General features: G+C 46.8%; 5 protein-coding genes and 1 long non-coding RNA gene across 9 annotated transcripts; 3 read left to right on the top strand and 3 right to left on the bottom strand.

The window, feature by feature from the left end:
- Positions 1 to 29301: 29301 nt before the first annotated feature.
- SAPCD2 (suppressor APC domain containing 2) lies at positions 29302 to 43487 on the bottom strand. The gene is made up of 6 exons (XM_083721859.1): positions 42968 to 43487; positions 40884 to 41035; positions 36540 to 36686; positions 35534 to 35629; positions 33168 to 33290; positions 29302 to 32141 (listed from the first exon to the last, which is right to left on the bottom strand). Exons 1-6 carry the CDS (start codon positions 43428 to 43430, stop codon positions 32013 to 32015), a joined length of 1110 nt encoding a protein of 369 aa, XP_083577985.1. The 5' UTR covers positions 43431 to 43487; the 3' UTR covers positions 29302 to 32012.
- A 5390-nt stretch (positions 43488 to 48877) lies between these two features.
- UAP1L1 (UDP-N-acetylglucosamine pyrophosphorylase 1 like 1) lies at positions 48878 to 69136 on the top strand. Its single transcript, XM_083721814.1, has 9 exons — positions 48878 to 49611; positions 51543 to 51747; positions 54689 to 54864; positions 55935 to 56107; positions 59146 to 59339; positions 62008 to 62148; positions 64704 to 64889; positions 66514 to 66580; positions 67971 to 69136. Exons 1-9 carry the CDS (start codon positions 49317 to 49319, stop codon positions 68055 to 68057), a joined length of 1524 nt encoding a protein of 507 aa, XP_083577940.1. The 5' UTR covers positions 48878 to 49316; the 3' UTR covers positions 68058 to 69136.
- Positions 69137 to 70487: 1351 nt separating this feature from the next.
- LOC310836574 lies at positions 70488 to 72439 on the bottom strand. Its single transcript, XR_014560161.1, has 2 exons — positions 72067 to 72439; positions 70488 to 71968 (listed from the first exon to the last, which is right to left on the bottom strand). It is a non-coding gene; the product is annotated as an uncharacterized lncRNA (long non-coding RNA).
- A 140-nt stretch (positions 72440 to 72579) lies between these two features.
- Positions 72580 to 100826, top strand: MAN1B1 (mannosidase alpha class 1B member 1). 4 transcript variants are annotated; one of them, XM_083721752.1, is made up of 13 exons: positions 72580 to 73032; positions 76891 to 76999; positions 79294 to 79421; positions 82944 to 83104; positions 83519 to 83628; positions 85558 to 85743; positions 87011 to 87159; positions 91602 to 91790; positions 92542 to 92732; positions 93332 to 93452; positions 94360 to 94557; positions 95730 to 95861; positions 96897 to 100826. In XM_083721752.1, the coding sequence occupies exons 1-13, from the start codon at positions 72871 to 72873 to the stop codon at positions 97098 to 97100; spliced, it is 2040 nt and encodes a 679-aa protein (XP_083577878.1). In that variant the 5' UTR covers positions 72580 to 72870; the 3' UTR covers positions 97101 to 100826. The 4 variants fall into 4 exon arrangements, with proteins under 4 accessions (XP_083577878.1, XP_083577881.1, XP_083577880.1 ...); XM_083721754.1 differs by lacking the exon at positions 72580 to 73032 and adding an exon at positions 74907 to 75258; XM_083721753.1 differs by lacking the exon at positions 72580 to 73032 and adding an exon at positions 75293 to 75780.
- A 731-nt stretch (positions 100827 to 101557) lies between these two features.
- On the bottom strand, positions 101558 to 136547 carry DPP7 (dipeptidyl peptidase 7). The gene is made up of 13 exons (XM_083721824.1): positions 136413 to 136547; positions 134863 to 134976; positions 133531 to 133670; positions 133257 to 133420; positions 131745 to 131880; positions 131487 to 131568; positions 130861 to 131027; positions 129565 to 129625; positions 109890 to 110008; positions 103971 to 104127; positions 103326 to 103390; positions 103150 to 103220; positions 101558 to 101819 (listed from the first exon to the last, which is right to left on the bottom strand). Exons 1-13 carry the CDS (start codon positions 136468 to 136470, stop codon positions 101684 to 101686), a joined length of 1470 nt encoding a protein of 489 aa, XP_083577950.1. The 5' UTR covers positions 136471 to 136547; the 3' UTR covers positions 101558 to 101683.
- LOC310836456 (kelch-like protein 9) lies at positions 112114 to 129773 on the top strand. The gene is made up of 4 exons (XM_083721772.1): positions 112114 to 113714; positions 124499 to 124751; positions 126630 to 126790; positions 128628 to 129773. The coding sequence occupies exons 1-4, from the start codon at positions 112659 to 112661 to the stop codon at positions 129063 to 129065; spliced, it is 1908 nt and encodes a 635-aa protein (XP_083577898.1). The 5' UTR covers positions 112114 to 112658; the 3' UTR covers positions 129066 to 129773.
- Positions 136548 to 137297: the final 750 nt, after the last annotated feature.

Here is a 137297-nt window from a genome sequence, read left to right as displayed (position 1 = left end):
AGGATAAAGTGCGAGACTGGTTACATTATGCTCAGATTAAAGAAGTCTTTAAAAATGACAAAAAGTTAGGGTTCCAGGTGGAGAAATCGAAGTTGGAAACAGAACTGTTAGAACCAAAGACTAAGGTACTTTCAAGAATGTATAACTTGCTGTTAAAATGGAACACACAAGACGAAATGGTTAAATCAGCTATGATAAAGTGGGCACAGGACATTGGGTATAATATCATGTTTGAGGACTGGGAAAGGTTATGGACCACTGGGTTGAACTTCACTGCATGCAATGCTTTGAAGGAAAATGTAATGAAAATGATATATAGATGGTACATGACCCCAGTTAAACTTGCCAAGATATACCATTTGTCTGATAATAAATGTTGGAAATGTAAAGAAAATGAAGGAACATTCTTTCACCTCTGGTGGACCTGCCCTAGGGTGAAGGCCTTCTGGGAAATGATATATAATGAGCTGAAAAAGGTATTTAAGTATACCTTCACCAAGAAACCAGAGGCCTTCCTTCTGGGCATAGTCGGCCAGAAGGTGTTAAAGAAGGACCGAACATTTTTCATGTATGCAACAACAGCAGCAAGGATACTTATCGCTAAGAATTGGAAAACCCAAGACCTACCCACACTGGAAGAGTGGCAGATGCAACTGATGGACTATATGGAACTAGCCGAGATGACTGGCAGAATCCGAGACCTGGGAGAGGAGAGGGTCGAAGAAGACTGGAAGAAATTCAAGATTTATTTAAAAAAATATTGTAATTTGGTTGAATGTTAAGAAAGGATGCTAGATCTTAAATAATTGCGTACCACTAAATTAGATGGAATTAAGAGGATAAGTAAGTTTGAGGAAAAATTATAAACCTATTGGAGAATTAATAGATTATATTTAAATGAATGCGATATAAGATTGTAAACAAGATGATAAATTGCGGGCAAGAATTGACAATGATGCAAGTGGGAGTGGGAGGTGTGAGGGAGTCCAAAGATGTTAAGAAAGTATGTTATGGTATATGTTATACTGTTCTTTATCTTTGCATTTATGTTTAAAAATCTTAATAATATATATATATATTAAAAAAATGTATTCCTAGGTTAGAGCGTCAGCCTAAGAAGAAGGAGTGGGATCCAAGTTCAAATCCAAGGCCATCTCGGAAGTTCTCTGGGCGCTGTTGTTCCCACTGCTAACCTGCCTCACAGGGCTGTTGTGAGGAAGTGAAGGGCTGCCTAGCCCTCCTGGGAGGGAAGATAAAAAGGTAAAGGGACCCCTGACCATTAGGTCCAGTCGTGACCGACTTTGGGGTTGCGGCGCTCATCTCGCTTTATTGGCCGAGGGAGCCGGCATACAGCTTCCAGGTCATGTGGCCAGCAGGACTAAGCCGCTTCTGGTGAACCAGAGCAGCGCACGGAAACACCGTTTACCTTCCCGCCAGAGCAGTACCTATTTATCTACTTGCACTTTGAAGTGCTTTCAAACTGCTAGGTTGGCAGGAGCAGGGACCGAGCAATGGGAGCTCACCCCGTTGTGGGGATTTGTACCGCTGACCTTCTGATCGGCAAGTCCTAGGCTCTGTGGTTTAACCCACAGCGCCACTCGCGTCCCTGGGAGGGAAAGTGAGCTATAAATATAATAAATTTGGCTTTCATGGATGAGCCTCTTTGTGGACTCCCCCTGCCCCAACAGAGGCATCTGAAACAACCCTGTGGGAATCTCGGGTGCCAAGCTACTCTTTATTTGTTATGTACTTTTTAGTAAAGATGACCATCAGCTGACTCAAGAATCCAAGGTAGTAGGATACATGTGTAAAAAATACTAAGCCCCATAAAAATGTGATCATTTATTTGTTCTGAAGATGTCTAAACTGTGTAGTCATCCAAAACATGAATTTCAGGGCAGGGCATATAAAGATCAAGTATTAGCACATATTTTTTTAAAAAAACCAATGTACTATACATTAGAGCAGTTGTTCTCAAACTTTTTACCTGGGCCACACTTTCAGAATAAAAGTTTGCTCACACCACACCAATAGATAAATAGTAAAATATTTTCTTGGATAACAAAGGCACATACAGCATCTCTGCTTTCAATTCACAGAGTCCTTCCTAGCTTTTGGGAGTCCAGCAAAAACTGGAGGACTGCAGGGGCTTGCCATCCATGCTCTAACCATTCCACCACACTCCTCTGATGGTATTCCCACAGCCTTTTATGGGGCTGGTGTTGCTAAGCAGTAGAGAGTTAGTGTGGCATAGAGTATTGGACTAGAACCTAAGAGTGGTTAGTGGTTAGTGGTTAGTGGTTAGAGTATTGGACTAGAACCTAAGAGAGAGCAGCGTTCAAATCCTCACTCAGCAGGAGGCTTACCGTGTGTTATCTTGGCAGCCACTGCCTCTGTCAGCCTAACCTACTTCAAAGGGTTGTCCTGCGGGTTAGATGAGTCAATTGGAAGGTGTATTCCCAAGTCAAGACACCACCACTTAGGAATGCCCCTCCCCTGCAGATGAAACTCAGAGAGGGCCAGATGGATCTCCTGGTCCATCTAAACAAGCACACCATACCCAGACACAGTCTGCCTCCAGCCACCAACGAGATGCTGGGGGCAAACAGGGAGGACTACTGCCTCCATGGCCCTGCTTGTGGGCCACCCAGAAGCATCTCTTTGGGTGACCAAGTTTTATTTACTCATCCAGCCATTCCTATCCCACTTACATTTAATTCAAGTGAATGGCACTTAAATGCAGGACATGAACTGTATGTATAGTGTCTGAGTACTCAATGCACCTTATGTGTGTCAGCTCAGGAGAAGAACAGCCTCAAAATGCAAGGCATGCATCGTTATATCTGAAACCTGCGGGGATAGGGTGGTATATCATCATCATCATCATCTCCATATCACAGATGAAGGATGGTGAGGTTGAGAAGCACTGGTGTACAGGAGGCCAGCTTGCAATAACAACAACAACAACAATAACAACAACAACAATAATAAAAGTTTGACTAAATTGTGGGAGGCAGTGGAAGACAGGAGTGCCTGGCGTGCTCTGGTCCATGGGGTCACGAAGAGTCGGACACAACTAAATGACTAAACAACTAAACAACTAATAATAATAATAATAACAATAATAATAATAATAAATTTTATTTCTATCCTGCCCTCCCCAGCCAAAGCTGGGCTCAGAGCAACTAACAACAGTAAAAATAGCACAGTTTACATAAAATCACATTCAATTAATTGAAATACATTCTAAAATCAATTCAGAATGAAAATTAATGGCAACCATTGGACTATAGTTCTATGAGGATTACAGAAGGAGAGAGGGGGTCAGACCGTGCCTTGGCCAAAGGCCTGGTGGAACAGCTCTGTCTTGCAGGCCCTGCGGAAAGTTGTCAAGTCCCGCAGGGCCCTAGTCTCTTGTGACAGAGCGTTCCACTCGGGGCCACGGTTGAAAAAGCCCTGGCTCTGGTTGAGGCCAGCCTAGCCTCCCTGTGGCCCGGAATCTCCAAGATGTTTTTGTTTGAAGACCGTAAGGTCCTCCGTGGGACATACCAGGAGAGGTGGTCCCGTAAGTACAAGGGTCCTAGGCCATATAGGGCTTTAAAGGTCAAAACCAGCACCTTAAACCTGATCCTGTACTCCACCGGGAACCAGTGCAGCTGGTATAGCACCAGGTGAATGTGATCCTGCGGAGAAAACCCTGTAAGGAGTCTTGCCACAGCATTCTGCACCCACTGGAATTTCTGGGTCAGTCTCAAGGGCAGCCCCATGTAGAGCAAATTACAGTAATCAAGCCTGGAGGTGACAGTCTCATGGATCACATTGGCTAAGTCAGGGCGAGAGAGGTAATGGGCCAACTACTTAGCTTGGTGGAGATGAAAAAATGCGGCCTTTGTTATAGCTGCAATCTCTGCCTCCATCAAAAGGGAGGTGTCGAAGATTACACCCAAACTTTTAACGGATGGTGCTGGTACTAACTGTGCCTCCGCAAGAGATGGGAGTTGCTCCCCCAATCCCATATCATCCCGACCCAGCCAAAGGACCTATGTCTTCGAAGGATTTAACTTCAACCGGCTCCCACGTAACCATCCAGCCACAGCTTCCAAACATCTGATCAGTGTGTCTGGGGCCGAGTCAGGATGGCCATCCATCAAGAGATAGAGTTGGGTGTCATCAGCATACTGATGGCAGCCCAAACCAAAACTCTGGCCAAGCTGGGCGAGGGGGCGCATAAAGATGTTGAAAAGCATCGGGGAGAGTATCGCACCCTGCGGCACTCCACACACCAAGGAGTGGCGCGACAACAGTTCCACCCCAAGCGCCACCCTCTGTCCCCGTTCATAGCAGAGGCAAGATTTGAACTCAGAGTTTCGTCTTGATTCATAGCTTGGTCTCATGGCCACGAAGTTGGTATCTTATACTATTAAAGGAGCAGGGACCTTATTTCCCCACCATTGTGTCTGAGGTAGACTCCTCTCCTTCCTTCCTTCCTTCCTTCCTTGGCAAGTTCTTTTCCTCATTTCTGCCTTGAGAAAACTTGTGTACCTCATTTCTCTGAAGGAACACTGAAGAACAAACATCCCAAGGACTCATTAACAAAAGAAAGAAAGAAAGAAAGCCAAACATCAAAAACAGCTATGGACTAAGGAATGTAAACAATACCAACACAAACCTACCATCCACACTTTTCTTGAAAAATAGACAGGCCTTGAAATTGTCAAAGCATAAAGAACATTCCAAGCACATGGACACTTCTTCAAATTTGTTTATTTCGTCAGTTCTATATCCCACCTTTCCAACTGACATCAACCACACAAATACAGCCACAAAGCAATAGTTTTTAAAAATGAGAGTCGCTGTCACAGCGGCCATTGAAGCCCAGTTTAACAGCAGAGCCAGCAACAAGTACTGCCTCCATCCCAAAGATCTGAGACATTTTCATTTCACACCTCACCATGCTTTCCAGCCTCTGCTTGGGGCGATTTCTCTCATCTCAGGATTCTTCTTCTTTGCCAGCGTTTTCCAACCTTTTTGGGTCCACAGCTCCCTTGACCAACTCCATTCTTTCTGCGGCACCCCTGTGGGGCTCAGGAGACCAGTTACGTCCCCCCCTTGCCTGCAGAGCTGGCAGCCTCTAACCCTTTTTCAAACACTCTCCCTTGTGAAGTGTTCTCTCAGCCTCCTCTCCTCTCCCCTCTCCTCTCCTTGGGAGTCCTCTGAGCAGCTGCTGCTGCCGCCCCTGGTCTCTGAGCTGCCCCCCACTGCCCCAAAGAGAGGTGCCTCCTCACACTGCCCCACAGGGGCCTGGGAAGCATCCCCTGGCCAGCCCCAGAGCCACCATTCACCTGGGGAGCTTGTAGTCAGGGATGCTGCAACAAACAGCTGCCCAAGCCTTTGGGAGGCAGAGACAGAGAGGGCATCAGAGGAGGGAGGGAAAGAAAGAGGGACAGAGAACAGTGCTGCCCTCGACACCCCAAGGTGCCATGGCACACTGGTTGAAAACCACTGGTCTATGCTCATCTGCTGCAAACCAACATGAAAGACTCATTATCACCTCATTCACTTGCCTTTCAGTTTCTCTGGCACTCACTGCTCCTGCTCTGGAAAAAGTCATGGGGCTACTGACACCTCCAACACAGCACTATTACGAAGCATCCACGATGGGCAAAAGATTCCTGCCTTGCAGGGGGTTAGACTAAATGACCCTCTTGGTCCCTTCCAATTCTATGCTTCTAAGTGAGTTTGACCTTCAGCCGCAGAACATTGGGGAGGAGAGCCTGGCACTGCCAGGAGACCCGTCCTTCTAAAACTGGCTTCTGCTGAGGTTCATTGCCATCTTTGTTCCTGCAGTGCAGGAGGTGATTGTGGAGGGTCCTGCAGAACAAAGAGAGAATGTCACTAGAGTGTGTCCAAGTTGCTGGATTTATTGGAGGCTCAGGGACACTGGAGGGGACGCGGGTGGCACTGTGGTCTAAACCAGGGCTTGCTGATCAGAAGGTTGGCAGTTCGAATCCCTGCGATGGGGTGAGCGCCCATTGTTCAGTCCCAGCTCCTGCCCACCTAGCAGTTCGAAAGCACCTCAAAGTGCAAGTACATAAATAGGTACTGCTCCGGTGGGAAGGTAAACGGCATTGCTCTGGTTCGCCAGAAGCAGCTTAGTCATGCTGGCCACATGACCCGGACGCTGTACGCCGGCTCCCTTGGCCAGTAATGCAAGATGAGCGCCGCAACCCCAGAGTCATCCGCAACTGGACCTAATGGTCAGGAGTATCTTTACCTTTACAGGGACACAGAGCATCCTCCATGGTGGTTGTTTTGGGTAGGGAGGGTCCACTTTTTCTTCTGCAGATGGCCCATCCAATTTAGGAAAATGGAACTGGTGGTATCTGGCATCTTCTGCTGGGAAAACTAACTAATAAGTGATTGTTCTTAGGCGCCAGAAAAACCCGAGGATCAAGATTTCATACCTGTTTAGTCTGAGTCTATTTTACTTGGAAGCAAGGAGGAACATAGTCAAGGACACCTCTTGGCCTATAAGCTGATATAGCTGAGACAGTGACTTTGAATTCTCTCTGTCAGCATAATAGGGTCCTTGTTTTGTCTAACCACAAGGTCTATGGTACATACAGTTTTAGTTGCTACATTTGATGCATACCTGTGGTTTATCTGTTTTGGTTTTATTTCATGTCTGTATTCCTTTGGTGATGATCTTTAAGTGTATATGGACTATGTACCTTGTCGCAAGATCCTATTCTGCACAACGCCATGTTCTGCAGAATTAATTAAAAGTATTTTTTATAACTAAAAAAAAAATCATTAAAAACCTATGAAACCCCTCTCCATGTGTGGGCAGAATGTGTTTTGCTATTTGGACATATCCAGTTGCTGGATAAGAAGAGCATTTATTGATAATTCTTGCTGACAGCTCTGTACCTCCTTTGGCAGACTGCATCATGACTGGCCTTGCATTCCTCACGCAGGCACAGAGAGATAAGGAAGGCTCTTCCAGACATTTACTTCTGAGCAAAGGCTGCAATACCCAGAAGTCAGCTGGGTCATTTCTCCCCACTGAGTTTCAAACAGATTTTTTAATATTGCAGGACACATCGTAGGGGAGGCAGGGAAGTGATTCCTCACTTGATGCACATTACCCAGTTTCTTCCCCCATGCTGAACTGATATTCAATGAAGCTGCTCTATGTACCTGTCTTGCCATCTGTACAGTCATACCTCGTGTTACATTCGGTTCAGATTACATTCTTTCAGGATACGTCCCGCGGCGACCTGGAAGTAACAGAACAGGTTACTTCCGGGATTCGCCGCTCACGCATGTGCAGACGCTCAAAACGACATCACGCAGTGAATCACGACCTGCGCATGTGCAGATGCGCAAATTCGGGTTGTGCTCTGCTCATGTTGCGAATGGGGCTCCGGAACAGATCCCGTTCGCAACCAGAGGTACCACTGTACATGCACAATGACTGCTCAGATGTACACACACACACGCTTTAACTGTGGCCTCCACTCACAAACTGGGTGGAAGCTGGGGTGGGGGTGGGGTGGGAGGGAAGCCTGCCTGGATGACATCCATGGGTGCTTTCAAGATGTGTGATCCTGTGTATGAGAGGAGGAAGGTTGCTAAAACAGTGAGGCCAGTTCCTTCATCAAGGTGATGGCCTTAAAAGCTCAACTAAGTACCCGTCATTCACATCTTAAAAGAGTGAGCTCCGTTGCCAGAGACAAATGGGTGAGCCTTTCCCATCTCACGGTGGCAGGATCTTAGGATGCAGAACATTCCTGCATTGTAGGGGGTTAGAGGGCTCAGGACAGCAATACCTGAAGGACCACCTCTTTCCATATGAACCTACCTGGACTCTGAGATCACCCTCTAAGGCCCTTCTTCATGTGCCTCCTCCACAAGGGGTGTAGAGGGTGGCAACATGAGAACAGGGCCTTCTCTGCAGTGGCTCCCCGTCTGTAGAATGCTCTCCCCAGGGAAGTTCACCTGGCATATTCCTAATACACCTTTAGGTGCCAGGCAAAAATGTTCCTTTTTAACTAGGCCTTTGGTTGATCCGAGTTACATCCTACGCCCTTTTAAAATGTGTTTCTTGGAGGGGGGGCACTACAGTCATACAGGCGCTTCAGGTTGCGTTTTCTCAGGTTGCGGACCGCATAAACCCAGAAGTACCGGAACGGGTTACTTCCGGGTTTCGGTGGTCACGCATGCGCAGAAGCGCTAAATTGCACTTTGCACATGCGTAAAAGTGCTGAATTGCAACCCGCGTGTGCACAGACGCGCTGCTGCGGGTTGCAGGCGCTGTGGGTTGCGAACGTGCATCCTGCATGGATCATGTTCGCAACCCCGAGTCCACTGTATTGGGTTGTTGTTTTTATTTTTATTAGGTATTTTGTGGTTTTATATCTTGATTTTATTCTGTGAACCACCAAAACCCCCAGGTATAGGGTGATATATAAATTCAATAAATAAATAAATACATAAAAATAACAATAATAATGATAATAGATGACCCTCGGCGTCTCTTCCAACACACCAATTCTATGCTACTAACAATAGGCTGGGAGGTGGGGGCTGTGTGTGAGCGAGTTTTGGCTGATGCTGGAAGCTGGAGACATAGAGATGTAGCTTACTCTATGGTGGACTTGGGGCTCCCCTGGAAACTTTACTGGGGAAGCAAGATGTGTTGGGGTGTTGATACCATGAGCCCCTCCATCCTATGCTCAGGTTGTAAATACGTGTGCGTAAAACCATATACCCTGATGGAACCACAGTCTCCGATGACCTGGGCCCCTTGTTGTTCACTGACTTTATAAATGACTTGGATAAAGTCGTTGAGGGGATGCTTATCAAATTTGCAGAGAGGGGTAGCTGATGCTGCAGAAGACAGAATCAGAATTCAGAATGACCTTAACAGATTGGAGAACTGGGTGCAAGCTAACAAAAGCCTGTAAACATTTGAAAACCTCTTTAAAAAACCAGGAGCAATGGTGGCTCTCATTCTTCCTCATTCCAGTTTCGCCATTCTTTCTGGACCTGTCATGAGCTGCCAGGACAACAAGGAAGAGGATCCCGGCAAAGGGTGTAGCCACGATTGAAACAAACCAGAAAAGCTGAAAAGGTTGAGGGCTTGAGAGGTACTCCATGGACATCAGAGGATGCTGAGGGGGTAGTGGACAGTTCATGGGAGCCAGGGGAGGGGGACACATCACCAGAACCAGAGGTGCCCCTGTCTCTGCAGACACAGCGACTCTGAGGCATCGGGAACTGCAGGAAGTGCACTCCAGGAGACTGAGGCAGGCAAGGGAATACAGCCCAGCTCACTAGTGGACCAAGTGGAGAACATGGGGCTTGCTGGGTCTGGGAGAAGGTTTGTAGTCACTGATGGCAGGTGAAGACCACATACTTCGCCAAGCGGGGAGGAACAGCTGCTCAGCTGGAGCAAACTCAGGTGCAGCCATCATGACTGGGAAAGACAAAAGGGAAGCAAGACATCAGAGGGGCCAACTTGAATAAAATATTTGGCGGGCAGGTAAGCCCTGCCCCTCACAATCAATCATGATTTGGTGAACACACACACCATTTGAATGGCAATGCCAACCAGCTTGAGGGGTGGCACTCAAATATTTTAGGGGGGGGTAAAAGACCCCTCGGCCCCCAGGAGTTGGCTCCTTTGCAAGGCAGAGACTTAACTTTCTCTGTTGATGGATCACAGCTCGGCTGCTTTGGGGACTCTCCTGGACTGTGACTTTGGGACCGACTCCAGGTGTTCCAACCCTGGATCTTCTGCAAAGGTGGGAACCTGACCTTATGGATTGACCTTACTCATTGTATTGAACCTGGACCATTATTTGACCATTTGAACAGTCTGACTACTCTCTGGATATACTGAGGTTCAGGACAGGGCCGTTTTTACCCTTTCTACACCTTTTTGCAGTTTAAATTGATTTATTTAATTATTTCCTGGTGCTGCACATATATATGGTTGTGCATGAGTTGATTTTTTAAAAAAATTAGATAAAACTTTATTCGCATTAGCCAATGGCCATAGCAACAATAAAACATTACAGGATACGCAGAAAGGGAAAGTTGATGTAAGAGCACAATTTAAAGTCCTGAATCAGCCGTCAGATAGAGGCCCTTATTCTGATTGCCCCTGCTATGAACCTAGCAACCTTTGCTCTTACCTGCTCATTTTGATCTCATAGAAGAAAGGACATTGTGGCAGTGGTTGAGCGCCCTGGGATGGTCAGTACAAGTGGAGTGATGATCTCATTCCTCAGGTCTTTGTAGAAAGTGCAAAACAGGAGGACGTGTGCCGCTGTTTCGGTGCTGCCATCTCCACAGGGGCAAAGACGTTTCTCGGGTGGGATCTTTTGGAATCGACCCTCAAGTACCGCAGATGGCAAAACATCCAGTCTTGCAAGTGTAAAAGCACGTCTGTATTTTGGGATAATAAGTTTGTGCCAATATGGGGCCAGAGAATCAAAATGGAGAGGTGGAAAATGAACATACCAAGGGCAGAATTTCCTTATAGTGGCCAGGTTGTTCTGATGCTCGATATCTTTTAGACGTTGACCAGTTAGACTGTTTGCTTTAATGGGGCCCATAGTGAGTAGGTGTTGTGGGGGATGTGTGAGTTGAATGTATAAGTGGAGAGATGCCTTTACTGTACATAGTGTGCTTCATGCTGGACTGTACATACAGGTTAACTATTATAGATCTGTTTAACATCCTTGCCACGGATTTTTGGACACATTCAAACCATACATTTAAAGTGCTATGATAACACTTTAAACAGGCATGGCTTCACTAAAGAAGCCATAGTTTAAGGATGCTCAGAGCTGCTAGGAGGAGAGAGACTTCATCAGACAAGGCCTTCTTCCACCTGCCTTGACCCACCTTCCAGTCGCCGCTTCTTAATTTTTATTTTATTATTTTATGCACTGTGGCTTGCCATTGTTTCATTGCTTGTACAGTCATACCTCATGTTACGTTTGCTTCATGATGTTTTTTCAGGTTGCGTCCCACAGCAACCTGGAAGTACTGGAAAGGGTTACTTCCGGGTTTCACCACTCGCGCATGCGCAAAAGCGCCAAATCGTTCTTCACGCATGCGCAGATACGGCGCTTCAGGTTGTGGGCTTTTCATGTTGCGAACCGGCCTCCGGAACAGATCCCGTTGGCAACATGAGGTACCACTGTAGTTTCGAAATTATTTATTGTAATTGTTAAGAGTGAGTTTCTGTTTAATTTTTATGTGATGATATTATTATTCTACACCATTCTAATGATTGTTGAATGTTACTTTACTTGATGTAGCTTACTTATTTTAAAGCCATGTTTTATTGTCACATTTTTCTATTGCATTAGATTGTTATAAGGTGTACATTCTTTGTCTCTTCAGGTAAGGTAAACCGCCTTGAGTATTGTAAGATAGAAAGGCGGTATACAAATTAAAAGTCATGGTGATTCCCCTCTCAGAGCTACAATTCCCAGAGTTTCCTGGGAAGAGGGAGTGATTGTTAAAGCACCCTGGGAACTGGTGCTCTGGGAAGAGAATGCAGGGTGTGTGTGTCTCCTAATAACTCAGCAGCCTTAGCAAACTACAGCTCCCATAATTATTTTGGGGAAGCCATGACTGCTAAAGTGGTACTGTGGTGCTTTAAATGCATAGTGTGAATGTGGCCTTTTATTTGTATTTCTGAAGCATTTCGGCTGGAACAAATGACGCATGCCCAAGAGTATATCAAGGAGTCGGCCATCACCCCCCCCAAAACAAGGACAGAGAACAGAAAAGCCTTTGTCACACTAAATATCCCTCCCTGTGTGGGGCGGTGGGGGGGGTGGATAACAGACTCACTAATTATAGCCATTTCCTCCTAGCATCTTCCTTTGTTTTACTTCTCTTCCACAATTAGCCTGACAAACACATGGCCTCCGCAATTCATTGAAAGTGGCCTTCGTGGAAATCACTTGCTAGAGGAAGAAGGAGGGATCCCCTGCCCCACCCCCACCCCCCACCAGACTGTACAGGCTGCCCTTCGGTTGGCATTTTAAAAGGTCCCAGAAGGCCAGTCTGTTGGGGCTGGAGGATGACAGTTCTTAATGTCCCAACCACACAAGACAGAGAAGGGGACGTCTGGCAAAGTGTGCCCAGCGGCAAAGATGGCAGAAACTGAGAAATATTTGTTTGAAGAAGATCAGAAGGCTTTTCACGCACCACCTCCCGCCTTCACGAGCACAGAACAAAATGTCCACTAGACAGAACCACTGGTACTCTGCTCCCACATTCTGTTCTCAATGGGTCTTTGCCAGAAGCTTCCAAGAAACCCAGAAGATGGGCTCATTGGAGCTTTTCCCAACCTGGTACCCTCCAAACATTTGAACCAAGCACTTCCAGTGACCTTATACAGCTGTGCTGGCTGGTGAACATGGTGGTCTGGAACATCTGGAGGACAGCCCAAGTTGGGGAAGGCTGGCTTAATGGTATGTCCCCAGAATCTGACACTCTGGGATCACCCACACTTCTGCTTCACTCAATGCTCCCCACCACCCAGAAAACCTGTAGCACTGATGATTTAGCAAATACTCTGATTCAGCATTTAAGAGCAGGTTTTCTGGGGGAATGCAGTGAGGCAAAGGCAAAACTTGTGCTTAGAAAGTGCTCTTTTCTACACTTGAGGTTTGGCCCCATGTGTTTCCGCTGACTGATGTTCAGCATGTGGCTATCACGTGACAGTATGTGCCAATATGGACCTTTAAAGTGGTTTACTGCTGTAGATCGGTGCTTCCTGAACTTTTTCTGCTCACCACCCCCTGCTTCCATGAACTCATCTTCAGTGCCTGCTACCCTACAAAAGATAGTAAAGGGACCCCTGACCATTAGGTCCAGTTGTGACAGCTTCCGGGTCATGTGGCCAGCATGACTAAGCCGCTTCTGGTGAACTAGAGCAGCGCACAGAAACGCCGTTTACCTTCCCACTGGAGCGCTACCTATTTATCTACTTGCACTTTGATGTGCTTTTGAACTTCTAGGTAGGCAGGAGCAGGGACCGAGCAACGGGAACTCACCCCGTCGCGGGGATTCAAACCACCGACCTTCTGATCGGCAAGTCCTAGGCTCTGTGGTTTAACCCACAGAGCCACCCGCGTTTGTATGAACAATAAAATTCAAAACAGCAATAATTAATAGCACATTTATTCAAAATCCAATTAAAACTAACAAAATTCAACAAAATTGATTAACTTTATCCAGTGATACCAGCTTTTCAAAGTCTGATAGTTCTTTGGGGTCCTTTCCAGTGCTACATCCAGCACCCCTTGCCCCCTACTTGCCCCTTAGCAACCCCCTAGTAATTCCACTGCCCCCCCAAGGTGTAGATCATGGCATCCATACAGCTGTATAACGTGTGTGTGTGTGTGTGTACACACACATACACTTCAGGCACCAGGCCCACTGGCAGACCAACTGTGCCCTACAAACTTTGGCAATGGTGATGGATGCTCTTTGCAGCCTTTGAGAGTTATTGGTTTAGACTTTAGAGAAAAGGAGAGGAAGAGAGGAGGTAATTGATGGGTATGCATGGTTCAAGGAGAAGGGAGTTTTTGTCCTGCATTGTTTTAGAACTCCTTGAAGAAATCTGGAGAAGATGAATGCCGGAAGATGCAGGACAGACAAAATGAAACAGATTACAGAACCATAGGAATTTTAGATTTGGAAGTAGTCTAAAGGAAAGGGTTATCTAGTAAAAAAAAACCCTGCTTTGCAGGAATGCTAAAGAATATCCAACTATGTTCTTCTCATTGAAATTAATGAACCCAAGTTCATGGACGTAAACTTCAATGGCTTAAGTAGGGCCAACATTGGATACAACCCAAAGCACTTCTTCATACAGCACGTATTTAAGCTATGGAATTTGTTCCCATTTGATGTTGAGATGGCCACCATCTTGGATGGAGCAGACCCGCCAATTGTCCCTATTTTCCAGGGACATCCCTGATCTAGAGAAGCTGTCCCAGTTTCTGATTCAGTCCTGGAATGTCCCACTTTTCCTTAGGATGTCCCTATTTTTGTTGGAGAAATGTTGGAGGGTATGGAGTTATCTGACCCCCGAGCCGTCTAAAGGCAATCCTGTATAGGGAAGGGGTTTTTTTTTAATGTTTAATGTTTTGTTATGTTTTTATATATGTTGGAAGCTGCCCAGAGTGGCTGGGGCAACCCAGTAAGATGTGCAGGGTATAAACAGCAAAATTATCATTATGGAATGGGACGTCCCTATTTTCATCAGAGAAATGTTGGAGGATATGGATGGAGACTCCATGATCATTGCAAAAGGCGATAGCATTCACGAAATTAAAAGACACCTGCTTCTTGGGAGAAAGGCGATGGCAAACCTAGACAGCATCTTAAAAAGCAGAGACATCACCTTGCCAACAAAGGTCCGTATAGTTAAAGCTATGGTTTTCCCAGTAGTGATGTATGGAAGTGAGAGCTGGACCATAAAGAAGGCTGATCGCCAAAGAATTGATGCTTTTGAATTCTGGTGCTGGAAGAGACTCTTGAGAGTCCCATGGACTGCAAGAAGATCAAACCTCTCCATTCTGAAGGAAATCAGCCAAGTGCTCACTGGAAGGACAGATCCTGAAGCTGAGGCTCCAAGACTTTGGCCACCTCATCAGAAGAGAAGACTCCCTGGAAAAGACCCTGATGTTGGGAAAGATGGAGGGCACAAGGAGAAGGGGACGGCAGAGGACGAGATGGTTGGACTGTGTTCTCGAAGCTACTAACTGAGTTTGACCAAACTGCGGGAGACAGTGGAAGGCAGGAGGGCCTGGTGTGCTCTGGTCCAGGGCGTCATGAAGAGTCGGACACGACTAAATGACTAAACAAACAAACATGGATGTAGGAGGAGGAGGCTATCAGTGGCCACTAGCCATGATAACTATGTTCTACATCCACTGTCAGAGACAGTAGGCTTCCAAATACCAGCTGTTGGGAATCACAGGTGGGAAGACAGCTGTTGTGCTAGGGTCCTGCTTGCAGGCTTCTCATTGGGTCACCTGGTTGGCCACTGTAAGAACAGGTGGCTTGACCAGATAGGCCTTTGGCCTAATCCAGCTGCAGAATTCTTCTGGTATTCTTTAACAACTAGCAAAATGTGTTCCTTGATGCCAGGACTTCAGCTGATTTATCCTCCCAGCAAACATATGAAAAGATTGCAGCGCTAACTAAAACAAATGAAATGAAACACAAATTGTCCTTGTTGCTTTTGCAAACAAGATTAGACACTCCAGACACTAGTGCAGCTCAGTAGGAAGTAAATAGACAGAGGTTCAGCTGTGGCATACCCTACTTTCCTGGAAGGACAAAATGATCTGTTCTTCCAAGGCAGGCAAGGCTGTTGTGTTTATTTGAGCACTTTGTGGAGAAGAGGGCAGGATCCTGGAAATCTTACAAAGGCAATGTCCCTTCCTCCAAACACACCCCTAACATGTTGATTCTCACAGTTGGGAAGGAAGGATAAAGAAAAGACAACAAAATGAAATGAAAGAAGCTATTGACAGGACAGCTTTGTTCATCTTTTACATTCATTGGACTGTTTGGGGATTAACCGGATCTTTTTTTTATGACTGGCGCTGAAGACACAAAGAGGGAAAGGTCACCAGGGAGCAGACTTCATGGAAAGTGAACAAAAAGGGTGAACTACAGGTTGAAGTGGCCTCAGTTAGGTTAGAGTTTCCGTTTTTTAAAATAACTATTGATCTTTGAAAGTAACAAACAAAAACACTAGTTTACAGTTATTCATATAATTAAGAACGTAAGAAAAGCCCTCCTGCTGGATCAGGCCAGTGGCCCATCTGTTCCAGCATCCTGTTCTCACAGTGACTAACCAGATGCCCACTGTGGGAAACCTGCAAGCAGGACTTGAGTGCGAGAGCACCCTCCCCTCCTGTGGTATTCAGAAGCATTGGTGCAGAGCAGAGTCATCATAGCTAGTAGCTATTGGTATTCTCCATGAATTTGTCCAATTTTCTTTTAAAGGCATCTAAGCTGGTGATAAGGGACACGGGTGGCGCTGTGGGTTAAACCACAGAGGCTAGAGCTTGCAGATCAGAAGGTCGGCGGTTCGAATCCCCGTGACGGGGTGAGCTCCCGTTGCTCAGCCCCAGCTCCTGCCAACCTAGCAGTTCGAAAGCACATCAGAGTAAAGGTAAAGGGACGCCTGACCATTAGGTCCATTCGTGGCCAACTCTGGGGTTGTGGTGCTCATCTCGCTTTATTGGCTGAGGGAGCCAGGGTGCAGCTTCTGGGTTATGTGGCCAGCATGACTAAGCTGCTTCTGGGAAACCAGAGCAGCGCACGGAAACGCCGTTTACCTTCCCGCCGGAGCGGTACCTATTTATCTACAGTACTTGCATTTTGACGTGCTTTCGAACTGCTAGGTTGGCAGGAGCAGGGACCGAGCAACGGGAGCTCAGCCCAATGCATCGGAGTACAAGTAGATAAATAGGTACTGCTCCAGCGGGAAGGTAAACGGCGTTTCCGTGCTCTGCGCTGGTTCACACACACAGAGAGAGCTTTTTTTCTGGGGGGACACGGGGTATGCATACCCCTAAACATTTTGTGAATCTAAGTTTGGCATCATTGAGGGGCAGTATTTCAATATGAGTAGGAAAATGAGAGTACGCCTAAACATTCTTTTTTTAGAAAAAAAGCACCGTATATATGTGTGGGGTGGCTATACACAGTGCTCCATATATATATATATATATATATATATATATATATATATATGCAGGTTTTGGTGTCCTCGGGTGTCTTCCCGTGTAAAAGTTGGGGTGTCTAGGCGACGTTTCGACGAGGTCTCACTCGTCATCTTCAGGCTGGTGCTTTCGGCTTCTTGTTACTGGAACAGAGCGGGATCTCAATGTTTGAGTTCCTATAAATACTGTAGAGGGGGTGTGGTGTCTAGCCTCCAATGTTCTGGGCAGAGAGGAAGTTCCCAGGCTAGTGTGCCTTTTCTTCTTTTGTTCCTTAATTACTTGAGAGATACCTTGAGTGATTTCTTGAGTGATATCCTGAGTACCACTTAGGTGGGTCATTAGGTGTGGATTAGTTGCTAAAGTCTTTGTGTCTTGACCTCTTGAACTTTGTGAAGAGTTTTCCTGAGAAGATGGCTGTATTGCACTTAGTTGTGCTTTGGCTTGGCTTCGTGTATAGGGGCGAGCTGTGGTTTTGTGGCTTGTGTCAGCCAGATCTGTGTAGGGATTGCAGGGGGGTGCAGCATCCGGAGGTGCCACCATGGATTGGCTACTGGATGGTGTCAGTAATTCATCTGTGGAGAGGGTCTGGGTTTGGGTCTGGTGTGGTTGATTGGTGTTGGCGTTCTGTGTGCCTCTGGATCTGGTGTCAGTTTTTGTGGGGAGGGCTAATTTCCAGATGTCTGGCAAGCGGGATGTGTCGTCACGCTTGTTCATGTTGTGAGGGTGTTTCTCTATCTCGATGGCTTCCATGATTATTCTCTTGTGGTGATGTTCCGTGTTAAAGAGCAATTTGGAATCTGCAAAATTAATTTCGTGTCCTGTTTCTTTCATGTGTTGGAAAAGAGAGGAAGTTCTTTCTTCTTTTTATATATATATATATATATATATATATGGTATGTTTCGTACCTGGCCATGCCTACTACTGGCTTGGGACCAGTGCCGGATTTACATATAAGCTAAACAAGCTATAGCTTAGGGCCCCACTCTCTTGGGGGCCCCCAAAAAAATTAATGGGGGAAAAACCTGGATGTTTATTTCCAAAATATAAGATAAAAAACAAATAAAACAAAACCTACTTACAGCAACAGTGACAGATGGCTTTAGATACCTATTAGGTCCATAAATTACCATATAGCATATATTCAACACAAAAAAACAGTGACAATTTGTTGTTGACAAAGGACAGCTGGATGTATAAAGGACCCCATTACCTTCAGTAGCTTAGGGCCACTGTAGTGACGTGGGGTTTGTGATTTCAGCTCTCTTGACATAATATGCTGGAGACAGTTCTCTAGTAACACTTCTTTATTAAAGCAACAAGACTGAGACTTGAGGAGGGGAGAGCTACATTTATAGGGACAGGGAACAAGCTAGAAAGGATACATTTTGGAGGGAACAGTATCAGGCAATCACAGTCCTGCCTTTTGGAGGCAACCAATAAGACAGAGGATCCAAATACAGCAGCTTAAATGAACCAATAGTAGCTGTACCCTCTGGAACCAAAAGGCAGTTACTTTACCCTAATGCAATACAGACAATAATAATACAGATATAAAATCCTTTGACTCAATACACAACACCCACATCAAACCTAAATCTGGCCCTGCTTGGGACTACACCTCCCCTCAATGATGGGGGGCGGGCGGGTGGAATTCACTGGAAACTGTGGGATAACTGTGGACTGGTGTGCAGTCATCTAACAATCTTGCAAACAAATCAGAACCAATGCACTGTGAAAACTTTGTGCAAATAAAGCAGGATATAAATAATCAGAAGGTGACTAGGCAGGCTTGCAAGTGGGATTGTAAAATATACGGTTTATATATATATAGGGGAAAGAAACTTAAACGGTTTGGAAGCAGATTCTAGGGACGATTTTGTTTCCCATATGTGTTTGTGCTGAAGTGCACAGCTGCCAATTCTAGTCTTGCCTACAGGGAAGGATCGAAAATACTGGCTGCTGCGAGAGGCTGGTGTGAGTCACACTTACAGGGAACTTCTGGTGGTTAAAACCAAAAGGGCTAAGGGCATCCACAGAGGAAGTGGAACGGTGTGGGGTGGAGAGACCCATAATTCTGGATGGGGAAGTGAGAACCAGCTCAGAGAGAGAGAGAGAGATTCTTTGCCACTGGACTGAACTAAAAACTGGGGAGATCCATCGTGCAGGCAACGATTCTCAAGATCTTCTTGCTGACTTGCGTTTTCCATCACAGGGTTCCTGCAGTTTCAGGGAGTGATTTATATCAGAAAAATAATACAAAAGGGAAGGACGAATTGCTCTTCCCCTCTCTGCCCCTGCCCTGATCCAGTTCTCTGCCCCCTGCTACAGCCAGTTCTGGTTTGAATGAAAAGACTTGCAAGCTTTCATGCAAGGAGCAGTGGTCAACCACCTGACCAATGGCTTTTGCTTAAAAAATACATTTTATTGGTTTTAAATAATACATGTTATTGTTTTTTTTCAAAGAGGCACAGAAATAAGTTTTATAATAATAATATAATAATAATTTATTATTTATACCCTGCTCATCTGGCTGGGTTTCCCCAGCCACTCTGGCCAGCTTCCAACAAAACACTAAAATACAATAACCTATTAAACATTAAAAGCTTGCCTAAACAAGGCTGCCTTCAGATGTCTTCTAAAAGTTTGGTAGTTATTTTTCTCTTTGACATCTGGTGGGAGGGCGTTCTACAGGGCAGGTGCCACCACCAAGAAGGCCCTCTGTTTTCACAAAACACAGCAAATGTCTCCTACTGGAACAATTATTGACCAACTACTTAGAGCAGGGGTAGGCAAACTAAGGCCCGGGGGCCAGATCGGCCCAATCGCCTTCTCAATCCGGCCCGCGGATGGTCCGGGAATCAGCGTGTTTTTACACGAGTAGAATGTGTCCTTTTATTTCAAATGCATCTCTGGGTTATTTTTGGGGCATAGAAATTCGTTCATTCCTCCCCCAAAAAATATAGTCCGGCCCCCCACATGACCTGAGGGACAGTGGACCGTCCCCCTGCTGGAAAAGTTTGCTGACCCCTGACTTAGAGCAAAGGACTCCCCATGCTTTAACCTTTCAATTTCCTGCATGGAGTAAGGACTTGCACCAAGAGGTGGCCCACCAGCCTCCCCCTAATCAATATTTCTGATTTGGCTGGTTTTGCTGTCAACTCGGGCTGATGCCACAGGCATGCCCCTTGAGCAGCGCCCATTTCATGGACTGGCTGGATGCAAAGGAATGGTGGGAGGCACCAGCTGGGGAATCCCCAAGGGAGGAAGGCTCAGAGCCAGGGGTTGGTGGTGGGATGATGATGAGTGGTCACAGGGGCAAGAGGCAGCAGACTGGGAGGAGGAGGAGGTGTGGGAAGCTGAAGAGGCAACAGGGTTTAGTGAGTGTGGGGAGTTTGTGGCAGACAGTAGTCCAGAACCAGAGGCAAATGGGGAGGCTAGAGAGGAGGGAGGCCAAGTGGGAAGAGAGGAGTCAGGCTGCTGAAGACGTCAGGGTGTCCCCCCTTCTGCTGCAACAAGCTCACCTCACTCAGAACCAGAAGAAGAATGAAGAGGCCAGAGCAGAGACAGACAAGATGTCAGAGTCTCAGACTGCTCAGGAAGGAACCAGCAGAGGAGGAGACTTAGGGAGCTATGGGAAGGTCCCCACAACTGCCACATAAGGGCAAGATCTACTGAAACAGATTGCTGTGCTCTTTAAACCTGGCCTCCTGAGCTTGCCTTGTTTCCTTGAATAAAGGGTTAACTTCACTGATGCTGTGTGATTTATTGCTGGCCTTCTCCTGGCAACTGCTCCAAACAACCACAGCCCTGGGCAAAAACCACCTTGAGCAGCACCCAGCGGTATCAGGGAACCCACAGAACAACCTGTGTGGCTCAGAGCTTGGGCAGCAAGCAGCCTTTCCCAGACAAAATAAAGGGTCTCATCCTCCTAGCATGCCCTGTCATGGCTTGTAAAGCAGCTGCACTTGTATGATGCCAGGAAGGCGGAGGTGTGTGTGTGCAGGGACTCAGTACCAGAGCACCTGCTTTGCATGAAGCTGACCCAAGGTTTGATCCCCAATGGCACTTCCATGTAGGGCTGGGAAAGGCCACTGCAGGAGATCCTGGAGAGCCACTGCCGGTCAGTGCCATGAACTGGCAGGACAACAGAGAGGAGGAAGAGGATCTTGGTGCAGGGTGCAGCCATGACTGGGACCCACTGGGGCAAGCTGTGGTTAGGAGGGGGGAGTGTGGGGTTGTGGAAAGTACACATGGGGGGGGGCAGAAGGCGGTGAGGGGGTTAGTGTGCAGGGACCAGAAGTTCAGGACCCTTCATCAGAGCCACAGAGGTCCCCATCTCCAGGCTCAAGGTGGGCTCTGAGACATAGGGAGCAGCACTCTGGGAGACTGAGGTAGGCAAGGGCCCACAGCCCAAGTGGGGCTCATTAGCTCAGGGAGGCGGTGTGTGATTCCCCAGCTGGAGTGGGCTCACAACCAGTGAGGGTCACCTGCCTCGCCAAGCCCAGATGCTGCAATCAACAGGCAAGGTAGATAGATGGATAGATAGATAGATAGATAGATAGATAGATAGATAGATGATAGATAGATATAGATAGATAGATAGATAGATAGATAGATAGATAGATAGATAGATAGATAGATATAGACAGACAGACAATCAGACAGACAGACAGACAGACAGACAGACAGACAGACAGACAGACAGATCTATCAACAGGCAAGGTATAAAAGGGAAGCAGAGGCTCTCGGTCTGCTCAACTGCCCATGTTAATGGAACTCGGCTTGGCTGCTCCAGGACTTATACAGGATTGTGCTTTGGGTTTGACTCTGGACTGCATTTCCTGACCGTTAAACTGTTGGCTTGACATACTGTTAGGGTTGCCATAATTTGAAGAGCAAAAAAGAGGACAGCCCAAGCTGCTGCCAGCCCGAGCTGGGGAAAGAGGTTCATGGGCACACACTTGTGGTGCTACCGCCACAGCACCTGCACACCTCCTTCTCCAGCTTGGCCTGGCAGCAGCCGTGGCGTGCAGAGCAGTCCACACCCTTGCCTGTGCCCGAGCCTCCTGCGCCCGAGCCAAAAGACCCAAGCCCCCCCCCCCCAAATCCCGGACATTTCCTTTAAAATGTAAAAATCCCCTCGGATGGGCCTAATTGCCCCCCAAAACAGGGATGGACACAAAAAATTGGCCTGTCTTTGGTTAAAAAGGGATGGATAGGTTGTGGGCCAGGTGTTTGTTGGGGCAAGGGAGCTGTCTGGCAAGCAACTCAGCTGTCCGTGAGTTTGTGACCTACAGCTGAGCAAGAGAAGAAGAAGAGTTTAGATTTCATATCCTGCTTTATCACTACCCGAAGGAGTCTCAAAGCGGCTCACAATCTCCTTTATCTTCCTCCCCTACAACAAACACTCTGTGAGGCGACTGGGGCTGAGAGCCCAAGGTCACTCAGCCGCTCCATGTGGAGGAGCAGAGACACAACCCTGTTCCCTAGATTACAAGACTACCCCTCCTAACCACTACACCACACCGGCCTGATGCAGCAGTTTCACAGGACCACCCAGATGCCTCTGAAACCACTTTCCTCCATTGCTGACCCTGTCTACCCACGTTGCAATGTGTATGTTGAACCCACAAGCCATGCACACTCCCAAGAGGCGAAGGATCTTTTGCTGGAGTTAAAAAAAGGGCACCTGTTATGAATATGTGTCCCCATGTTCAACATTCCACCCCCCCCACCCCCAAGGAATTAAGATACCAGAGAAATAAAGGAAGCATAGTTTCCTGAAAACTTGCATGAAATGAAAGTGACAGAGTAACTGGTGCTGCCTTCAGACAGCAATATTACAATATAAGCAGGCAGCACATCACACAGCACAAGCACACCTTAAGGCAAAGAGTGAAAAAGGATCCCTAACCATCTCAGGAACCTAGAGAGCGAATGTGACCATTTGCCATTCTTCCCAACCAGAGATGTTAGCTTAACTTTGCCAGCAATGCAAGATTTGTGTGCATTAGGAGCTCAGGAATTTCCCCACGCCACCTTTTATTTATTAAAAAAAATATTTATGGACTGATGTTTCATAAACTGCTGTTTTCCTTGTGCCTCTTTGGGTTGCCCCCAAATTGGTTCAGAAATGGACCAATTGCATTTCTAAGCTTCTTCCCATTCAAAAGAGTCCCAAAACAGCTGAGAGACACCACACATAGCATTGGAATACTGTATCACAACGTAACACAAAACTTCTTAATTACAATGCCTGGGCCACTAAGAGCAGAGCCTACCGAGTCTTCAGAATAGGCCCAGAATAAGTTCGGAATAGAGTAGTTGCTTTGGAAGACAATCATCAGGCATCTGCACAACATGACCAGTCCAACAAAGTTGATGTTGAAGAATCATTGCTTCAACAATGGTGATCTTTGCTTCTTCCAGTATGCTGGTATTAGTTTGCCTGTCTTCCCAAGTGATGTGTAAAATTTTATGGAGACACCGTTAATAGAATCTTGGTTGGAGAGTTGGAGATGACGTTTATAAGTTGTCCATGTTTCACAAGCATACAGTAAGGTTGGTAGTACAATAGCTTTGTAAACAAGCATATTGGTTTCCCTGCGACTGTCATGGCTCAAACACTCTGCACTTCAATCGGGAGAAAGCCACACTCGCAGAGCTCAGGCGATGCTGGATTTCAGCATCAATGTTAGCCCTTGTGGGAAGGTAACTGCCCAGGTAGGAGAAGTGATTGACATTTTCCAGCATTACACCATTGAGTTGGATTTGTGGCGCTGCAGAAGGGTTATTTTGTACTTGCTAGTGCAGCACTTTGGTTTTTTTTTAATGTTGAGTGATGGGCCAAGCTTTTCATAAGCTTCTGAGAAGACATTTAGGATGCTTTGGAGGTCATCCTCTGAGCGTGCACACACTACGTTGTCATCAGCATACTGAAGCTCTATGACGGAAGTTACGGTAACCTTACTCTTTGCTTTCAGCCTGCTCAGACTGAAGAGCTTTCCATCTGTTCAATATATTTTTTCTATATATATATATCTGTTCGATATACAGTGGTACCTCAGGTTAAGTACTTAATTCGTTCTGGAGGTCGGTTCTTAACCTGAAACTGTTCTTAACCTGAAGCACCACTTTAGCTAATGGGGCCTCCCGCTGCAAAGTTCTTAACCTGAGGTACTATTTCTGGGTTAGCGGAGTCTGTAACCTGAAGCGTATGTAAACTGAAGCGTATGTAACCTGAGGTACCACTGTATATTTGCTGTGTTCGACACAGCAAAAATAAAACAGCATCTAGGAAGGTAAACGTTATTAACATACCAAGTTCCTCAATAACCATTCACTCTACCCAATTCATTGGAATGCAGAGCCCAAGACACAGAAGGTGACCCTGACCCAAGAATAGGGATGCAGAAAACTTGAAGCAGACCAGGATGTACACAGTTTCCTATACAGAGCCTAAACCTCACCCAGGCCAGCCCTTTCCATAATTGTGCTGTTTTCTGATCTTGTGAGGGAAATCCAGGATGGCAGGGCGACTACAGTCCAGACAATATCTGTGGCATCCACCTTTTATACCATTTATTCCCCTTCGAGACTGTGTGCCTCTTAAAGGGATTTCTAATGGTTTCAGGGTTTCCCCAGTAGTGATGTATGGAAGTGAGAGCTGGACCATAAAGAAGGCTGATTGCCGATGAATTGATGCTTTTGAATCGTGGTGCTGGAGGAGGCTCTTGAGAGTCCCATGGACTGCAAGAAGATCAAACGCATCCATTCTTAAGGAAATCAGCCCTGAGTGCTCACTGGAAGGACTGATCCTGAAGCTGAGGCTCCAATACTTTGGCCATCTCATGAGAAGAGAAGACTCCCCGGAAAAGACCCTGATGTTGGGAAAGATGGAGGGCACAAGGAGAAGGGGACGACGGAGGACGAGATGGTGGGACAGTGTTCTCGAAGCCACAAACATGAGCCTGACCAAACTGCAGGAGGCAGTGGAAGACAGGAGTGCCTGCCGCGCTCTGGTCCATGGGGTCACGAAGAGTCAGACACGACTAAACGACTAAACAACAACAACAACAACAATGGTTTCAGGGGATGGGGCTGTAGCTCAGTACTGGGGCACCTGCTTTGCATGCAGAAGGTTCCAGGTTCAATCTGCAGTGGCCTGGACGTAGCTGGGGGGGGGGGCAGGGATGGGGCAGCTGCTCCCTCCTAAGTAAAACAATAGAAATACTTAACTAACTGGCCAATCACATCAGTTCTGCCTGCCTAACAAAAGTCCTGCCCCCCCAACAAAGTCCTGGGTGCAAGTGGGAAATGGGTCGGTTTCAAAGTGTTGTGGGTCTGGTAGAGACATCCTGGCAGAATAGGTCATGAGTGCTATGCCAAACCAGACTGACATGTCTCTAGTAGCACCTCCAAGCAGTGAAGAGCCCTTTCTGAGGTGTCTGGGATTCCATCACACGGTGAGCTGGCCCTATCAACTCTGTCTCCCATCACCAAGGATGTGGACACAGCTGTGCTGGTGCAAACAGACCTGGCAAACTCAGCCTGGTCAGAGTAGTGCCTGCTTGCTTGCTTTCTCAGTTCTGTGGGTCCCAACCATTTCAGGAGCAAAGATTTCGGGGAATGTCTTGGCTTAAAGGTAAAGGTAAAAGGGACCCCTGACCATTAGGTCCAGTCGTGAGGGACTCTGGGGTTGTGGCACTCATCTCTCTTTACTGGCCGAGGGAGCCGGCGTACAGCTCCCGGTCATGTGGCCAGCATGACTAAGCCGCTTCTGGCAAACCAGAGCAGCGCACAGAAACGCCGTTTACCTTCCTGCTGGAGCGGTACCTATTTATCTACTTGCACGTTGACATGCTTTTGAACTGCTAGGTGGGCAGGAGCAGGGACCGAGCAATGGGAGCTCACCCCATGGCGGGGATTCGAACCGCCAACCTTCTGATCAGCAAGTCCTAGGCTCTGTAGTTTAACCCACAGCGCCACCCGCGTCCCTTGTCTTGGCTTACTCCTGGCCATGTACCTCATTGGTTGCTGCACCCATTGACCTCAGAGCTTTGTCACCTGACTTATGTACCCAAGTGACTTATGCATTAAAACAGGGGTCAGCAAACTTTTTTCCAGCAGGGGCCCGGTCCACTGTCCCTCAGACCTGGGGGTGGGGGGTAGACTGGACTATATTTTGAAGGGAAAAAATGAAAGAATTCCTATGCCCCACAAATAACCCAGAAATGCATTTTAAATAAAAGGACACATTCTACTCATGTAAAAACACCAGGCAGGCTCCACAAATAACCCAGAGATGTATTTTAAATAAAAGCACATATTCTACTTAAAAAACACAGTGATTCCCGGACTGTCCACGGGCTGGATTTGGAAGGTGATTGGACCGGATCAGGCCCCCGGGCTTTAGTTTGCATACCCATGCATTAAAACCTTCAACCAAAATTGGGGTGGGTGTGTGTCCCAGTATACATGGGGATACAGGGCATAGCCCGTAAATGGCTGTGCTCTTTTATCTCTGGTCAGGGACAGAGGATGGCGCTAGGGAGGGAGATGTCGTCGCACCACTCCTTGTTGTGTGGAGTGCTGCAGGGCACAATCCTCTCCCCAATGCTTTTTAACATCTTTATGCACCCCCTTGCCCAGATTGTCCAGAGCTTTGGGCTGGGCTGTCACCAATATGCTGATGACACTCAGCTCTATCTGCTGATGGATGGCCACACTGACTCGGCCCCGAACACACTGACCAGATGCTTGGAAGCTGTGGCTGGATGGTTTCGTGGGAGCCGATTGAAACTAAATCCTTCAAAGACAGAGGTCCTATGGCATGTTCGGGACGGCATGGGGATGAGGGACCAACTCCCTTCTCTTGCGGGGGCCCAATTAGTGCCATTGCCTTCCGTTAAGAGTTTGGGTGTAATCCTTGACGCCTCCCTTTCCACGGAAGCACAGGTTACAGCAACAGCCAAGGCGACATTTTCCCACCTTCGCTGCATCAAGTAGTTGGTCCCTTACCTTTCCCACCCCGACCCGGCCACAGTGATCCATGCGACGGTCACCTCCAGGCTTGACTACTGTAATTCGCTCTACGCGGGGCTGCCCTTGAAGCTGTCCCAGAAACTCCAGCGGGTACAGAATGCTGCAGCGAGGCTCCTCACGGGGTCTCTGCCATGGGAGCATATTCACCCAGTGCTTTTCAAGCTGCACTGGCTCCCGGTGGAGTACAGGGTCAGATTTAAGGTGCTGGATTTGACCTTTAAAGCCCTTCACGGCCTAGGACCCTCGTACCTACGGGACCGCCTCTCCTGCTATGCCTCAAGCAGAGCTTCAAGCAACACCCTAGTGGTCCCGGGCCCTAAGGAAGTCAGATTAGCCTCAACCAGAGTCAGGGCCTTTTCAACTCTGGCTCCGGCCTGGTGGAACGCTCTGTCTCATGAGACCAGGGCCCTACGGGATCTGATTTCTTTCCGCAGGGCCTGTAAGACAGAGTTGTTCTGCCTGGCCTTTGGCTTGGAGACAATTTGATTCCTTCCCCCTCTTTCTTTTTTCTTTTTCCTTTCTCCTCCTGTGATGAGGCTGTATTTTAATATTTTAATGTTTCAATATTTTAATTGTTGTATTTTAATCTTCTTTTTTTATTAGGGACGCAGGTGGCGCTGTGGGTTAAAGCCTCAGCGCCTAGGACTTGCCGATCGAAAGGTCGGCGGTTTGAATCCCTGCGGCGGGGTGCGCTCCCGCTGCTCGGTCCCAGCGCCTGCCAACCTAGCAGTTCGAAAGCACCCCCGGGTGCAAGTAGATAAATAGGGACCGCTTACCAGCGGGAAGGTAAACGGCGTTTCCGTGTGCGGCTCTGGCTCGCCAGAGCAGCGATGTCACGCTGGCCACGTGACCCGGAAGTGTCTTCGGACAGCGCTGGCCCCTGGCCTCTTAAGTGAGATGGGCGCACAACCCCAGAGTCTGTCAAGACTGGCCCGTACGGGCAGGGGTACCTTTACCTTTACCTAATCTTCTTTTTAAGTTGTATTCATTCAACTTGTTTTTATTATTGCTTGTTAGCCGCCCTGAGCCCGGCCTTGGCTGGGAAGGGCGGGGTATAAATAAAAATTATTTATTATTATTATTATTATTATTATTATTATTATTATTATTATTATCTGATTCCACCTTGCATGGGGTGGGGTATGTTCTAGGGATGGCACATAAATGTGTTTACTCAAACTGATCCCATGCTTGCATCACTCCAGAGCTTGCACACAAGTGAGGAAGCTTTGCTGGGAAAACCTGGCACACACAAAACCCCCCAAACTTTTCAGCTCTCCAGCTTGCATACATTTAATTTGCTCAATTTCAAGAGGCTATCTCCCAACCTGTCTGAAAGAATGCAAGCTAACTGCACACAAGATGTGATCTTACTGTACTGTGTCCTCCTGGGAGGCGAAGGACTGGCTCAGAGGCAGATCTGTAAAATTCATTGCCTCCATCTCCACCTAGGGAATCTCCCCCACCCCCTCATGTTTATATTGTTGTACACTGCTTCAATGGCTTCAGTCTGTGAATCAGTTTACAAATATGTGAAATGAATCTAAAAAGATTAATCAACCCCATGTGGCCTGTGGGCTAATGCTGCTCTTTAAAACCTAATGCATTCTAAGTGGGACAGCAGCGCCCTCTTGTGGACGAAAGCGGGACATTTCTGCAGAAACTTTGGTTCTCCCAACTGAAATCCACATCAAAGCAGGTGCCCTCTGTACCAAGTTTTAAAAGCCCGATGAAAACTTTTTTTATTCCACAAGGCTTATGCAGGAAATACCACTCCCTAAATGGTTGACTGATGTGTGTTTTTAACACACATTTTTGCTTCAAAATGGCTTTTACTTTTTTTCTGAAGCTTTTATTGTGTGTGGTTTTAATCTTTTCAATGTTGTAAACCACTTTGATATGTTTTGTGATTTAGCAATATATAAATACTTTTATTAATAAATAATAATGAATGCTCTTAGGTGAGAAGTCACACAGCCCACTCTTGCTGCCTTGAGACCATTTGTAGATTGTAAGCCCCTTGGGACAGAGACCTGCACTATCATTATTATTTGTAAGGCACCCTGCATGTGATTTTTGTTGTTTAGTTGCGTCTGACTCTTCGTGACCCCATGGACCAGAGCATGCTAGGCATTTCTGTCTTCCACTGCCTCCCACAGTTTGGTCAAACTCATGCTGGTAGCTTCGAAAACACTGTCCCACCATCTCGTCCTCTGTCGTCCCCTTCTCCTTGTACCCTCCATCTTTCCCAACATCAGGGTCTTTTCCAGGGAGTCTTCTCTTCTCATGAGGTGGCCAAAGTATTGGAGCCTCAGCTTCACGACCTGTGCTTCCAGTGAGCACTCAGGGCTGATTTCCTTAAGAATGGATAGGTTTGATCTTCATGGGACTCTCAAGAGTCTCCTCCAGCACCATAATTCAAAAGCATCAATTAGCATGATAAATAAGAGTAACAACAACAGTCACAACAGCAGTAATGGTTTCAGGCTCATTTCAGCTTTTATTTGGGAGGAAAAAGGAACCAACAATCCTCCATGGTCACAGAACAAGTGTACATATACATACATGAAGAACTTCAGACAAGTTACCGGTACCAAAATGCTACATACAAAAATGGCATACAAGTGTTCAGATGTAAACCTATTTGGGGAGGGTAAACATATTTGAAGAGGGGAGTCACATAGCATCTTAACCACAGCCTGGATAGCTCGGGTGCTTAGAACATGGTGGTGATAATGCCAAGGTTGCAGGTTCGATCCCCGTATGAAACAACTGCATATTCCTGCATTGCAGGGGGCTGGACTAGATGATCCTCAAGGTCCCTTCCAACTCTACAATTCTGATTACGGGGGGTGGGGTGCTCTTTGCAGAGACATCCCAAGTCAAAACAGCAGTGGCAAAAAGTGGACGGGATTCCCCCAGTGTTAGTAAAGGTAAAGGGACCCCTGACCCCAGTCCAGTCGTGACCAACTCTGGGGTTGCGGTGCTCATCTCGCTTTACTGGCCGAGAGAGCCAGCATTTGTCTGCAGACAGCTTCCGGGTCATGTGGCCAGCATGACTAAGCCGCTTCTGGCGAACCAGAGCAGCACACAGAAACACCGTTTACCTTCCCGCCAGAGAGGTACCTATTTATTGCACTTGACATGCTTTTGAACTGCTAGGTTGGCAGGAGCAGGGACCAAGCAACGGGAGCTCACCCCCTCACAGGGATTCGAACCGTTGACCTTCTGATCAGCATGTTCTAGGCTATGTGGTTTAACCCACAGCGCCACCCACGTCCCTCCCCCAGCGTTACATGTCCACAAAACCCACTGTAGCTGTCATCGGTTTTCTGCCATTGGTGGACGATCAGTGATGTCACAGCATGTCTGTGGACATTCTATTTGGAGTGTGACAGATATTGGGTTAGTCTGCTTCTCGTTTTGCCAGGCTTCCATTCCACATTAGCTAGCAATTTAAAGAAAAGGTTATCATGGAAACTCACCTGCCTTTCAGTTTGATTCAAATGACAAGAAATGAGATTCCGACTCAAGATCAGGAATAACTTTTTGACGGAAAGAGCTGTTTGACAGTGGAACAGACTTCCACAAGAACTGGTGGGCTCTCCTTCTTTGGAGGTTTTTAAGCAGAGGTTGGATGACACTCTGTCCTGGATGTTTCAGTTGAGATTCCTGCATTGCAGGGGGTTGAGCTAGATGACCTTTGGGATCCCTCCCAACCCTTAGGATTCTATAGATGCTCTTATGCAATTTTACTTAATATCTACACGTTTTTGCAGAGCAATTTCCCCCCCAATATAATGCATTTTTGTATGTTATTTTCACTAATAAGTGCATTTCTTTGTACACTTCTTCTCGCTGTGTGCTTCTTTGTAGGCATTCCTCAGCTGGAGAACTGCGCTTTGCAAAATTGAGAGAATTTAAGAGTTTTGAAAGATGGCTGTGTTTTGTACACAGAATTATATAGTTGGAAGGGACCCAAAGGGTCATTTGGTCCAACCTCCTGCAAAGAGTTGGTTAAAATAACCAGCAACATAAAATAAGCCTACTCCATCTATGTCCTGGAGAAATCCAGGCTTGCTTGAAAACCTCCAACCACCTGATATGAAATGAGAAGTCTATTAGCTGGAACAGCTCAAACAATCCTCTCGCATAAGAGGCAGTATAATCCCCAATGTCGTCTGCTTGGACTTTGCTGTGACTCTTACGAAAAAAGGCACAGGTTTAGGAAGGGGGTTCAGAGGTTTGCCCAAAGTCCAGCCACAGCAAAGGAGGAAAGAGCACTCTGCGTGAACTCAGGAGTACTCTCCTCTTAAGCCAAAGAGAAATATCACTCCTGACAACTGAGCCAAAATCTCACTTTTGGAACAGTTTCCAGGGTTCAGCGTGGTGGTGGGGCTGTTCCCCCAGGCACATTTTTGGGAGGAGGCATGACCAGGTGCCCCCAGAACAGGCTCCCACTGGAGCCTGGCTCCAGTGTGCACCCAGCTTAAAGCTCTGCTCCCGGGTCAGGACTAACCCAGGGGTGGAGTGGAGAAGAATCAGCAAGCTGCAGAGGGCTTCCTTCATCCCAGGCCCCCTTGGGGGGGGTACCCCACACAAACATCCTGGGGTGTGTGTGTGAATGCTTACATTCTGCCGCTGGGTCCAGCATGGAGTACATGCCGTTCCGCCAATGTGGAATGCTTGTCAATGAGTTGCAGATATCCTAAAGATAAATACCATTAATCTCCTTTCTCACGTCAAGGAAGAGACTTCTAACCATGGGAAACGGGTCGGACCATCAATACTGGAGTGAAAGCCCCAATTCGCCATCAACACTCAGTAGAATGGTGTCGTAGGGCAGGAGTTAAAATAAAAACACCAAACACCACTGGCATTTCCGGGGTGGTTGGGTGGGGTGGAACAGCAGCTAATCCAAATCTGGATCCTGGAATGGGTTGGGCTGGAGCAATGCAGGCCTGCACATCAACGCTCCTTTGCCCAACCGTCAGGAGAGTAAATTGCACCCAATGTCATGATTTCAGGCCTTGGCCACAAGGTAAAAGAGATCCAAGGCCAGATGGTGCAGGGGTGAGGGCAAGGTGCAAGTCGCCACCTTGTTTGCGGCTGCACAGGATCCTGAAAGATGCTTGCAGCCAGGGCTGGTGTCCCCCTGCAGCCCTGCACAATGTCCAAAGATGGTCTTAGATGAAGGTGGAGTCCAGCAGGTTGCTTTCGTGGTGGCTGTGGGCACGCGCTTCAAACAGCTGCTTGATCAGAGCAGACTTCTCCAGCTCCAGCTGGGTGATCCGCTCACTTTTGTCTGTCACCTCCTGCGGGGTAAAGGCAGAGTTAAGGCCACCACATGGCTAAGGACAGGTGAAATCTGTAATAACTGAATGGGCCAGGGGTGTGTTCGGCACAATATTATGATGGTGGACTGGGAGAGATTGTGGAAAAAAGGAATTAAATTCACAACATGTAGTGTATTAAGAGAAAATTTGATGAAAATGATGTATAGATGGTACTTAACACCAGTGAAGTTAGCAAAAATGTATCATACTCATGATAATAAATGCTGGAAATGTAAGGAAAAAGAAGGAACCTTTTACCACATGTGGTGGATGTGACCCAAGCTAAAAGACTTCTGGGAACGGATTTATAATGAATTGAAAAAAGTGTTGAAAAACACATTTATTAAAAAACCAGAAACCTTTTTACTTGGTACAGTGGGGGGTGAAATCTCCAAAAGGGATATTACTGTTTTTCTGTATGCCACAACAGCTGCAAGAATATTACTAGCGAAGAATTGGAAGAAACAAGATTTACCAACTATCGAAAATGGCAGATGACGATGATGGACTATATGAAACTTGCCGAACTGACCGGGAGACTCCGAGACCAGAGAGAAGAGACGGTGGAAGAAGATTGGAAGAATTTTAAAGAATATTTGAAAAAAAATGGTTAATATTTAAATCTTAGAATAGCTTTGGAAGTTGATATAGGCTGTAGGGTTAGAAGTAGAAGAAAGTGTATTTTAAAATAGTATTATATGTAAGGGATAAAATGTGAAGATTTTTATGGTAAAAGTAAGTGTGATAAAAAAATGGTTATAAATTATGATATAGGTTGCTAAAGATGAAGCAAAATGAAAATCAGGTAGTGGGGACTTGGGGAAGCCCACTTAACAATGTTTAGGGGGGAAATGATAAGAATTTGTTTGTATTGTTTGTTTTTTCTGTTTGTGTTGTTTATTTGTGTTATAAAATGAATAAAAAAATTTGAAGGGAAAAAAACATGGCTGGGGACAGGTGGGCTGGCAGTGACTCAAACGGACTGGCACTTAATAGCAGACTCACCATGGTGAGCAGACGGTTCTGCTCCTTCAACATGTTGAAGGCCTGCTGAGATCCGACGAGAGGAGGGGAGGTCGTGAGCGCAGAGGGTGGAGCATGCCCCATTGCAAAACTGGGGTTCAGTGGCTAGAGACAAAGAAAAGCGGTTTGTTCCAGGGCTGCACGTGCTTTACACTCTGTCTCAAAAAGACAAACCACCACCATTTTCTTAATGCACTTCATCCCTCATTCTCACATACGAGAAAGTCTTTAGGTGACTCCTTGATCTGTCAGGGATTACTTAGCTGTGATTCCTGCATTGTAGAGGGTTGGAATACATGTCCTCTTGGGTACCTCCCAACTGTACAATTCTATGACTGACACCTGACCAAAGGACTCCTGACCATTAGGTCCAGTCATGGCCGACTCTGGGGTTGCGGCGCTCATCTCGCTTTACTGGCCGAGGGAACCGGTGTATAGCTTCCGGGTCATGTGGCCAGCAGGACTAAGTCGCTTCTGGCGAACCAGAGCAGCGCACGGAAACACCATTTACCTTCCCGCTGGAGTGGTACCTATTTATCTACTTGCATTTCATGCTTTCGGACTGCTAGGTTGGCAGGAGCAGGGACCGAGCAATGGGAGCGCATCCTGTCGTGGGGATTCGAACCGCCAACCTTCTGATCAGCAAGTCCTAGGCTCTGTGGTTTAACCCACAGCGCCACCCGTGTCTAACTAACACAGAGCACAGTTAAACTGTGGAACTCCCTCCCACAAGAGGCAGTGATGGCTGTCAACCTAGATGGCTTTAAAAGAGGATTGGACAAATGCATGGATGAGACTGAGCTATCAATGGCTACTAACCATGGCAGCTATGCTTTGCTTCCACAGTCACTGGAAGCCACAGGGCCTAGAGGGTGCTCTTATGCCTGGGTCCAGATTGAAGGTTCCCACAAGAGAAAAGGCCCTCTCCTTTGTTGTCACCCGGTGGGGAGCACTCTGAATGCCCCCAGTGATGTTTGCTAGAGCATTAAACCGCCAATGAATTTGGGATGTGGAACTGCAATGCCACATGAGCGAGATGAATAAACCCCCAGCAATAAAAGTTAATGGGAGAGGATTTACCCCAGCAAATTATTTGTCAGAATTACAAATACCCAAATATAGACGGTCATTTACCCTCGCTAGATTCAACGTGCTGCCATCTGCCTTATTGCTGGGGCAGATTCAAGGGTAAACCATACGTGGAACGAGTCTGCCCCTGCGGCTTGATGGAGGTAGAAACTGTCTCTTATGTCTTGTTATGTGGCCGTTTCTACAGGGATATATGTTCGGTATTTATCACTCCTGTTATACAAAAATCTCCAAATGGGTTCAATGTCTAAAACTCCTGGTAGAGGACAAGGATCTGGAGATTACGCTAAGGGTGGCCAAATTCTGTGCGACTGTCGTAAAACTTATTTATTATTTCACTAATTCAACTTAAAAGGTGAAACTAGTGTAGGAGATCGACTCATGACATGCAAAGTGAGATGTGCTTCTACTTCTCAGAGGTCCAATCTTGCTTGATTTGCAGTCCTTGTTTTGCTGATTTCCTTGAATATTCTAATTTTCTGAGATGGTTAATTTGGGGTTTTCATAAGCTGTACGCCGTGATCATCGCAATGATAACAAATCAAGGCTTGACATATCTCGCTTTGCATGTCACGAGTCTATCTCATATTTTAGTTTCACCTTTCAAGTTGGATTACGGAAATAAAGGAACTTTTCCACGATATTCTAATTTTTTGAGTTTCACCTGTATACAGTACCACCAATGGTTCAGGACCTGCTCTCGGACGGGAATGATCAAATTACCTTAATAGTGGCTGAATTTTTTGAGTGCTGTCCGTGTAGAAATACTGGGCCATTATAAAGAGATTTAGTTGTTCTTAACTGATCGGTGATGTGTTAGTGTTGCATTGTATTATTTGTGCAAATTGATTCTCTCTGGAGTTAAAGATCTGACTGGAACAAACCTTGTTATGTTGAGCTTGTATTTTGCACAATTTGTATACGGTGTCTGTTTGATAATGTGTGGTTTGCTATGCCTAATAAAGGATATTAATTAATTAAAGAGCCCTGCTGTGCCAGGCCAATGGTCCATCTGGTCCAGCACCCTGTTCTCACAGTGGCCAACCAGATGCCCCCCCCCCATGGGAAACCTGCAAGGAGGACCTGAGCACAAGAGCCTTCTCCTCTCCTGTAGCTTCTGGTGTTCAGAAGCATTGCGGCCTCAGAGTATGAAGGCAGAGTATAGCCCTCATGGTTAGTAGCCTCTGCTAGCCCACTCAAGACCTAACAACTCCCACCACTCCCACTTCCTTGGCCCTTGTCCGTACCGCAGCTCTCACCTTTGCTGAAAGAGACAATAGCTCACTGAGGTAGTGATTCAGCGCTTGCAGTTTGAGCAGGAGATGGTGGCTCAGAGTGCCCTCTGCGAACAAGTCCTGTGTGAGACAAAGCCGGGGGGCGGGGATGGGGGGGAGAAAGCAATATAAGAGAGCAGCCAGGCCAGCTGTCAATCCACAGGAGCACTCCACCATAGCTCCTTCATGCCTGCAGCCAGCACCCCCAGATAGCTAATAATAATAATAATAATAATAATAATAATAATAATAATAATAATAATAATAATTTATTTATACCCCGCCCTTTCCCGTTCAGAAAACTCAGGGCGGCTAACAACAAATTTAAAACACTTAATTATAAAAGCAGTAGAAAATACAGTAGAAAAACATAAATAACAATAAAATTCAAAAATCAATTTAGGGGAAATAAGCATTAGATAATCCCCAGGGCTAGCTGGCTGAATTGGCCCTACTTGGTCCAGCGAGGAGGCCAGGGGAGAATTAGCTGTGGGGTCTCAGAGCGGGTGATCTTCATAAAAGGGGAGGGGGAGGGAAGAGAAGGGAAATAAAAGATCAGGCTGAATTCAAATTAAAGGCCAGGCGGAATAGCTCTGTCTTACAGGCCTGACGGAAGGAGGTTAAACCCTGAAGGGCCCTGGTCTCATGGGACAGAGCATTCCACCAGGTTGGAGCCATCACTGAGAAGGCCCTGGCGGAGGATAGTCTGACTTCCTTAGAGTCTGGGACCTCTAAACTATGGTTATCCATGGACCTTAAGGTCCTCTGTGGGGCAGAGCAAGAGAGACGGTCCCATAGATACGAGGGCCCTAAGCCACAAAGGGAAATGCAAAAAAGGATACACCGACTCATCATTAGGAAGAATTTTCTGACAATAAGAGCTGTGTGACCATTCCACACGGTCTAGAAGTTGTGCTCTCCTTCCTTGGAGAGCAAGCAAGGAAACTCGCTTAAAAAAACAAAAACAACCCAACAGCAACCTGTTACTCACAATGTGCACTCTGCCGCTGCTCAGCTGCTTCTGGCGTTCCTGAAGAGCATGGATCTGCTGATGGTACCACTCGCGCACCTTCTCCACCAACTCCAGCCCTTGCAGCAGTAAGTCCTTCTCCTTCTCCAGCTCCTTCAGCTGCTTCAGCTGCCAAGACACAAACCCCAGGCACAGTCAGTGAGTCCTTGCGCACAAAAAAGGCCACCATAGTAGGACTGGCAGGGAGGGGGGAGGAAACATCTTGTACATAGTCCCTACTGGGTGTGACCTTGGGCCAGTTACTGCCTCTCAGCCTAACCTACCTCACAGGTTTGTCGCAGGGATTAAATGAGATGGGAAGAACCACGATACGATACAATAATCTTTATTGTCATTGTCCCATACGGAACAACAAAACTGAAAAAATCTACATCAGACTTTCAAAAACCAACAAGCCTGCTATCCCAGCCAGGTTAGCCCCCTAAAAACTCTGATACCCCATAGTTAAATACACCCACAGAGACTACCTTAAAAGGTAAAGGGATCCCTGGCCATTAGGTCCAGTCGTGGCCGACTCTGGGGTTGCGGCGCTCATCTCCCTTTACTGGCCGAGGGAGCAGGCGTACAGCTTCCGGGTCATGTGGCCAGCATGACTAAGCCGCTTCTGGCGAACCAGAGCAGTGCACGGAAACGCCGTTTACCTTCCCGCCGGAGTGGTACCTATTTATCTACTTGCACTTTGACGTGCTTTCGAATGGCTAGTTTGGCAGGAGCAGGGACCGAGCAACGGGAGCTCACCCCGCCGCGGGGATTCAAACCACCAACCTTCTGATCGGCAAGTCCTAGGCTCTGTGGTTTAACCCACAGTGCAACCCACATCCCTTACACTGCGTTAAAAACCAAAATCACATTTGAATAGAAACTGTTTCTTAGGCGGCTAGTCCTAGTCCACACATGCTGCCTTGAGCTCCTTGGAGAAAAAGCTGGGATATAAATGCATTAAAATAAAAATTAATTTAAAGGGGTTCATTTCCGATTTCTCTTTCCCCTCTTATTCCAGTTCCAGAATAATGTCTGAAGTGGACTCTTAAGCCACACATCTCAGAACTTGCTAACAAGTCTTGGTTTGCTACTTCTGGGGGTTTTCCTGCACCAGCAAGCACCCCACAGTGACCCCTAGCCTTTTCATGTTTTCTTTTCCACACTGAGTTTCCATTCTGGAGGAAAGAGAAATGCAACGACACACAAACAGCAGCCGCCACTCAATCAAGTCCCATCTTTTTCAGCTAAAAACTCTGTGGGGCCATGGGTTCCACATTTCACAGCCCCTACTCTTGGCTTCCAATCATGTTCCAAAGGCTCAAGTTGAGCAGAGCCTGTGTCTAGCGCAGGAAAACCATACCTCCGAACGTGCTCTAAAGTGCTTTTCTCCCAACACTCACTGTCACCTGCCTTCCACACATTCAGCTTGAAACAAATTTACAAACATGAGGACTACAAGCTTGGTTTTTAAATGAAAACAGGAAAGCCGCCTTCCTCCTGCCCCATGAAGTGCTGCATTGAACACTGTGCTGCTCTGTTCCCTCACATCGCATGCATGCATACACCATGCAGCCTTTCTTTTTAGAGGTTACCTACACCCTTTGCCTTTGCCAATGTAGATGCTGTAATCCTAAACACCTGGAGGGTTACAGATAGGTAGCCGTGTTGGTCTGCCATAGTCAAAACAAAAAAAAATTCCTTCCAGTAGCACCTTAAAGACCAACTAAGTCAGTTCTTGGTATGTCATTCCGCAGTCCTTCGGGAGAGGTAGACCACATCCTTCTGCCAGCAGGACTTTCCAGGTTCAATTTCTGGATGAAGAAGATCTAGTAGAAATTGATGGCAAAGCCTGGAACCCTGGAAAGCCGGTGCCAGCAAGGGCACCCAGAACTGGGTGGCTGAATGGTGCTTGACTCGCATAATGCAGATCATATGGGGGGGGGGCATAGCTCAGGGGTGGAGTGTCTGCCTTGCATGCAAGAGACTGCAGTTTCAGATCTGCTGCCAGTCAGTGTAGGTAATACTGAGGTAGGTGGACCAACAGCATGACTGGGAATAAGGCAGCCTCCTGCATTCCTGATCTTTTATCAATAAACCGCCTCCCTCCCTCCTTCTGCCAACCTGTCCCCCAAATCCAGAACCGATACCAGAAATCCCTCAAGGCAGCAACCCCAGATTACAATGATTTTCAAATGATTTGCATGCACCTAGGGCGAAGGACCCGCCTTCCCAAACCCACATGAGGTAGGACATACCCACAGGGAAAAGTCCAGAGCTTTGGGACTGTGGAGGCTGCTGACCAGAGGCACGACGAGGGTGCTGTACGCAGCCAGAGCCCTCATCCAGCTTGGTCAGCCACCGGCAGCAGAATGGCCTCCTCGGGTGGAGGTGGGGGTGATTGCCATGGCAACAGGGGGAGGGGGTAGAAGGCCAGCATCCCCAAAGCCAGCAAGGGAGCATCGAGCCTGCAGCTGATCGAAGGTTCCCCGGGGGGGGGGGGGTGGAAGGGAAGAGAAGATGGGGGCAGGGAAGGAGAACCAGCCACCTAAACAAGCCAGCGAGCGAAGCTGTCTCCCCCCCCCCTCACCCAATCAGCCTAGCTGCAATGAGCTATGAGGGACCCCACGAGGGAGATCAATGCAGATCAGAGCAAGGGATGTGTATGTAAGCCTCCTGCTCCTTGGAAGCAAACAGCCATTAAACACGCAGGAGGCGCTCTCCAGATGGGGCGATTTGATGGAAGAGGGGTGAGAGGGCACCCCCCTCAGAATCTGGGGCAAAGACAGGTCTCCAATCTTATTTTCATTCCCAGCCCTCCTCATGGGGTCAATATTGCCCCCTTTTAAAATCCACACATGTATTCAACTAGAGAGCAAAGAGAGATTTGAACAGAAAACCCTATAACTGAGATTATCTCCCACTCCAGTTTATATGTCAGCCCCAAACAAATCCTTAGTTCAAAGCCACAATTCTCCAGTGGAAGAGAGTTCCACAGATCTGAGGCTGCCATGAGGTTTGTTGACTAGGGGGCTCAGCATACCAGTGAGAAGGACAAGGCTTTATGCCAAAAGGTTGGGGTGGCAGGAGGGGGGGGGACTTTTTGCAGCCAGCAGCCTCATTATCTTTCTGCAGTAGATTTCGTTCTCGCCAGACAGCACAGCTATCTCTAATTGAAGTCAGCAGTAAGATAAAAACCAGGCCGCCTCAAGCCATTTAGGACTTTATATGCTTGCACTAAATTTTGAATTGGGTCTGGTAGCTCACCGGAAGCAAACACAGTACTTTCGGGACCAGTTACGCACAGTGCCATCAGGCTGGCCAATTTACCAGCCTAGCAACTGCATTTTGCACAAGCTGCAGCCTCTGGACTGTCTTCAAAGGCAGCCCTGCATACAGCACAGTGCAGTAGTCCAGACAGGAGCGGTCAGGCTATCCCATCCCAGGAACAGCCACAGCTGGCAAGTCAGCCTAAGCCGGGCGCAAGCACTCCTAGTCAAAGATACCACTTGAGGCTCTAGGGACAAGATGGAATCCAACAGCATTCTCAGACTGTGAATGTGTTCTTCCAGGGTGCTGCAACCCAGAACAGGCCACATGCCTAATGTCAGGACATAGGAACCTCCCACCTACAGCACTTCCATCTTATCAGGATTCAGTCTCAATGTACTGGCCCCCATCCAGTAAGTCACTGCTTCCAGCGTTTTCAGAGCTCCTCCAGGTGACAAGAGCAAGCTGGCAGTAATCACATCATGCAAACTGGAGTTGCCAAAAACATAACCTTCACAGACATGGCAGAGTGTCAGGCCTAACAAACAGAGCATCTCATGCCCGGTAGGTCCTGCCCCCTGGATCAGTTGCCATGTCTGAAAATCCCCGCCTCCCCACAGCCTTCTGAGTCCCCTCCTCTCAGGGGCTTCCCTCCAGCAATCTGAGATTGCACCTGTGTGCAGCCAACCTCTGCTCTGCCCTTTTCATGTCTCTTCTGGGTCTAGGAGACCAGAGGGGAGGGGAGCTTGTCACAGCAGGAGGGGGAGACCCCCCTGGCTTCTTCACCCACCTGGGTTCTTGGCTTCCCTCCTCTCCAGCCTCTGCTTCTAGACTTCCCTCTGCCACAGACTCTCCCTGCTCACTAAACCCTGTTACCTCTTCAGCTTCCAACACCTTCTACTCCCAGTCTCCTCCTTCTTGTCCCTGCGACCACTCGTCATTATCCCACCAACAACCTCCAGGCCCTGAGCCTTCTTTCCTTGGGGGTTTCCCAGCTGGTGCCTCCCACCATACTTCTGCGTCCAACCAATGCGTGACAAGAAAGGGCTCTTTTACCATGCTGTAGTCCACACCGTTGGTGATGGTGTGTCTTCTGTGCTCACCACGGCCTCTTGGCTGCCTCCGCACTTCTGCTACCAGCTTGGAGGTGCTCTCGTACTGAGCCTGCCCTGCCAGCTTTCGGATACCACCGCTGCCACCTTTTGTTGCTGTAGATTGGAGAAAAGGGGAAGTGATTCAGTTAAAGCCATCCTGGGTCTCCCCTCCCCCGCTCCCCAGACCAGGAGGAGAGAAGGGGAAATTATCAAGGACAAACTGCTTCTAGTGTATTTCTGCCTCCCTCAAACCTTCTCTAAAATTTAGGGAAGTATGCCTGCAACCCTATAGCTACTTTTTATCATTTATTTCTCTCTATACAGTGGTACCTCGGGTTAAGAACTTAATTTGTTCTGGAGATCCATTCTTAACCTGAAACTGTTCTCAACCTGAAGCACCACTTTAGCTAATGGGGCCTCCCGCTGCTGCTGCACCACCGCTGCACAATTTCTGTTCTCATCCTGAAGCAAAGTTCTTAACCTGAAGCACTATTTCTGGGTTAGCAGTGTGTGTAACCTGAAGCGTATGTAACCCGAGGTACCACTGTACTGTATTTTCCAACAGTATGGCCACAGTAACCACAGCATGAGGATGGAGCAGCAGGCAGGTGAGGAAGGAATGCAGGTGACAGGCAGCCTAGGTGAGCACCTGAAATAGGCGCAATGCTTAAAGGAGGTGCTACAGAGAGCAGATTGGTAAATGTGTGGGGAGGGGGCTTAGGCTGCAAACCCATACCCACTAACCCAGGGGTCAGCAAACTTTTTCAGCAGGGGGCCAGTCCATTGTCGCTCGGACCTTGTGGGGGGCCGGACTATATTTTGAAGGAAAAAAATGAATAATTCCTATGCCCCACAAATAACCCAGAGGTGCATTTTAAATAAAAGGACACATCACATTGTACTCATGTAAAAACACCAGGCAAGCCCCACAAATAACCCGGAGAGGCATTTTAAATAAATGGGCACATTCTACATTTTACATGCACACTTGATTCCCGGACCCTCCACGGGCCACATTGAGAAGGCGATTGGGCCGGATCTGGCCCCCGGGCCTTAGTTTGCCTCCCCATGCACTAACTTCAAAGTAGCCCACTTTTGGGCCAATCACTATCTCTCCACCTAGCTCACCTCACAGGGCTTTTGTGAAGATAAAATGAAGGTAGACTGTGCCTTAGGCTCCAGGAAATGCATTTCTCAGTAGGCAAGAAGCACAGGGTTGTGCAGTAAGGCTGCGATCCACCAAAAAAGTATACTAGCAGGTAAGTGTCATTGGACCCATGTATACATTCTGCAAGGTAAGCATGCATTACAGTGGTACCTTGGGTTACACACGCTTCAGGTTACAGACTCCGCTAACCCAGAAATATTACCTCGGGTTAAGAACTTTGCTTCAGGATGAGCACAGAAATCGTGCTCCGGCAGCAGCAGGAGGCCCCATTAGCTAAAGTGGTGCTTCAGGTTAAGAACAGTTTCAGGTTAAGAACGGATTTCTGGAACAAATTAAGTACTTAACCCGAGGTACCACTGTATCTTCCTTTATTAATCTACATTCTTATCCCATCTTTCTTCTACGGAGCCCAAAGTGGCACACAGAACTCTCCCTTCTACCTCAATCCTACCCACCTCACAACAGCCCTGCAAGGTACGCTAGGCTGAGATATCGCGCCCACCACAGAGTCACCCATAGCCAACTGGGGATTTGAACTGGGCTCTTCTCCATGGCCCGTCTGTTACCACCGCAAGACCCACACCGGCTCTCTGTTAGGGCAGTTACTCAACGTGAAGAGGGAAAGGGATTTCTCACATGCTCAGAGGCACTTCTGTGCCCGCGAATTAAAAGTCATGGGTTCTCAGTCTTTGCGGGGAGGGCGAGACCCTTTAGCCCAGTGGCGTAGCGTGGGTTGTCAGCACCCGGGGCAAGGCAAGTAATTTGCGCCCCCTAACCCGTGGATTTGCGCCCCCTAACCCCCAGATGTTGCGCCCGGTGCGGCCGGCCCCCCCTGCAGCCCCCACGCTACGCCACTGCTTTAGCCTCCTGCGCTTCACCTGCTCTCTTGCATTCCGCCGGCGCGCTGGCGATCTTCTCCTGGGACCGATAGGCGCACTCGCTGGCGCCGCGTCCGGACCCCCTCTCCGCTTCTCCTCTGCTTTTCGGAGCAGGGGCGCCGGGGCGCCCGGGGCCTTTGTTGGCGGGGCCCGGTGAGGTGCCTCCTTTGTCTGGGCTGAGGAGCGAGGATCTCAAGCCCAACACGAACCGCTCGAAGGTGAGGTAGCCGCTGGCCGGGGCGGCTCGCCGCAGCCCTTCCAAGACGCCCCGGGGCAACTCCCCAGCTTCGCTCCCTTGCTGCAGCCACCGGGACTCGATCTCCCGCAAGTGCACGTAGCCTCGACGGCGGTCGTCCAAGATGTCGAAGAGGGTCCGCAGGCTGTGCAAGAAAGCCTGAGGCAGACCCTCGGTAGCGCTGCCGCCGGGCTGCGAGCGCCCATCACTTCCGCGCTCATTCGCCATCGCTGCTCCCGAAATTGCTACACAAAGTTCCGAAGGAACACAAAAGTTATCTTCCGAATGTTCCAAAGAGTTGGCTGGGACTCCGGTCTGTGACGTCAGCGACACTAGCACCAAATCTTCCCGCTCATTGGCCGGCGGCTCAGCGCCCTGGAAGGGGATTGGCTGAGGCGCTTCGCGAGCTGGTTTGATTTCTTCGCCTCCACGCGTTCGATGCCCCCCCCCGCCCTCATGCAGCTTTAAAACGATACTTTTCTCCCTTTTTCTACATTCTCTACAAAGAAGCAGAAATGGCCCCTTAGCTCCCCCAGGACTAGCCCCGGCTGAGTGACCGGGACACTCAGAGTCATGGCTTAAGAAACCTCTCCTGCTCCCGATCCTCAAAGCGGCTGCTAACAGATCATTTAAAAATACTGACTTACGTATCAAACATTTAATAATCAGATGCATAGAACAAGCACACAATAAAGCATAAAAATTGCTAAATGTGTTCATACAAGAAGAATGAAAAGAACAAGCCCTGCCATACAAATGAGGGTCCCAGAGTTCTCTCTGCAAAAGGGGATGGATAGTTGTTGCGCCACTGCTGGGTGGGAAAGGGCTCTCAAAGTACCTAAAGAAGAGCCTACTGGATCGGGCCAGTGGCCCATCTAGCCCACATCCTGTTCTCACAGTAGCGGATCAGACGCCTGTGGGAAACCTGCAATCTGAATCGAACACAACAAGAGCCCTCTGTCCCTATGGCCTCCAGCACTGGTATTCTGAAGCGTTGCTGCCTCCAGCTGTGCAGTCTGAGCATAGTTGTTATGGCTAGCAGCCACTGATAAGCCTCTCCTCCTCCATGAATGTGTCCAACTCACTTTTAAAGCCATTCAGGTTGGAGGCCATTACTATCACTTGGGTGAATGAGTTCTGGAGTATATCTATGTGTGAAGAAATACTTTTATCTGTGCTAAACCTTCCAACATTCAGCTTCATTGGATATCCACAAGAGAGAGTGAGAAAAACCTTTTTTTATTTCCACTTTCTCCATGCTATGCATAATTTTATATGCCTCTTTCACACCACCTCTTACTTGCCTTTTGTCGGATCGAAGAAGTCCCTAGCGCTGCTACATTTCCTCATTGGGGAGTCACTCCACCCGCTTGACCATTTCGGCTGCCCTTTTCTGACCGTTTCCCAACTCTACAATACAGTGGTACCTTGGGTTACATACGCTTCAGGTTACAGACGCTTCAGGTTACAGACTCCACTAACCCAGAAATACTACCTCAGGTTAAGAACTTTGCTTCAAGATGAGAACAGAAATCATGCTCTGGCGGCACGGCGGCAGCAGGAGGCCCCACTAGCTAAAGTGGTGCTTCAGGTTAAGAATGTTGCTGTTTAGTCGTGTCCGACTCTTCATGACCCCCTGGACCAGAGCACGCCAGGCACTCCTGTCTTCCACTGCCTCCTGCAGTTTGGTCAAACTCATGCTGGTAGCTTTGAGAACACTATCCAGCCATCTCGTCCTCTGTTGTCCCCTTCTCCTTGTGCCCACCATCTTTCTCAACATCAGGGTCTTTTCCAGGGAGTCTTCTCTTCTCATGAGGTGGCCAAAGTCTTGGAGCCTCAGCTTCACGATCTGTCCTTCCAGTGAGCACTCAGGGCTGATTTCCTTCAGAATGGATAGGTTTGATCTTCTTGCAGTCCATGGGACTATCAAGAGTCTCCTCCAGCACCAGAATTCAAAAGCAACAATTCTTCGGCGATCAGCCTTCTTTATGGTCCAGCTCTCACTTCCATACATCACTAATGGGAAAACCATAGCTTTAACTATTAAGAATAGTTTCGGGTTAAGAACAGACCTCCAGAAGGAATTAAGTTCTTAACCTGAGGTACCACTGTATTCTTTTTGCAGTGAGGCCACCAGAACTGTACAGAGTTCAACTATGGTCCATTAAAGTTTACACTATCATAGATGTGTTGGTCTTTAAGGTGTTAGCATAATTTTTTGCCGGAGACTTGTGTTGTGCTGGAAATCTAATCAAGGGAGGTCTGTAATGCTGTAATGCTCTTCACTGCTCCACCCTGGAATCTCTTGCTGGTGAGACAGGGTGCCCCTTACTGAGACCTGGAGGAACTGTCACCAAAAAGGTCACCTCCCGGCAGTTCCCTGCTCAGGGGAGGCTGGTCCACTAGGCAAATGGGGCCCTGTCCCACCAACGTCAATCCAGGGGAAGACCCTGGCTACCACCTTCCTCCTCCCTGATCTCAGTGTGGCCCTTGCAGAACTCAGCAGGAAGCAAAATGGTTTGAAAAGCAGACTTTGGCTATACCTGCCATTGGTTCTAGCCCACCTACTGTTGACCTCCTCCCTTATACCTTTCCAATTTCAATGTATGGTAGCCATTACTGTACACTCCTCCCCGGCTGTCCAATTCCACTGGGTTGGTGGTTGCTTTGGTTCTAGAAAATGGTGGAGGTGGGGGGTTATTACAGAAAAAAACACAGCTGTGGAATTTTTTCTACCTCTCTCCCTCCTCATCACTCTTAATGAGGCACCATGCAGTTGTGTAAGCTCCTCAAGGGACCTGGTTTTCGTTTTGCCTCTGTTGACTCCTGCAAAACAATTTATCTCCTACATTGATGCTGCTGTATAAACAATAATTACCATTTGTAATAATTATTCTTTTAAGCCCTTTTAAAATGGAGGGGGGTATTGGGTTTGTGTGTGTGTATGTTTTGATGATGTATTTTGTGGTTTTGTATTCTGATTTTATTCTGTGAATGGCCCAGAGACCTCTAGGTATAGATAGGGTGGTATATAAATTTAATAAATAATTTAAAATAATAAAATTATTTTTATTAGGTTACTGAACTAACTTTCTGCCAGTGCAATCAAACAGCAACTTACAATTCAACAGGCACATAAGAAGAGCCTGTTCAGGCAAGTCAATGGCCAATTTAGTCCAGCATCCTGTTGTCACAGTGGCCAACCAGATGCCCCACTGCAAAATCCTCAAGCAGGATCTGAACCAGTGTTTAAAATTCCCCATGCACCAGGCACATTTTGCTACTGGTTTTGCGACTATGCTGAGATTTCTGGGCATCATGTTGTTGACCACAGTTTAAAAACCTCCGTCTTAGTCTAGGGTTACCAGACATCCCTGGTTCTCGGGGACAGTCCCCAGATCTGCAAATCTGTTCCCGGGAAACACGGCAATGGCAGCCTCAGCAGCCCAGAGCCAGCCTGTTAGTATAGTTGGCTCTGGCTGGCTTCAGGAGCTGCTCACTGCTGTGGCGCCTGCCATTTTTCCTCTCTGGAAGTCCCCATATGATGTGTCTTGTGCACAACCCATCATACAGGGACTTCCGGAGAGGAAAAATGGTGGGCGCCACGGCAGGAAGCAGCTCCTGAAGCCAGCCAGAACCAACTGCCAGAGCCAACTGTGCTACCAGGCTGGCTCCAGGCTGCTGACTGCCAAAGGGGAAATGGGGACGTCTGGTGGTACGGATCTCCTGCCCCCTTCCCCCTTTGTTTTGACTGATCAGGGGAGGCTTGGGAGTTGCGGGCGGATGACCATTGCCCAGTTTTTTAAAAAAAACTCTGCGCATTTATGTTTCACAGGGTGCGAAAGAAAGGCTTTGCACCTTTATACAATATGCACGTGTGCTTCAGCCTAGGGTCTTTGGCCTCACCATCCCCACTACTGACTCCCTGTTGCTACTCAGCTTTAAAAAAAAAAAGTGTCCCTGGATTCATTGGAAAAAATCTGGTAACCATATCTTAGTCCATGGTTTATTCCATTTCCACTGTGTGTGTTTCTCCTTCTGGCATACTGCAACAAGTGATTTGTTGCAAGAGCAAGATACAGTCAAGCAATGTAGCTGAGATTATAGAGTCATAGAATTGTAGCGTTGGAAGGGACCCCGAGGGTCCTCTATTCCAACCCCCTGGTAAACTGCAACCTGGAGCTAAGGTACCATTTTGCACTTAGCTGATATATCTTGAGTTTCTAGCACTGAGAGCACCAGAGCCCTCTCCCCTCCTGTGGCTTCAAACAACTGGTATTCAGGAACATTCCTGCCTCCGACTTCCTCCAAAATCTTTTCTCTGTCCACTTTCCCCAGTCCATACCATCCAAAAACTTCTATCATATCTCCTGTTTACTTGCCTTTTCTCTACACTTCTCCCTTTTTTAAAAAAAAAATATTTTTTTATTAATTTTCCAACAAAATTATACAATTTTATCCAAATTTTAACAAATAAAAAACATTTTAGATTTCCTTCGGCTTCTCTGGTAATCATCCATAGTTATTCTTCAGCACGCATTCCCTTCATTGTATTGCCATTTATCTTCCCTCCCCCTTCTATTTCTTTTCGACAATACATCTTAACTTTTACAGTGCTTCTTGGAAACCCACTAGCGTTGTTTGCACATCACACACATTTTTCCAGATATTCCACAAACTTTTCCCAGTCTTCGGTAAACTTTTCTCTACACTTCTCTTTTCTGTGAACCGCCCTGAGACCTCCAGATTTGGGGTGGTATAAAAAGTAGTAGTAGTAGTAGTAATAATAATAATAATAATAATACACCAAAAAGTCCCAAACAATGCAACATTTCCTCAAAGAGTAGTTGCTCTACTCCTTTGATCATTTTGGTTGCCCTTCTCTGAACTTTTCCAATTCCCAACTCTACAATATCATTTGTACAGTAATGTAAACTACATAGCAGGAAGAGGCATTGGGGTCAATTCAGGGAACAGATTTTTTCTTTCGGGCCCATTATACCTGGTAAACAAGCATAAAGGTATCTAAAAGACAAATAGTGCTGTTTCCATAGACGGCGGCTTTGGAAGACAGTGTTCCTTTGCTATGAAAGAGGACAACCTGCTGGAACAAGGCCGTTTTCTTGCACAGTACACGCCGTGCTGTGTTTGAACATCCTGTGGTGGAGCCCGCAGGTGGGTGTGCCAGGGAAGGGCGGGGATTGGCGTTTCTAGGACCATTCCGCTAGGGCCTCCGATTTCTGCAGGAGGTTAAAGGGGAGAGTCACGGATATTCACCGCGTTGGGGGCAGGCGTGGAATCATAGATTGGTAGAGAAGGGGCTCTAAAGGGTGGCAATGCAGGATTCACAACCAAAGCATCCCTGACAGATGGCTGGAAACGTTCCGGGAACTTCCAGCGGGCAGAGCGGGCGTTTTGCCTCCAAAGACTCCAGGATCAGTCCTTGGCATGTTCGGTTAAAAGGATCCAGCTGCAAGCCTGGAAGTATCCCCAACCCGCTTCGAGCTGAAGGAGGACTTATGCATAAACATGCACAGCGTTACGCTGCAAGTAAGCGGAATCGCTTCAGATCAGACAAACAAGTTCGAAGCGAGCGCCCAGTATAGACAGCTAACAGTTTTGCATCCTCGCGGGAAACAGGACGTAGAAGCGGGGGGCGTTCCTTATGCCTGGGGGCGGGACTGCGCGCTGGCTGCAATTTCCTCCAGCCTCTCCTCTCCTTCCTCCTTCCTCCTGACCCCCACCAGTTGCTTTTTTAAAGTTTGACCAGTTGCAATTTTGCTTTATTCCCCGCCCCCTCTTGCTAATAGAAGGGGAACCCTGCCTGGTTGGACGAGCGCACGCCTGAAATCAGTCCACTCAGGAGAAGGGGGGCGGGGCGGGAATTTGGAAGTGACACGGGTTTCCGTGCTGTGGTTGCAAGAGAGGATCTTGCAAGTAACCGACCTTCACAGGGGGAACGAGGTGGAGGCGACGTTCCGTTTCTTCCCGGGGAACGTTCCACAAACTTTGGCGCGCGCTCCCCAGGGACAGTTTTGTAGCTGTTGCAAATTGCAAAAAGGACTCTCTTTCCCCTTTGCAAAAGCTCAGCAAGCAGCGCAGAGAGAGGAGGTGATGGCGTGCTTGGAAGAGGAGATCCGGGCGCGGCTGGAGCGTGCCGGCCAGTCCCACTTGCTGCGCTTCTGGGGCGAGCTGGACCCGGCGCAGCGAGACTCGCTCCTGGAGTCGCTGGCGAAACTGGACGCCGAGGAGCTGGGCGAGCATTGCCGGAGGGCGGCGGAGGCCTGCGCGCGGGAGGAAGAGCCGCGCCAGGAGAGACTGGGCTGCCGGATAGAGCCCGTCCCTCCAGAGTTCTTCGGCAGCGTCTGCAGGAGCGACCCGCGGACTTTGGAGCAGTGGGAGGAAGAGGGTAAGGCTAGGATAGACCTGGCTTTTGGTAGCCCTTTTGACCTCTGGGGGTTGCAGGTGGAGGAGGATGAGCAAGCAGTTGGAACGTTGTGGGTTACTGTGTTAACTTCTCGCTGTGGAACCTCGGCGCAAAGGTAGTCTACCTGAGACTGCCGGAGGTCGGGTGCATGTGGTTGTACCTGCCTGCCTACGTGCGCTTCCCAGAGGCACCTGTTTGGAAAATGATAGACCTTTGGTCTGATCCATTAGTGCTTTAATTTTCGGAGAGTGGGCGTGTGGATAACGACTACTGTACATTATTGGTTCTGTTCTTATAGCCCCGCCTTTCCTTGTTTGGTCACGCCCACTTAATCAGACACATCCACAGACACACCCACCGGCCCCTTTGGCTGCACCTTCCTCGGCAAAGGCCGTTTTGGAATACAGTACTGTAGTGAACGACATATAAACCGGCATATTTTTCTTCTTCATCGTTCCATGTAGAAACAACCTAAATGAAGAAGATTGCACAACTTTCGCACACAGTAAAATAAGTTTTGTGCCACCAGAAATTGTACATTTAGACACCAGGAAACTGTTCCCTTGCGTTGTCTGTGGCCCAAAATGCTGTTGTTGAGTAAAACATTTTAAGGAGTGATGCCCCATGTAAGCCAGCCTTCTTCCTCCAGCTCCAGCTTCCTCCAGCTTCCTCCAACGGGAGATTATAATCTCCCGTTGCCATTGGTGGCAATATTTGGCTAGGGCTTTTGGGAGTTGTAGTCCACCCGTTTATGAAGGGCGCCATGTTGGCAAAGCCTTCAGTGTTTGCAAAATACAATTTGGCCCGCCTGGGTGTCCATTTGTTGTGTGCTTTGGGGTGGGTCAAAACTTGCCTTGGGTGCTGTGCAAACACCAGTTCTGCATTCAGAGTACTTGTGCACCCGTGTTACATAATTTTAATACCTTTAACAAAATTTATATACTGTTTGGTTATTTGACAGAAAACCTCTGAGCAGTTTACAAAGAGACTTGGGACTGAGGATTCCAACCAACTGTCTAGAAGACCAAAGAACCACTGGGCATGTGTAGATAGAGCTGAAGTAAAGCACACTCTGACATCATCAGGACCTAGGGCTACTAGAGGCTTTGTCCCCCGCCTCTGAGTACTAAGTACAGTGGTACCTCGGGTTACATACGCTTCAGGTTACATACGCTTCAGATTACAGACTTCGCTAACCCAGAAATAGTACCTCGGGTTAAGAACTTTGCTTCAGGATGAGAACAGAAATCGTGCTCCGGCAGCGCGGCAGCAGAAGGAGGCCCCATTAGCTAAAGAGGTGCTTCAGGTTAAGAACAGTTTCAGTTTAAGAACGGACCTCTGGAATGAATTAATTGCTTAACCCGAGGTACCGCTGTAGTACTGTCTGGGATTGCTTTTTACCTTCTCCTTCCCAGTTCCTTTTCCTTTTGTGTTGTATATTTTTGGTGGAAAGTCTGAGGGAAAAAACAGACTTAACTGTTATCGTAAGCTGCTCTGGGCGCTTACGAGTTGAAGTAAAAGTACTTCAAATAATTTAAATTCCCAGGCATTGCCTGTTTTTAAAACTTCTTCTGGAGCTGTCAGACCTGTTCAGCGATGAGGGGAAAGAAGGCAGCTGGGTCCACAGAAATTGCACCATCACCCCTGTGCCTCTTTCAGATGATTCTTGCTTGGGGTGCGGGTAGGGGGCTTCCAGGCCCCCAAAGGAGCCTCTCACCCTGTGCACTGTCTCCAAGGGCAGCCACCCAGACTGCAGTTGATAATCTCTTAATCTCAGGGTCATGGGCTTGACAAAAGATTGGGCAAAAGATTCCTGAATTGCACTTGACTCGACGGCCCTCGTGGTCCTTTCCAACCGTGATTTGAACAAGATATATATTTCCTCCGGTGATCTTTCTCTTGTCTCCTTCAAGGGCTCCGTAAGATCTCCCAGAACAAGGTGGCCGTGCTCCTTCTGGCTGGAGGGCAAGGGACACGCCTCGGGGTGCCTTACCCGAAGGGCATGTATGATGTGGGGCTGCCGAGCCGTAAGACCCTCTATCAGATCCAGGCGGAGCGGATCCGCAGAGTGGAGCAGCTGGCTGGTGATAAGTTTGGAACTCGCTGCACAGTCCCTTGGTGGGTAGCTGGCTCCTGGGGTCTTAAGGCACTGGCCAGTGGCTCTTGTGGTCACATGGTGTCCCAAAATTCTTTGCTGTTGTTCCTTTTGCTAAGTGGCAGGGTGGTTTTATGCCAATCTGATGCCCTCTTCTTGGAGCCAGAGTGGTGTAGTGGTTAAGAGCGGTGGACTCGTAATCTGGGGAACTGGGTTCAATTCCCCGCTCCTCCATATGCAGCTGCTGGGTGACCTTGGACCAGTCACACTTCTCTGAAGTCTCTTGGCCCCACTCACCTCACAGAGTGAAAGGAAAGGAGATGGTTAGCCACTTTGAGACTCCTTAGGGTAGTGATAAAGCAGGATATCAAATACAAACTCTTATTCTTCTTCTTGGTTTGCAGTGTGACTCCCATTGGCAAAGTCTGTTTAGACCAGGGGTTGGCAACCTTTGGCCCATGGGCCACAAGCAACCCACGGGGGTCATTTAACTGGCCCCTGAGCCGCCCCCGAGCTGAGCCGGCCACTTGGCGAGTCCCCACGTGCTGTGCTAAACCAGTGCAGTACCGAGCTGGGACTCGCTTCTGTAACGCCGGGAATTACATCTGCGCATGCGCAGACGCTGAAAATTGCAGGCGGGCGATCCAGCCCACAGAGGGATCTCCGCTGGAGTGAACTGGCCCAGGCGAGGTAAACCTTGCCGGCCCCTGGTTAAACATTTAACTAGGATATTTCCAAAGCTCCAAAAAGATCAGGACTGTCCGCTGAAATCTTTATCAGATAATCAGCTGAATGTTAATCAGTTGGTTAAAGTTACATAAATTTGCATGCAACTGTAACAGTACCTCCAGAGAGGGGGGAGAAGCATATTCGGGACTTTTCACTTTAAGAGGGTGAGTAAGGGGTGACACAGGACGCGGGTAGCGCTGTGGTCTAAACCACAGAGCCTAGGACTTCCCAATCAGAAGGTCGTTGGTTCAAATCCCCATGGTGGGGTGAGCTCCCGTTGCTCGGTCCCTGCTCCTGCCAACCTAGCAGTTTGAAAGCACGTAAAAGTGCAAGTAGATAAATAGGTACCACTCTGGCGGGAAGGTAAACGACATTTTTGTGCGCTGCTCTGGTTCTCCAGAAGCGGCTTAGTCATGCTGGCCCCTGACCGGGAAGCTGCACGCCAGCTCCCTCGGCCAATAAAGCAAGATGAGCGCCGCAAAGATGAGCAAGATGAGAGTCGGCCACGACTGGACCTAATGGTCAGGGGTCACTTTAGCTTTAAGGGGTGACACAATATAAGTTTATAAAATGACATATTCATGGTGTGGGGAAAGTTTCCCTCCCTCCCTCATAATACTAGAATTCATGGACATCCAATGAACCTGAATGCTGGAATGACTTCTTCACTCAGCGCATAGTGGAACTGTGGAACTCTCTCCCACAGGAGGCAGTGATGGTCACCAACCTGGGTGGCTTTAAAAGGGGACTGGACAAATTCGTGTTAGAGGAGAGAGCCATCAGTGGCTCCTAGCCCCAGTGGCTCTGCTCTGCCTCCACAGTCAGAGGCAGCAACGGTTCTGAACCAGGTGCTGGAAGCTACAAGAGGGGAGAGGGCTCTTGGGCTCTCAGTCCTGTTTGGGGTTTTCCCACAGGCATCTGGCTGGGCCCTGTGAAAACAGGGCTCTGTTTGGGGCTGGGCGATACCTGGTTTTTAGCATGGTCATATATCACCACCTAAACACCACAATGTGTAAATACCGTATTTTTTGCTCTATAAGACTCACTTTTTCCCTCCTAAAAAGTAAGGGGAAATGTGTGTGCGTCTTATGGAGCGAATGCAGGCTGCGCAGCTATCCCAGAAGCCAGAACAGCAAGAGGGATTGCTGCTTTCGCTGCGCAGCGATCCCTCTTGCTGTTCTGGCTTCTGAGATTCAGAATATTTTTTTTCTTGTTTTTCTCCTCCAAAAACTTGGTGCGTCTTGTGGTCTGGTGCGTCTTATAGAGTGAAAAATATGGTATATCACAATAGCTGAAATAAAGATAGAGCTATGTAGAAGTATTGATTGGCTTCACAGATTCCCCCCTCCCCCTGCGTTGTGATCTTTGCATGTCATTGCTGTTTACTTCTGTGTTTTTGAGTCTTCAAAAGAAAGGCATGTGCCTGTCCTTGTCATGCCCTGGGTGTGCCCAACTGCAAAAATACTACTACTACTACTACTACTAATAATAATAATAATAATAAATTTTTATTTATATACCGCCCTCCCCAGCCAATGCCAGGCCCAGAGCGGCTAACAACAGTAAAAGTAACACAGTTTACATAAATCACAATCTATTAATTGAAATACATTCTAAAATCAATTCATTCTAAAATCAATTCAGAATCAAATTAATGGCAACCATTGGGCTAGAGTTCTGTGAGGATTGCCAAAGGAGGGGGTCAGACTGCGCCTTGGCCAAAGACCTGGTGGAATAGCTCTGTCTTGCAGGCCCTGCGGAAAGATGTCAAGTACTGCAGGGCCCTAGTCTGTTGGGACAGAGCGTTCCACCAGATCGGGGCCAGTGCTGAAAAGGCCCTGGCTCTGGTTGAGGTCAGCCTAACCTCTCTGTGGCCCGGGATCTCCAAGATGTTTTTGTTTGCAGACCGTAAGGTCCTCCGTGGGACATACCAGGAGAGGTGGCCCCATAGGTACGTGGGTCCTAGGCCATATAGGGCTTTAAAGGTCAAAACCAGCACCTTAAACCTGACCCTGTACTCCACCGGGAGCTAGTGCAGCTGGTATAGCACTGGCTGAATGTGATGCCGCGGCAAGGACCCCGTAAGGAGTCTTGCCGCGGCATTCTGCACCCGCTGGAGTTTCTGGGTCAGTCTCAAAGACACGTTCTCTGCTTGCTTTGGTTGTGTGAATCCAACCCGGCTGGTTTCCTTGTCCAGTGCTTCTAACTGCAGTGCCATGTTTGCCTCCCCGGCAGGTATATTATGACCAGTGAGTTCACTTTGGGACCGACAGAGAAATTCTTCCAGGAGCACAACTACTTTAACCTGGAGAAGTCCAACATCATCATGTTTGAGCAGAGGATGCTCCCAGCCGTGGCATTTGATGGGAAAGCAATCTTGGAAGAGAAAGGGAAGATTGCCATGGCGCCAGGTATACAGCAGCTTTCCTAAAGTTGGGAAAGTGTTACGTCTTGCTTGGGAGCTTCTGAAGGCCTCTCACTGGCACCGTTTTGAATATTTGAGTGAAAAGGGGCATTGTGTATAGCAAGTCCTTCACATGTGGCAGGTGCAGAGCTTTCTCGTAGCAGCACAGCTGTATCATTTTTCTTTTTTAGAATTGATTTATTATTTTAAAATGCAACCACAACAAAAGGAAATAAAACAATAGATCGAAAGTGCCATACCCCGGAAGGACAAAAGTACAGAGTTAAAGTACAGCTCCGAAGGGTTGATACAGTATTAACTCATACAAAGATTCCCTGTACAAATAATGAAGATTTAGAAAAATAAAAGTATTCTCTGCCTGTGAGTTGCATTGTTATTGAGAGTAAAGGTTCTATATAGCTTTAAGTGAGCCAGACATTTGCATATGCTGATTGCACTGAGTGATCATGTCCTCAATATATAGGGAATACAATCATGCCATATAATACATACTATAATTATTATTATTATTATTATTTATTAGGTCTCTTACCTGCCCTTCACTATGAAGTTCTAGGGTGGGTTTCATTTTATTTAATTTTTTTTAAAAATTGTTTGTTTATGGTATTTGTACCCTGCTCTTCAGCCTTAAAGACTCCCAGAGCGGGTTACTTATAGTCAAAACAAGATGGTCCCTACCTGCAGGCTTACAATCCAAAAATAAAATACAGAATATTACAATCAATAGGATAGGGTATGTCCTAAAATATGTATCTCAGCTTTCAAAGGCCAGGGTAAGGCCATATTTTATCAGCCTGAAAGATCAGGGAACCATCTTCCCCTTTGACCTGCACCCCTGAAGGTGGGCTCCCTATATTTTTAAAATTGCAAGTGCCACATGTGCATTTGTTTGGTTATACATTCCTCCGCCACCATTTACAAGCAGTGGTAAAACTGGTTACAGAGATTGCAGGTGAGAAGCAAAGCTGGGTTGTTGATAGCATGGGTGCTGGCCAGTTGGTGCTGGTCCTAACCCAGTTTCTGTCTACAAGTTAACTCATTCCTTGTGTGTTGCAGATGGCAATGGCGGTTTGTACCGTGCCCTGATGGACAACAAGATCCTGGAGCACATGGAGCGGTGTGGCGTCCAGTACATCCATGTCTACTGTGTGGACAACATCCTTGTCAAAATGGCAGATCCCGTCTTCATTGGTTTCTGTGTCTCGAAAGGAGCTGATTGTGGTGCTAAGGTGACAGAGACCAAAACATTGGGCAGGGAGGATCACAAAATTCCCTTGTGTGCAGGGCAGACATGGTTAAGGATGAGCAAGCGTGTGTGAGAGAGAAGTGACTCATGTTCTGATGGTCCTTTCAACATCCATATGACAATTACATTGCTCATCATGGTTATGCCCTGTGGTACCCCAGGCCCCAGAGCTGTTGTGTAAGTAAAGGACAATTGCATCTTACGCTTGATTAAGTTGTGCAGTTTTAACCTTACGTGGTTGAAAGCCAGCTGGCTAAATCCCCCAAATTAATCACACGCAAGGCTTAAAAGAGTTTAAAAGTTGAATTTGCATCGGGGGTACGGAAAGAGCTTTTAAGTACTTTCTTACTGGGTTCTGGAAGGCTCTTGTGAGGTTTTGTAGGATTTTGCAGGAGCATCTCTGGGTCCAGTATGCAAGGCAGGGAGCTTCAAAGCTGTTTTCCTTGCTTGGATGGTAATGATGGTTGTGCAGTGGTGATTCCAAGGGGGCGCTTCGGGTATACACATTTTTGTGCATATGCGCCATACCCAGAATGTACCCCCAACACAAGATGCAGTCATACTGCATGTTAAACTACCATATTTTTCTGTGTATAAGACACGCCCATTTTTTAAAGCCCAAAATTAAGGAATTAAGTTGTTTAGCTGTGGGGGAAGAGGGAGGTCACTTCTGCCAATCGCTCACCTGCCTGCCTGCCACTGCCGATCACTTGCCACAGCCACTGCCAATCGCACACCTTGCCGCAAATTGTCTGTCTGCTCGCCACCCCCAACAGCCCACCTGCCCACTTCCCACAGCCGCCAATCGCAAGTTGCCTGCCCATTTGCCTCAGCCACAGCCAATCACCAGCAGGCCTTGCTGCAGCCACCAATCACCCACCCAATCGCCACTGCCAATTTCCTGCTTGCTGCTGCCATTAATTGCATGTCCCCCCTCTGCATTCACTATCCATGTATAAGACAACACCCAATTTTTGCCTAATTTTTTTGTTTAGCAAAAAGCATTGACTTATGCATGGAAAAATATGATAATAAAACTGTTGTGGATTGGGGGCGGGGAGTGCAATTGGGTCCTTCCACATGTTCCCCCCCCCCCCACATTTTTTTTTAAAAGCCCAAAGCATTGCTTGTGTCTGGCAGGTTGCAGATGGAATCTGATTAATAATAATAATAATAATAATAATAATAATAATAATAATAATAATAAACTTTTATTTATACCCCGTCCTTCCTGGTTCAGAAAACCGGGCTCAGGGCAGCTAACAACAAATTTAAAACACTTAAATGATGCTACAAAAAGCAGCATAAAATATGATATAAAGTGTAAATAACAATAAAATCAAAAATCAATTTAGGGAGGAAATCCATCCAATAAACATTAGATGATCATCAGGGCTAGCTGGCTAAATTAGTCCCACTTGGGCCAGTGAGGAGATGAGGGGAGAATTAGCTGTGGGATCCCAGAGCGGGGAATCCCTCCCTGCTCAAATGAACCTTCCTCCTCATTTGTTACTGCATTTTTAAAAAATCTAGATCTGCTTTTGCCTCCATGTAATGTGTTGCGTTTCTTCCACCTGCCTCGGAGCCATAAACATGTTGAATATAGGCAGTGTCTGTGATGGACAGTATATGGAACTTTAAGTACCCTTAAAGCAAAATGAAACAAAACCTGAAAAGTGAGTTTTTTAGATGAACTTTGAACACCTATGGGCAGTGCCTAGGTAAAATCTTACAAGGGTGTTGGGGGGTGACTGGCAGAGATCCTTTCCCCCCACTTCCTGGGCCTGCAACAGTTAAGTAATCTTGTGCTAAACAGGCAAACATATGCATCCAGTTAATTGACCATGTGAATTTCTGAATCCAGCATCCTCTGAGCAGAATTGGATTTGATCTGTAGAATCAAGAATTACCTGGACACAGGTATAGCAAGAGAAGATCAGAAAATATTCCTCTATGCCACAGGAGCGCCAAGGACCCTAACTGCTAAAAACTGGCAAAAAGAAACTGTGCCAACAAAAAAGGAATGGCAAGACAAACCATTAAGAGTATATTGAACTGGCTAGATTAACAGAGGCAATTAGAGATCACACTAGACAAGAGTTTCTAAAAGCATGGGGGAAATGCAGAAAATACTTCACAAAACAGTGCCCTAAAATACATACCTGGACTTGTTTTGATTAATGTCTGCAGGAGACTTTGTTGATATTTAAGTTATAATTAGAAAAAATCTTAATAATTATTCATAAAGGAAACAGTTTATAAGAAGTACTGTATTTTTCGCTCTATAGGACGCACTTTCCCCCCTCCAAAATTAAGGGGAAACGTGTGTATGTCCTATGGAGCGAATGCAGGCTCCTTGGCTTCAGCAATAGGAACACGAAGCCTCCGAAGCGCAGAGGGAGCACTTCCGCCGTGCTCCAGAGGCTTCGGGCTGCCTTCACTGAAGACTGGAAAGTGAGAGGGGTCAGTGCGCAGTGACCCCTCTCACTCTCCAGGCTTCCAAGGTAGCTGCCTGAAGCCTCCAGAGCGCAGCAGGAACTCCCACTGCGCTCTGGAGGCTTTGGGTGAACGCACCTTGAACGCACAGAAACACCTTGTTTTAGAAGGTGGGAACAAGAAAAAAAATTCCTCCCCCTCTGCGCAGTGCCCCTTCAGCGAAGCGGCAGGAGAAATGGAAGAAATGTTCTCCCCCTCTAAAACAAGGTGTGTCCTATGGTCGGGTGCGTCCTATAGAGCGAAAAATACAGTAAATAAGGAGGCCATATACAGGATAAAGGAAGTCTTTTACTTGTTGTTTGTATTGTTGTATGTTATGCTCATTGTATGTCATGTTCACATTTAATGAGGGTGGATTGTATACTGGGGGAGGTTATGTTATGTTGTAAATAAAATTCCAATAAAAAATATTTAAAAAAAGAATTACCTAGCCCCTCCACCTGCTCGATCCACTCTTTGTGGTTATTTCACTTGCTACCCGTCTCTGGCCCAAAAATTCTATTTTTTGTTTGTTTGTTTGTTAAGGTAGTGGAAAAAGCCTACCCCACAGAGCCTGTAGGGGTGGTTTGCTCTGTGGACGGAGTATATCAGGTGGTGGAATACAGCGAGATCTCCTTGGAAACGGCACAGAGGAGAAACACGGATGGCCGGTTGACATACAGCGCTGGAAATATCTGCAATCACTTCTTTAGTCTTGACTTCCTGAAGGCTGTCACAGAGTAAGTCCTGCAGTTGTGCATGCTCACTTTCCCATGACCTGTTCCAGAGTTTATGAGTGTGGGATCTGCATCCTGGAAATCAGCGGGGTGGGAAGGGATGCATGCATTTCTGAGCATTGTACAGTGGTGCCCCGCAAGATGAATGCCTCGCAAGACGGAAAACCCGCTAGACGAAAGGGTTTTCCGTTTTTCGATGCGCTTCGCAAGACAAATTTCCCTATGGGCTTGCTTCGCAAGACGAAAATGTCTTGCGAGTTCCTGCGGGTTTTTTTCCCTCCCCCCCTTTTTCCCAAGCCGCTAAGCCGCTTATCAGCTGATCCGCTAAGCCGCTTAACAGCTGATCCGCTAAGCCCGCTAATCCGCTAAGCCACTAATGGGCTTGCTTCGCAAGACGAAAAAACCGCAAGATGAAGAGACTCGCGGAACGGATTCTTTTCGTCTTGCGAGGCACCACTGTATCAGGATTGTGACAAACTGAGCTCCTAGTTGTTGTAAACAAAATCTGCCCCTTTTCCCTTATGGGGTATCCAAGAGCCCATATAGAGTCCTTATGTAGGTTCCTTATTGGTAGGAGAAAATAGCAGAGGCCAACCAGAGAACATTGAGAAGCAAAGCAGTTGGTAAGCCTGATCTTTATTAAAACTGTTGCAACAGGGTGCTCCCCCCACACGTAGGAGAGAGGAGGAGGAACCCAGAACCAAGGTGTGCCTGCGCTTATATAGACATTTAAAATTCCCTGCCTTGGAGCTCAAACCACCCCTCCATACATCATATATACATCACGGAAAAGGTGGTCTACAACAGAAATTTGAATGTTGTTGTTTTTCCTGTCTGCCAGGTTATCTGATAATGCCTTATCTGATTGCCTTTCCCGGTAGTCTGGCCATTCCTTTGAGATGGTGATTTCCCAATTCCTGAGACAATGGGAAGGTTCCCTCACCCCCTCCCCCCTCGCAGAGAAAACATTTGGTCAGCTTGGGAGTCAAAATGGTTTAAGGGAGTCAAATTCGTTTCAGGAAGGTCTTCCTGTGCTGCTCCAGACATATATATATATATATATATATATATATATATATATATATATATATACACACACACACACACACACACACACACATGACCTTAAAATTCTATTACATAGTTTTCTGGTTAGAAGCTGTAGAATCATAGTGCTTTAGACGTGGTAGAGGACTCCCAAGGGTCATCTAGTCCAACCCCCTGCAATGCAGGAATCAGAGCTAAGGAATCCCTGACAGATGGCCACCCAAACTCTGTGTGGAATCCTCCAGCGAAGGAGCGTCTACCACCTTCAGAGGTTGCCCGTTCTATAGCTCTTAAATCTATGCGCTTCCATTTTTATAGCAGGCAGCTTCAGTAGGCTTTTAAACTCACTTTATTCAGCAATACTGCACGCAGAAGATAAAATCTATAATGAACACTATTTCATGGAGGATAAAGCTTGGAACGGCTGCCAGCCACAATGACTATGCTCTGCCTCCACATTAATGTTTCAGAGTATTAGTTGCTGGAAAATACACAGCAGTGGACAGTGCTCAGATCCTGCACTTTTCCACAGGCATCTGGTCGGCCACTGTGAGAACAGGACTGGAGGAGCCATTGGCCTAATCCAGCAGGGCTCTTCTTAGCTTCTTATTTTGAAGAAACTCTAATGCAAAGGAATTTCAGTGGATGCTCAGGTTGTAAATGTGCAGGATGCACGTTCACAACCCGCAGCCTTTGCAACCTGCAGCTGCACGTATGTGCATGCACGAGTTGCGATTCGGTGCTTCTGCGCATGCACAAAGCGCAATTTAGCACTTCTGCGTATGCGCCGCTGCCGAAACCCGGAAGTATCCCATTCTGGTACTTCCGGGTTTCAGCGGTCCGTAAGTCGAAAAAACGCAACCTGAAGAGTCTGTAACCCAAGGTATGACTGTAGTCCTGCAATTGGAAAAACAGGAGAACTCAAAAACTTGGTTGCTATCATCCAGGCAGCCAAAAAAAAAAGACGGCTTACCTACACGCTCTCCTAAACTGCGGCCTCTGTCGTATAGCTCTTAAACTACAGTCCTAGGACAAATCTTTGCCTTCTGTTTGAAAGGCAGATTTCAGAAAACCCACAGAAACAACTCCAATATACCAGTGAATCATTATCCAAAGATTTCCAGGAAGTGTTCGGCGAATTGCCAAAAATAACTTATGCAGAGTCCCCCCCCCCCTTCTCCATGAAAACAGCTCAGCAGAAAGGTCCCCACCAGCAGTTTGTCAAACACACCACCCGTCCTGCAGAAAAGTGGGGGAACAAAATAATCAGGGAGATGAAGCTTTCCTTCCACTTTCCCGCCCCCCCCCCCAATTTAAATTAAACTTGTCCATAGAATCATAGAATTGTAGAGTTGGGAGGGCCACCGGGTCCAACCCTTTGAAATGCAGAAAGAAGCATGGAGATAGTTTGATGGAACACTGAAACCCTGGATCATCAAACTGATTGTGGCAGTAGATTTCAGGCAAGTGAAAAGGCAGGATGCTCCTCTCCTTCCCCTTACAGCTGTGCAGCGCAAGGAATGACCTGGGGCAGCCCTGTTGCTGCACAACAACATTTTTTAGCAGAGCAGAGTTTGAGGAAGTCTCCTGTGTGCTTATGTGTCTGTCCTTTCCTGTCCACCAGGAAGTTTGAGCCCCGCTTGAAACGCCATGTGGCTGTCAAGAAAGTCCCTTTCGTCGACCAGGAGGGCAATCGGGTGACGCCGCTAAAACCCAATGGGATAAAGCTGGAGAAGTTTGTGTTTGATGTGTTCCAGTTTTCTAAGTTAGTACCAAATGTGTCTCTTTTCTCTTTCAGTGTATCCTGTTCTTTGGGGCAGGAGTTGGGGAGACTCCATAAACTGGCCTTGGCCAAACTGGTGCTTGCCAAACATTTTGGACTACACCTCCCATCAGCCTCTGCTGGGCCTGATGGGGGGCACAGCCCAAAACATTTGGAGCGCACCAGGTTGCTAAATGATAATGGAACCAGCTGCTACGGGGTAAGGAGTTGTGACAACACAGGGTGTCTCCCAAACTTCTGATAGCTTCTGGTTTTGTTTTCTGAATCAAAATGGCAGGCATACTTACCTGCTGCACCCTAGAGCATTTTCTATTTTTGAGGGATTGATTATTGCAGTCAGTAGATGAGAACATTACATGTGCAGCTGTAGCTGCTGTAACAGGGAAGAATGGTGTGCCCTGGCAGCCTCTAGATTACTACCATGAGTTATATGTGGGGCTGCCTATGAAAACCGTTTGGAATTTATATGCCTGGCTGCATTAAGGTAAAGGAACCCCTGACCATTAGGTCCAGTCGTGGCTCACTGTGGGGTTGCGGCGCTCATCTCGCTTTACTGGCCAAGGGAGCTGGCATACAGCTTCCAGGTCATGTGGCCAGCAGGACTAAGCTGCTTCTGGCGAACCAGAGCAGTGCATGGAAATGCCGTTTACCTTCCCTCCGGAGCGGTACCTATTGATCTACTTGCACTTTGACGTACTTTCGAACTGCTAGGTTGGCAGGAGCTGGGACCGAGCAACGGGAGCTCACCCCGTCGCTGGGATTTGAACCACTGACCTTCTGATCGGCAAGTCCTAGGCTCTGTGGTTTAACCCACAGCGCCACCCGCACCCCACCTGTGCTCCTAATAACAATGATGACTCCACCAACAACAGTGAAATTTTAAGCTTCTTTATTAGAAGCTGCCTGAGCAGTGCTTTACACCAAATATGCTGTACAGGTATGTGTGTAGATAGATATAGATAGATGATAGATAGATAGATAGATAGATAGATAGATAGATAGATATAGATAGATGAGATAGATAGATAGATAGATAGATAGATAGATGATAGATAGATAGATAGATAGATAGATAGATAGATAGATAGATGATAGATAGATAGATAGATAGATAGATAGATGATAGATAGAGATAGATAGATAGATGATATAGATAGATAGATAGATAGATAGATAGATATAGATAGATAGATGATAGATTAGATAGATGATAGATAGATAGATAGATAGATAGATAGATAGATAGATAGATATAGATAGATGATAGATTAGATAGATGATAGATAGATAGATAGATAGATAGATAGATAGATAGATAGATAGATAGATAGATAGATGATAGATAGAGATACATAGATAGATAGATGATAGATAGATAGATAGATAGATAGATAGATAGATAGATAGATAGATAGATAGATGATAGAGATAGATAGATAGATAGATAGATAGATGATAGAGATAGATAGATAGATAGATAGATAGATAGATAGATAGATAGATAGATAGATAGATATCGATAGATATAGATGATAGATAGAGATACATAGATAGATAGATGATAGATAGATAGATAGATAGATAGATAGATGATAGATAGAGAGATAGATAGATAGATAGATAGATAGATAGATAGATAGATAGATAGATGATAGATAGATAGATGATAGATAGATGATAGATAGATATTGATTGCATTCTGCTAGAATCCAGAGACCCAGCTTGAATGCATCATATTTTTCAGATCACCTATCTAGAAATATTTAGTTCACATCCACACCATAAATTAAAAGCACCCTTGTATTGTTCTGCTTTAACAGTCACGGGGACTGTATTTTGTTAAGAGTGCTGGGAATTATAGGCCTGTGAAGTCAGCACCCTTAGACTACTTTTGGGGTGTGGAAGGCATGGTGGCTAAATTATCTGTTTATTAATTACATTTATTAGTCATATGGGGGGGGGCATGGCAACTTTAAAAGTCCACACCGTACATACATTAAAACCGGAGGAGGGGGGGGAAGAAGAAATACATTAAAACATCCTACCCACTCTAAAAGGCCATAGGTGGTTAAAAGCCAAAGCCCCGGTTAAAAAGGAAGGTTTTTGCCTGGTGCCTGAAGATATGTAACTATGGAACCAGGTGACCCTTGCTGGGGAGAGCATTCCACAAATGGGGAGCCACTGCAGAAAAGGCCCTGTTCTCCTTTCGCCCCTCTCCAGACCTCCTGGGCCTCGGATGATGACCGCAGGGTACAGACTGGTTCCTATGGTATAAGAGTGCTTTTAAATGTCTTGTGTGGATGTGGCTTTAGTTCGCTTTTGCAGTCAAGTCCAACTGGAATTGGCAGCTTAGAGAACACCTGCAGGGTCTCCCTGCTTGCCTCCAAATGCATTCCTTTCATGAAAATGGCAAGTTACGTTTTCCTGGATTCTGGAACGTGCCGTGGCCTCAATGGCTCCATGCTGCATATTCAGGAAGGCACGACCGCAACTGAAACTCCCATTTTAAGCCTCCAGTTTCTCCTTTCTGTTAACAGGAAGTTCGTAGCCTTTGAGGTCCCGAGGGAAGAGGAGTTCTCGCCTTTGAAGAACTCTGATTCGGCCGACAAAGACACTCCCATCACAGCTCGCCGGTCACTCCTCTCCCAACACTACCGTTGGGCTGTGAAGGCAGGAGCTAGATTTGTCAACGGCAATGGCCAGAGGATACCTGAAGAACCAAGGTCTGTGAAGGCTTCTCCGATTTATCCTCCCCAAGGGATTGAGGGAACCGTAGTTTACCCCAAGGGGCCAGGGAGTACTAGATGAATTTGTGACATGGAATGCTGCCACAGTGAAACACTGTGTGCGTGTGGCCCCATCGGCAGTATGCGTAAAGCAGTTATCACACCACTTTAAGCAGTCATGGCTTCCTGCAAAGAGTCCTGGGAATTATTTAAGGGTCCTGAGAGTTGTTAGAAGACCCCCTACTCCTCTTACAGGGCTACAATTCGTGGAGTGGTTTAGCAGTCAAGCCCTCTTCCCAGGAAACTCTGGGAGCTGTAGTTCTGAGTGGGGAATAGCTGGGGGTCTGGTCAGGACTAACTGTTAAGTATCTGTTTAACATCCTTGCAACAGATTTTTGGCCTCATCCACACCATACACTTGAAGCACTATGATACTACTTTAAATAGGTGTGGCTTCTCCCAAAGGATTCTGGGAGCTGTAGTTTGTTAAGGATTCTCAGAGAAGACCCTCCCTGCTCCCAGAGCTACAATTCCCAGAGTTTGCTGGCGATTGCTAAACCACTCTGGGAATTGGTGCTTTTGGAGGGGAATTGGGGTGGGGGGTTGTCTCCTAACCCCTCTCAGCAGCTTCAGCAAACCACAGCTCCCAGGTTTCATGGCTGTTCAAAGTACAGTGGTACCTCGGGTTACAGACGCTTCAGGTTACAGACTCTGCTAACCTAGAAATAGTACCTTGGGTTAAGAACTTTACCTCAGGATGAGGCGGCAGCGGGAGGCCCCATTAGCTAAAGTGGTACCTCAGGTTAAGAACAGTTTCAGGTTAAGAACGGACCTCCGGAACGAATTAAGTTCTTAACCCGAGGTACCACTGTAGTATGATAGTGCCTTAAGTGTATAGCGCAGATGAGATCTTCTTGTGGAGATAAATTGTGTCCTCTGGGGTTTATACCAGAGAGGGGAAGAGTGCAATGAAGCAGCTTTCTCCAAGATTGGGGAGGGGGGATTCCAGCCACCTGCTGCAGCCACCAAGATGGATGTTGTATTCCTGCAGCATTTGGAAGGCACTAGATTAGGAGAAGTTGTGTTAACATCACGTGTTGTGACCAAACTCTTAATATGGTGCAGATTTTATTTTGTTCTATTTTAAAGGGGGGGGGGTATAATAATAAAACACAGGGTTCATGAATCAAAGCTTATTGGGGTCATCCTCTCTGATCTGGGGTGCCTTTCTCCTCGTCCCAGGTGTGTGAGGCCATAAAATAATAGAACTGTATGGTTGGAAGAGACCCAAAGCATCATCTAGTCCAATCTCCTGCATATAGAAGTACATTGCAGTTATGCATTCTGGTTGCAGTTATTTGGGTGGCAAGGGAAAAACTCTCGGCTAATGCTCTGGTGCTTCTGTTTATTGTTTACTTCATTTATATATGACTTGTCTTCCAAGCACCCATGGTAGATTGCAGTTTTAAAATACCAAAACCAAACAGATGAAATAACACAGCCTCGGGCTGTGTTGAGCAATTTCTGTTGTTGCCTGGGCTGCCTGCCTGCCTGCCTCTCTTTTCTGTGGCTTGTCATATGTTTGCAGAGAGACATTATTTACATTTTTCTCTCTTTTCAGTTTATCAGGAGATGACGAACCACCCGCTGTATGTGAGATTTCACCTCTAGTCTCTTACTTTGGGGAGGTGAGGGTGACATTTTATGTGAACTCCTGTTAAGGATTCGATATCTGCTTCTAAGGAAATAAGTTCTTGTTTCTGAGCCAGTGCAAAGAATATTGGAGATGTTGTAGAGCAGGCATAGGCAAACTCCGGCCCTCCATATGTTTTGGAACTACAATTTCCATCATCCCTAGGTAACAGGACCAGTGGTCAGGGATGATGGGAACTGTAGTCTCAAAACATCTGGAGGGCCGGAGCTTGCCTATGCCTGTTGAAGAGCCCTGAGATTGAAGAATGTTCAGCCAACATGGCAAATATGGGATAAAACTCCACATGAGCAAACTCTCCCTTCATAAGGGATCAGGCAATAGCGTCTTTCAACTGTGGCAGAGTCCATACCCTGGAACCGCAGAGCTATATAGGCTTTCCTCCATTTGGAATTTGTGATGCTGGTTACATATAATTACAAAAAACACAAAATACTGTTGTGTCAGAATAATAAAAAAGAAAAGCAGCTAAGAATAGTTTCTTCCCTATTATTATTAAAATCATTTTGATTGTTTTATAAGTGTATGTGTGTCACTTTTAGAGTTAACAACCTAGCAGGTCCTTGTCTACAGAGGCTTAAAATCCAGAATAGGCAGGAGGGACTTAAGGAGAATCAGTATGTGACAGGAAATAAAGGCTGAAAGATGGGTTACAGCAGGGGTTAGCAAACCTTTTCAGCAGGGGGCCGGTCCACTGTCCCTCAGACCTTGTGGGACTATATTTTGAAAAAAATAATGAACGAATTCCTATGCCCCACAAATAACCCAGAGGTGCATTTTAAATAAAAGGACACATTCTACTCATGTAAAAACACGCTGATTCCTGGACTGTCCGTGGGCCGGATTGAGAAGGCGATTGGGCCGGATCCAGTCCCCGGGACTTAGTTTGCCTACCCATGAGTTACAGCAGCAAGAGGAAACCTCTGGCTCTCCAGCAGCGATTCACCTCATATTTGCAACATCTCCAACCATTGGCTGAGGCTGCTGGGGATTGGCTTCTGACATCTAGAGGGCCACAGATACCACATACCCCTGACTTGGGGGCAAAAGTCGTGGTTAGATTTTAAAATGGGTGGAGAACCTCAGGCCTGGGAATTTAATGTGGCCCTTGAGGCTTTTCTGGCGGTTAGGACTCTCTGCAAGCTACTTGCCCCACTGCTGTGAGTGCTTTGCCTTGGCTTGAATGTATGCTGAACTGTGTTGATGCCTCTTGACATATTCCACGGAAGTAAGCTACAAAAGTAAGAGCCACATTGGTTATTCCACCCACTTTCATCTCTGGTCCTGACCATCACTGTCATGCAAACTCTGAAAGCTTGCCCATAAGGGAAGGTGGCCTTTGGCTCAAAATTCGTTTTCTTTTGCAGGGACTAGAGAAGTACCTGAAAGCCAAAGACCTTGTGTCACCTTTTCTTCTCGATGAAACCAAAGCAGCAACATTAACAAGAGCTTGAAGGAAGACCCAACTTGGAAGATTGTCCTCTGCGACCATCTTTTTGCTTGACTGTTGCTTTGTAATTAAGAAAAGAATAATTTTGAGAAACTATCAGTGTTTATGATACTATAAAGCCAAAACCTTCTAACTTTTCTGCTTCTGGGGTGGGGTTGTTAGGTCACACTGTGCCTGGAGAGTGATGGTTTCTGCCCTTGATTGTCCCAATAGCATTCTCTGCAACTTTCAAAGAGCTGTCTGAAATAAGACCCATCATCCTTACTATGGCTGAGAGGCCCCTTGTGTGTAATGCTGAAATTGGAGGCAGCCCTGGGGGACGGGATTCTTTGCTGGTGTCAACACTCAAAGGAACCAGAGAGGCAGCAGATAGCTGAGAGGAACCTCTAAATAGTGCTGCACATATTCCATAGATATTATTTACCAATGCTGGGTGAAGGGGCTCTGTATTATCTTGGAGGAGCATGACTCAGTGGCAGAACAAACAGGAGGAACAATGTTTGATTACGGACAACTCTACTTAAAAGGATGTTAGGTGGTAGATCTGGAGAAAGCTCTGGGCTTCAGACCTTGGAGATAAGCTTCCAGTGAGGAGCAAACAGTGCTTACCTAAATCTGTGTTTGCAAGAACTTTATACACTCAAAGTTAAAGGCATTGTCTGTGTCCAGAATCTCTCGCCTCATCTTGGAAGTCCTGCCCTGACTGCGGAAGAGACAGGATCTGAATTGCATCTATTTTGGCAGTGCCATTTTGAATCTGGTGTTTCCAGCTTGAGCTGAAAGCTTCCCTCTTCGCAAATCTTTCTGTAGCAGAGTGCATTGTTTTTTTCCTCCTTCTTAATTATCCCCAAACCGTCTTTTGATACCGATAATGCCCTCCCTGAACTGGGACCCTCTAGTTGTTTTAGGACACTACAGTTTCTCTAATCTGTGACCATGCTGACTGGGGCTGATGGGAATCCAACCATAGCTGAAGCCACCACATTGGGGAAAGCTGCTTTATACATGTTCTGGAAGAAAGTGATGAAAACCCTATATTGCCCGTTTTGTAATTTTCACATATTAAAAGTGCTTTAAAAAGTCTAGCTTGCCTTTTGTGTTTCTTTTTTTAAAACTGGCCCTACTCCCGAGACCTGGCACACAGACAGAAAACGCAACAAGAGGAGTTGCAATGCCCAGCCCTAGCAACCCCCAAATCAGTTGCCCTTCCATAGTTTACTAGTTTCCTTCCCTAGACATAGATGCAGGGTGGGTGGGTGTAAGCTATATATATATACAGGATCACTTGCCTTCTGCACTAAAAACCAGCAGGTACACAGGCAACCCAGATTGGATGACAAGCAAAGGCTCAGCTGTGTAAATGACGCAAATCATGACAGCTTACATAATGTATTTGTTTTTTGCACAACTTACTCTCTTCCTGCTAGACAATAGAAGGGCAAAGCTTCTGATGGCTCTTGCCCACTGAAAATCTTACTCTGCCACTTCTGTCTTCACATATCAGCTGATACTGCCCACATTTATAGAACTTTTTTTTTAAAAAAAGCTTGCAGCCATAATTACTTTTTAAAGTTTAAAGTTTTAGTTTCCAAGATAAAAGCTTTTAAATGTGAGCAATATCAGAAGATCTGCAAATGGAAAACTAAGGTCCTTTAAAGGCCATACACTGCAGTGCCATATGAAGAGTTGAGGAGTTACCGATTTGTGACACGGATCCAGAGCCCTTCCTGTCCACTAGTGGTCCAATTTCTTTTGCAGTATGATGTTTTCCATGAGCCAATTAGCAGCATTCTGCTAATTAGCAGCATTCCACTATAGTGCCAAAGATGAAAAAAAATTCTGGGCATAAGTATGCCCATGCTTTCTGGTCAACATAAGGTTGCTTGACGGAATGGGCAATCATAACATACTTTAGGTCAGGATTAATGTGTGACCCTCCGGATGTTATAGACTACAGCTCTTTTCAACCCTGACGGGTCAGGTTCAGCTGAGGCTGATGAGCATTGTAGTCCAACATGTGGAGGGCCACAAGTAAGTGACTCCTGGTTTATGATGAAAGACTGGGTATAGATAAGTGTCTTAACAGATATTAAACATAAAGTGCTCAGTGTCATATTAAAGCAAGTAGTGTGATCCAAAATCCCATTTTTAAGGTTTGCAGTTCTACCAACATGGCAAATTTCCATGTTGTGGGAAGTTTTCTGATATATATAGATGTGTGTGTGTGTGTGTGTGTGTGTGTGTGTGTATAATATTAAAAGCACTTTCATATTGCAAGTTGCCTTAGACACTTCTTAGTAGCAGGTGTAAACAAAATCTGCTCTTATTCCCTTATGGGTTATACAAGAGCCCTTATAGAGTCCTTTGTAGGTTCTCCATCTGTAGGAGAAAATAACAGAGGCCAACCAGAGAATATTGAGAAGCAAAGCAGCTAGTGAGACTGATATTTTTTAAACTGTTGCAACAGGGTGCTATTTTGTTTACAACACAATAGCTGAGATTGCAGGGTGTTGGACTGGATGACCCCCAGGATCCCTTCCAACACTACAATTCCATGAAATAAAAGTTGCAAAAGACAAACAGATGAATCTCAGTTGCATTTATTTTTATTTTATCTCTCTATTCATCTCTTTGGTGAGGTCAGGGTGAGCTGCAGAGACCTGGGAGAGACCAGGGCTCAGCTCCCCACTCAGGCCAGAATCTCTCGTAGTCTACCTCACAGGGTTGTTGTGAGGACAAAGCCTCGAGAAGGATGTTAACGGAGAAATCTGAGGGCTCCCTTGGACAAAAAACAAGGACACCCCCCAAGAATACCAGAGCAAAACAGCAGCCAGTAGGCTTGGTCTTTATTGAAGACTGTCGCGACAGGACTCACACCTGCCACAAGGTGAAACAAGATGGAAGCCCTGAACAAAAGAGCCCCCAAACTTTTATTAGCTGCTAATCCCCATGTTACATCCCCCCCAAACTACATCACAGTTACATCATGAAAGGGGAGGTCTGGTGGCAGTAATCTGAGCATCCTGGACCCTGCCCCATGGTTCCCCTTTCCCTCCACCAAACACCCATCAAGTGTGTTGTTGTTGTTGTTGTTTAGTCGTGTCTGACTCTTCATGACCCCCTGGACCAGAGCACACCAGGCACTCCTGTCTTCCACTGCTTCCCGCAGTTTGGTCAAACTCATGCTGGTACCTTCGAGAACACTATCCAACTATCGCGTCCTCTGTCATCCCCTTCTCCTTGTGCCCTCCATCTTTCCCAACATCAGGTTATTTTCCAGGGAGTCTTCTCTTCTCATGAGGTGGCCAAAGTATTGGAGCCTCAGCTTCACGATCTGTCCTTCCAGTGAGCACTCAGGGCTGATTTCCTTCAGAATGGATAGTGTTGTAAATAAAAATATGCCCATTCTTCTTGCAGTCCATGGGACTCTCAAGAGTCTCCACCAGCACCATAATTCAAAAGCATCAATTCTTCGGCGATCAGCCTTCTTTATGGTCCAGCTCTCACTTCCATACATCACTACTCTGAAAACCAGAGCTTTTACTATACAGACCTTTGTTGGCAAGGTAATGTCTCTACTTTTTAAGATGCTGTCTAGGTTTGTCATTGCTTTTCTCCCAAGAAGCAAACGTCTTTTAATTTTGTGACTGCTGTCACCATCTGCAGTGATCATGGAGCCCAAGAAAGTAAAATCTCTCACTGCCTCCATTTCTTCCCCTTCTATTTGACAGGAGGTGATGGGACTAGTGGCCATGATCTTCATTTTTTTTATGTTGAGCTTCAGACCATATTTTGCGCTCTCCTCTTTCACCCTCAATAAAAGGTTCTTTAATTCCTGGACACTTTCTGCCATCAAGGTTGTGTCATCTGCATATCTGAGGTTGTTGATATTTCTTCTGGCAAACTTAATTCCGGCTAGGGAACAAAAGAGATATTTACATTTTCCTGTTTCCCAGCCAAGTTAATCACACCCTTTTGTCTTCATCTGGGTTTGTTATTTCTGGAATCCTTACCTGTCTGGCACTCAGGTATTAAGATGCCAGGAATTATCACTCAGGCAGAGGGGCTGCTGAGTGAGCTCACGTCTATATGAATTTCTGAAGTTTTCCCAGTGAGCCAGTACATTGATACATTGATCACTGAATTGTTACATTTAGTATCGTGCAGCAGAGGCCCTTGGGATAGATAGGAAGAAACTGTGATGAAGTGTTTTGTGGGGTGAAATCACAAAAGTCACAAAAGTGATTGTGCTGATTTTGATAGTGGGCTGCGTGTGCATGATATCTGCTGGAGGGGCAACCCCCCCCCCCAACCTATACATAAATTCCTGCAACAGGGAGACCCATGCCCCCACACCATTGAGATCCTTTGGAGCGGAGGGCGGTATATAAAATGGCAATAAATAAAACAAGGCCTCTAGCGGGCATGGCGCAAAACAGCAATGTCCTTTTAAGAAGGCGCTTGTGATTTATTGGCTATGGCAAACAGCCTTTTGCTGGCGGGGCCGCTTTTAACCCTTTCACCACAGGGGAATAGAGAAAGGCTCCGCGGCCTTGTTCCCAGGCGCTCCCTGGGCGCTGTTGCTAAGGTGATAACCATAGAGCTTTCCTCCCCACCCACCCGCGGACGAAGGAGGGAGAGCGCAGACGCGGAAGCGGCCGCTCTGCGCCGTCATCTCTACGGGCTCGGCGGACGCGAGAGAGAGAGAGAGAGAGAGAGAGAGAGAGAGAGAGAGAGAGAGAGAGAGAGAGAAAAGAAACATGGCAGCCGGCGGAGGAGCGTTTCGCGGATCCTGAGGGGCCGTTGCCCGCGCCGCCATGTACTCCTCCGCCGCCTCCTCTTCGACGCCGCTGCCACCCTCCACCAGGCGGGACTTCATCACCGTGACCCTCAGCCCCGGCGGAGCCCTCGACGCAGCGGCGGCCGCCGTCGGTGGCTACAACAACAGCAAGGCCTGGCGGAGGCGCTCCTGCTGGCGGGTGAGGGGAGAAGCCATAGAGTCGGGGCTGGTGGTGGGGTGCGCGGAGAGGCAATAAGGGCCGCAGCGCTCTGCCCTCCTCAGGCCGGGGTGGGAAGTGCCGCGCAGGGCGCATGCGTCAAGCCTTGGAAAGCCAGGAAGCCCCCAGGGTGGGCATTGCATAGCCATAGTTCTTAGGGTGGTTACGACTCTCCCCATCCAACTTCACCAGTCCAGCCCAAATGGAGCAGCTAAGAGTCATAGAAGGGACCCCTAGGGTTATCCAGCCGGGCGCCCTGCAGCGCAGGAATCTCGGCTAAAGCATGCAGGACAGATGACCACACAGAGTCCACCACCTCCCGAGGGAGACAGTTCCACTGTTGAACAGCTGTTACTGTCACGGAAAGTTCTTCCTGATTTTTGGTCGGAATCTCCCTTTTTGTAACTGGAATCCATGGGTTCAAGTACTCCCCTCTGGAGCTGGAAAACATGTTTGCTCCCTCTTCCATATGACAGCCCTTTAGATTTAGTTGTAGGGCCAGGTGAGAAATGCAGGAACTTCCTCTGACCCCTTCCCTGCAGTCTCAAATGTTTGCATTAGCTGCACTGGTTTGATTTCTGTCTCACTTTTCTGAATCATATGTACTGTTGTAGAATGACTGAATGATTGATTGCTTTCATATCCCACCTTCTCCTCCAAGGAGCTCAAGGTACATGGTTCTGAGTGCCATAATAAAGCATGCCGTGTGATCCACTTCCTCATTTAATCCCCACAGCAACCCTGTGGGGTAGGTTAGGCCAAGATGCAGTGACTGTCCCAAAGCCACCCAGTGAGCTTCATGAGTGAGTGGGGATTTGAACCTTGGTCTCTGAGGTCCTAGCTTGATCTCCTAATCACCACATCAGCACCAGCTGTCAATCACCTTGTGGGGAAAGGGTGTGGGAGAGTGCAGTTGGAGGAGGTGCTGGGGTGGATTCTGCTTGCTTTCCTTCCCGTTGTTGTTGTTATTGTTACAGTCATACCTTGGGTTGAAGCAGCTTCGGTTTGAGCATTTTCGGGTTGCGCTCCGCGGCAACCCAGAAGTAATGGAATGCATTACTTCCGGGTTTCACCACTCGTGCATGTGCAGACGCTCAAAATGATGTTAGGCGCAGAAGCGGCAAATCACAACCCACGCACACGCAGATATGGGTTGTGTTTGCTTCAGGATGTGAACGGGGCTCCGGAATGGATCCCATTCGCATCCAGAGGTACCACTGTATTGTAATAGTTGATTGAATGGGGTGTTTTTTTAAGGGTAATATTATGGATAGTAAATGTTGGTGTGTTTACCTTTGTTCCTTCAAAGGGCAGGGTTATAAAAAGAACAGGAAGAGTCCCATAGGTGCAGGAAACTGGACTATTAGTAACAATTTATAAGAATATCAATTCCAACATGTTTTGAAAACAAACCTGGAGCTTTCATTTTAGATTAATACACTCCTGCCCCTGCTGGGTTCCTTCCAGCTTTTAAAGATAGGTATATGAACAAATGTCCATGGAGTCCAGGATCCTGCTTCCCTCAGTGGTCAACTAGATGCCCCCCCCAGAAGCCTTGGAGGAAGCCTTAAAGGCACATCGTCCCCCCCCCCCCCCCAAGTTTGATGCTGCTAGTATCTAGTATTCTGAACACAGGTGTTCCAGCCCAGCTCCTCCTATGTTCTTCTGATAATTCAATCAGTCCAGAGGGGGCCTGCCAGGTCAAGCATCCTCTTCCCCCAGTAGCCAGCCACTTACCCAAGTCCACATGTGAGGCATAAATACAACTCCCCTCTCCCATTGTTGCTCCCTAGCAACTGATACTCAGAGCCATGCTGCCTCTGAAATCTGGTGGCTCAATACAGCCATCACAATTGGTAGTCATTGATTGGCTTTTCTCCTATGTATTCTCCCCCCCTCCCCTTGATTTTCAGACCAACATTTATTCTCCAAAGCAACTTGCATCAGTTCATGATGCTGGCAGCAGGTGCTGTACCTTCAAGGTGTAGGCAGGGTGCCTTTCTCTCTCCACTGAATCATCACAACAACAAAAGACAGACCTCTGGGGTGCGACAGGAAACAGAGAGGTGGCATTAGCCCTGGCAGCTTCCTTTTCGAGAAAGAAACTTTGAACAGAGAGCTGGCTCTGTGTTTTCCTCAGACAGCTGTTGCTGTTAAGCCATGAAAAAGTCAAGAAGCGGCCTTGATCCAGATCTCATGAGCTGTGCTGTACGTAAGAGGAATCTCTGGCATTTTTGTTTTTGTTTTAGGCAAGATGCTGACAAGAGAGGGAGGTGCCCAAGTGCAGTGAAATCAGGGCAGTTGTGGAGGCGCGTGGGACAAGGAAGGTTCATGTTGCTCCCCTTTATAAACTCTCCTTTCTAATCCCTCCGTAGCGGAATAGCTATGGTGGCTGCATAGAACCTCCATGTTCAGAGGCAGTGTGCATCTTGAGTGCCAGAGGGAAGGGGGTTCTTTCCCTCCTGCCCTGCTTGTGGGCTTTCTGGAAATATCTGGCTGGCCGCTGTCGGAAGCAGGATGTCGCACTAGGTGGACCTTTCGTGTCATTCAGCTGGATTCTTCTTCTTTATGGAACTATATCAGTGGTTATTATTTAGGATCTGTCTTCAGAAGCTAGAGGAGATGCTGGAGGCATACAACAGAGAGAGGCCAGGGAGGCTGTTGTATTTCCTGTTTCGGACTTTCCAGGAGGCTTCTGGCTGGCCTCTGTTGGAACCGAGTCTTGGATTGGTCAGTCTGAGCCAGCAGGACTGGTCATCTGCTCTAACTTTTTCTCCACAGTCACAGCACAATTTAAGTTGTTTAACTGTTTTTGCTTGCAGTTTGTTCCTTTCCCCTTCCCTCCTCCCTCCCAACAGTTAAATTTCAGATTTTAAGTCCTTCTAGAAGGGTGTGTGTGTATGTACTGTATTATACTATAGAGCAGAGTGGGGCAGAAAATAAGTCAGGATCTGTAGGTAGATCGGGATCCACTGCTAGATCTCTGGGTAATCTGAAGAACACCAAGAATGATTTCTCACTCCCAGTTGCTTAAAATTTACTGCATACAGTTCTGGTTGCCTTACCACAAAAATGTTATTGTAGAGTTGGAGGGCAACCAAAATTATCAGTTGGGGGGGTTGGGGGTGGAGTGACTTTCCGATGAGGGAAGTTTGCAGCATTTGGGACTTTTTAATTTAGAAAAAAAGCCAATAAGAGGTGGCAAGATAGGAGTTTATAAAATGATGCTTGGTATGAAGAAAGTGGATAGAGAAAAGTTTTTCTTCCTTTATTATAATACTCACTAAATGTTGCAAGATCCTGTGTTCCTAACAATGGCATCAACAAATTTACCCCAAATGTTGCTGAAATACTGAAAACTGGGGAGGCGGGAACCCAGAGTGGATATTTTATGTAGAAGGGCTGTGCGCTCTGCTCGGTTCTGGTGCTCATAAGAAGTTCCTGGGCTCAGAAGTCTTTCATTCTAAGATTTTGTTTTTTGATATGGTCGATCTTGGGGTTCCAGTAAAAAAGCAAAGTGGATCCAGCAAAGCTGAAGTCTGCACACCCTTATTGTAAAGTTTCATATGTGGTAAAGGAACACTGTCTACATAATTGCTTCAGAGATTCATCCTTGCTTTTCTGTGTAGAGTGAAAAGGGAGATACAAACTGGGAAGTGTTTAGTGCAGCTTGAGAAAACTCACATGGAGACCTGTGGTGTCAATGCATTCATGTCATGAGCTAGGGTTCTTTTCTGATTTAGACTCGTGAGTTTTTGGCATTATTTATTTATTGCTATATAAATAGCACAGTTATTATATTTGCATTTCTGATTTCTCCCTCTATTGTTTCAATCTCAGAAATGGAAGCAGCTGTCCCGCCTCCAGCGGAGCTTGATCCTCTTCCTGTTCGCCTTTCTGGCTGTCTGCGGAGTCATCACTTACGCAAACATGTCCGAACCCTGGAAAAGTAGGTCTATTTAACTTACTTAGCTTTTCTGCAGCTTAGCAAGGTTGCAGATTTGTAATTTGTAATTTTTAAAAAGCAACTAAAGCTTTCATCCTAAACTCAGGACAGGTTTGGAAAGTTCTATACAAAGAGAGGGTCCTGTATGCAAAAGGAAGAGGCCCTTCATTGGTGGGAGGCCAGTTTGAAAGCAGCAACCACTGGAGAAAAATTAAGGGGATCTTTGCTTATTTTCAGAGGCTGTTTTGCTTCTTTTGTGTTACTGTAATCAGCGGTGCTGAATGCAAGTTTAGACCACGGTGAAAATCCCCACCCCACCCCAGGCCTCCCTAATCAGGGGCTTATTGGCTAAAAAGTATTTACATGGGATGTAAAACAAATTCATGATCTCATTTGGGTGTCAGTAATAAATGTGATGTTTTGTACCTGCTGAGAATGTTAAGATCCTAATGACTTATATCAGTAGTATAAGCATATAAGCACCTACATGATCATTGCTGAACTAGTCAAACACTTGAAACATTCAACTTGTACTTCATTGTACAGTGGTACCTCTGGTTGCAAACAGGATCCGTTCCGGAGGCCTGTTCGCAACCTGAAAAGAACGCAACCCGCGTCTGCACGTCTGCGCACATGCGGGTTGTGATTTGCTGCTTCTGTGCATGCGCATGATGTCATTTTGCATGCATGCACGAGCAGCGGAACCTGGAAGTAACCCTTTCCAGTACTTCCGGGTCGCCGCGGGACGCAACCTGAAGAAACGTATCATGAAGCAAACGTAACATGAGGTATGACTGTATTCGCATGGTGTTCACTTACGAAAACCCACATTGTAAGATGAGACTGTGCTATCATATCGTCAAAGCGTAGAAGTGAATGTTCGTAGACGGCTGGAAATACTCAGAAATCATAGAATCATAGAGTTGGCGTAACATGGAAGGACACTGGGCAACTTATAGAGAACTCTTGGACTTTTCAGAAGTAGTAAGATTTTAAAAAGGAGGGACTTGGACAAGTGGTGATGGATTGGTTACAGTATCATCAAATAAATGATGTGTTAAAACTGGACAAAAAAGGGGTTTTTCGACCCAAAGTTCACAATTTGAAAGAGAGATTATTGATAGTAAAGAAAAATAATTTCTAAAATGTATAAACTACTATTAGAATGGGAGACAAAAGATGAATTGGTAAAATATCTTTGGGTAAATGAATTGGTAAAATGGGTTAAAAATATATGATCCATTGGGTAAGGGATAAAGGGCATGATATAGAAATGAGTGCCTGGGAGAAATTATGGAAAAAAGATCTAAAATTTACTGCATGTTACACACTGAAGGAAAACCATATGAAAATGATCCATAGGTGGTATTTAACGCCAAGTAAATTAGCTAAGTTGTATAAAACTGAAACTGATAGTTGTTGGAAATGTAAAGAAAAAAGAAGGCACATTTTATCATATATAGTGGACATGCAAAAAGGTTAAAAACTTCTGGGAAATGATGAATTGAAAAAAATGTTTAAAGCCCCAGAAGCTTTTCTTTTAGGCATAACAGATGAAAATATACCCAGGGACCACAAATCTCTTTTTATGTATGCTTACTACCACTGCATGGATGGTATATGCTCAGAGATAGAGGGAAGATAAAATACCAACGAAGTAAGAATGGCAGACAAAGTTAATAGAATATATAGAAATGGCAATGGGGGGGGGGGGAATCGTAGAGTTGGAAGGGGCCACAAGGGTCATCTAGTCCAGCCCCCTGCAGTGCAGGCTTGAACTCACAACCATTAGATTAAGAGTCTCTTGCTCTGCTGACGGAGCTAACTTGCTGTTGATGCATAGTTCACAGCAAAAGTTTGCAAGCTATTATTTTGGAATTATGCGTGCATTGAAGATGAAATACATATTTTGTTAATATGTTACATAAAACATGTTCAAGTTAGTGAGTACCCCCTCTGGACTGCCGGGCCCCAGCTGCACCTGCTGCCCTGTCATCAGCCCTGACTGCAATAATGAATGAATCGAAAGATCAAACCCAGTCTCAGCTCTTTGGGCTAATTTGTAAGGAAAAAATAACTTATGCTAGTTCTTCATGGTGGGTGATTTTTGTTGTGGGAGCAAGATACATTGGACAGGGCACAATGATTTGGTTTCCATGGTTTTGTTTATTGTTCTGGTAAGCCTGAAGCCAGCATGTAAACATGTTTAACTGGATGAGATCTTACCAGGAGTCTTGGACATTCATTTCATTATGTTGCATCAGGTGGCATTCACTGCAGTTAATTTCTCTTCCCAGGTCTAACCAGCAGAGCTTCAGAGGAACAAAAGACTTATATGGAGGTCCCTGGGTTGAAGCCAGCAAATCAGGCAGTTCTTCCAATTCCACAAAATGCTGATGCCAATCAGGGGGATTTTTCACTTCAAGTAATTCTCTCCCCAATGTCTTTTTTGGAATTTAGAGGGTTTTGGGGTAGCAGCCTAACACACAGCAGGCACCCTCTAAGCGTATGATATTATTTTATTATTTGGCTAATTGTGCTGTTTAAAATGTGTATTTTATATCGGACTTCCTTTAGTAATGCTCCCTTTTGAAAAGGTGAGTAAGTGGTGACATGATGAACATTTATAAAACGATGCATGGCATGGAGAAAGGGGATACAGAAAGGTTTAATTTCTCTCATACTGCTGGAACTCATGGACATCTAGTGAACTGAATGTTGGAAGATTGCGGAAGAGAAAATAAAGTACTTTTTCACGCAGCAAATAATGATGATGATAATAATAATAATAATAATTTATTATTTGTACCCTGCCCATCTGACTGGGTTTCCCCAGCCACTCTGGGCCGCTTCCAACAAAGACCAAAAATACACTAAAATGTCACACATTAAAAACTTCCCTGAACTGGGCTGCCTTCAGATGTCTTCTGAATGTCAGGTAGTTGTTCTTCTCTTTGACATCTGATGGGAGGGCGTTCCACAGGGTGGGCGCCACCACCGAGAAGGCCCTCTGCCTGGTTCCCTGTAGCTTTGCTTCTCACAATGAGGGAACCGCCAGAAGGCCCTCGGCACTGGACCTCAGTGTCCGGGCTGAACGATGGGGGTGGAGACGCTCCTTCAGATATACGGACCAAGGCCATTTAGGGCTTTAAAGGTCAGCACCAACACTTTGAATTGTGCTCAGAAACGTACTGGCAGCCAATGTAGGTCTTTCAAGACCGGTGTTATGCGGTCTTGGCAGCCGCTCCCAGTCACCAGTCCAGCTGCCGCATTCTGGATTAGTTGTAGTTTTCGGGTCACCTTCAAAGGTAGCCCCACGTAGAGTGCATTGCAGTAGACCAAGCAGGAGATAACTAGAGCATGCACCACTGGCAGTTAAACTTTGGAACTATCTCCCACAGGAGGAAGTGCTTCCCACGAGCTTGGATGGATTAAAAAGAGGATTAGACAAATTCATGGAGGATAAGGCTATCATTAGCTACTAGCCTCAACAGCTAAGCTCTGCCTCCACAGTTGGATACAACAATTTTTCTAAATTCTGGTTGCTGCAAGCTACAAGGGTGGAGGAGGGTGGAGGTGACACGACAGACATTTACAAAATCATGCACAGATAGTGAGAAGTTTTCCTCCCTTTTGTCATGACACTAGAATTCGAGGGTCATCCAGTGAAGCAGTAATTCTTCTGAATACCAGTTGCTAGATGCCGCAGAAGGGGAGAGTTCTCTTGCGCCCAGATCCTGCATGTTGGTTTCCCTTTAGGTCACCTGCTTGGCCACTGTAAGAACAGGATGCTGGACTAGATGGGCAATTGGCTTGATCCAGCGGGCTTTTCTTAGGTTCTTATGAGTACCTAAAATACAACAACCCTACCACAAAGGAAAGGGACGCGGGTGGCACTGTGGGTTAAACCACAGAGCCTAGGACTTGCCGATCAGAAGTCGGCGGTTTGAATCCCCGCATCGGGGTGAGCTCCTGTTGCTTGGTCCCTGCTTCTGCCCACCTAGCAGTTTGAAAGCATGTCAAAGTGCAAGTAGATAAATAGGTACCTCTCTGGCAGGAAGGTAAACAGCGTTTCCGTCCGCTGCTCTGGTTTGCCAGAAGCGGCTTAGTCCTGCTGGCCACATGACCCGGAAGCTGTACGCCGGCTCCCTAGGCCAGTAAAGCGAGATGAGCGCTGCAACCCCAGAGTCCCTCACGACTGGACCTAATGGTCAGGGGTCCCTTTACCTTTACCACAAAGGAAGAACAGGAGAGGGTGGCTTTCATTTGTGTTTTCTACCATTGCCTATCTCCTCAAGGCTTTCTGGAACACAACTTGATTAACCATTAATCTGAGGAAATGCCAGACTCGTGACTAGGCTTCTTTGCCAGCACGTTTCTCAGAAAGGAGACTGAGGTTTACGAAAGGCCCTGTATGATTGCTTCACATCTTTAATCTTTGACTCCCAGCCCAGGACTCCACCTTGTGTCTTTTGCAGGCTGCTGACGAAGTCTTGCATGCTTACCACTCATGTAAGCAAGACTCTTTGGGTGGCAGCCCTGTCCCTCAAGCCCTGGGCCACTGGTGTGTCACCTAGTGTGGTCAGGTCCACTTGGGATACAACTTCTCTGGCAAAGTGGGTGAGAGAAGTGGGCTATGTCCTGAATTTTCCCTGTGTCTGAAGTTTGCCAGGATTGCTTGGGGGGGGGGGCAAGCACCCTATCCTGTCTCATTGGGTGGTGCAATTATGACTCTCTTTTGCTTTGGAGGCAGGGCTGTGCAAATGGCTTCATGCTCCATCCCTTTTCATAGGAGGCACATTCCATTTTCCAGTCTTGCCTGTATTTCCAGGCAAGGGGGACCCTCACAGAGCTTCAGGTTCTTTTCATGGTAGTAGGTGGTGTTAATCAAGAAATCTGAGGGCTCCCTTGAACAAAAAACAAGGACACCAGCCAGGAATACCAGAGCAAAACAGCAGCCAGTAGGCTTGGTCTTGATTGAAGACTGTCGCAACAGGACTCCCACCTGCCACAAGGTGGAACAAGATGGAAGCCCCGAACATAAGAGAACCCAAACTTTTATTAGCTGCTCATCCCCATGTTACACCCCCCCCAAACTACATCACTAATACATCCCGGTTACATCATGAAAGGGGAGGTCTTGTGGCAGTAATCTGAGCATCCTGGACCCTGCCCCATGGTTCCCCTTGCCCTCCACCAAACACCCATCAAGTGTAACAAAAGAGATATTTACATTTCCCTGTTTCCCAGCCAAGTTAATCACACCCTTTTGTCTTCATCTGGGTTTGTTATTTCTGGAACGGCTACCTGTCTGCTGAGTAGCTGAGCTCACGTGTCTATATGAATTTCTGATGTTTTCCCAGTGAGCCAGTACATAGATACATTTATCAGTGCGTTGTTACATTTGGTATTGTGCTGCAGAGGCCCTTTGAACAGAGAGGAAGAAACTGTGATGAAGTGTTTTGTGGGGACAAATCACAAAAGTCACAAAAGTGATTGTGCTGATTTTGGTAGTGGGCTGCATGTGCATGATATCTGTTGGAGGGGCAACCCCCCCCAACCTATACATAAATTCCTGCAACAGTGGCATCACTATTACTGGCCTGTTTTCTTCTGACCTGATGAGAGAAGCCTCTCATCTTAAAGAAGCAAATGGAGGCTAGTAATGAGGCCAGGACTCAGTGTGGCTTCCTGTCCTGAGAAACTAGGAAATAGCTGGATTCAGTTCCCTGTCAACAGATGAAAGGGGAAGGGAAAGGTAGGGGCAATTTTAGTTTATCCCAGCCCTGCAGATATGGTCACAGACATGGGCATAGAGCCAAGTCTCCCCTTACTTCCCTGCCAGTCTTGCCAAAGGTGACAAAGCAAGTGGCTTTTTACAGGTATGTGTAGGTGTGTATGGGAAGGTGGGAAGTCATTGTTTTCTTCCTCTGCTCCATTTCCTTAGAAACCTCCGAAGCAGCTTCCTGTCCGGCGGGGACCTCCTAACCTGCAGATCAGGCCACCATGGAGAGACTCGAGGTTGAACTTCCCAGATGAAGCAGCCAAGGAGGAGGGAGAAGCTGGCCAGGCTGGTAAAGAACAAAAAACAGAGAAGTCCGTCATCAGGTAGTTGGCTGGAGGAGCATTGCTTGGTTGCAAGAAAGTTATAACACACATTTCGACCCTTTAGGAGAGACAACCGCTGGAGCAGCAGGAATGGAGATGTGAAGCTAACATGGAAAACATCTAGTGACAGATGCCTGGGCTTCAGTTCAGCTGGGGGTTAAGTTCTGAGACTAAGGAGAAGCTTCACGCTGGCACCACAGAGGACCTGGGAGTGTTCTGGGCATAAGGGGCAGTAAGGGAGAACCATTTAAGAGACTTTTGTGCGGAGAAATCTGCACCCCCGGGAAAAGAGGAGCATCTATATTTGGGTATGCAGCACCCCAATCCTTGATTGAGCCTTTATTGTGTATCTTTCTGACGTTGCTGTGACAGCAGAACCCAGACAGTTTTCCTTGAATAGTTCTCTTTTTGCAGCTGGAGAGGAGCAGTTATTGAGCCGGACCAGGGCACAGAACCTCCTTCCAACAAAATAAAGGAACCAGACAGGCCCTTGCCTGTGGAATCCGAAGATACTAAAGAGCCAGGTAATGAGTCAAGGGGAACCCCCATCTCTGGTGAGGTCAAAGCTTATTCCTGCTATGCAGGCAGTTGCTGGTTACTGCTACACAAAACAGGCAGGTCTGAAACAGACATGTCTGTTGGGTACAGAGACTGTTGGGGAAATATCCAGGTTCAAGCCTGATACCCTGGGCTGCTTGGAACGGCCAATAGAATCCAGATGCCAGTCATCAGTAAAATAGGATGTTTATTTAGGTGTTGCAGGGCCGATGCATCACAGTCTCATCCAGCAAGTAGTATGGGGGGCGGCACACCAAATATGAAAAAAGCACAAGCAGGTATATACAGTTACAAACAAAAGGTCAGATCTGTCCATATATGGCAATAACTTCCACCTTCTAACTTCTATCGGCTTCTACAAGAGATGGCAACAGGCTTCTAACTTCCTTATCTCTTCTCCTACAACAGTTTATAGTAACAAGTGTGGTGTAGTGGATAACTCGTAATCTGGGGAACCGGGTTCGCTTCCCCGCTCCTCCACATGCAGCTGCTGGGTGACCTTGGGCTAGTCAGACTGAAGTCTCTCAGCCCCACTCACCTCACAGAGTGTTTGTTGTGGGGGAGGAAGGGAAAGGAGAATGTTAGCTGCTTTGAGACTCCTTTGGGTAGTGATAAAGCGGGATATCAAATCCAAACTACTCTTCTTCTTCAAGTTCCTGCTTATGTGCTACTTTGTTCTTCTCTCACGGTTCTGTTGTGAACACAGCCTTCACATTCCAACCTTCACTAGCTCAGTCCTTCTCAAACACTTTTCAATTTCCATTCTTTAATTTATCTGACATATTAGTGAAGATGTGGGGCCAAGCTTTCTTCCTGCCATTTCCCCTTTGTTTCAGACAGTATGGCTGCATGTAACATTCAAATGTTGTTTATTTTAATCTTTTTTAACGCTCATGGCGCTGTGGGTTAAACCACAGAGCCTAGGACTTGCCGATCAGAAGGTTGCTGGTTTGAATCCCCGCGAAGGGGTGAGCTCCCGTTGCTTGGTCCCTGCTCCTGCCAACCTAGCAGTTCGAAAGCACATCAAAGTGCAAGTAGATAAATAGGTACCGCTCCAGCAGGAAGGTAAACGGTGTCTCCGTGCGCTGCTCTTGTTCGCCAGAAGTGGCTTAGTCATGCTGGCCACATGACCCAGAAGCTGTATACCGGCTAACTCGGCCAATAAAGCAAGATGAGCACCGCAACCCCAGAGTCGGCCACGACTGGACCTAATGGTCAGGGGTCCCTTTACCTTTATGGTTTTGTTTTAGCCGTGGTTTGTTGGAACAAACTAGGATCAGTCTTGTGGATAAACAAAGCAACCATGCCTAATTTTGCCTAATGCTGATTTCATTTTTCTAATGGCTCTTGCCTCACATCTCTGGCCATGTGAGCGTCTGGGGAGGGGTGCTGGAAAAAAAACCAGGTTCATGCCAGTACATTGCATTCAAAAAGTAATGGGAAATCATGGTTGCACAAGCCATTGTTTGTAAGCCAACTTCCGTCCATGGTTTCACATTCTGAATTGTTAATTTCCCCTCCCCCCAAAAAAAGGTCAAACATATTAGTCACTTGTCACCTGACGGTCTCCAAACAACCTACCCTAAAAATAAATAAATACACATACAACAATAAGGGAAGGGGGGGGGGGAAATAAGGAGATTGTATAATATATTGTCTAATGAAACACTTATGAAAAAGCAAAAAAAATAAATTGCCTTATGAATAATAACAGTGTTAACTATACGATTAACTAATAAGTTTGAAAATGGGGGAAAAATGGTTTGGTAGTTGACTAGAGTAGGTGAATCATGCAGTGTCAAAAGGGGCCCTTGCCTAAACAGAACCCAGAGAGCTGGTCCCAGCAGCTACGTTCCTGTGTCCTACAGCTGAGTTCTTTTGCTTTCTGATTTTAGTACCTCTCAATGAGCGCCAGATGGCAGTGATAGAAGCATTCCGCCATGCTTGGAAAGGCTACAAGGAGTTTGCCTGGGGCCACGACGAGCTGAAGCCCATCTCTAAGTCGTTCAGCGAATGGTTTGGCCTTGGCCTAACACTCATTGATGCCCTGGACACCATGTGGATCATGGGCTTGAAAGAAGGTCTGCCCCATTTCTCCCATGTCAGTTTTTTCACTTGGCCTCAATTTACTTGATTTATTTTACCAAATGTCTATACCACTTCATCGTAGCAGAACCGCTTGAGTGGTTTATGGGAAGTGTTGAAATCAGCACTAAGACAATTAAAAGCAAATAATGAAAAGCATTTATAAAAGCAAAGTCAGTAACCAAAATAAGAGATTTAAAACATGCCTGCTTTTATGTGTCTTCATAGGCTTGCTCAAACAAAAATGTTTTAAGCAGAAAAAATACAGTGAAGGCACTTGCCCGATGCCAATAGACAGGGAGTTCCAAAGAGCAGGTATTGCTGTGCCAGAAGAATGATTTATTGCAGCTGCAGAACAGGTATTACGTGGCATCTGCAACAGTGGCAGATCTGCAGATCAGAGTGGTCAAATGGGCACATGCGGAGCGAGGCAATGCCCTCCTTTCCATTGTTTCTCTTGCTCCGCCAGTGTTATCTGAGGTGCCAGAACCTTTCTGCCAGAGCTGGCACGTTACCTTGAATATTAGCACACTTTGCTGTAGCTGCAGAATATTTTCTTTTTTGTCTCTTGTGTGTGAGTTCGGGGGGAAGGGGTTTAGTTTGGGCCCCCAACCTCAGGTTGACTGTGTCTGCTGTGGAGATCATCACCAGCCCCCTACCCCCACCCGCTTCCACAGGCATGAATGGTAGAGAGCTATATTGGGCAGGAGCCATAGCTGCAGCAGAACACACTGTGCAGATGCAGAAGGCACTGGCATCATCTCCAGTTAAAAGGGTCCAGATGACAAGTGATGGCAAATACACTTTTCTGCATGAAAAGCTGGACAGCTGTTGCCAGTTAGAGTAGGCAGCACTGGAATAGATGGACCCATTTCCTAAATGGGCATAAAGGCAGCTTCTCCTGCTCCTAGGCCAACAAAGCAAACCTGTGTTCAGCAGCTTGGGAGGCTGCTCTTTTACCTGGCATCCAGGTGGGCAGGAGCCACTCCCAGATGTGGCCTTAAGAATGAGGGAGCAGTGGCGTAGCGTGGGGGTGCAGGGGGGGGCCTGGCCGCACCGGGCGCAACATCTGGGGTTAGGGTTAGAGGGCGCAAATCCACGGGTTAGGGGGCGCAAATTACTTGCCTTGCCCCGGGTGCTCACAACCCACGCTACGCCACTGTGAGGGAGGGGGATTTCCCGAGTCTTCCCTTCCCCAGCAGCCCAGAAAACCTTGGTGCAGGGTTTCTGTTGACAATCTCTTTACTCCCTTCCCCAATGCAGAGTTCAAAGAAGCAAGGAAGTGGGTTGCCACTGACCTCAACTTCAACAAGAATGTGGACGTCAACCTATTTGAGAGCGCCATTCGGATCCTTGGGGGCCTGTTGAGCACTTACCACCTCACGGGGGACAACCTCTTCCTAGAAAAAGCTGTAAGTAGCCCTGCGATCTTGCAGTCCAACAACAACCAACGTCCCCCACCCCACCGCTGCCGCCGCCAAATTCCCACAATAATCTCTGAACGTTTCTGGCACTTTTGAGAAAGTAGCAGCCCTGTGGAACTGAAAACTGAGGGAAGCCAGTTTAAAACCAGTGTCTGTTTACAGTGGCTAATTGGATGTTTTCCATACCCACCTCTGCCACATTGTCATGAGTCCCATAGAGAAATTGTAGAGAGAGCGGTCAGACCAGGAGAGGGTTGGGGTGTTGGAGGAGCTGCCTGCTGGTGACCCTGGAGAGACAGGCTGTGCCTGGGCCTTGAGAGGCTGGAATCCAATCTTGGGGACGGTCCCGGTGGTGTAGCCTCCCAGCACTCTGCTCTGTCCCCTCCGCGTCACCTGGGAGTGCTGCGTCTACTCCACAACCCCCAGCTCCAGTGCCAGTCTCACCTCTGATCCTGACATCTCTGCTGCATCACTAGAGTCCACCCCAGCTCATCCTCTTAGGAGAGGTTAGGCACTCATCAGGAAGAAAAGGTATTCAAGGAAGACTGGAAAACGTTTATTGAATATATGAAGAATCATTGTAAACAAATTCAAACACTCGCAGGATTAGAGTAAATTTCAGCAATATAAATTACGTTGAGATAAAACGGATAAAATAGGATACAGAGTAAATGGAATATGAAACAGCAAGGGAAAGTTAAAAGGAGCCATGGAAAGCGGGGAAGGGAAGTCAATGTTTAATGTATTGTATTTGGTGTATGTTAATGGGGAAAAAACGTAACAATGAAAATCCCACATAACGGGACCCAGGTTGTGTTTGTGCTTGTCTTCATTTGCTTAGCCAGACAAAGCACCTGTTGTTTCTTTGAACCCTGTTTTGTACCACACTGATTTGAGCATTGAAGATGTTGGCAGAGACTGCACTCCGAGTTCGAGTTCTCAATCCAGTGAGAGCCAGGAGGACACTTGCTGATAAAGGGCTCTGCAAATCCAAGGATTGGGGAAACCCTTTTGTGTGCTGTGGATGTCATGAGGGAGACCCTCAAGGGCAGCCTCCCCCAACCTGGTGCCCTCCAGATGTTGTGGACTGAAACGGCCAGTGGTCAGGCACGATGGGAGCTGCAGTCCAATACCTGAGTCTGGGGAATACTGCTTTGCCTGTTCTCCTCTCAGTGACACTTCAGAGCAGTCCACCCGTGGCAGATCTAGCTGTCAAGCAAATGATGAGCATTAGTGGCATTCTGTTTGGTTGCTGAGCTTGGATGCAGCAAACCACTTAGCTTTTTTGATATCCCTGAAAGAGTTGTTGATTTTGCTTCTTGAATGGCTACCCTCTCCCCCTGCTCCCCCTGCTCCGCTCTATGTTTAAAGGTAAGCTGTGTTTGAAACTGAGGGAAATGTCAAGAGCCCTTGGTAACATTGCGTAATATAGCGGGGGTGTGGGTCTGTTCTAAAATGTCAGGCATGGGCCCTTAGGCCCTTCTGAAGTAGCTCTTTGGACCCCAGCAAGTCAGTACTGGCTTTGGCAGCCCCAGAATGCCCCTGCCCCCTTCAGAAAACAGGCTTCATGATGGAGGGCCCGATGGAGGGCTGGCTAGCTCAGTAGTTCTGAAATGGCATGACAGGGATTGTGGGGTATTCTCCAGGGCAAGACAGGAGATGATAGATAGCTTTCCATGAAAGGCGGTGAGCACATAGCCGCTGACCGCATTATAGAATTGTAGAGTTGGAAGAGACCCCTAGGGTCATCTAGCCAACCCCCTGCAATGCAGGAATCTCATCTAAAGCATCCATGAAAGATGGCCATCCGACCTCACTGAAAGCCACGGGTTCGAGTCCTACTCTACAGATCAGGAAAAAACAAGCTTGTTCCCTCTTCCATGTGACAGCTCTTAATATATTTGAAGATGATTGTCATACCTCCTCTCAGTCTCCTATTTTCCAGGCTAAACCTACCCAGCTCCTTCAACTGTTCCTCATAAGGTTTGGTTTCCAGACCCTTGATCATCTTGGTCGCCCTCCTCTGCACATGTTCCAGCTTGTCAACATCCTCCTTAAATTTGGTGCCCAGAACTGGACACAGTATTCGAGGTGTGGTCTGACCAAGGCAGAATGGAGTGGGACTAGTACTTTCCTTCATCTGAACACTACCTCTGTTGATGCAGCCTAGAATTGTGATGGCTTCTTTTGCTGCTGCATCATGCTGTTGACTCACATTAAATTTATGATCCCTAGGTCATTTTCACGTGTACTGCTAGCAAGCCAGGTGTCCCGTCTTATATTAGTGCAGCTTGTTCATCCTGCCTAAGTGCAGAACCTTTCATTTGTCTTTATTGAAATTCACTTTGTTAGTTTGGGCCCAGTTCTCCAATCTGTTATAAGGTCATTTGAATCACAATTCTGTATTCTGCAGAATTAGCTACCCCTCCCAGCTTGGTGTCATCTGCAGATTTGATTAGCATCCCCTCAATTCCTTAGTCCTAGTCATTGTTAATAAAGACACTGAACAACAATGAGCCCAGGACAGAACCCTGCAGCGCCCTTCCTGTCCCTGTTCTTCAGGATGACGAGGAAGCACTAATGAGAACTCTTTGGATTCAGTCAGTCAACCAGATACAAATTCACCTCACAGTTACCTCATTCAACCCACACTTTATCAGCATGCTCGCAAGAATATCATGGGGAACTTTGTCAACACTCTTACTGAAATCAAGATACACTATGTCCACAGCGTTCCTCTGATCCATCAAGCTTGTGACTCTCATCAGATAAATGTGATTCATCTAGCATGACTTGCTTTGAGAAACCCATGCAAAATCTTAGTAATCACAGCATCCTTTTCTACATGCTCACAGACCAACTGTTGAATTATCTGTTATAGGACCTTTCCTGGTATCATTGTCAAGCTCACCGGTCGGTAGTTTTGTTGTTGTTTAGTCGTGCCCGACTCTTCGTGACCCCCTGGACCAGAGCACACCAGGCACTCCTGTCTTCCACTGCCTCCTGCGGTTTTGTCAAACTCATGCTGGTAGCTTGGAGATTTGAAATCAATTAAAGTGCCTAGGTGTTCCCTTGCTACCTCTCTTCCTATCTTGGGCTGCAGCTCTCTACTTGCATCATTTATTCTGTTATCACCAGGTTGAGCATCACTTTCCTTTTGGGTGAAGACAGAGGCAAAGTAGGTACTGAGTAGTTCCGCCTTCTCTTTGTCACCCAGTAGCATTTCTCCGCCTTCCCTACGTAGAGGACCTATAATTTGCTTGTTTTCCTCTGGCTTCAGACATAGCTGAATAAACATTAATCATCATCATCATCATCATCATCATCATCATCATCATCATCATCTCTCTCACAAGCCTGAGCTCATTCTGAGCTTTAGCCAGCCTGACCTTCACCCTGCAACTGTTGGCTACTCTTGTTTACCCCTCCTTTGTGATTGCCCAATTCTTCCATTTCTTAACTCTCAGCTCATCTGTAAGCTCCTTGTGCAACCACACTGCTTTCCTTAGATGCCTCCCACTTTTCTTTCTTGTTGGTATTGTCTGCATTTGGGCCTTCAATATTTCTCCGTTTAGAAGCTCCTATCCATGTTGGTCTCCCTTCTCTTTGAGTATTTCTGACCATGGGATCTCACCCAGTAGCTCCTTCAGCTTTTCGAAAATGGCCTTCTTAAAGTCCAGAGTGCATGTCCAACTACACTCAACTTTCCCTTGCCTCTATATCATGAAACCCAAGAGGACATGATCACTTCCTCCCATGTTTCCCAGTACTTCCACTTTGTTGATCAGTTCCTTCCTGTTGGTGAGGACCGGGTCTAGAACAGATGATCCCTTTGTTGCTTCTTCCACCTTCTGGGAAATGAAATTGTCAGTGAGGCAATGGAGGAATTTGTTGAACCTTTCATTTGTGGCAGAATTTGAGTTCCAACAGATATCAGGAAAGTTGAAGTCTCCCATGACTACTATCTCTCTCTAGTTCTGTATTGCATTAGGTGCCTTCCTTGTGAGGTGTGACAGTGAGGTTCAGTGGGCCTGGCTGATGACAGCCCTATTAACTGAATGCATGACTGGAAATATTCCCCTTTGGTACATACAGCAAACCAACTCAGGTGGCTTGTAGAATAGCAAGTTTGAACCTGCACAAGGCAAACAAACTCAATGAAACACTCGGATCCAGGTGGCAATCCCAAGTCCAATAGCAACATGGCAATGCCTTGCAAGACTGATTTAGCTGCCAATTTAGCTTATTCCTGCATTGCATGGGGTTGGGCTAGATGACCCTTTGGGGCCCTTCCAACCCTACACTTCTGTGATTCATCAAAGTGGTTTTTGCTCACGGTGAATAATAAAATGATACTGGCTGTTCTCTCTCCTCCTCCTGTCTCTTCCCCCACCCCACCCTGCCAATATCACATATTCTCGACTGTTCAGAAAGATATTGGGAGCAGGCTCATGCCCGCCTTCAACACCCCATCTAAGATTCCATTTTCGGATGTCAACATTGGTCGGGGCACAGCGCATCCTCCTCGCTGGACATCGGATAGCACCGTAGCAGAGGTGACCAGCATCCAGCTGGAGTTCAGGGAGCTTTCGCGCCTTACTGGGGAAGAGAAATTTCAGGTATAGCTGTTGGTGAGCTCTTCTTCCTTTTCTGATGGCATGCAGAGGGGGACCGTTGGCCATCTAGTCCCATCCCCTTCCATCTCTTGCCAGAAAATGGGAATGTCAATCCATGCCATCCTGACTTTTGCAGGCCAGAAGTGGGAATAAATAGCTTCTGGGACATACATCATTCCTGTGCTATATAGACCCGGGCACTTAAGCTAAGACACCCAGAATGCAACAGGTGGGAGGGAGGGGTTGGAGAGACAATTGTCTGATATGATCCCAACGATTCCAAACCACCCCCAGTATTTCCAGTAACCAATGCAGCAGGATTTAAGGTTCTATTAAAATGCAGTGTAAAGTAGTTTCTCTTTTGGCAGGGTAATAGTTACTGTTTATGCCAGGAAAATAAATGAGCATGGAGAACAGGCTTGTCCATGCCTATTAGCCCAGCTAGCAAATGCAGGCCTTCTTGTTTAGATCTGGTATACCTCTAACTATTGGATTCTGAGAACGGGCAACTGGAGGCAACTGTTGCCTAGGAAGTCTTGCGGCCATTGAGAGAGAGGCACTTGGCTGGCCACTATTGGAAGCAAGGTGCTGGGCTGCATGGATACTTGGCCTGGTCCAGCAAAGCTGTTCTTGCATTTTCGCTTGTCTCTGAGAAATCAAAATTTGAAATTCAGTCCATCTGTTTTTGTACTTTTCCCTGGGGGGTGGGGGTTGTGTAAGCGTACAAATGAGTCTCCCTTGTTTGTACATGTAGAAAGCAGTGGATGGGGTGATGAAACATGTCCACACCCTTGCTGGCAAGAACGACGGCTTGGTGCCTATGTTCATCAACACCAACAGTGGGCAGTTTACCCACTTGGGGGTCTATACTCTTGGAGCCCGAGCAGACAGCTACTATGAGTACCTGCTCAAGCAATGGATCCAGGGAGGGAAGAAAGAAAATGAGTAAGTCCTTTTTACTTTCCCCCATCGCCTCCTTTCTTTTTTTTAAACTCTAGATTACATTGAACCTTGCTGGAAGTGGGAATAGGTGGGCATCAAGGGGCCTGTTGAAGATCTGTGCCCTCCGTATGGAGGCAGACTATTGAGTGACCTGGATGGAAATGCAACAGCATGTTGGAAATCTGTCCACTGCCCCAGGCATTTCATAATCCTCCTAAACCAGACTTTCCTAGCCTAGTGCCCTTCGGATGCTTTGGACTACAGCTCCCATCATCCCCAGCCAGCATGACTGTATGATGCTAGAGCTGGTAGTAGTGCAGCTGGGGCTGATGGGAGTTGTAGTCCAAAGCATCTGGAAGGGTGCCAGTTTGCATAAGGCTGTCTTAAACTAATTTTTTTTCCTGTTCTGAAAAAGCCATTTTGCTCTATGACCTGTGACAGTTCATTCACAGATTGACACACACAAGGTAAATGTGAATGTCACACAGGCTGGAAGTGTGAAAGAGCTCTGGGTGGTATCTTGTCTGCCTCTGCTGACAGCAGTCACAGTGCTTAAAAAACCAAGCCCTCCTGATGTGTGTGTGTGTGTTTATAATTGTCAGGCTTTTGGAAGATTACGTGAAGGGTGTCGAGGGGGTGAAGATGCACCTTCTCCGGAAATCGCAACCAAGGAGACTGACTTTTGTTGGTGAACTTGCTCATGGCCGCTTCAGCGCTAAAATGGTGGGCTTGCTTTCTACGGCTGGGAGAGCTATTTGTTAACATTGTTTTCTCTTGACCGCTCTGTTCTGTAAAGAGGTCCGATTCCTTTTTCCATTTTGCTCCTCCCTGAACCACCAGACTTCACCCATTTTTATCTGTAAGGGTGTCCTGGTCTTTGACTTTGTAAAAGGCTTGCACCTCTCCTCCTTTTTCATGAAAGTTAGGCAGCAATCCTGTACATCCTTTCTTGACTGTGATCTCCACTGAATACAATGGGATACAGTTCTGAGTGTATGTGGACTGCTAGCCAAATTTTTCCTTTCTATTCCCCAAACAAAATCTTAATTCCACTGGATAAAACGAGCTGACTTTGTCAATGCACTATCACATTTTGGTGGGTGCCCTCTTAGTGTTGTAGATCTGTCTTTTTCTGGGCTCTGGGGCACCTCACAAACTTTTCACCGGTTGATTCAAGGAGTAGCTCCCATGAAAACGGTTGGGCTTTTACTCCTCAGTCGTCCATTGCACAGCCACAGGGAGCTGCCGGCTGTGTCCTAGGGTACAATCTTCAGCTCATGTCTGGCAGCATTCTTCCTCTTCCCTCCCTATCCTCGTTTCATTCTGGGTTGTCTCTATTAAGATCATAAGCCTTTATTTTTAATTTCTACCCCCAAGTGCACTGTCAGGAAAGCAGTATACATAGTAAAAAAAAACCCCACCTTGAAATGCAGGGACCCGGTCGACCTGTCCGTTACCCCATCCCAATGGAGCACGTCCCCAAGACCCCTTTTCAACATCCTCTGGTTCTGTATCAGGGCTCCTTGCAGATAGATTGCCAGAGAAGTCTCTCCCTGCCCCAGGATAGACTTTGAAAACTCATAGAGAGATTTGGTTCTTCCTTAACTCTTGCCATGTGTTTCCTGAGCAGGATCACCTGGTCTGCTTCTTGCCCGGAGCCCTGGCTCTTGGTGCCCACAATGGGCTCCCCGCGGACCACATGGCCTTGGCAGTGGAGCTGGCAGAAACCTGCTACCAGATGTATGCGCAAGTGGAGACGGGCCTGAGCCCAGAGATTGTCCACTTCAACATGCATGCACAAAAGGACCGGAAGGATGTGGAGATAAAGGTGAGCAACTCAGCAGGTGCGGGGTGTTCCATCTGTCCTTCTTACAACTGTATTACTCCGATATTGGGGGGTTGGGGTTGGGGGGGGTCTAAAACTGAGAGGTTCTGCTTTATTAAAGACCATCTAGAGAGAAGATACAGTGGACGCTCGGGTTGCAAACGTGATCTGTGTAGGAGGCGCGCTCGCAACCTGCAGTGTTCGCAACAGCAGTGCCGCGTCTCCGCATGCACAGGTTGCGATTTGGTGCTTCTGCACATGCGCCGAATCCCCAAAGTAACCTGTTCTGGTACTTCCAGGTTCAGCGCCATGCGCAACCCGAAAACGCGCAACCTAAAGCGCCTGTAACCCGAGGGATGCCTGTACATGAGACAGTGGCGGAGTGTCATACTCCAGCACTGGGGGGGGGGAGAGCAGGCGGGGGCGAGGCTGGCGTGCGTCCTGGGGGCGTGGCACACTGCCTGTAAGGGGGGGCAGCCGTGATGGCACCCCACCGGGATCACGCTGCCGGGGGTGGTGCGCTCTCCACGCACTCCTCTTCCTCTGCCAGTGACATGAGAGTCCCAGTTTGTAGCTTTGGGTCTCTTAGCAACTGTGCAACTTCATGGAAAGTACCAGTGAGAGGACCTTTGGAAGAGTCTTCCCTGTGCAGCTTGCCTGGCACCATCTTTGTGGTGTTTTAACACCATGAGAAACTTTATATTCAACTGGGGCCTATTAAACGGCTAGCTGGTGTCACCCGGGCCTTGTGATTCTTGGCTCCATGTCGGGTGCAACTGAGTTTTGCTTTTGTGGTTTCCTGACTTCTTTGCATTCATGTTGTTTTCTTATTTATTAAAAGACCAGCTAAGAGAACAATGTTATGAGACAACAAATGCAATAAAATGAATAACTTAAGAAAATAAATAAGCAAGCTACTAGCTTTTGTGTGCTACAAGCACCTATTAGGGATGTATACTCTGGCATGCATATATACATTTTAAAAACGGACGTGCTCAGTGGGTATATTGCAAACATTTTGGATCAAGAAAAGTAAGGATTATGGTAAAATGGAGGAAGGAGAGGCCAGTGTACACACATACACACATACACCCCCCCCTCAGGGCTGAGGGATATGGGGCTACAAAGGGCCTCTTTCTTCTTCTATAATTCTTTATTTGTTTCCCCTCCCCCAGGCAGCGGACAGGCACAATCTTCTGCGCCCTGAGACAGTGGAGAGCCTTTTCTACCTGTATCGATTCACTGGTGATAAAAAGTACCAGGATTGGGGCTGGGAGATACTGCAGAGCTTCAATAAATACACACGGGTAAAGCGGATCTCTGGGGTGTGCTTTGGAAGCTCTTGGGCAGCCTTGGTCCATATCTTCACATGATGCACAGCTGATTTGTGGAATTTGCTGCCACAAAATGTGAAGGCCTTGAGCTTAATTAACTTTAGAGGGGGGTGGGGTGTGCATGAGAAATCCAGTGGCTATTAGTCCTAGTGGCTAAATGAAGCCTCCATGTTCAGAAGCAGCATAGCTCTGAAGACCACTTGCTGAGGAGCAACAGCAGGGGAAACCCGTTGTCTTTATGCCCTGCTTGAGGACTTTACCTAGAGGCAACTGGCTGACCCCTGTTGGAAGCAAGTGGCTGGCCTTGGTGTGTTCTTTGGTATGATCCAGTAGGGATGCTCTTAAGGTGCTTGTTTTTAAAACAAAAAAAATTCCTTCCAGTAGCACCTTAAAGACCAACTAAGTCAGTTCTTGGTATGAGCTTTTGTGTGCATGCACACTTCTTCAGATACACACAAGTGTGCATGCACATGAAAGCTCATACCAAGAACTGACTTAGTTGGTCTTTAAGGTGCTACTGGAAGGAATTTTTTTGTTTTGCCTATGGCAGACCAACACGGCTACCTATCTGTAACTTGTTTTTAAAGATTATCATCTCACTTTTCCAGCTTGTGTTAGCTGTCCAGGCCAGCCTCTGCCAAGCTGGTGTCCTTCAGACGTTTTGGGCTGCGACTCCCATCAGCCTCCAGCACAATGAGTTGTAGTTTGGAACACCTGGAGGACACCAGGTTGAAGAAGGCTGGCTTAGAACATTCAAGGCAGTCATATGCATGACACCAGGCAATGCAGGAAAGACGACATTCTTGGAGGCTGTCCTCCTGTGCACAACCCTCCCCCACTTTTCCTCATGACGTAGAAAACATGGGATTTGGGAACCTAACGTGGAGGGGGTGGGTAATGGCTGGTGCAGATGTGTGTGTCATTACACTTGCCAAGCAATAACCAAATGGCTCTAGGCAGGGAGCAGTCCCATGCTCAGGTTTGTTTTCTTGGGATCCTTCTGCCCAGGTCCCCACTGGTGGCTACACATCCATCAACAACGTCCAGAGCACCAGCAACCCGGAGCCAAGAGACAAGATGGAAAGCTTTTTCCTCGGGGAAACACTCAAGTATCTTTTCTTGCTCTTCTCTGACGATGTGGACTTGATAAACCTCGATAAGTATGTCTTCAACACAGAAGCTCACCCTCTTCCAATTTGGCCATCAGCATAAAATGAAAGATGAGGCACCAACCATTCCCGGTCTTGATCGTGTCCCAGCTTGTTGGGGTCTGAAGGGAGGTGTGCAGAGTTTTGTGGGTTCATTTTTTTGCTGGCAGCACATCAGAAAGGTTTACGGAAGGGAAGCTCCAGACATACACCCCCTCCCCCCACCACACTACCCTTGCGTCTTATCTCTCCGTCCACAAAGACTTGGTTGGGCAAGCAATGAAGTGCAATGCTGAATCCTGCCTGGAGCATGAGACATTTGAGAGGAGAAACAGGGATCACATTTATTTGACCTGGTGAGATCCACCAAGCCTTAGATTTCGTATTGGTGTCCGAATGAACGTCCTGGTGAGAGGAGACTCATTTGGGAACGCCAAGCTGCTCTCACTTTACAGCATCGTTCCACTGTATGAGCCTGTGCCATGTCTGTATGGTAGAGGGAACAGAAAGAGATAGATATTATCATCCCAAATTTAGAATCCTTGTTGCTGGTGCAGTTTGCTGATTTTCCACTTACATTCCAAGCCAGAGGGCTCTACCGCTGGCCACACACACAAAAAAGCTGACCCTTTTTAGCAGTGTTACCAGTGGCAACATCTTCATGGCACTCTGAATAATCTTGTGATGCTCGTACCGTTGTGAACTGTGGGGCAGTTTAAGCGCAGAGGCTGCTGGTTTGGGTGGAGGGTTGTGTACACTTCTAGGTGTGTCACTCTATATATTTCTTAACTTATCTGCATAAATGCAGGAAGACAATGTGAAAAAGAAATTTTACATTCTAAAAAAAAAAGGGTTTTCTGTGCAGAAGTTTATATATGTATAGTTAATGTTTCAGCTCAGGTATTCCAACTGAAAGCTGCTTCCTGAAGCTCCAGGAGTCCTGAATAAATGTGTGAGGTCGTTGCCATTTCCTCCCGTGGATTGGAACCCATGCCTGAAATAAGCAGGCTTGCTGTTCTTTCCTTCGCTGTGTGCTGGCTCAGCTGGGCCTTTGCTGGAAAAGAGGGTTCTTGTTTGGTGTACACAGCTAGAAAGCAGTTGCTTCCAGGGTCCAGTTTCTATGGTGAAGTCAAAGAGAATGGTAATGATTGTGACTGTTGGGAAATGGGTTAGCACAGAGGGTGTATTGATTTGTATTGATTCTCCTGAAACAGTAGGCTTGATAAGAAAATGCTGTGGCTTTTTAAATACAGGTCAAGGAGTAAACCTAATGTATTAAGTGCAAATGTATTAAATAACCTAATGGGGTTTTGAGGTCTTGAAAGCTCTTGCTAAGGGGAAAGCTTAGTTTGAGGCAGTATGGGGCTCTTTGGCAGTATCCTGGCTCTGGTGCCCCTGCTTTCTGTTCTTCGTCTTGCTGGCCACCTCCAGGGTTAGCTCAGGGTGGTGAAGGGCCTTGTGCAATAACCTGAGTTTGGGTCAACTAAGGAGCGGGGGCATTTCTCCTTTTCCTGGGTCTGTTGTATGTGCTACCCTTTCACTTGCCCTTCCTATGGCTTCATGTGGAATTCAGGGTATATGTTTCAGAAATGTCTTGTCTGTAGTTCTCTTTTTTTCCTTTTTGCTTATGCTTGCACAGCACCACCTCTCCCTTATAGTTTGTTAGCCATTATTTCTTCCATCTCCTCCTGCTTCCACTGAATCCCAAACTCCAGAAGAGGAATCCCAGATTGGAGGGGTGGAGAGGGTGCTGGAGACCACCCTCTCTAGTTTGGGGGCTGACCAGTCACCCAGCAATTTTCATTGCCTGCCGTGGAATTCCCAGCCTCTGTTGCTTCCTGCTTTTCTCAGTAGTACGTTCTGTCAGGACTGTCTTGTAACCGCTTAGTCGCTGTTTTTGAGCTGGAACAAATTCTTTAAATATCAAGGGTAACAAATTAGTGGGAAGATGCCCTGTGGCTTCCACATCAGAATGAGTAAGAGAGCAGAGCTTGGACTGGCACGAGAATTTCCTGCAATGAATTATGTTCTTGGTAGATCCTACTTGTCTTTTATTTTTTCAGAGTGTATTTTGCGAGCTGTATCAAATCTGGCACATATGGTGTTGGTGGTGGACTCTCTTTGCCCAGAACAAGAGCTGAACAACAACAACAACTTGTCATAAGACTTTCCAATCAAAAAGCAAGTTTTCAGAGACTGAGGTTTGGGTGCTGACTTAATAGCTGGAGCAGGGCAGTGGACAAGACCCTGCGGGTGGTGATCCAGTTCAAGTCTCACCACTGCTAGGTATAGTCTCAGCCTCAAGTTTCCCTGCAAAAGTGCATGGATTGCAGCAGCCCTACCTTGCAGGATGGTGGTTAGGCTCTCAGAGATAAAAAGTGCAATATAATTGCTAAGGATTAATAATTCCAAATTTTGCTGCTGTAAGCATGGATTTTCAGAGGAAGGCACTGGATGCCAGTTGTTTTACACGAAGCCTGTCTTCCCGGTTGTAGGGCAGTGTCTCCTGAGTGGCAGCAGAAAAGCGTTCGCAACCCTGCCTGCCCTGGGCAGTATTGGAACATTCGTCCGAGAAAGATTTATGTGTGCGTGTTTGTGTGTGTCAATTACAAGACTGTGGTGTTCCTGTTCCCTACTCTCCTCACCCAAGTGCACCCTGGAATTTAAAAGCCATACTCTAAAGCTGAACAGTTGCCCCATCTTGGGAAGGCCAACGCTTAAACTTTGCACTGGGGCCTTCTACACCCAAGGGAAAAGGGGGGATGAGTGGGTGTAGGAGCTGGAGGCGAGTGCTTTCCCTAGGAAGGAGGCAGAAGCTGGTAGACAGGTGATGATGTATCCCTTGGTAGCATGCAGCTAGCCAGGCACAAGGTGGAGTCTTTTTGGCACTGAGCAACCTACCGTGCTGGAACACGCTCTCCAACTCCTGGGCCTGCACCCAGAAACTAACAGCAGAACAAATGAGCTGCACCTGCAGAATGTGGCTTTTGTTGGTGCAGAATCCTGAATTCTCACTCCCCTCACATGCAGAATATTCACAGCTCCCCACAAAAGCCAAATCCTCTTCATTCTCTCTTCTTTCAAAGCACTTCCAAAAAAGAAAAAGAAAAAACCTGTATTGTCATTTTTCTTGCTCTGCAGTGCCACAGGTCTGCAGACATTCCGTGTTTAATCTTCCATGGTTATGTGTAGGCAGGTGGGTTATGGGTACAGTGTTGTGAATAGGAACATGTCTTACTGTGAAATGCTGCCTATGAAGATTGCCAGTTCTTTCTCCAATGTCTTAAAGGAGGGAAAACAGGAGTTTCCCCATCCTCTTCCTCCGAGCAACAGAAACAACAACCAGGAGTCTAGTTGGCAACTTGCTGCAAACTGATAGGAAGCGAAGGCCAGATCTTCCAACCACCAAACCTCATGCCTAGATGCTGAGTTGCTGCTGTGTTTACTCCTCCGTTTGGTACAGGAGCTGCAGGGTGGAGGAGCTTCCAAGACTTAGCCTATTCCCTTTCCCCATGCAGCTGCTCTAAAGCTGACTGCCTTCCTTCTCTTCCCCTGCCAAAGAAGAAAAAAGAATGAAGCCTTGCTGTGTTTGTTTTCTGGTCCACCGTATTTGTTACATAGATGAGCCCATCCCATTGTGAATGTGCAAATGATTTTTGGTGTACTTCACCTTTTTAAGAGGTGGAAGAAATATATCTTAAATAAGATTTAAATAAAAAATCCCATTGTATTTAGTCAAGCTAATCCACAGAATTCTATTCCAGTTTAATAAACTTGTAATTTATTTTGAGACGCTGTTTTTCTTCTGAGTTCTGGTTTACTGCTTATGCATCCTCACACCCTCTGGGCTGCTCAGCACCTGACTTTGCTTGATCTTGCACTGAACTAAATGGGGCACGGGTGCCGCATTTCAGTCAAGCTGCAGGCAGTGACCAAAACAAACAAACAAACTCATTGACACTAGTGGTCCGCAGAACAGCTAGAGAGCAATGCCCACCCATGTGTTCCTTTAAGGCTGACTGGAACCACCCTTGGGGGGGGGCACAGCTCTGTCGCACGACACCTGCTTTACATGCAGAAGTCCCCAGGTGCAACCCTTGGTGTCTCCAGTTAAAAGGAGCAGGGGGCAGGTAACGGGCCCGAGATGGGGGGGGGGGACAACTGAGTACTGGGCTAGACAGGCCAACGCTCTGACTTGGTGTGCGGGAGCCTGAGCTTATTCCAAGAGATTTCAGTGAGAGGGTAGAATAATCAACATACTTGCCTCCAACACTTGGGATCGGTTATAAGCTCCATTAAGACACAGGCTGTTCTTCTTGTTCTCAGCAATGGCAATTTGCCTGCTTTGAAACAACACAGGAGACGAGTGAGCTTGAAAGCCTCAGCTAGCAAGATCAGTTAATGGCAGAAGTCCCTGTTCCTTTCTCCGGAGAGAGCTGGCTGTCTCACTATAGGAAATAATGCGTGTCATGTATACCTGGACCCGATCCAATGTTCAGGAAACACAAAGCAGGATAGAGCTCCTGAGGGAATCTCCAGTTTTATTCTTGTTTTTACAATCCTGTTGCAGAGAAGTGTCTAACTGGCAAACTGTAGGCAGGACTCCTAGCTGGTTTTGGTACCCAAATGCTGCCTTGACGACTCCTGCTAAAGCCTGGCTGGATAGTGGTCGGGAGTGAGCTGCTTTGAGGCCCCAGCTGCTGCCTTGACCCAGTCACGGATGATGTTTGCTTCTTGGAGACGAGCCTCTCTGGCTGAAGGTGGATCGGCTGGGTTGGAACCCCTGTTGGAACACATAAAGCCCACAGGAAGCAGATGCCAAATCCAGGGAACCACAGCTGGCAGTTTTTCAATTTGGCTATTTTGGAGCTCTTTTGGGGATGAAATGACCCCTCTGGTTTACGCCTGCTCCTCTGGGGTAAACTGCCTCTAAACATAGAGACTCTATTTATCACAGGTTTTGGTCCTATCTTCTGTGAATTTATTCAAGTGGCTGCTAAGATATTAGCAAGGGCTAGTCTTGCACTGGAGAAGAGAGAATGAGGAACTGGGCATCTTAACGTACCTGCACTGAAATAGCCCAGACTGAATTGCTTAATGCAATCTACTAACCTGGTGCCCTCCTGATGTTTTGGATGTTAATGGCTGTTGTAGTTCTGGAGGGTGCCCAGTTGGCAAAGGCTGGCTGAATGGCGTAAAATAAGTGAAGAGTTAAAATTTATTTACCACATTTTTCGCTCCATAAGACACACTTTTTTCTTCCTAAAAAGTAAGGGGAAATGTCTGTGCGTCTTATGGAGCAAATGCGTGGACCCTGGAGCCAAATTGCCCAGGGGCAAAAAGCAGATCATGCTCATTTTTTTGAAAAAGGGAAATGGGTATTGAAACAAAGCTGCTGATTGGCAAGCGATCAGGGAGGGACATAAGGGACGCTAGCAATAAAGGAGGCTGCCTGGGAGTGGGGAGGTAAAGACAGCGAACTTGCAAGGAGAGGAGACAGGAAGACTAAAGCAATGAGGAGAGAAATTGGAAGAAAAGGAGGAGCAAAAAACTGCTCCAGCTAAGGAAACGACACTAAGGCAAACGAGGGAAGGGAGTGTTGAAAGGAAGCAGCTGATTGGTAAGCGAGATAAGGCAATAAAGGAGGCTACCTGGGAGGGGGGAGGTAAAAGCCCATAGATCCTCAGGATTTTTGCACTGGGTCACCCCAAATTCACCATCAGATCACATAGCATGTCCATGGCTACAGCCTGCACCAAAAAACCCCCACACATCCACTGTTTCGTGGGGCCGCAATGGCACAAAAGCGTGGTTACAAAGCACCGATCCACATGGATTATCAGGATTTTTGCATTGGGCTACCCCAAATCACATGTCTGTGGGCACAGCATGAACCATAAAAATGATACATCCACTGTTTCATTCAGAATATTTTTTTTTCTTGTTTTCCTCCTCTAAAAACTAGGTGTGTCTTATGGAGCCATGAATATGGTACTTAAAGGTTTTTAAAAGGACTTCCTGTCTGAAGGAGGGATCTTGAAGGATTCATTAAACCTTCAGTGGTGGCACCCATGTTGGTTACAGAGCTCCTGACAATTTCTGCAAATACATACCTGAGATCTAGATGATGGGCACCTCCCTTGATAAATATCGCTATCAATGAGGAGCTCAGGTTCTTTCTAACCTGCAATGACAATGAACGGAAGTCAAGACCTTTCTGGGGCCGGCAAAGCGTTCAAGCTGACAGCTATAAAAGAGCAGGCAGAATTTGGAGAGGGTGATAACTTACTCCGCCACTGGCCCAGGGATCCAAGTCTCCGTTTGAGAAGATGATGTTGCTTGCAGCAGTCAGATCTGAGGGTATTAAAGCAAGATACTAAATAAGACTATTTGTTTATCTGGTAGATACTCTTTAAATTGCACCAAAGAAGCTGCATGATGAGCTGAGGCCCAGTGGCAGAGCTCCTGCTTTGCATGCAGAAGGTTCAAGGTTCAACCCCTGGTACAGCTGGGAGAAGCCCCAGCTGGAAATCCTGGGGAGCCCCTGCCAGTCAGTATGGAAAAATACTGAGCTAGATGAGGCAATACTCTGACCCAGTAGAAAGCAGTATGGTGACAACTCATGAAATAGTCTCCCAAATGTAATGCTTGAAGTCTTTCATGGGCTAGCTAAAATTCAAGGGGTGCTCTGCATTGAAGGCAGTCGAAGAAAAGGACATGCTCTAGACTGGGGAGGGAGCTGCCTTGTTACAGAGTTGGACCATCTGTACCTCAAACCAATATTGGCTACTCTGGCTGGCAGCATCTCTCCCATCAGGGCACCCATCGGGAGGAGACAAGGTCTGCCGAAAAGGGTCTCTAGTTGCCGATCTCACCAGTCAGGTACAATCCCAAGCCAAAGGGAGAGGGAATGAAGAAAAAACTGTCTGCTTACCACCACCCCAGAAGCTGGTCCGTAGCCATGACGGCCGAGGGCGAACCCCCCATTTCTGAAAGCAGTACTGTTCCCTGGCAGCATCTGTGAAGGGGATCTCTGGGAACATGTCGGTCACGTTGTTGCTGTTGAAGGTTAAGTTGATTTCAGTGCAGGCCTGAAGAAAGAACTGATATTTCAGCAGCCATACTGGTCCCAAAGAGGGCAAAAATGGCAATGAAGAATGGGCATGTGTGTTTCATTCTGCACCAGAGGTGACTTTCTTGGAAAAGTACATGCTTGGCCAGAAGGGTGGCTCCCCTTAGTGAGGATGCTTGAGATTCTCAGTGCAGTATGATCACATATTACCTGCCCCATGAAATGTGGCAAGAGCATTCAGAGCCTGGTACACAGAGAGAACCTTGCTCCCTAAGCAAGGCAAAGATCTTAAAAGCTCCTTTTTTGCGCTGGGGAAAACTTGTTTGGGAGAGGGGAGGCAAACCCCTATCCATGCCCTGGCTCTGAAGCCTTGAGGTGCTTGAAAAGTACTAACGCCCCCCAACACTACCACCCTGAATGGGGGGGGCACCAGCTTGGGGAGGTAGTGATTCCCAGCACCCCGTTCAGGGTGGTAGTGTTGGGAGGCGGTCGTGCAGTGCTCGGTTCTGAATATAAGCTGCACTTCAACTTTTCAGGCAGATTTTTTTTTTAAAAAAACATAATTTTTATTAACAGGCCAATCATATCACATTATTTCAAATCACATTAATTCCAAATTATACAGCCGAATTTTTCAATTTTGTTGGGGGTACCCATACATCAAGCTCCGGACGAGAATCCAAACATCACTTCTGTTACTGCTTTAATTAAACAGTTCTATCCAGTTCTCTCCAGATAGTCTCTTTTTTACTTTCTTCATTCTTCTTGTTGTCGTATATTCCTTTCTTTGCAATCTCTGATAATCTTCACAGGCAGGTTAAGAACAATCATTGTCTGTATGGGTTTTACGCACTCCGTAAGTCATATTTCATAGGGACAGCCGCCATTCCACTCCTCCTTCGAAAATTTATCTTCGGTCTGCCCTTTAGTTGTCCCAGGCTTGTAAAATATCTCCTAGAGGGCTCTGCCAGGTTAAAGATCAAATTCCAAACATCCTTCACTTTCAAATAGTCCTGGTTCTCCTCCCCCCATCTTTCTTAAACAAGCCTGACTTCCTCCACCCCACCTTCTTAGCTCCAAACATACCCATCTCTTAATGGCGCTTCATCTCTTGATTTATTTGTCTTTGCCTGCCGCTCCGATCCCATAAATCCATAAATCAGCAGTCTTATCTCCCGACCCTTGCTTGACGTATGTGCTTTAACATCTTCCAATTATATATTTCCAATTATATTTTCGTGTTAAAGAGAGCCAGCACGTGCGAATTGGAGACGGTGTCTGGGAAGAGCCAATCACACCGAGGGCTTAGCCAAGTGAACGGCGCACCCCCTTCTCTCGAATCTAGGGGTGCATTGTGGCCACCGCTGGCAAGGCAGTCCCCCCCATATCCTTGGGGGGGGAAGACTGCATACTTCCCATAGCAGCCTCTTAATTACCTCGTATGGGTCGGAGAGATGTTATTGTCGGCCATCTTCCAATGCGCCACCTGGTGCACCCCCCCACAGCCAGAATTTTTTGGGGGAGTGCAGCTTATATTTGGGCCAATACGGTATCATGCAATCATATGCTTGTGTAAAATCAGTGTGAAATGAAGATATCATGATTTCATGATTGTGTGATACTATTTCATGATTGCGCAATGTGATTTCATGATTGTGTGCTATGACTTAATGAAATCATATCACAATATCAAGGTGTCATGATTCCATGAGTGTGCGCTATGATTTCATGAAATCATAGCGTGAGATCAAGGTATCGTGATTCCATGATTGCGATGATTTCATGAGATCATAGCACAGAATCAATATATGATTCCATGATGGTGCGCTATGATTTCATGAAATCATAGCGCAAGATCAAAATATGATTCCATGATTGCGCTGATTTCATGAGATCATAGCGCAGGATCAATATATGATTCCATGAGTGTGCGCTATAATTTCACGAAATCATAGCGTGAGATCAAGATATCATGATTCCATGATTGCGCTGATTTCATGAGATCATAGCGCAGGATCAATATATGATTCCATGATTGTGAGCTATGATTTCAGGAAATCATAGCGTGAGATCAAGGTATTGTGATTGCGATGATTTCATGAGATCATAGCACAGGATCAATATATGATTCCATGATGGTGCGCTATGATTTCATGAAATCATATCACAATATCAAGGTTTCATGATTCCATGAGTGTGCGCTATGATTTCATGAAATCATAGCGTGAGATCAAGGTATCGTGATTCCATGATTGCAATGATTTCATGAGATCATAGCACAGAATCAATATATGATTCCATGATGGTGCGCTATGATTTCATGAAATCATAGCGCAATATCAAGATATCATGATTCCATGATTGCGCTGATTTCATGAAATCATAGCGCAGGATCAATATATGATTCCATGATGGTGCGCTATGATTTCATGAAATCATAGCGCAAGATCAAGGTATCGTGATTCCATGATTGCGCTGATTTCATGAGATCATAGCGCAGGATCAATATATGATTCCATGATTGTGAGCTATGATTTCATGAAATCATAGCGCAAGATCAAGATATCATGATTCCATGATTGCGCTGATTTCATGAGATCATAGCGTGAGATCAAGGTATCGTGATTCCATGATTGCGCTGATTTCATGAGATCATAGCACAGGATCAATATATGATTCCATGATTGTGAGCTATGATTTCATGAAATCATAGCGCAAGATCAAGATATCATGATTCCATGATTGCACTGATTTCATGAGATCATAGCGCAGGATCAATATATGATTCTACGATTGTGCGCTATGATTTCATGAAATCATAGCGCACCATCATGTAATCATATATTGATTTCATGAAATCATAGCGCAAGATCAAGATATCGTGATTCCATGATTGCGCTGGTTTCATGAGATCATAGCGCAGGATCAATATATGATTCCATGATGGTGCGCTATGATTTCATGAAATCATAGCGCGAGATCAAGATATCATGATTCCATGATTGAGCTGATTTCATGAGATCATAGCGCAGGATCAATATATGATTACATGATGGTGCGCTATGATTTCATGAAATCATAGCGCGAGATCAAGATATCATGATTCCATGATTGTGTGGTGTCATGATTCATGAAATCATGATTCCTTGGCATCGTACGTGAAATGCAATCGTATACAAGGGGTGGTATGTGGTGTTATGGGAGAGGGACCGTATTGGCCCGAATATAAGCTGCACCTGCAAATAAGCTGCACCTTTAAGATTGAAGACTTATTTGTGGGCTCTACCCCCCTGAACAGGGGGAGTGGGTGGCGGCACTCAGTTGCGAGCACACTGCATGCCCACCTCCTGGCACTCCCTCCCCAAGCCGGCACCGGCCTCCCTCCCCATTCCCTATTTACCAGGGGTTTGAGTACCTGCGTTTTTGCATATATGCAGAACCCTTTGAACCAAACCTCTGCATAAGATGCAAACATACTGAACAGAGACACTGAAGTCTACACTGCTATTAAAGGGGCGGGGATTAAGAAGACTTGCTCAAAGTAGCAAAGTGGAAAGGGCTATGGATTGAACAGCTGTTTAGACACACTCCCATTTGCAGACTGTAAATGCTTTTGTATAATCTCTGGTGGAGCTGCATTTGGGAGGCTCTGTGATGGTCTGGGAAAGCACAGGAAAGGGCAACCAAAATAATCAGCCTAGAGCAGGGGTCGCCAACCTGTGGCCCATGGGCTGGAAGCAGCCCACGGAGGCCGTTTAACCTGCCCCCGAGCTGCCCCCGAACCGAGCTGCCCACTCAGCAATAATGGAATACTCCTACAGGCCCCATGGCTGCCTCCAGCAACTGGAACAGCTGCGCAGCATTCCCGGGAAGGGGTCCTGGTGTTCTGGAACTCACAGCTGCTCTCTTGTAAGCACCCGGTCTTAGCAGAGTAAAGCAGAACAGATGGAGGTGAGGAGGTATCTGGGCATACCTACTTTATTTCTACTAATTACAGATTAAAGAACAAACATGTATGAGAGGAGCATTCCCTCATACAGACGCCCTGTCTCATCGCGAACAGAGCAGAAAGAAAACTTTCTCACGGAACAGAAAGTAAACAATAGGATCAGATGATCCTTGCAATGGGAGGAGTGAAATACTAATAGGTAAGGTCCTGCGTGCGGTGCTAAACTAGCACAGCACGACGCAGGGACTCTCTTCCACCGCTCCAGAAATTGCTTCTGCACAGACGCCAGAAATTGCTTCTGCACAGGCGCGATTTTTGGCGTCTGGGCATGTGCAGAAGCGATTTCCAGCGTCGCAGACATGCACAGATGTGATTTTGGGAGTCGCGCTGCACTGGTCCAGCCCACAGAGGATCTCTGCAGGAGTGGCCCATGCCCAGTAAGCCTTGCCAACCCCTGGTCTAGAGCTGCCTATGGGCAGCAGCTGAAGTGTTTTGGATGCTTAAATTTGGGCGGGGGGGAGCTCATTAAGTGTAGAAGGGAAAATAGGATGGAGGATTGTAAAACTACATACAGTGGTACCTCTGGATGCGAACAGGATCCGTTCCGGAGCCTCGTTCGCATCCTGAGTAGAATGCAACCCGCGACTGCGCGTCTGCATGTGTCGCAATTTGCCACTTCTACGCATGTACGTGACATCATTTTGAGCGTCTATGCATGCGCGAGCGGCAAAACCCGGAAGTAACGCGTTCCTTTACTTCTGGGTCGCTGCCTATTTATCTACTTGCACTTTGACGTGCTTTCAAACTGCTAGGTTAGAAGGAGTGGGGACCGAGCAATGGGAGCTCACCCCGTTGTGGGGATTTGAACCGCCGACCTTCTGATTGGCAAGTCCTAGGCTCTGTGGTTTAACCCACAGCGCCACCTGCGTCCCTGGAAGGCAGTTTAAGAATCATTAAATACAAGTAATTGTATTTAATGATACGATTAGTATCACTGGGCAGAAGATCTGAGATAGCGAAAGAAAGAAAAAGAAAGGAATGTCCTTCTCTCAATACTTAGCTTATGGAACTCATTGCCATAAAGCATGGGTAGGCAAACTAAGGCCCAGGGGGGGAGGCGGATCCGGCCCAATCGCCTTCTCAATTTGGCCCACAGACAGTCCGGGAATCAGCGTGTTTTTACATGAGTAGAATGTGTCCTTTTATTTAAAATGCATCTCTGGGTTATTTGTGGGGCACAGGAATTTGTCCTCCCCCCCCCCCCCCGCAAAAAAATATAGCCCGGCCCCCACAAGGTCTGTGGGACAGTGGACTGGCCCCCTGCTGAAAAAGTTTGCTGATCCCTGCCATAAAGCATGCAGAGCGACCTTTGCCAACCTAATGTGCTTCAGACTTTTGGACTAAATCCCCATCTTCGTTAAAATATATTCTTTTATATTGAGTCCCTCCCTCACAGGGACTCAAAGCAACTTGCTGATAAAAATAAGAACAATTAAAAATGTGGGGGAGGGGGTTTCCATTAAAAAAACAAACGCTGGTATAATTAAAACACACAATCTGTTAAAACCATACAGCGCAGCACCAAGCCTTTCATTAAGAGCAGGGAGTTCCCCAAAAGCCTGCTGGAAAAAATAAAAAATCTTCACCTGCTGGTGGATGGACAAGGAGGACGGAGCCAGTCTGGCTTCTCTAGGGAGGGGATTCCAAAATCTGGGAGAGGCCCATCATCCAGCAGGGCTGGTGGTAGTCAGAGACCACACAGCATCTGGCGGGCACCACATTGGTGAAGGTGACGCTCTTGTTAAATTTCACTCCTCTTCCCCCAGGCATACCTGATAGTCCCATGCAGCGGCATCTGATCCTGTTCCACAACCTGTGGGGTCAGCGCATTTCTGGTACAGCTTGTAAATATCGAAACATGGAACTATCCCAGTGGAGTTATAGAGCAGCCCTAGTGAGTAAAGGAAAGGAGGTTATGACGCTGCTCATTTCAAGGGGCCAGATTAGATGGCTTATTATCATCAATAACATCAGTATGTTTAATTATAATGATGATGATGATGATGATGTTCGATTTATTTAATAGGTGTACAGTCGTACCTCTGATTGTGAATGTGATCCACCCGTGCAGGAGGCACATGCACAACCAGCAGCGCTTGTAGCCTGAAGTGCACGAGCGTGATGCGGTTCGGCGCTTCTGCGCATGACATCATTTTGCGCTTCTGTGCATGCGCGAGTGCTGAAACCCGGAAGTAAATCGTTCCAGTACTACCGGGTTTGGCGTGGTCTGCAACCTGAAAACGCACATCCCGCAGCGTTCATAACCCAAGGTATGACTGCATTTTGCTTTTTCCAGCAACATAAATTGAGATCAAAGTGGCTGACAATAATCACAATAGCACTGTGAGGGGAAAGGGGGGAACCCCATTGTAAACACTATAATAACAACTACAGTAACATTAATAATAATAATATTATTATTAATAATAATAATAGCAGCAATTAATTTGTTGTTGTTGTTGCTGCTGCTGTTGTTTTTGTTGACTGGGTTGCCCAAGCCATTCTGGGCGTCAAACAAAGCAAACCACAACAATAAATCATTGAAACCCTTAATACAATTTAGTAAAATCATAGTCATTCAACAGTAATAATTAAATTTACATCCTGCCCTTCCTCCCCAATGGAGCCCAGGACATCTGACAGCAATAAACTAACAATAAGAATACATGAGAATGTAAGAATAGCCTGTTGGATCTGGCCAGTGGCACATCTAGTCCGGCATCCTGTTTTCATGGTGGTCAAGCAGATTCTTCAATGGGATACCCGCAAGCAAAACATGAGCACAAGAGCCCTCTCCCTGCCCTCCTGTGGTTTCCAGAAACTGGGATTCAGAAGTATTTATTGCCTCCGACCATGGAAGCAGAGGAGGGCCACTGTGGCTAGCAGTCATTCATAGCATTGCCCTCCTCCATGAATTCATCCAATCCTCTTTTAAGGCCATCCAAATCAGCAGACATCGCTACTTCCTCTGGGAGTGAATGCCATAGTTTAACTTTGCCCTGCAATAAGAAGTCCTTTCTTTTCTCTGTCCTGAATCTTCCAACATTCAGCTTCACTGGGTTCCCATGAGGTCTTGTGCTGACGGGGGCGTGGGAGGGACTTTTCTGTCCCCTCTGTCCATGTCATGCGTGATTTTATAAACTTCTATTATGTCACCTCTTAGTTGCCTTTCCTCCAAACAAAAGAGTCCCAAATGCTGCATCTTTTCTTTGTAGGGGAATCTCTCCACCCCCTTTATCTTAAAAACATCTTGAAAGCAATTCAAATATAGATACCATCTGGGAAAGATCTGAACTTGTGGGAAGACAGAAGTCTTCAGTTGTTGTAAAAAAAAGAAGAAGAAGAATTCTATTGAATATTCTTTCCAGGGCAGGGGAGAGTCCAAAAGGGTAGGTGCCACAACCCAAGAGGATTGCACAGAAAGTACCTGTTAAATTAGACCTGCAGAACACAGTATACAAGGGGTGAGACAATCTCTCAGGTGTCCTGGTCCCAGTGCTTGGTTTCTGGGGGGATGGGGACGCAGGGGCACGCATACCGCTAAACATTTTGTGAATCTCAATTTGGCCTTATTGAGGGGGAGTATTTCAATATGGGATGTGGGTGGCGCTGTGGGTTAAACCACAGAGCCTAGGACTTGCCGATCAAAAGGTCGGCGGTTCAAATCCCCGTGATGGGGTGAGCTCCCGTTGCTCAGTCCCTGCTCCTGCCAACCTAGCAGTTCGAAAGCGCATCAAAGTGCAAGTAGATAAATAGGTACCGCTCCGGCGGGAAGGTAAATGGCGTTTCCGTGTGCTGCTCTGGTTTGCCAGAAGCGGCTTAGTCATGCTGGCCACATGACCCAGAAACTGTATGCCGGCTCCCTTGGCCAATAACGCGAGATGAGTGCCACAACTCCAGAGTCGGCCACGACTAGACCTAATGGTCAGTGGTCCCTTTACCTTTTTATTTCAATACGAGTAGGAAAATGAGAGTACTCCTAAACATTTCTTTTAGAAAAAAAAAACACTGCCTGGTCCCAAGCTATACATCAAAACCAACACCTTGAACTTAGCCAGGTATCTAACTGGTTGATGCTAGAGAAACAGCTGGAAGCAGAGCTTTTCTCTACCTATGCTGCCACCTAGCAAACATTCACATGCAAGGCCAGTGGGTGCAGCAGCCTGATCCTAGGCAAGGACTCAAAAAAAGCTGCAGGCAGGTCTGGACTTGCTTGCCTGGCCCGCTGCAAGCCACTTGAGGCATGACCAGGAAGCTGAGTAGATACTGCACCTTTGTGGACATGAATAGGCTCGTGGAGGTGGGGGTAAGGAAATGGTGTTCTTGGAAATGACATGTCAGCTGACCTGCTCTCATAGTAGCCCAAACAAAAACTTCAGGCAGCCCCACTTCTAGAGTAAGCACCAGTTGGAGTTCTCTGTTCAAGAGGCATGACTTTAGATTTTAAGGAGAGGCCCTGAACTCTCTTTCCATTAGAGGGTGCCTGGGGAGATCTTCTAAGGCTACCGCCAGTGGATTACCAGACTGCAGCTTTGGGAGGGATGTATCTTGCCAGCCCAGTCAGGGCCAAGAGCCAGAGTCTTTGCTCAGACACCTACCTGTCCAAACTTCTAGAGGGCCTCAGGAATCTGCGCACAAAGAACATCTTGTGCGATGTCACACTGGAGGCAGAAGGAGTCTCTTTCTCTGCGCACAAAGTCATTCTGGCTGCAGCCAGCAACTACTGCAAGATGCATTTTTCCAGAGATGCTGCAAGTCACAACAGTCACATCAAGCTGCCACGCGTCACCGCCCAGGGCCTGCAAAACATCCTGTCCTTTGTCTACTCCAACAAGCTGGAGCTGACACTCCAGAACGTCGAGGAGACCTTCCAGGCAGCAGAGGTGCTGCTGGTGCGCGATGTGATGTGCTTGTGCTTCCGGTTTCTGGATGAAGGCTTGGATCAGAACACCTGCCTAGCAGTCCTCGAGATCGCAAAGAGGCTTGGCCCGAAAGAGTTGAGGCAGAAAGCCATGAGCTGCGTGAGCCAGCACTGCAGCAACATTTTGGCAGATCCGGCGCAGCTGCAGGAGCTGGATGCAGCTACTCTGTGTGAGATCTTAGACACTGTAGACACAGAGGACCTCAGTGAGCTGGAACTGTTCCATGCAGCGGAATGCTGGCTGCGCCACAACAACACACACCTGGAAGATGCAGCCGAGGTTTTGCAGCACATTCGGTTTCCCCTCATACCTCTCCACGACCTGCATAAGTTCGTCCAGGACGTGCCCTTCATGAAGACGGAACCCACCTGCCGCCAGTACCTCCAGGAGGCCTTGGATTATCACTCGCGGCTGCATGCTCAGCCAACTCTGCAGAGTGAGCGAACCAAGGTCCGTGCCGGCGTTGACATGCTGGTTGTCCTTGGTGGCAGATCTGTGGACAACACCATCTGTGGCAGCATGTGGGCTGCTGATCGGAACTGCCTTTTGTGGAAAAAGGTTGGGGAACTTCACAGGCCCCTGTACAACCACTGTGTTGCTGTGATCCAAGGCTTTGTCTTTGTGATGGGGGGCCAGGACAGGTTTGACCCTACAGGACAATGTCCTTCGAACCAGGTAAGCACAAAACTTAAAACGAAGGGAAGCCTACAGCAGCTCATTCACACACAACTTAAGTCTAGAAAAGGACAAAGGTAGATAGCCCAAATACAGTGGTGCCCCGCAAGACGAATGCCTCACAAGACAAAAAACTCGCTAGACGAAAGAGTTTTCTGTTTTGGAGGTGCTTCGCAAGACGAATTTCCCTATGGGCTTGCTTTGCAAGACGAAAACGTCTTGCGAGTTTTTGCCCTTCCCTCCCCTTTTTCTAAGCCGCTAATAGCACTAATCCGCTAAGCCGCTAATGGCTGTGCTTTGCAAGACAAAAAAACCGCTAGACGAAGAGACTCGCGGAACGAATTATTTTCATCTTGCGAGGCACCACTGTACGTATCATTGTTCCCTATCTGTTCCTATTAGCCCTCTGCTTCTAGGTCACTCATTGTGAAAACTAGTTCCTCAGAAAGCCAACACTAAACCTCTCATGATACTTTTTTGTTTGTTTGTACAAATGCTTTGGAATAGCCTTTGTTCCAAATGCTGTCCCACCCCTCCCATTCTACTCTCAGAGGTTGATTTTTTAAAAAGACCAACTTAATCTGTGTTTGTGCATCTCCACCTAATTCCTTGCTTCCTTTATATATGTGTGTGTGTGTGTGTGTGTGTGTGTGTGTGTACAGTTTGCTCTAAACCTTGCACAATCATTGGTGGCAGCACAGCCCCAGAGATACGTGGGGGTCCACCCTCCAAACCCACATCGCAGCAAAGTTATGAGTGCCCATAGGTGTTGTTGTTGTTTAGTCGTTCAGTCGTGTCCGACTCTGCATGACCCCCTGGACCAGAGCAGGCCAGGCCCTCCTGTCTTCCACTGCCTCCCGCAGTTTGGTCAAACTCAGCAGCTTCGAGAACACTGTCCAACCATCTCGTCCTCTGTCGTCCCCTTCTCCTTGTGCCCTCCATCTTTCCCAGCATCAGGGTCTTTCCCAGGGAATCTTCCCTTCTCATGAGGTGACCAAAGTATTAGAGCCTCAGCTTCACGACCTGTGCTTCCAGTGAGCACTCAGGGCTGATTTCCTTCAGAATGGAGAGGTTTGATCTTCTTGCAGTCCATGAGACTCTCAAGAGTCTCCTCCAGCACCATAATTCAAAAGCATCATCGTCGTGAATTCTTTTTATTAATTTTTGCTTAAATGATCAAAAAGAAAAACAATGACAGCACGGAAAAACAAAAACACGAAAAGAAAAACGGTTACAGCCATTACATCGAAATAAAATAAAACAGATTTCTAAACATAATGACTATTTCCTTTTACACTTCTTTGCTTGTTCAATTGTCTCTTTATATCTCTAAATATTTTAATCCTTCCTTTGTACACCTATTGACTTCCATCCCTACTGGTTTCAGGCTTTTTACATTAAATAATTTATTTCTCTTGCAGTTACTAATTATAATAGACTTATACATCATAAGATCTAAATCAATCCTGCTGTGGTTTTTATGTTCTTATAGTTCTCTTCAATGTAGGTCATGAATTTTTTCCAGTCATTCGTAAACTTTGTGTTTTTTTGGTTTCTAATTTTTTGTGTCATTTTTGCAAGTTGTACAAATTCAAATAACTTTGTTTGCCAATCTCTAATTTCTGGGATACTTTGGCTTTTCCAATTTTGGGCAATTAATAATCTGGCAGCAGCTGTGGCATATTGAAATAATGTTTTATCTTCTTTTTTAATTTCGTCCCCGATTATACCCAATAGGAAGGCTTCCGGCTTTTTAATAAAGGTATATTTAAATATTTTTTTTAGTTCATTATAAATGCCTTCCCAATATTTCTTCATTACTTCGCATGTCCACCACATGTGGAAAAAATTACCTTCTCTAGTTTTACATTTCCAACAAGACTTACTAGCTGTTTTGTACATCTTCCCCAGTTTTGCCGGGGTGATGTACCACCTGTACATCATCTTTTCTAGGTTTTCCCTTAGTGTTGCACATGCTGTGAATTTCATTCCGTTAGTCCATAAATTCCGCCACTTATCATAGTCTATGTTATATCCCAGATCCATTGCCCATCTAGTCATAACTTCCTTTATTTCTTCGTCTTTCGTATCCCACTCCAATAATAAGTCATACATTTTAGATAATAACTTACAATTACCCTCAATTATATCTGTCTGGAATTTGGATTTCTTCTCGTTCATCCCTACTTTTTTGTGATCTGTCCATATTGCATTTATTTCGTGGAATTGTAGCCAACTTGTTAAATTACCTTTCAGCTCTTCATATGTTCTCATCTTCCATCTGTTTTCTGATCTTATTAATAGATCTTCATAGGTAAGTCTTTTTCCTTCCATATTTACTTTTTTAATCATTGAGATATCAACTGGCGAAAGCCACCAGGGTGTTTTTTCCTCTAGGAGCTTTTTGTTTTTCTCCCAGACTTCATAGAGAGAGCCCCTAACGATGTGACTTGTGAATCCTTTATGTGATTTTCCTTTATTTTGCCATAAATAAAAATGCCAGCTAAACCTATTGTCAAACCCCTCAAGATCCAACAAATCGGAGTCTTCCAAATTAATCCAATCCCTAATCCAACAAAGACAGGCTGCCTCAAAATATAATTTCAGGTTGGGTACCGAAAAACCCCCTCTCTCTTTCCGGTCTGTCAAAAGTTTGAACCTAATTCTTGGCCTTTTTCCTTGCCATATAAATTTTGAGATAGTTCTTTGCCATTCTGTGAAAAGTTTGGATCCTCTAATCACTGGTATGTTTTGAAAGAGATACAGCATTCTTGGAAGTAAGTTCATTTTTATTGCGGCCATCCTTCCCGTCCATGAAAGTTTCACTCTACTCCAGGTATCCAGGTCTTTCTTTATTTGTTTCCATGTCGTAAGATAATTATCTTGTATCAGATTTATATTTTTATTAGTTAGCCAAATTCCTAAATATTTTATTTTTTTTGCCACTTTAATTCCATATTGTGATTCTAATTTTTCATTTTCCTCTTTGCCCAAATTCTTCGTCAGCATTTTAGTCTTCCCTTTATTTAATTTAAAGCCAGATACCTTGCCAAATTCTTCTAGCATCTCCAAGGCCTTACCCACACTTTCTTGTGGACTTTCCAGTGACAGCATCAGGTCGTCCGCGTACGCTTTTAGCTTATACTCTTTTGTTCCTAATTTGATCCCTTGGATCTCTGATGTAGCTCTTATTTTATTTGTAATTGCCTCTAGCGCCATAATAAATAAGAGCGGGGATAGAGGGCATCCTTGTCTAGTTCCTTTTTCTATTTTGAATGAGTTTGTTAGGTTGTTATTTATTATTAGTTTCGCCGATTGTTTTGAATATATCGCTTTTATTCCGTTCATGAACTCGCCCTCTAGCCCCGCTTTTTCCATGCTCTTCTGTAGGAACTGCCAAGAGACATTATCAAATGCCTTTTCAGCATCAACAAAGATCAGCGCTGCGGGTATCTCGCTTTTTCTTTCCAAGTACTCAATTATATTTATGGCATGCCTTACGTTATCTCTAAGTTGCCTGTTTGGAAGAAATCCTACCTGATCTTTATGTATTAATTTCACCAGGCATTTCTTAAGCCTATTTGCCAACACCTCCGCAAATATTTTATAATCATTATTTAATAATGAAATGGGTCTGTAATTCTTAAGGTTCAGTTTGTCCATATCTGGTTTGGGGATCATCGTTATATAGGCCTCTCTCCAAGACTCTGGTATTTTCCCTTCTTTTAATATCTTATTCATGATGTCACAAAGGACTGGGGTTAATTGGTTCTCTAATGCTTTATAATATTTCACTGATAGTCCATCCGGTCCCGGCGCTTTCCCTGGTTTCATCTTCTTTATTGCTTCTTGAATCTCTTCTATTTTTATAGGGTTATTTAATTGAATTTTTTCTTCCTCCGTTATAGTCTTCCCGTTATAATCTTCTAGATATTTTTCTATTTGAGTTATTTCCTCATCTTCTTTTTTATACAGCTTCTCATAATATTTCAGAAAGTTCTCCTTTATCTCTTTTGGGTCTTCAATTAGATGTTCTTCAACTTTTATCTTGTTTATTACTCTTTGCTCTTGCCTCCTTCTCAGCTGCCATGCTAGTAATTTACCCGTTTTGTTAGCTGACTCGAAATATTTTTGCTTCATTGCTTTAATTTTCCATTCTATTTCCTGGTTTGTTAACATTGAGTATTGCGATTGTAGCAGTTTAATTGTTTGCCTATTTTGTTCGTCCTTCGGGTTTACTATTAATTTTTTCTCGCATTCTTTTAACTGGTTAAGAGTTTCTTCTTTCTTTTGTTCCCTTACTTTCTTCCTATAGCTGTTTTGCTGTATAAAAAACCCTCTTAAAACCGCTTTACTAGCATCCCAGACTATGTCTGGGGTTGTTTCATTATTGAGATTCAGGCTGAAATATTCTTTTAAGGTGTCTTTAGCTTTTTCTACAACCTCTTCATTCTCTAATAGGTATTCATTCAATCTCCATCTAAATCCACCCTGTGATCTACCTTTTATTTCCAGTGCAACCGGGTTATGATCCGAGAAGGTTCTAGGTTGGATTTCACACTTTGTAGTTCTTAGCGTAAGCTCCCTAGAGACCCAAATTTGATCAATTCTACTCCAGCTCTTATATGGTTCTGAAAAAAAGGTAAATTGCTTCTCTATTGCATGTTTATATCTCCAGATGTCTACTAAATCTAAGTTTTCCTCCATGTTTTTAAAGGATTTCGGCAACTTCCCTTGTTTCTTTTCCCCCTTTTCTATTTGTTTGTCTAATTCCGGTTCTGGCACTCCATTAAAGTCTCCCATTAGGATCGTCTTGTTAGAATCTAATTCCAATAGCATTTGTTCCAATTTCTTAAAGAATTCTGGCTTATTCAAATTTGGGGCATATACATTTATCACATTAAGTTTTTCACCTTGGAAGTTAATTTGTATTCCCAAGATTCTTCCTTCGTTATCTTTACAAATCACTTTGGGGTCCCATTTTTCTTTCACATAAATTACCACCCCTCTTTTCTTTTCCGTTGTACAGTTTATAAACTCCTGGCCCAGCTTTTTGTGTATCAGGATATGCTTATGCTTTTTAGTTATGTGGGTCTCCTGTAAACATATTAGGTCCAAATTCTTTCTTTTCAACACATTCACAATTTTATTCCTTTTAACTTTTTCATTCAAACCGTTCACATTCCATGACAAAGTTTTCAAATTCATTATAATGACTACTATTCAATCTACAAAAACTTAGTGTTTTAAATACGAGTGGTTTTGTTCTCTTCCTCCTCCTCTTCTGCTTCCTCCGCCGCTGCTTCCTCTTCTTCCTCTTCTTCGTCTACTTCTTCTTCCCTACTTCTTCTTTCCTGGTCTCTGAACCCTTCTTGGTCTTTTCCTCTTTCCCCCTTCTTTCCTCTCCCCTCCAGGTCTCCACCCCTTCCCTCTTCAAAAACGTGATCCACCTGGATCAGGAACTGGCAAGCCACTCCGGTATCCCTGCCAAGAAAACTCATAGAATCATAGAGTTGGAAGAGACCACAAGGGCCATCGAGTCCAACCCCCTGCCAAGCAGGAAACACCATCAGAGCACTCCTGACATATGGTTGTCAAGCCTCTGCTTAAAGACCTCCAAAGAAGTAGACTCCACCACACTGCTTGGCAGCAAATTCCACTGTCAAACAGCTCTTACTGTCAGGAAGTTCTTCCTAATGTTTAGGTGGAATCTTCTTTCTTGTAGTTTGGATCCATTGCTCCGTGTCCGCTTCTCTGGAGCAGCAGAAAACAACCTTTCTCCCTCCTCTATGTGACATCCTTTTATATATTTGAACATGGCTATCATATCACCCCTTAACCTCCTCTTCTCCAGGCTAAACATGCCCAGCTCCCTTAGCTGTTCCTCATAAGGCATCGTTTCCAGGCCTTTGACCATTTTGGTTGCCCTCCTCTGGACACGTTCCAGTTTGTCAGTGTCCTTCTTGAACTGTGGTGCCCAGAACTGGACACAGTACTCCAGGTGAGGTCTGACCAGAGCAGAATACAGTGGCACTATTACTTCCCTTGATCTAGATGCTATACTCCTATTGATGCAGCCCAGAATTGCATTGGCTTTTTTAGCTGCCGCGTTACACTGTTGGCTCCATGGACAAAGGCAACAGGACCATAGGTGTATGTGCAAGCAAAAGGCAGCCCAGTCCCCAAAGAATGAGCCCTTTAATCCCCAGAGGAGGAAGCACCGAAGGCAGCAGTCTTAGTACATACAGGGACAAAGAGTGATGTAATAATCAGGCTGCAACAAAGGGGTACAGGTGGGAATCACAACAAGCATGATCATCGGAGCAAGTGGAAAGCTTACACATAACGAGTCTCATCTCTGACATGGTAGTTCCATACTCTGGTAGCTTCCAGGCTGGATTACCACAATGTGCTCTGCATGAGGCTACCCTTGAAGACGACTTGGAAACTTCAATTGGCCCAAATGCAGCAGCCAGATTACTGGTTGGGGTTCAATTTATATAATTCCCATTTAAAACAATTGCATTCATTTTCCAGGTTCAATTTAGGGTGCTCATGCTAGCTTTTAAAGCCTTAAACAACTTGGGATGCAAATACGTGAAAGACCGCCTCCTTCCCTATAGACCCTCTTGGGTGCAAGTGAAGGCCTTCAGAATAATTGCTCCACCATCAGAAATATGGGTGGCGCTTGTGGCCTGGGGGGTAGGCCTAAGCACCTTCATTATGCAGCTTTCATGGTGCTGATGACGCACCTCTCTACCCTGGCCTTTGACACCTGAGATAAATATTTTTAGGACCCACTCTGATTGTAATTTGCTTTCAACTGTTTCTAACATTGTACAGTGGACGCTCAGGTTGCGAATGTGATCCGTGCTGGAGGAAGGTTCGCAACCCGCAGCGGTCGCGATTTGGCCCTTCTGCGCATGTGCAAAGTGTGATTTAGCGCTTCTGTCAAGCGCCAAAACCTGGAAGTAACCTGTTCCGGTACTTCCGGGTTCGGTGTGGTGCGCAACCTGAAATTACGCAACCCGAAGCGCCTGTAACCTGAGGTATGACTGTATCTTACATTACTGTCACCCTTCCTGGGACCTTCTGGTGAAGGGTGGATAACAGTAATAGAATTCTTACTTCTGGGCTTTCTGAAGCAACAGCAATCAGTCTGCAAAGCACACCTTCCCAGGGACAAGTAGGCAGTTTCTAAGGGCCAGAGCACTTAGCAATACCTCTTTTTTCCAGTTAAGGGAACAAACTGCATGGATTTCACAAGCTCTGCCCATGTTGATAGGTCCACACTCTCTGTGTTCTTCATAACCTCAGTCCTCCTTTGATCTATCTGGGAGGCCTCTCTTGTGTGGGTGTGTATTCCTTGTCTACCTACTATCAAGGGGAGACTTACAACAAAATGCTGTAGTGTCTCCCCAGTTACCCATTGGGAGTGTTCCTGCTCAGGACTTTGGTTAACCTGGAGCCTTTTGAAGCACTGTTTGGGGCTTGCAGAAGGCCGCACATTCTTCTGGAATGAGAGTAAACACCTCTAGCTGAGTCACATCGTTTTGGTTACACTTGCAAACGCTCAAACATTTTCCCTTTCAACAGATGGAACTCCAGCCTAATAACATTTAAGAATTGCTGCCCCCCAATGCCCCCCCCCCAAGGTCCTATGCAAGAATGATGCCCCAAAGACTTGGTGCTAGTAACTTTTTTGTATTTCCCCCGCCAACCCCAGAATGCAAAAGGGAGAAGGAAAGACTTGATGGTACTGATTTTTTTATTTTATTTTTTGCATCTCCTCCCCACCCCCCAAACCTAGAATGCAGGAGGGGAAAGGCTGAAAGAATAAGTTTGGGCTGGTGGCTGAAGCAAGGGCAAATATTTCAGATGGGCACAGTATAAATTGGTGTGGCATCTGAGGGGCAAGACGGGTTCTGCAGCCCACAACAAAGCCATCCTATGTGGAATGCCACATTCCTACGGCAGTCACAGGAACCGGCAGGGATGTAAAAGATCTGGGGTACACAGGCACAATTTTGCAGAGTTTACATGTGCTAATACAGTCATACAGTCAGTTGGGGACACAGGTGGCGCTGTGGTCTAAACCACAGAGCCTAGGACTTGCCGATCAGAAGGTTAGCGGTTCGAATCCCCACAACGGGGTGAGCTCCCGTTGCTCGGTCCCAGCTCCTGCCAACTTAGCAGGTCAAAGTGCAAGTAGCTAAATAGGTACCGCTCTGGCAGGAAGGTAAACGGCGTTTCCGTGCACTGCTCTGGTTTGCCAGAAGCAGCTTAGTCATGCTGGCCACATGACCCGGAAGCTGTCTGCGGACCAACACTGACTCCCTCGGCCTATAGAGCGAGATGAGCGCCGCAACCCCAGAGTCGGCCACGACTGGACCTAACGGTCACGGGTCCCTTTACCTTTACTACAGTCATACCTTGGGTTAAAGATGCTTCGGGTTAAATGGTTTCAGGTTGCGTCCCACAGCGACCCGCAGGTACCGGAAAGGGTTACTTCCGGGTTTCGCCGCTTGCGCACGCTCAGACACTCAAAATGACGCCACGCACATGGGCAGAAGTGGCAAATCGCGACCCGTGCAGACGCAGGTTGCATTCTGCTCAGGTTGCGAACGGGGCTCCGTAACGGATCCTGTTCGCAACCAGAGGCACCACTGTAATTTATATGTACAGATGCAGGTTTAGAATTGAAACGCCCAGAAGGCCTGTTGGCTAATTTCCCAAACTGCCACATAAAAGTCCTTCAACTGATTTGCCCCCCACTCCACCCCAGATCATCTCAGATCAGTTCCTCTACATTTGCAGCCAAACCATTTCCCAACCATCCCGTTCCCTTTCACCTGCCCCCATTCTGTTGTCCTCCACATCGCTTCTACATAATGAGGACATCTTAATCTGGGGAGCTATTTAGTCTCCTACCTAGTAACTCAGGTCACACTCCAGTTTCAGTTCCCTGTCATCCATCACACACCCCAGAAACACTAGGGACACTTTGGAAAGGGCCTGGGGTAAGGAAGGCATGCCCTATGGACTCAAATCTGTGCCTCACAGAATCCTTGTCAAGCTGCTGCAGGATTCCACAGCCAAGTTGCTCGCAGGGGCAAAACTGTTTGAGAATATTACACTGGTCCTGACCCGACTGCACTGGCTGCCAATCCGTTTCAGGACCAACCTGGTTTTGTCTTATAAAGCCTTTAATGGCCAAGGACTACAATACAGTGGTACCTCGCAAGACGAAAAACACGCAAGACGAAAGAGTTTTCCGTTTTTTGAGTCGTTCCGCAAGACGAATTTCCCTATGGGCTTGCTTCGCAAGACGAAACGTCTTGCGAGTTCTTGTGAGTTCGTTTCCTTTTTCTTAAAGCCGCTAAGCCATTAATAGCCGCTAAGCCGTTAATCCGCTAATAGCCGCTAAGCCGCTAATAGCTGTGCTTCGCAAGACGAAAAACCGCAAGACGAAGAGACTCGCGGAACGGATTAATTTCGTCTTGCGAGGCACCACTGTACCTGAAGAACCGCCATGTGAACTGACCCGGACCCTGAGATCATCCTCTGAGGCCCTTCTTTGTGTGCCTCCTCCCCAAGAGGTCCACAGCGTGGCAACATGAGAACAGGGCCTTCTCTGCAGTGGCTCCCATTTGTGTAATGCTCTCCTCAGGGAGGTTCGGCTGGTGCCTTCATTATACACCTTTAGGTGCCAAGTGAAAACGTTCCTCTATAAGGCTTTTAATTATATGCGGCCTTTGAGAAGCGGGTGGGTTGTGTTTTTTTGTATTTCCTTCCCCCGCTTGGTTTTAATGTATCTACATGGGGGTTTTGTGTGTGTTTACATGGTTGTACGTTGCTTTGGGTTGCCCTGGGCAGGATAAAGCAATTTATGAATTTAGTAAATGATCATGATCATCCTCATTCACAAGCTTGGAATAAGATCAGCTCAGCATTAACCCTAGCAATACAAACCTGCCAAGCAGCAGAGAGGAAAATGAGCATGGCCTGTAAGACAGAGTTATTCCGCCTGGCCTTTGGCTTGTAATCAATTTGATTCCCTCCCCCTCTTTCTTTTTTCCTTTCTCCTTCTGTGTTGCAACTCCTATTTGGGGACTTCCCTGGCTTTTTTCTGGCCTATGTGGGACCAGTCTGGATAGTTAGCCTTGGTGAAGACTTGACGTTTTTATCCCCCAAAAGGTTTTTGATTGAGTTACACTGAAATGAAGCTGCATTTTAATGTTTTAATGTTGTATTTTAATGTTGTTTTTTAAGCTGTATTCTAATCAATTTTTTATGTTTGGTGTTAGCCACCCTGAGCCCGGTCTTGGCTGGGGAGGGCGGGGTATAATAAATAAATAAATTATTAAATTATTATTATTCTCACTGAAGGGGTCTCCTTGCCTGCTTCTGACTTGGCTACTAGCTGCTGCAGGAGAGCCCTTAAAGGCTTCTCCCCCGCCCTGACTGCTGAATGATTCCCAGCCTGCCAGCTGGAGAACAAGTCCAGCAGGGCCCTGTAATCCCTTTCCCAGGGGCGTACGAAGTGGGGGGCGAAGGGGGCAGGATGCCCCGGGTACCACTGGGGGGGTTGACAAGATGGCCCCTGCCTCCCCCCAGCTGTAGAGCGGCAGAGGGTGCGTGCAGTCCATTAAGGGTGCTGTTCTTGCTGCCTCTTGCACAGCGACCATGTGGGCTGCTGCACATGGGCACTTTGCACGGGCTGCCCCGCCCCGGGTGCCAGAAGGGGTTCCTCTGCCACTGCCCTTTCCTCTTTCCTGCTCCAGGTGTTCAGGTTTGACCCACGACACGGCAGCTGGCTCCAGGTGGCGAGCATGCTGGGACGGCGGACTCGCTTCCACGCAGGGGTGCTGAACGACTGCCTCGTGGCTGTGGGCGGGGGAGCCCTGCTTGGGACGCTCACCGACACAGCAGAGGAGTACCAGCCAGCTGAGAACAAGTGGCAGCCCATCACGCCCTTCCCAATGCCCGTGGCAGACCACGCAGGGGCCACCCACAAGGGGATCCTCTACGTCTCAGGTGAGAGACCACTGATGGCTTGACCATCAGAAGTCTTGGCTCGGGGTGGAGGGAGGGGGTTGGGAGGCTGGATGTTGGCCATTCTAGAATGCAGACCACTATCAAGCATAGCTGTCAATGTTTCCCTTTTTTTAAGGGAAATTCCCTTATTCCAAATAGGATTGCTCGCAAGAAAAGGGGATAGTTGACAGCTATGCTATCAAGGGTTGCTGATTTTAAGGGGGCATACAGACAAAGCATAAAGGGATGGTTCCTGGTGATGTGGCTGTGATCACAGGGTGCAAAAGTATCTCACTTGAAGTATAAGGTAAAGATAAAGGGACCCCTGACCATTAGGTCCAGTCGTGACCGACTCTAGGGTTGTGGCGCTCATCTCGCTTTACAGGCCGAGGGAGCCGACGTTTGTCCGCAGACAGTTTTTCCGGGTGGCCAGCATGACTAAGCCGCTTCTGGCGAACCAGACAGAGCAGCGCACGGAAACACCGTTTACCTTCCTGCCGGAGCAGTACCTATTTATCTACCTGCACTTTCACATGCTTCCGAACTTCTAGGTTGGCAGGAGCAGGGTCCGAACAATGGGAGCTCACCCTGTTGCGGGGATTCGAACCGCCAACCTTCTGATCGGCAAGTCCTAGGCTCTGTGGTCTAACCTACAGCGCCATCTGCGTTCCACCACTTGAAGTATACTGTACATTAATTAAGAGCATAAAATAAAGACCTCTAGAACAATGGCAGATGGATTGCACTGGCTCAATTCAAAGTGCTGCTTCTGACCTTTAAAGCCCATTCCAGCATTAGACCGACATACTTGAAGTATGTTAAGCTCTTCTGTATGCAGGTTCCCCCACTCCTCAGGTGAGGTTGAGTTGCGTGGCCAGCTGGAAGAGAGAGAGGTCCTTTTCGGTGGTGGTGCTCCAATGATGGAAGGCCAGCAGGCACTTTGTTCGCCTTTCAGTGCCAGGCAAAAGCCATAAAGTTTTCCCAGGCTTTTTAGACTTATAAGCAATCTAGCTTTAAAAATCTTGTTCCCTCTTTACTCTTCACATCCCTAATTTTGTTTGGATATGTATTATTTGCATTTTAATTATTTTTGTATCTTCTGGAAACTGCCCTAGGGATTTATTAAAATTGAAGGGCGGTATTAAAAAAAAAAATCTGTACAGTGGAACCTCTGGATGTGAACGGGATTCGTTCTGGAGCCCCGTTCGCATCCTGAAGCGAACACAACCCGCGTCTGCACGTGTGCGGGTCGCAATTCACCGCTTCCGCGCATGACGTCATTTTGAGCATCTGCACATGTGTGAGCGGCGAAACCCGGAAGTAACGCGCTCTGTTACTTCCGGGTTGCTGCAGAGCGTAACCTGAAAACTCTCAACCTGAAGCACATTTAACCCGAGGTATGACTGTACTGAATTTGCAGCATCCCAGTGCATGAAAGAGAAAAAGAGGGGCAGGAGCAGGTATATGAGGAAGGGAAAGGAAGGGTCCCACAGTGGAGTGCCTGAGAAAAGGGTTGAATAGACTCCCTTCCTAGCGTGCTCAACCGACTGCCGGGGGCAGGAGGGGAGGGCCAAGAGTAGAGGAGACAGCCATGATGGGGCAGCCAGCCAGTGGAGAACAGCGTTCAATATAGTGGGATGCTACAGACACAGACCGAAGGGAGGCTCCCAGCGCTGTGAACACACTTTGCACCCCCTTTTACGACCCAGTCTCTTAAGGCTTGGGAGAGGCCTTGGCTAAGCGGTAGGCAACACACTCCGCAGGGACACTTCAACTCCACAGGACCTTGAGAGGATCAGGACAGGAAAAGGCTACTGTGCAACCCAAAGGGAAAACTGCAGCCACCCAACCCAATCTTCTCTTGCCCGTTTCCACCAGGGGGATTCGCCGGTGGCAAACCTTTACGCGACACATACAGCTATCTCTCCCGCCTGCATCGCTGGGTCAGGAACCAGCCAATGACTTTTGCCCGGTGTGACCACGGAATGGCAATTGCTGGAGACAGAATCTTCTGCATAGGAGGAAGGGCCCTGGCAAACGTATGTTGAGCTTCATTTATTTAAGGAGTTGCAGTGGGGCCAAACGCCAGCCCCAGGCTCTCCATGTCTGGTGTTGCCCTGAGCTACACAATGTGCTCTCACTTCTCCCTTCCTGGATCCTTGTGGCCAGGCTCCCTTCCCAGGAGGGGGAGCATCCCCTTCTGTAGAGTCTGACAATGGGAGCAATGGCTCTAGAGCAGCGGTTCTCAACCTGTGGGTCCCCAGATGTTGTTGAACTACAACTCCCATCACCCCTAGCTAGCAAGGCCAGAGCTCAGGAATGATGGGAGTTGTAGTCCAACAACATCTGCTCTAGAGAGAAAGCGTAGTGTCCCTCCTAAGGCAGTATCTGGCAGGTGCTGACCTGTCGATATTCACACATGGGGAAGAGTTGCTGTTGCACTCGGGTCCTGCTTGTGGGTTCCCCACAGGAATCTGGGTGTCCACTTTGAGAGCAGGACGCTGGACCAGAAGGGACCCCTTTTGGCCTGACTCAGCTGCAGGGTTCTTCTTGTGATCCATGGCAGCCTTCCTCAACCTGGTGACCTCCAGATGTTTCAGACTCCCACCTCCCATCACCAATGACCACCAGTCATTTTGGCTGAGACTGATGGGAGACATGGTCCAATATATGTGGGGGAGGGTACCTGGCTGGAAGAGAATGCTTTCTACACCACAATATTCTAGGCTTCCTGACAGGGCATTGAAGCATTTCTTACTTTACAACACACACACACACACACACACCAGCCACATGGAACTAGCAAGCCCTTTAAAAAATAGAAACTCTTCATGCCCCTTCCAAATTTTCATTTCTATGTAGCTGGATCATGTGGCAAGCCTAATATATTTTACTACCTGGGGCTGAAAGGCCAAGTGGCTCCCCCTTATTTGCTAATTAACAAGGCTGCCAAGTTTAATCAAACAGATTAATATATTTTTTAAAGGTGCTGCCAACTAACTGGCCAGCAGGTTTTTAAAAGAGAGGAATATCTTGGGGGGGGGGGGGGGAATGGCCTGTCCATTATGTGACTGATTCCCTATTTGACCCATACTCTTAAGGTTTGTTTAACCAAGTAGCATCTCAGTTAGACAGATTGGGTTCCATGACTGAGAAGCAATCCCTGTCAGTTTTAGATGTTTTATTTGCCCAAAGGGTTGGCATTTTGCAGATAATAAACCTAACACGTGGACTGAATATACAATCATTTGGGGAAAATGCTGGTTCCCTGAAACACACCTACATGGTCTGTCTCCTGATGAAGTCAGAAAAGTCTTCATTACAATCTTGGTCTTTAAAATTTGTTGGAAGCCACCCAAAGTGACTGGGGGCATATAAATCATCATCATCATCACCATTCCTCTGCATATTCATCACCATTCCTCTGCATATACTCAGGTGTTCCCTTGAACTAAAGCCAGAGCAGATTGCTAGCATTCCTACTAACTGATTAACACAGGGGTTGGGGGTGGCAGCCGAACAATGCATTGCGAAGGTCTCCTGTGCAATTAGTGGGAACTGCACACCAGCACAGCTTCTACACCAACTGACAAGAGCTGCTCTCTGACCTCTTTAAAGCCAGGGGTGGCTCACGTGCAACCTTCCCAATGTTTCTGGAATACTGGCTAGGCGTGTCTGGTGGGAGTTGCATTCTGAAACCTCTACAGGGAACCAGGAAGGGAAAGGCTGCTTTAAAACAACTTCTGTGCCAGGTTTGCCCGGTGGTCTATCTGAGCAACTGGCAGGCCATGCAGTCTGCTGGAGCCACAGAATACCTCCCTCACCCTCCACTGAACAGGGACTGGATCCACCCTTCTGATATTTGGTTCTTTACAGGCTCAGGAATGGATTCCTGTGAACGAGACAGAATACTACTGCCCGGTTAGTGATCAGTGGACCCTGCTCAGGCTCTCGCCCTTCAACCTTTGTCAGTTTGGTCTCGCTGTGCATGAGCAGCAATTGTACATCACGGGTGGTGGGTCAGTGAGACAGAAGAGGAAAGAGGATGGCGTCTACATCTGCAACCCTGGTGGGAAAGTGTGGGAAAAGGCGGGCTCCTTGCCCAAGCCTTTGGTGGATCATGCCTCTTTCTTTGTTCAGCTGCCGCGTCACCTGGTCACAGGTGAGCAGCAGCAAAATGGAGAGGGGCCTTCAGCTGCTGGCAGGAAGAAATCCACCCTCAACCTGTTCATCACTAGCAAGACTTCATCCCAGCCAGCTCTTCAGGCAGAGAAAGAGGCTTTGGGCAAAATCCAGGGGGAAGATCTCTGGTAGAAGCTCCACTGATATGAATGGAAGTGGAACATGATTTTTTCCAAGCCTGCAGCCACATTCAGATGGCCTCCCGGTCCATGGCCTGGACGATTGGGAATGAGCTTCAGGCTTGTGTACTCCATCCTCCACATATGAGGGGAGGAGATTAGAATCTCCCAGTAGTTTACTAGTCTGTCTAAATGATAGTCTGAGCAAACCATAGTTTGCCTGTAAGACAGAATCCAGAGACATGCTTTTATCCTGCTTTATGTGCAAACCAGAAGCAGAAATGTTCTAACCTTCCTTTGTGCACTGAAGAAAGACTGGAGGGGGGTGAGAGGAGAGAGAAGGGAGTAAGCAAGCTCAAGGCTCGCCCCTGCTCCCCTCAAAAGTGTGGCTTAGGGGACTGTCTGAATGCAGCCTAGATAACATGCACATTTTCAGGCCTGACACAACCTGAGAGAAAGCACAGTGCTCATGTACACTTTGGAAGGAAGTCAGATGTCTTACAGTCACTCACCACTAAGAGCTGCCAAGCCCCTAATCCGCTCCTTGTTCTCCAGCATCAGGTCACAGCCAATCTGAGTTAAACACACAAACACACACACCAAATTAGGTTTTCCGAGAGCCAAAGAGAAATTGGAAGAAAGTTACAGGAACTTAGCTGAAACTAACAAAATACATTGGTCACTGAAAAAAAATTTTTTTTAATGAAATAAAACAATGATGGACAAAGCTGCTTACAAAGGCTAGATATGGCTAAGGTGAAAGTTCAAAAGACGGACAGAATAACTTCTGGGTTTCCAGTTCATTTTCAGCCTACCAGACCTAGAGTCAAAGGGGAGTTCCAGCATTAACATCCTGCAATTTCACCCTAGCAGATGGTCATAAAATGATCCCATTGCTATGTAAACGGTATACTTCTTATATTATGTACCTATACAGTGGTACCTCTGGTTGCAAATGGGAACCGTTCCTGAGGCCCATTTGCAATGTGAAAAGCCCACAACCTGAAATGCTGTATCTGCGCAGGTGCACGGTGTGATTTGGCACTTGTGCGCATGCGCGCATGCATGAAGTGTGATTTAGCGCTACTGTGCATACGCGGGTAGCAAAACCTGGAAGTAAACCTTTCCAGTACTTCCGGGTCACCGCAGGACGCAACCTGAAAAAACGTAACATGAAGCAACGTAACACGAGGTATGACTGTATTATATTAGGACTCTCCTTCCTTGGAGGTTTCTAAACAGAGGGTGGATGGCTATCTGTCATGGGTGTTTTAGTTGAGATTCCTGCTTAGCAGGGGGTTGGACCAGATGACCCTTGTGGTCGCTTCCAACTCTACATTTCTATGATTCTATGTTTATCATCTGTAACATGGCAATAAACACCCTTCTCTTCTGTAATGCCCGCTCAGTTTCCTCCCTGTTGAGCAGCGTGTGGACAGACCAGACCAGAAATACTTTGGTGCGGCCTTTGTTTGAGGGGGCACCTGCAAACACTTGCAACATTAACCAGGGTCTCTTTGCAAGAAAGAACGAGGAACCCAAGTTTATAACCATGTTAACCTGTGTCAGGTATAAATCAGCACCAGGCAGGGAAACTCCACAAAAGGTGGTTGGCGGTAGTGTGGTTTGAGATTTTTTAAAATAAGCAAACATTCAAACGACTACTGTAGGTAGGTATGCGTTAATTTTGTAAGCCTGGCCTATAGACATGCTGCGAGAGCTTTAGCCCAGCCCAGTGGCAACCTGTGGAGGTGGGGGAATCAAGCATTCTCGGGTTCATGAAGTTGCCTGATCTGTGCAGGCCTCACCTTGACAGGATTTGCTGGAAAGTGGCCCATAAAGTCCGTCTCGTAAGGGTAGTCCATCATGGCTATCATGGTGAAGGCATTCCGGGCAAATCCGAAAAGCTGGTAGATATCATCCTTAGACGAAAGCTTTTTGCATGTAGACATCCCACGGCTGATCTTCTCGTAAGCTGAATGTGGAGAAGAGAAGTGTGTAGTGTGTTACATGATTAAGCACATCTCACCACATTCATAGAGGCTAGTATGCTTTATGACAGCAGCCTAAGTTTAGTGTTTGGGCTATGCAGTGCTTGGATGAGTGAGGTTTTCTGCTTTCATTCAAAAGAAAAGTGAAGTGCCTAGACCTCATGGTTTTAAACTGCAGTGCTTAGTCAACTGACTGCTTACACTGAGGGGGGGGGTGGACGGACCATTTGCATTAGCTATAGAAGTGCTACCCAATTAAAGTGGGCACATTTCCTTCAAAAATTGTTTATTTTCTTATGCACACACAAGACGGGAGCGGTACTGCTTTCCTAAAACCATTTTAAAGCAATTTGTTTATTCTACAGCTTCTCCAGAGGTCTCGTAGCTTAAAAGTCCTCTCTCCCAAGGGGCTGTTCCTTGTCTGACAGGTGAGCTCACTTTACCTCCAGCCAGATACAGGTCTTTGATTTCCCTAAATGCTTCTCGTACAGCCGTGGAGCAGTCCGGACTGTAGTTCTGAAAGTCCTGGGGAAAAAGAGAGACAAAATGCCTTTTCTGATTTAAGTGAATTGGATCTTTGAGGGAGCCTGAGACTTTCATACGGCTTCACAGGTTCAGGCACAGCATTTTACGATGAAGATTGGGAGGTTTGCCTAGTAAGAGGAAATGAGCCCACTCAAAAGTTTCCATCTAAAACTTACCGCTGTGACATCCTTGAAGAACTGATTGGAGTCTCCAATCCCAGCCACAGACAACACAGGGGCACTGGCAGCGAGTGCGCCAGACACTATGTTGGGATATTTCATTCTCATGTAGGCACTCAGCATCCCTCCATAACTGGAAGAGAAAAAGAAGCAAGTTATGTTCTTTGACACCATGAGACATTCAGGTGGACTACTCGCTCACTGGAAAGGGACAGAAGTCTCTTCAAATTGTTGGCCTGAATTAGCAGGTGCAGATTTGCCACCCTCAAAGAGTCAGAATACAAGAGGCACAGGTATGAGGGAAGAGGAAGTGGACAAGATGGCTGAACTTTGGCTTTTCCCCTTCCCTAGTAGCTCGCGCCAAACTCAGACCCCATTGCTCAGAAGGAAAGGGTATTATTGGCCCCAGGTAAGAGGGGAAGAGGGACGCGGGTGGTGCTGTGGGCTAAACCACAGAGCCTAGGACTTGCCGATCAGAAGGTCGGCGGCTCGAATCCCCGCAACGGGGTGAGCTCCCGTTGCTCGGTCCCTCCTCCTGCCAAACCTAGCAGTTCGAAAGCACGTCAAAGTGCAAGTAGATAAATAGGTACCGCTCTGGCGGGAAGGTAAATAGCGTTTCCGTGTGCTGCTCTGGTTTGCCAGAAGCGGCTTAGTCATGCTGGCCACATGACCCGGAAGCTGTACGCCGGCCCCCTCAGCCAGTAAAGCGAGATGAGCGCCGCAACCCCAGAGGCAGTCACAACTGGACCTAATGGTCAGGGCTCCCTTTACCTTTAAGAGGGGAAGAAAAGTGTGCCCCCTGCTCAGTGTAGTTCTTGGGGCAAAGGATCTTTTTACTTGAGACAAGGGACAGCTATTATCCTAGGGGAGAGGATATAATTTCCCTGCAGACTTTAGAGTGTTTCCAGTTGGAGTGTTGTAGAGAACAAGCACATGACAAGATCCACCAAGGCATGGACTGTGTCCAGGGTGGCCCACTAAGCATGCCATGAAGCATACCCCAGAGAGAATACAATTCATGGCACTGAACTTCCAACCTAAACAGTCCCAAAGTAAATGGAATACTTTATTGTCACCTGTACAACTTGTATACAGGGAGATTACAAAATTGGGAGCTCAGAGCCGCAGCGTATGAACACGCTGCCATCTTGGAACAAGACAGTAAATACCGATTCAAGTGACCCACAGTTTTGGGGGAAAGCTAGCATTGCCCTCACCAAACATACTGGGTTACAACCTTTCATTACTTCAACTTGGGCCATGAGCTCTCCTCACCTTCCATGGCCATAGTTAAGTCAACCCTTTGGAGAAATCCTGGTTACTATGAAGTTTAGATGGTGGTGCCTAAAGATTTGAAATATCTGCCTCATTCCCTGCTCAGAACAGACCCCCTTCCCAAAGGCAGCTGGCACACAGCAACTTGGAAATATTTTGCCAGCCCTGCAAGAAGAACATTGCACACATCAGATGCAGGTAACTGCTGGGAGGAACTAGCGAGTGAGCCCTCACCTGCCTCCAAATGCAATGACAGGTAAGTCCCTTGCTGCGTACTGCTTCTTTAGCGCCATGATGAGAACTGCATAGTCAGCGAGGGCTTGCTCCACACTCAGCAGGCCAGCGTTTTCCCTCTGCAGTGATGCTGCCCCAAATGGAAGCGACTTCCCATAGTATCTCTGAAAAGCCAGCAGAGGAGCACAAGAGACATCTCAGACAGCAAGGTCACCATAATCCCCATCAAGCACACTGCCTCAGGCAATAGGGACATCTTTGCAAAAACACTCACATGCTCCGCAAAGACCACCAGGGCGTTCTGCTGCTCAGCTAGCTCCAGGATGAAGCCGCTGTTCTGAGCAAAGGCCCAGACATCTCCTTCATTCCCGGTGTAGAAGAAGATGGGTCCAGCTCCCCTCTTCCAGTATTTATCTGTGTGAGGCAGCAGAAGTACATTAAGGCAACTAAGAAGAATCCCGTTTAAGAACAGAGAGACCTCTAAGAAACTTGCAAGAAGGACAGTTGCCTGTATTAGAATTGCCATATTCTTTCCCCCTCTACGATAGCACAATCCTCAACATTCTGACTGGTCTTCAGCATTGGAACTGGCACTACTTGCACTTTTGGGTGCTGCCAGAGCAAAAATGGAGAGGCTGGGCCCTTCATATATTATTAGGACTACCATAATCCCTGTCATCAGCTGTGCTGGCTGAGGCAGAGAGCAGGAGCCCCACAAGATAATGGAGGGCCACACATTCCCACATCTGTGTGCCACAGCAATTAGCCCTGAGGGGAAGTAGGCTCTTTGCAGCACTGCTTTTCCCCATAGATTGTTGAGTGGACACCTGTTCAAATTAACTAAGGAATGGACATATTTGATATTAAGGGACTGTCCACATCAGGGAAGCCCCCATAGCTCAACAGTAAAGTTCATGTATTTCCAAAAGAAGGCCCCAAGTTTGATCTCTGGCATCTCCAGTAAACAAAAGGATTTTAAGTAGCAGGACTAGGAAAGGGCAGCCTCTGCCTGGGGCCTTGAAGAACCGCTTCAGTCAGAGGAGGCAACATGGGATGAGATGGGTCAGAGTCCTAATTTGGTATAAGACAGAATAGGTCATTAACACACAATTAATTTATGAAATGTGCTGGTGACACTAGCTCTTGGATTCCCATAGAATTTATTTCATACACATACAATAGGAAAGTAAGGCTGTCGTCATGGTGCAATTTGCTTGGCCACCACAAGAGCTGCTTTGCCATCACAGCAGTGTTGGACTCTTAAGTAGAAAGGAAGCAGAGGAGGCAGGCCCAGGCTGAGGCAGGTGGCCCAGGCAAGCCCCTGAGGAACTGTCAGCACAGGACACAGGAGAGGGGAGATCTAATAATACCTCTGAGCCATGGTTACAATATGGAACCTCCATGTTCAGATGCATATACCTAGCCTTCTCTGTTGCTGCAGAACAACCGTGGGAGAAGACTATTGGTCCCATGTCCCGCTTGTGGGCCTCCCAGAGGATCTGGCTGGTCATTGTGGTGAGACAGGATACTGAACTAGATAAATGCTTGCTCCAATCTAGAAGCGACATTTTCATGTTTTTATATATTTTCATCACCAAAAGCATACCTGTGATGAGGTATCTCTGGGCAAAGGTTTTGTTGCTGTAGGTTTCAAAGTTGAAGTGATCTATCCACTGCTCAAAATATTTCTCTTTGAAGTCAAGCTGGGGGTTTCTGTAACCTTAAAAGAAACAAACCGCGTCACTTTCGGATAGAAGGGGAATAAAAAATGGCAGTGTCAGTCTGCAGACCATGGAAAAGAGGTCAACTACCCCAATATATGCTCCGTGAAACCTGCTCTGCTGTGGATTCTATTGTACAAGAACAGCTAGGCTTTACAGCCCTACCTCGGGTTACAGACGCTTCAAGTTGAGTTTTTTTGGGTTATGGACTGCTGAAACCCGGAAGTACTGGAACGGGTTACTTCCAGGTTTTGGTGGTCGCGCATGCACAGAAACACTAAATCACACTTTGCGCATGCGCATAAGCGCCAAATCGCAACCCGCATGTGCGCAGACACCGCGCTGCGGGTTGCAAACCTGCATCCCACACAGATCACGTTCGCAACCCGAGGGTCCACTGTACTTTCGTTCCTCTGCCACTCCAAAATGCCAGCTGTATTTCTCTGCAGCTGTCAAACAATTATTCAAGGCTGCAGATTTGGTGAAGCATGTGCTGCAGAAATTAAATCATTTTTAAAGTAAAAAGCATGGCATTTCTGGTCAGGACTGTACATTAAGAAATGTAAACAGAAGGTGAGGAGGATTGAAGTAGGGCTGGAACTGTTTTTTGTTGGTGGGGCTAAACCCTGCAACGTGCAAAGTAACTAAGTGAGCCTCACTAGTATAACGAGATGCATTGGGGTACGGAGACAGAGGAAATACTTACAAAGCACAGAAAGTTACATTTCCACCCCAGAACCTCCATTAAGGTACCCCCCCTGCTAGAAAGGGACTGATAGCTTTGTAACGAATCTGATAACTGAAACAAGGAAAAGATGGCGTGTAATTTCTAAAACATGAAGTTGTGGAGCTCAAATCTTCCCAGAAAGCATGTCCACTAGCCCTTTGACACACAAGCCATGGCTAATATTGCTCTAAACTGTGGAAGTGGCATGATGGTCCAAGTGATATATTGCTTTATTTCCAATATTTCTATTGCAAAGCAGAATTACAAACTGCAACCAGCTGATTTGAAGAGGGGTGGTGCTCTCTGCAAATGCTCAGAAGCACTCTTACTCAAAACAGCCCCAGAAAACACTAGCAAAGCAGCTTTATATGTTCTCTAAGTGGACCGGGATGGGGTGGGGGCTCTGAGTTGTGGGGATTAATTATAAAGGAATTGCTCCTGAGCATGTGGAGACTGTACTTCTCAATCACATGCTTTCTGCCTCAGAAACCAACTCCAGCCAGGAAGACCCTGAAATAAGGAAATAACGAAGAACGAATAAATGCATTCACAAAGGAGAGTGCATCTATTCCTGTGCAGTCTTGCATCCCTTCCCTCTGGTGCACCTGAGCATGTGCAGAGTTGCATCCCTTCCCTGCGATCACCACCACCGATTTCCGCTGACCCTCGCTCTGGGAGCAGCGGACCCGAGGCCCGCCGCCGCCTCACCTGCAAGGACCCCCAGCAGCAACGCCAGAGAGACGAGGCGCAGGTAGAGCGTAGCCATGACCACGGGCGCGGCGGTCCCGTCTTCTGCAGCGTGGGCACGGGTGGCGGTAGTGTCACGTGAGGGGAGCCCAGCGCGTCACGTGAAAGACCTGCCGGCAGAGGGGCGGGGCGAAGGGAGGGCCATGTGGTTTCCTCCGAAGGGGCGGGGAAAGAGAAAGGGGCCGGGCTCGCCTCTCGCCGCCCTGCCGCCATCTTGGACGTCAAAGGGCACTGGCTCCGCCCCGCCCCGCCCCCTCTCCACTGCACTCTGCACATGCTCAAGGGCACGCCTTTCTTATAAAAAAGGGGCAGCCTGAAGGGCGGAAGCGTATTTAAATTGCTTTCCTGACCCTGCAATAAATCGTTTGCTTATGTAAATACAATTTACTTGTTTTGTTTATTTATATTACATTTATTTTCTTGGGTTTTTTCCCTGATCTTTATTCTTATTTTCTTGTGCCACTTGCTTGTAACACACGCAAACACTTTAGACACTTCAAAAGCAGCTTGCAAAGAAAATAACATTAACAAACTTTACAGAACAGTAATAGACTGAAAACACAGCAGCATTCTGAATTTATATCCCACCTGCCTTCCCGGGAGCTCATGGTGGCCTGTGTGGTTCTTCCTTTCCCCATATTATTCTCACAACAAGCTTCATTAATTATGAACCATGAAATTTGGGTTCCCCTCCAAACCAGTGCCAAAGTTTTGTGGTGGTTTTGCAGCACACACCCAAACTAAATAATTGATACTCAAACTGGAGGTGATGGATTTCACCCCAAAACCCAGCCTTGGTTGATGGCTATGACCCCTGATTTATGTATCAGTTATTCAGGCTGGAGG

The sequence above is a fragment of the Podarcis gaigeae genome, assembly GCF_964106915.1.
Source record: "Podarcis gaigeae genome assembly, chromosome: Z".
In the NCBI taxonomy this organism is placed as follows: domain Eukaryota; kingdom Metazoa; phylum Chordata; class Lepidosauria; order Squamata; family Lacertidae; genus Podarcis; species Podarcis gaigeae.
The sequence above is the reverse complement of the archived record's forward strand: the minus strand, read 5'-3'. Positions and strand labels throughout refer to the sequence as shown.

Bases quoted from the DNA above. Each gene is read 5' to 3' on its own strand.
- UAP1L1 (XM_083721814.1), top strand. From the start codon at position 49,317: ATGGCGTGCTTGGAAGAGGAGATCCGGGCGCGGCTGGAGCGTGCCGGC. The intron at 49,612-51,542 runs GTAAGGCTAGGA...GTCTCCTTCAAG, and splicing joins GGAGCAGTGGGAGGAAGAGG to GGCTCCGTAAGATCTCCCAG. The intron at 59,340-62,007 runs GTAAGTCCTGCA...CCTGTCCACCAG, and splicing joins TTCCTGAAGGCTGTCACAGA to GAAGTTTGAGCCCCGCTTGA.
- SAPCD2 (XM_083721859.1), bottom strand. From the start codon at position 43,430: ATGGCGAATGAGCGCGGAAGTGATGGGCGCTCGCAGCCCGGCGGCAGC. The intron at 33,291-35,533 runs GTGAGAGCTGCG...CTTTGTCTCTAG, and splicing joins TATTGTCTCTTTCAGCAAAG to CCACTGAACCCCAGTTTTGC. The intron at 32,142-33,167 runs GTGAGTCTGCTA...TTTACCCCGCAG, and splicing joins AGAACCGTCTGCTCACCATG to GAGGTGACAGACAAAAGTGA.
- LOC310836456 (XM_083721772.1), top strand. From the start codon at position 112,659: ATGTATCTTGCCAGCCCAGTCAGGGCCAAGAGCCAGAGTCTTTGCTCA. The intron at 124,752-126,629 runs GTGAGAGACCAC...CGTTTCCACCAG, and splicing joins GGGGATCCTCTACGTCTCAG to GGGGATTCGCCGGTGGCAAA. The intron at 126,791-128,627 runs GTATGTTGAGCT...GGTTCTTTACAG, and splicing joins GAGGAAGGGCCCTGGCAAAC to GCTCAGGAATGGATTCCTGT.
- DPP7 (XM_083721824.1), bottom strand. From the start codon at position 136,470: ATGGCTACGCTCTACCTGCGCCTCGTCTCTCTGGCGTTGCTGCTGGGG. The intron at 133,671-134,862 runs GTATGCTTTTGG...TGCCTCACACAG, and splicing joins CCAGAGATACCTCATCACAG to ATAAATACTGGAAGAGGGGA. The intron at 101,820-103,149 runs GTATGTATTTGC...GTGTTCCAACAG, and splicing joins GCCCATCATCTAGATCTCAG to GGGTTCCAACCCAGCCGATC.
- MAN1B1 (XM_083721752.1), top strand. From the start codon at position 72,871: ATGTACTCCTCCGCCGCCTCCTCTTCGACGCCGCTGCCACCCTCCACC. The intron at 77,000-79,293 runs GTAGGTCTATTT...TTCTCTTCCCAG, and splicing joins CATGTCCGAACCCTGGAAAA to GTCTAACCAGCAGAGCTTCA. The intron at 85,744-87,010 runs GTCTGCCCCATT...TCCCCAATGCAG, and splicing joins GATCATGGGCTTGAAAGAAG to AGTTCAAAGAAGCAAGGAAG.